Below are 127718 nucleotides of genomic sequence, written 5' to 3'. Positions count from 1 at the left end.
ATGCTCCTCATGGTCTCAGTCGGCGGGGTATTGGTACCCTCGAAGGCCTCGCTACATCTAGCACGCCAGATGTGCTAGGGTGCTATGCTACTGCAAATCTCCCAGCATTGGCATGAGCCTCGTCGCCAAACACCAGCAGGTGGGGCTGTGACTGGTACTCCTACAATACGAGGGTGGGAGACCTGAAGGGCATGGCCTCCCCATCCTCATAAGTCCTGACCACTCTAGCCTCGGTGGCCCAAGCGACAGTACCCCAAGTGATAATCTGGGTCGATACCCTGTCCATAGCAAAGATGTGGAGAATCTGCTGAGCCTTCGGGCAATCCCAAAGGCAATGTCGCTGAGACTCCTGGGGGTGACCGCACCTCGGGCAAGCTGCTGACCGACCTCCGACTGCCAGCAGCCAAGTACCCACTACCAGACTCTTGTGTGTCGTCAACCAGAGGAAGAGAGTGATCTTCCTCGGCCGAAAGCTGTCCCAAAGCCTCTTCCAAAAATCTGAAAGGAAGCGTAGTGATAGGCCCCGAGACTGCCAGTGTGCTCTTGTTGCCGGTGTGCCATCTATCTCTGACATCTGGATCCTGTGGTGGCTGAGCCGCACTTTATATGCAAAGAAAGGGGCATCCAAAGTCTCCACCTGATCTGTGGTATCATGCCACATCCACTCTCCAGGGTCCCGCTGCAATCGCGTGAGAGGTCGGCACTCCCAAATCTATAACCGCCAAAATCTCTCCCTGGCCACCTTGGCCGGTCCTAGATCTATGTGCCATGCACGTGCCCCAAAACCAATCACCCTCACCCTCTACAAGGTGCAGCCTCTGAAATCCTCCAAGGGGTGCTCTGATCTCTCTAATCTGCCATGTAATCCAATAGAGAAAGTGAGCAGACCACTGTCCTCATCTGCTCCATAGACCGCCACGAGGATATCGTGTCTGGTGAACACACCTAGCCACATTGGGGGGGTCGTGTCTAGGGAATAGGAGTCAGCCGCTCCGGAGGAATAGCTGAGTCTGTCGATGCTGAGCATGTCTCTACCCCGGATCCCTGTTAGGCCTCTCTCCTGCTCCTCCTGAGGTAACTACCTGTGTGCAACCCAATCTCCAAGAGACTTGGTTGGTCCCATGCTCAAGGCGCCCTAGAATATGTGCGGTCGGGCCCCTAGCATGTGGCCACTAGGTAAACGGATCAAGGGTTCAAGATCAAAGGCTGCCGAAGCTGCTCCTCTGAGGCCACTGGAACAATCTGTCAGAGGGCTGACCTGAGACAATCCCAAGCATGAAGTAGGCTGGCTGCGAATCTGTCCTCAAAGGCACGACTAAAACCACCGGCTCGCATCTCTATGAAGATCCATCTAGTACTCTACAGCCATGGGCCTCCAAGGCTCGGAGTGCGGGCTGAAATCCGGGTCAAGAGGAAATCCTTCCAAGGCTCACCACCGGGTTGGAGTTCTCTGACAATCAACTTGCCCAATAGGGCACAGCCCTGTATACCTGGATCAAAGAGGCCTAGCCCCCCTCTGCTACGTGGCTGAATGATCACTCTCCATGCCACCTTGGCCTTGGCTGGCCTCCCATCACTTCCGGCCCACAAGAAGTTCCAGATCAAACATTGTACCTAGCCAATACAAGCCCGAGAAAAAGCCCAGCACGAGGTGATGTACCAAATGGTGGCAAGCAGTACTTGGTTCGCCACCACCACTCTGTCCGCTAGGGATAGCCTCGCCGAGCTCCAGTATAGAAGCTTCTTCCGAATACTCAGAAGAAGAGGAGCGAGTTGCTACTCGGGGAGATATCAATGCCAACCTGGCAGCCGAGGTATCGGACAGGAGTGCCCCTCGAGATCCACTGGAAAGCCTCAACTGGTCGCCAAGTCGGGGTGGGTGTTGAGCCTACCCAAAAACCACACGACTTGTGCCAATTGATTTGTGCTCTTGATGCACGACAGAAAATCTCTATGGCCTCCGCGAATCTCTAGAGATTCCCAACATCTCTAGCAAGGTAGGCTGTTGTATCGTCTGCAAACTCTGAGTCCAGCAGCTCCTCCTACATGTGGAGGGGAAGGCACAATCCCTGAAGTTTGGTCTCCTGGGCGGAGAAAAAACTACTCATGGCCTCGGCGACAAATAGAAAGAGGTGCAGTGCCAGAGAACAGCCCTGTCGAACCGAGTGGGAAAGGGGGAATCTGTCGCCTCGGGATCCCTGAACGAGAACCTGGCTGTGAGATGTTGAATAAAGTCATGAGACTCCGCGAATCCACGCCATGGGGAATCCCATCCGGTTCATAGTGCCCTCTAGAAAGCTCCAATCCACCCTATCATAAGCTTTCTCAAAGTCAAGGAGTACCACAATGAGGTCCTGCTGTCACATCCTGGCCGAAGCTGTCACCTCCCAAAAGGTAAAGATGTTGTCCAGAATACTCCGATCCTGAACAAAACCAGTCTGAGTGTCATGGATCAAGTCTGGGAGGGAAGGCTGAAGTCGCTTGCTGATGGCCTTGGCCAAAATCTTGTAGGCTGTCCCTAGAAGGGTGATGGATCTCCAATCTATCACCACCCTCCTTGGGAATCAAATGTATCAAGCCCTCTGTGAGCCTCTCTGGCATGGCACCTGTGAGCATAATCTCATTGAAGGCAGCGCGAAGGCCACCTTCCATGAGGTCCCAATGGCAGAGAAAGAACGAAGCATGAAGCCCATCCGCCCCCGGGGATTTTCCCCTGGGTAATGACTTCACCGCCTCCGCCAGCTTATGTGCAGTGAAAGGGGTCAAGAAGAAAGACCGAAGGGAGGGGGGAACCACCTCTCTCGTGTATCTCCAGACTCTCTCACGCACATCCATAACTTGGGGGGATAATGGGGCACCAATGAGAAGAGACCGAAAGAAATCTGTGGCGATGGCTCTCACCTGCGGGGGATCGGAAACAATAACTCCATCCTGGCCATGTAGCTTGCGAATATCGTCTCTCCTCCTGTGAGGGCCGGCTATCTCAAAGAAGTCTCCGATAACTTTGTCACCGGCCTGAGTCCACAATGAGGCCCTAGCATGGTATCTATACTCCACCCTCCTCTCCTCAATGGACCAAACCTCCATGCGGGCAGCAACGATCTGACTCTCAATCCACGGGCTGTCCGGGGAACTCTCCTGGAGACGCGGTAAAGAGGCTAGGCCCCTCCTTAGACTCCTCTCTTGCTCCCGAAATCACACCAATCTACTTTGGGCTGCCTCCTGCAAGAAAATACTGACCTCCCCAAGGCCCTAATCCAAAGTGCACGCTGCAGATCTTGAGGAAAAGTCCAGACCCGCCCATATCTGCTCAATCCGGCTACAAATCTCGAGGTCCTGAATGAAGCTGTTTGGAATCCTGGAGCTCGCATGGCTGTCATGCCTCCATGGGTCCTCTAGGGGCAGAATAACTGGGGCATGATCTGAAAATGTAGTGCCTGCCACAATACCAATCATGCCTCCACGACTCCAAGCCCACTTGTCAACATAAAACCTGTCCAGCCGAGAGAGCTTGAGGCGGCCAGTGCTCTGCCTATCCGATCGAGAGAAGCTGACTCCTAGTGCTGCCCCCAAATTCTAGAAGATGCCAAGGGTCCTGTCCCGTAAGAATCACTATCATCTCCTCCCATGCAGAGTGCTCCACCCCTGAGACAATGGCGGTGCCACCCCCAAGTCTGTCCTCTACTGCCTCTATCATGTTGAAGTCACCGCCCATGCACCAAAAATCAGCCTGGGGCAAGGCCTGTCGGACCGTGCTCCAAAAGATAGCTCTACCTGCAGCCGCATTTAGGGCATAAATGTTGAGGAAGCCAACGCTATCCTCTCCAATTAGAATGATAACCCACTAAGCACGTCTTGGAACTATGACTCTTGATCTTGTCATAGACGGCAGAAGCTACTCACTGACAGAGAGACACACTCCTCCCTGCGTCCCTAAAGGGCCGAAGGATGGAAACCAAAAAGTATGACTCCTGCCTGGTAGAATCTTCCCGCAACGGTGGGTACACCCCTCAGTAAGATGGTCCTTCTGAAGGAAAAGAATGTCGATAGATCCCCCCACCATAGCTCAATGTAGCTCTCCTCTGAGGACGCCTCGTCTCTGAAAGCACTGAGGCCCCCCTAAGCCCTGAATGTTCCATGAGACAATCCTCATATCAATCTCTGTGTGAGGCGGAACTACCGGAACTGCCCTCGAAGAGTCTTGGGCGCAGGCTTAGACGGGGAATAGTCACAATCTGTCTTGGTGTGGAATCACGCCAAGTGGGCGTGGAACCTACCCTCCATGTACTGCCACTCTGCCCGAGCTCGAGAGTATGCATACTCCGTGCTCCATCGATCTTAATGGAGGTATCTGTAAGCAGGGGGGAGAGGTACTGCGAGAGAGGTTACGAGGTATGCATGAACACAAAAAGCAGCACCTCCAAGCTGGAGGTCACCATCTCCCCTCCCTGGTCTCTGCGGGCTGATCCGCCAAGCTCCATCCTAGCCAAAGGCCATAGATGAGTAAGAACGTCAGTGATCGGGAGATCCTGCAGATGATGCGATACCTCAACTGCCTGATCCTGTATGGTAGCGGCCACCAACTCTGGATCCCACTCTGTCCCGGGGGTTGCACTCAAGGGGAAGAGAAGATCATCATGCCATTCTCTGGCATAGAGGGTCTGGAGTGGTGGAAGACCACACATACCCGAATAGGGGCTATGGTCTCCTCGAACCTGTCTGTCCCTTCCGTCGGAAGACACCAGAAGAAACTATAATCCACAGGCTGCCCCAAGATCTTGGGGGGGCACGCCTGGAGACTCAGGTGGGAGAGCCCTCACTGGTGAGGCCACAATGGTCATTTCCACCGGCTCTGAGAAACGATAAATCAGGTGGCGAACGGTACTCGCCGACTGTCTCCTCTCTGGGTCAGGGGCTGCAGGGGGCCGACGCGAATGCTCTGGAGAGGCGGGGGGTGGTAGGTAGGCACGGAGAAAGAGGAAGGGGCAAGTGGAGTGACTGCGGGAAGAGTCGAAGGCGAGGGTGGGGGAGGGTGGGGAGGCAGCGGGGGAGGAGGCGAGAGGGAGTGGGAAGGCGGAGAGGCTGGAGAGGGATGCTGCTGAGAGGTATCCATCGGAGAGGAAGGCTACTGGGGAAGGCTCGACGAAGTGAGGGTGGGGTCAACCTGCCCCATTGGGCACTAAAGGCCAGAGGAGAAGTTGCGAGCGACGAGGAATCGTCCGCCACCTCAAGGGGAGTGGGGGGGCCCTCTCCGTGACTGGAGGGGGCCCGCCACTTGCGGGCGGGTGCTATGATAAGTGCTCGAAACGGTTCTCTGATAGAACCAAATCCTCCTGCATGTTGCCAGCTTGGCGCGCACGGCGATGATGCTTAGCTCTAGTGCTCGACCGGCGACTAGAGCGGGGGCCAACCGTTTGCCACTCTCCGGCTGATGGGTCTTCCATGGTCGGAACCTAGTGCTTCGCGGGCCTGGGAACCTGCTCCTCCCTCGGCCCTATGATGAGGATCTGAGTGGGAAGTAGGAGGGGGGACCACCGGGGGCGGTCGCCTAGTCTAACGCCGAGGGCCAACTCTAGCTAGACGACCCATCTGTTTGCAAATAAAGCATTGGCCTGGAAGGCCGGAATACTCCACTCGCTACATAATGGGATCACCCTGAAGACTGGGAATAGATATCAAGTGAGGCACAAAATCCGGCAAGGCAATACAAATGCGGAGAGATGGAATCCCCGCTACTCGTGTGAGGGCCGAGGCGGTTTGGGGGGGGTTTCCATCACTCTCCTGATGGCACCACCAATCACTGGGAGAAGAGGAAGGCCGGAGGCCTGGAAAGCAAACTATCACGGGAAAGCTTGAAACTCCAGCTAATGGGTCAAATGCCGAGTCAAAGCCACCGTGCAAAGAAGGCCTAGGCCATACGCAGTGCAATGGGGCTCAGCTGCATGACAAGATCAGACACCGCAAGTGAGTTGAACTCAACCTGGTAGTAGCCATGCCCCAAAGGATGAATATCTACGATCTTTGTTGGCACACCTAGGAGGCTAGCCTGAAGAAGATCTCTGAGTTGGCCACGCGCGGGGCGGCTACCGACAATCTTGCATACTAGAGTGGAGGCCTCTAGGGATGCGACAGTCGTAGCGAGAAGCTGCAGATTCGCTTGAAAACGAAAGGCAGGTAACGGCGGCCTCTGTTGAGGGTGATGGAGCGGCAACCATGGAGTCCTCTTGGGGGCAAAGACCAGAAGAGGCCGAAACTTGCCGAGAAAATGAAGAAATACCCACAACTTGAGGGCGATGTCGAAGGAACAAGGATGGGCTAGAGATGGCAGAGAAAAGAGGAAAGGAAGGGGTGGAGGGTGCAGAAAGGAAAAGAAAAGAAAAAGAAAAAAAAAGCAGAAGAAGAAGAAGAAGAAGAAATAAGGAAAAAAGAAAAAAGAAAAGAAAAAAAAAGGGGAAAAAAAGAAAAGAACAAAAGAAAAAAAGAAAAAAAAAAGGGAGGCGGCGAAGGGCAAGGGGGCGGGCTAAGGGAGAAAGGGGAGCGGGGGGGGGGGTGGGCGCACATGGAGAGGGGGAGGGAACAGCTAGCGGAGAGGGGCAAGCGAACAGGCAAGGGGGCCGGGGGCACGCACAGGAGGAGAGGAGGCGGCGAAGGGCAAGGGGGCGGGCTCTGAGAAACGATGAATCAGGTGGCGAACGGTACTCGCCGACTGTCTCCTCTCTGGGTCAGGGGCTGCAGGGGGCCGACGGGAATGCTCTGGAGAGGCGGGGGGTGGTAGGTAGGCACAAAGAAAGAGGAAGGGGCAAGTGGAGTGACTGCGGGAAGAGTCGAGAAGGCGAGGGTGGGGGAGGGTGGGGGAGGGTGGGGAGGCAGCGGGGGAGGAGGCGAGAGGGAGTGGGAAGGCGGAGAGGCTGGAGAGGGATGCTGCTGAGAGGTATCCATCGGAGAGGAAGGCTACTGGGGAAGGCTCGACGAAGTGAGGGTGGGGTCAACCTGCCCCATTGGGCACTAAAGGCCAGAGGAGAAGTTGCAAGCGACGAGGAATCGTCCGCCACCTCAAGGGGAGTGGGGGGGCCCTCTCCGTGACTGGAGGGGGCCCGCCACTTGCGGGCGGGTGCTATGATAAGTGCTCGAAACGGTTCTCTAATAGAACCAAATCCTCCTGCATGTTGCCAGCTTGGCGCGCACGGCGATGATGCTTAGCTCTAGTGCTCAACCGGCGACTAGAGCGGGGGCCAACCGTTTGCCACTCTCCGGCTGATGGGTCATCCATGGTCGGAACCTAGTGCTTCGCGGGCCTGGGAACCTACTCCTCCCTCGGCCCTATGATGAGGATCTGAGTGGGAAAAAGGAGGGGGGACCACCGGGGGCGGTCGCCTAGTCTGACGCCGAGGGCCAACTCTAGCTAGACGACCCATCTGTCTGCAAATAAAGCATTGGCCTGGAAGGCCGGAATACTCCACTCGCTACATAATGGGATCACCTTGAAGACTGGGAATAGATATCAAGTGAGGCACAGAATCCGGCAAGGCAATACAAATGCGGAGAGATGGAATCCCCGCTACTCGTGTGAGGGCCGAGGCAGCGGTTGGGGGGGGGGGTTTCCATCACTCTCCTGATGGCACCACCAATCACTGGGAGAAGAGGAAGGTATTCCTTCCGGAGGCCTGGAAAGCAAACTATCACGGGAAAGCTTGAAACTCCAGCTAATGGGTCAAATGCCGAGTCAAAGCCACCGTGCAAAGAAGGCCTAGGCCATACGTAGTGCAATGGGGCTCAGCTGCATGACAAGATCAGACACCGCAAGTGAGTTGAACTCAACTTGGTAGTAGCCATGCCCCAAAGGATGAATATCTACGATCTTTGTTGGCACACCTAGGAGGCTAGCCTGAAGAAGATCTCTGAGTTGGCCACGCGCGGGGCGGCTACCGACAATCTTGCATACTAGAGTGGAGGCCTCTAGGGATGCGACAGTCGTAGCGAGAAGCTGCAGATCCGCTTCGGAAAACGAAAGGCAGGTAACGGCGGCCTCTGTTGAGGGTGATGGAGCGGCAACCATGGAGTCCTCTTGGGGGCAAAGACCAGAAGAGGCCGAAACTTGCCGAGAAAATGAAGAAATACCCACAACTTGAGGGCGATGTCGAAGGAACAAGGATGGGCTAGAGATGGCAGAGAAAAGAGGAAAGGAAGGGGTGGAGGGTGCAGAAAGGAAAAGAAAAGAAAAAGAAAAAAAAAAGCAGAAGAAGAAGAAGAAGAAAAAATAAGGAAAAAAGAAAAAAGAAAAGAAAAAAAAGGGGAAAAAAAGAAAAGAACAAAAGAAAAAAAGAAAAAAAAAAGGGAGGCGGCGAAGGGCAAGGGGGCGGGCTAAGGGAGAAAGGGGGGCGCGGGGGGGGGGCGCACATGGAGAGGGGGAGGGAAGGGCTAGCGGAGAGGGGCAAGCGAACAAGCAAGGGGGCCAGGGGCACGCACAGGAGGAGAGGAGGCGGCGAAGGGCAAGGGGGCGGGCTAAGGGAGAAGGGAGTTGGGGGGGGGGGTGCGCGCGCACATGGAGAGGGGGAGGGAAGGGCTAGCGAACAGGCAAGGGAGCCGGGGGGGCACACAGGAGGAGAGGAGGCGGCAAGGAAGGCGTAGCGAAGGAGAGGGGGGGGGGAGCTAGCGCAGCTGCGCAAGAAGGAGAGGGGGAGGTGGGAGCTAGGGGCGAAGGAGGCAATGGTTCACAGGCAGGCCACAGGCGGGAGGGAGCTCAAGGATGCACTAGACTTTTTGTACACTCACAAATGTCCTATTTATTATTGTTGCTATTCAATTTTTGGTGCTATATGCATGGCTAGATCAAAATGTTAAACGGGTCACTTAGTATTTGTTAGTTTTCAATTTAAGACAATGAATTATTATTTAATCATATTGGTTTTTTCTTGACATATATCAAATGAATGGTGCCGGTGGGTTTCGAACAAACTCCCCCCTTATGGGTAGCGTGGTGGTCAACTAATGGGTACAAGTGTAGTGCAATATTTTCATGAAGGTGTGACTCTTGAATGAGCACTCTTTCAAATCATACAAAAAAGAAGACCATTGTTTATTAAAGATGAGCATGTTTGCAAAGGTACAAAATATATTGCTTTGATAATACAATTCCCTCTGACATGAATTGGATGGTATTTTACCTGGTTATATATCTATGGAGTGGGTGAGGACATGGGCTTTGTCTAGGGGTGCATGTGTGGACACGACCATACGATGGACGACCATGGAAACAGCCTTTACACACTTAGATATGATGGGTGCTGGAAATTATGCGCAGGATTGTGGAGAGGCCAACCCTTTTTTTGTGTGGCAGAGTGTGTAAAGGCCTTAAAATGTCATCTCAATCAGTAGAATGCATCATGGGCTAAAATCCTCTGGTTCAAGGCAGCTGTGTGGAATGGCACGAGCTGGGTGAATGGGAATCAGGCCTGAAAATCTTGATTTAGTGCCAGCCCCATCTGAAACATAGCTCATTCTCTGCTGAGAGAGCTTCTTGTCCCCTTTCTTTTCTGTCTTCCAATTTTTCCCATAGGCACTCCGCAATGCTTCAATCAGCATTTGTGTATTGAGTGTTGCATCAGATACAGCAAGAAGGTCAAGGTCCTTATCAAGTGGTGATTTGGTTGGCTTTTTCTCCATGATATGTCTATCCTGAGGCAATATGCTATCTGCAATGCACTGAAGAAAGGCCTCAATGCGCCGGATTTCCGCCCGGACAGCGTTGGATGCCTCTACATATGGTCGCACAGTCTCATTGTACGACTCCACAGCAGCCACTTTCGCCTTATGCTCAAGTAGTGATGATTGAAGCTTCTCAGCATTTCGCAACTTGACTTGCTCTATCATAATTTTATGTTCTTCTTTTGCCTTGGCAACCTCTGCTTCATACTCCTTTTCCACCTTGGTGCACGCCTCCTTCCATTCCACCTTCTTTCTCTTCACCACCTCATCGTTCTCCTTCACAATCTGTACTATGCGCCGCTTAAGCTCCAGTCGTCTCTCAGCCAGCTTAACGTTCTCTTCTTGTACCCATATCTGCTCAGCTTCAAAGTCCTCCATAGCTTTGTGAGCAGCTGCCATGTTCTCTTTGTCAACGTCTTCACATGCTCTCTTCCAGACTCTCCGGGATTTCTCCTCATTTTCCAAGTTCATCACATTGTATGCTTTGATCTTCTCTTCGTGCTGAGAGATTGTCCTCATGACGTCCACCTTGTGGGCAGCCACAGCCTCTTCTTTTCGTCTCTTAATGTCCTCCAATCGTTGCATCAAAGCCGCTTTCTTCCTTGCATTGTCCACCCTCACCTCCTCACACAGTTTTTCAAATTGCATTTGTGCCTCCTGGATGGCCTTTGCATTCTGAGTTTTCACGTTCTTTAGTTTCTCTTCGTGTAGCATGCGTGTTTGGGCAAGTATGGCTGCATTGGACTCCCGAATGGCCGCAATAGTCGCCTCATAGTCTTCCTGGGTGGCTTTGTTTATCGCCGCCACCTTCTCATCACTTTCCTTCTGCCTTCTGGCCACCTCCTCAAGCCCATCCATGTGCTTTTTCTTGATTCTCTCTATTTCAGCCATATGCTGCTCCTTGGCCTTTTCCATGCTTATGGCATTCCGCTCTTCTACCTGTTTCAAGTCTTTGGAAAACTGCAACCTCGCTTCAATCCGTGTTTGCTCATTTCTCTGCTTGACCCTAGCTATATCATCTCTCCACTTCAAGACATCTTCTGTCATCTGTGTATTTCTCTTCCTAACCTTCTCAACCTCTTCCCTCCACTGCGCCCTCGCCATCTCTAAGTTAGCTTGATTCCTTTCCCTTATCTCTGCTACCAGTTCTTCATAGGCCTGTTTGGCATGCGATACAATCTCTGCATTCTCATTTTGGATCCTCTGCAGTTCTGTCTGGTATAGAGCATCCTGCTCATACACCTTCTGTCTGTGGGCCTCCACATGCATTGCTTGCCGCACTGTCGGATACTGGCTCTCAACATGCTTAATGATGTCTTTGATGTCCTCTTTTCGGCCTGATTCTGCATTCTTTCTTTGACCTTCTTCTATCATTCTCTGTGCCCAAAGCATGTCTGCCATATCTTCCTCATTGTCTTCCGGTGGAGGCTTCTTCTGGGTGTTCTTGAAGTCGTACTCCATGAATTGCCCTCCTGTAACCGCTGAAAGCCGTTTCAAGAACCGGCATTTTGGTTTGCTGGTACGCATGCCAACTGTATAGATTGGAATAGAATATCTCTGAATTTGGGCTTGCTTTCTTAAATACTCTAATATCTGCCAGTGCATTACCAAAAGGAGTGAATAAATTTCTTAAAGAAAAGGAAGAATAAATACATTTTTTATTGCAGTCAGACTTCTCCAATTCCATGATGAATAAGCTGTTTTTATAAGTGGCTGGTTGACCAACAGTCTGCACCTATCCGTCTTGGCCCTCTGCCAAGAATGGGTCTCACTCATGACCCAGGATGTTTTATGAATGTATCTGTCCGTGGTGCTCACTGCTCTCTATTCCACTTGTCAGAAAGCACGCATCACAACTCTGGTGTAACTTATCTACTCTGTTCAGGGATTCCGTTTGCAAGATTAATGGCTTGGCCTTGTTCAAAGGGCTAGATGCATCGAAGTGGACATGAAAATTGAAAAGGTAACTATAATGGGGTCCATTGTTGATCCGGATTCCGAATATGATTGTGAAGAAGCTGGCAAAATATTTAGTAAAATAAAGGAGCTTTCAAAGTGAAGATGGTACGAAGGGTACTGATACTTTTTGTGTTCCATTGGACTGTGGTATAGAATGCAAACCCTTCTTAACACTTGGTATACAATCTCTTAGTTGATTGCACTCTTCTTCTCATATACAGGATAGAATTACAACATATCAGGAGATTGATTGTGCTTTGATGCCTCACCTGTGGTACATGTCGGGTAGTGTAGCTAGTGAAGGAGCAGTTGGATGTGTGCGCAACAGTCATGCAGACTTCCGGCAGTGCCACATGGCAGTCGGTCATTGGAATAGCAAGCCCGCATAATGAAGGTCGTGGGCAGTCCTATAAACAAGCCGACAGCATCTGAAATGGCCAAGCAGCACCTGGGGTGCATATATATACATGCATAAGGAATTCGTCGAATTCATATGCATCTCTCCAACATTTGGGGCCTACCAAGCATCTCTCCCGCATAAGGGCTGCTCAAGGAGGTTCTACAGCAAAGAGTGGCTGTGTACTGACGTCGAAGTACAGTTGTAACACCTCTTTCTTGTAAATAATATAGACAGTAGTTTAGGACTCGTGTGTGGTGTGTGTATTTATTCCACTGCTAGTGTATGGCCGCTTCACTGCACCATGCCTACCCCACACACCCTTTCTCAGTGTGATGAGTTGCAACCCTCGCCATCTCTCTTATTGGTTACTCCTCATTGGATTCACAGATCACTAATTTGCTTCTGGGCATGAAGGTGTCCATGGAGAAACATGCAGATCCTTTGGTAGATGTATCCTCCTATTTGGATAGAGTGGATCATTCAACTCGAGTGCCTAGTGTTCCAGATTTGGCATCTCCCATGGTGTTAACTATTTGTAGGTTAACTTGGTTTCACCCGCCTATCCTACCGTAAGGCTCTTTGCCATCTTGCCTACTCAAATGGGCACCTATCTTTTGTTAGACCGCACTAGAACATATAAAGCGGCCTTACCCTAAGCTTAATGTCAAAGACTAGTAACAGTGGCCAAACCATTTTTAAAGTTTTGGCCGGTCTAGTGTGAACACTAGTCACTTGTATATAAGTCATTTTTGACAAAAAGCCATACATATTCATTCCCTAGCAATAGAATACCTGTGAGCTCTTCTCTCCTCTACTCTTGCTTGCATGTATGAAATTGAATCTTGCTTGCTTGATGGACGCATGCTAGATAGGTTTGTTTGTAGGTTTTTCTCTTCCATTAGCTTCTTCTCTATCCACCCCCACAAAGGCTATCTCCTTCTTGCCTCCATCTAGGCAAGGAAAAACTTCACCCTTGCAGCTTCAAGACAAAACCAAGCAACACATGATTTGGCAAGGCTAGGTTAAGCACTTGACTTGGACGTATTTAACGCCGCTGACGAGAACCAACCTAGGACTTAACTCCATTCGTCCATTCATTCCAAGCTATTGAGATCACCTAATATTGCCCGGTGTCGATTAGGAGGTCACACTCCAAAAGTCATACGGTTTTGGAGCCTTGGATGTGTTTAGTTTGTTGTTTTTTATTTTGTTTTGAAGCTTTGCATTAGGGCATTCTAGTTTCATAACTTGGAAGGGGAAACCCTAGTTTCTTGGTCTTTGCCTTGAAGCTTATTTGCATTAGGTATTCTAGTTTCATACTTTGGAAGGGAAACCTCGGTTTCTTGGTGTTTTGCATGATTTAAAAGCCCTTAAGACTTTTGATCTTATTACATTAAGCCAAGGAATAGTTTAGCATTTGTGATCAAGAGTGGAATCCACTCTGAAAACATAAACATTGAACTCCATTAGCTATGGATTAGAGTGGAATAGTTGATTTTTGATAATGCATTTTATGTTTTTTCATGCATTGTTGGAAAAAAAAAAATTTTCCGAGAAAAGATCCTTTCATTAGTTATATAAAAAACGCCCGTAGGGCTACAAAAGATCTCTCCTGCTCATAAGAGAAACAAAGCAGTGAATACAGCAAGGCAGCCCGGGAGACTCTCCCTAGGTGCTACAAAATACAAGCATCAGTACAAAGGACTGAGGGGCTAAATCAGACAATAGGGGGGGGAAAAAGCCAAACAGGTGGCCTGTAATGCCAACGGGGGGATCCCGTGTGTAAGGTATAGAAGGGGCCGCTGCGCTAGGTGGTGTGAAAGGCCTGGCGCCGCAAGATCGCCTCATCCGCCGAGTCGCCCCGGATGCGGTCATACTGTCCTCGCAGGGTGTGGATCAACTCCTGCCAAATCTCCCGTACAGTCTCTGCTGGTGGCTCCAGTCTCCCCTCAAAGGCCGTGAAACACCGGGCCCTCCAGGTGAACCAGATGGTGAGGCTGCTGAGGAGCTCCCATCGTAAATCCCTCTCCTGTGTCCAGCTGGCGGATGAGAAATCCAGTGCCGGAACCAGGCGAGGCTGGCCCCTAATGAATCTGATGGCATGACTGTCCTGCTCCATCTCATAGCCCATAGCAGGCCCTGACAAAGTCGACCAAGCAGCGGCACCCCACGTAAACATACCCTTTGGAGAGAGGGGGGCCAGAATACACAGTATCCGCAGCCAAATCTGCTGCGCCTGAGGGCAATCCCAAAGGCAATGTCTCTGTGTCTCCATAGGGTGGCCGCATCGGACGCAGGCCGCCGGAAGACCGCTGTAAACAAGCCAGGTGCCAACTGCTGAGCCCCTGTGGGCGACCAGCCACTGGAAAGTCGAGATCCTGCGGGCCTGTTGACTAGCCCAGAGCCGAGCCCAAAAATCCTCCAGGAACTCCTGTGAGAGTCCCTGTACCGCCAATGCCCCACTGCAGTAGCTGGAGAGACCATCCTCCTCGCCGTCAAAATATGCCGCCCCAGCCGAACAGTATACTGGAAAAAGGTGATCTCTGTGGCCTCAAGGGATGCATAAGGATCATGCCACTCGTACTCCCCAGGGTCCCACTGTAGCCGGGCCAAGGGGCGCGCTGCATATGCCCATATGCACCAATCCCGGAGCACATCTGCAGGGTCGGGGTCAATATGCCACTTCCGAGAAGCGGCGGCCACTACCCGTATCCTCTGAAAGATGCACTCTGCAACCAAAGGTGACTCCACCTCCACTCTTTGAAGTCTGCCCTCATCCTGAATCTCATAGTAGAGGCATCTGCCATCCTCAGTGCAAGCTCTGACAGCAATCAGGATCTCCAACTGCGTAAAGGCTCCCATCCACCGTGGGGCCACTAGCTTGAAAGGCGTGAACCACTCCTCTGTGAGTGCCTCCTGAATATCATTCCTCATAATCAACCCCCCTCTGAAGTGACTCAGCCTCTCCACCTGGATCTCCTCTGGGAGACTGCAGAAGACCTGCCAGTCTCCAAAACTACGTGCTGGGCCTGCCGCTAAAGGTCCCCAGGCTAGACGAGGCCGAGAACCCAGCATATGACCCTACTCTGTGCGAACCGCTGGGCTCCAGATGAGCGGCTGTCTAGCCAGCTCCTCAACACAAGGAGGTCGCTGAGAGAGCCCCGGTCTCAGCAGCTCCCAAGCTCTCAGGATGCTCAAAGCAAATCTGTCCTCCCATCCTCTACTGAGGCTTGTCCTCCTCATCTCTATGAAGATCCAGCGAATCTCTGGTGCCCAAGTGCCCCCTGCTGGGGGAGCCCGAGCCTGCAAGCCGCTACAAGAGAAGCTCTTTCCAAGGCTCAGCGCGCCTGGAAGCAGCCCCCGAACAATAAGCTTCCCCAATAAGGCTCTACTCTGATCGACTGGATCTATAATGCCCAAGCCTCCCTGAGCCAGCGGAAGTGTAATAACTGCCCATGCAACCTTTGCCCGAGCTGGCTGACCGTTCCGCCTAGACCAAAGAAAGTTCCTGATCAGCCTCTCTACCTGGCTGATGCAAGAGCTCGAGAAGATCCAGCAAGACGTAATGTACCACATGGTCGCTAACAGCACCTGATTTGCCACCACCACCCTCCTAGCCAAGGATAGTCGAGCTGTACTCCAATACAAAAGCTTCTTCCGAATGCTCAGAAGAAGCGGGGCAATCTGCTGCTCAAGTGACAAATCTAGTCCAATCTGGCATCCCAAATACCGCACTGCTGTGCCAGGAGGAATCCATCTAAAACCGGGGTCCGGGCTCCATGCCGGAGTGGGAGCACTACTGATTCAAAAGGCCACTGTCTTGCGCCAATTGATCAATGCTCCCGAAGCTGCACTAAAAACCTGGAGCGACTGCTCTGCCCGAAGAAGATTGGCCTCTTGGCCATGCAAAAATAAGCCCGTGTCGTCTGCAAACTCAGCATCGAGCAGGTCCTCTCCCCGGACTGGGAGCTGGAGTCCTCTCAAACCAACCTCCTCTGCCGTCAAATACATGCTCATAGCCTCCGCAAAGAAGAGAAAAAGAAAAGGGGCGAGGGGACACCCCTGACGGACTAATCTGGTCAGCTCAAAACTCGGCCCCCGTCCTCCTGCAATCAACACACCTGGCTACGAGCTGTGGAATACAGAGCCGCCACCCCTCTGATCCATCCTGGCTCAAAGCCCAGGCGAAGCATAGTGCCCTCTAAGAAACCCCAATCAACTCTATCGTATGCCTTCTCAAAATCGAGAAGCATCACGACCAAGTCCTCGCCAAGAAATCTAGCTCGGGCCGTCGCCTCCCAGAAAGTAAAGATGTTGTTAAGGATATTGCGCTCCTTGACGAATCCTGTCTGGGTAGTATGAATCAACTCCCCCAGGAAGGGCTGGATCCTCAAACTCAAGCCCTTTGCTAAGACCTTGTAGACAGTATTGAGGATCGTAATAGGCCTCCAATGCCGAATATCATCTGATACTCCCTCCCCCTTGGGGATAAGAAAGATCAAGCCCTCTGAAAAGCTCTGTGGCATCACCCTAGTGTCCAAAACATACTGAAAGCCCCTGCGGAGGCCTGGCCCCAAAAGGTCCCAATAGCGCATAAAAAAGGCCGGCGTCAGTCCGTCCTCCCCTGGGCAACTATGTCGCGACAGGACCCTCAAGGCCTCGGCAAGCTTAATCTCTGAAAGAGGCGCACCAAGAACTGTACGCATACGGTCTGTGACTCTCCTCTGCACATGGGCCCACACAGTCTGTCTGCAAGCATCTTGATCCTCAGTGGGCTGGCTCCGCTAAAAGCAGGTCTCTATAGAATGCAGTGGCAATGGCTCTGATCTCCCCGGGCTCAGTAGCTACCGATCCATCCGGTCTACCAAGCTGACAGACTCCTGCTCGAGCATGGCGGGGTCCAGTGATCTCAAAAAACTCCCCAGTCACTCTATCACCAAGCTGCGTCCACTGAGAGGCCTGACGACGATAGTAAAACTCATGTCTCTGCTCCTCTGCCTCTCTAACCTCCTGGCGTGCCTGGCTCAGCTGTGACGCCACCCACTCACATGCAGGCTGCTGCTCCTGAAGGCGCTGTAGCGAAGCAAGGCTGCGTCTCAGCCGATGCTCCTGCTCGTGAATCTCTCCCAGCCGTGTCAAAGCTGCAGCGTGCAAAAAAGAGCTAAGCTCGATGAGTCCCTGGGCACACTGGCCTGCTGCATCCTGGTCAGAGCACTGACTATCATGCCAGATCCTCTCAATGTCCTCAGCGAGACTGGGATCTGTAAGTACCCTCTCTGGGATCCTCAACTGCAAGCTGGGCTCCCGTGTCCTCTCCTCCAATGTCAAGATAACTGGCGCATGATCTGAAAATGAGGTGCCAGCGAGAATGCCGACGGAGCCCCCTCGCTCCCCTAACCAGTCGCCCACATAAAAGCGATCAATCCGTGATAGATTAGTCCCTCCCTGCCGGCGATCCGACCGAGAGAAACTAAGACTGTCCTGAGAGCAGGAGAAGGCCCCATGCTGCCATGCATCAGTGATCCTCAGTGACATGCAAAACCGGTCCCAAGCTGCAAGCTCCGTGCCGTGCACTGTAACATGACTACCTCCCACCCTATCGGCCGGGTCCTCAAGCATGTTGAAGTCTCCACCGACACACCAATGTGCGGCCTCTGGCAATGCATCCGTAACCTGGGTCCAGAACTCTGCTCTGGCACTAATATGATTGGGCGCATAGACGTTGAGCACGCCCAATAGCTCATCATGCATCCTCAGAATGACATACTGTGCTCTACCAGGCACAATGATCCCTCGATCCACAATGGCCTGCCGCCATACATCTGCAATGACCATGCATACTCCTCCCTATCCGCCCAAAGGACCAAACCCTGCAGACCAAAAGGTGTCCCATCTACCAGGCATCACCGAACCATATCTCCGGATCCTGCTCTCACCCAAGTGGTGCTCTTGCATCATCAAAATATCAATACTGCCACCAACCAGGCATCTCTGAAGCTCCTGCCTCAAGCAACCACGTTAGCGTATAAAATGTGCTCCGCCAAGGCCCTGTACATTCCATGAGATGATCCTCATGGATGACCTGCTGAGGTGGATGCTGTCTCAGCCGTACGGCGGGCCTTCGCAAGCGGCTTGGATGGAGAGTAGTCCCCATCCGAGCGGCTGCGAATCTGCCCACCCGGTGTATTGCAAGAATCAGAGATCAGGCGCCAGTGGCTGTGGCCCATGGTGACTGCCTCGGCATCCACACTCCCGGGATCCAAGAAAAAATGAGCCAACTCCCATAGTCGGCCTATCACATCTGTCACCTCCAGATCGCTCACATGATGAGAAAACTCAACTGCTTGAGTCTTCAAAGTGCTAAGAGCGAGCTCTAGAGTCCACTCCCGGTCGCAAGGGCCACATAGAGGGAACGAGAAGGCCACCGCTGAATCAAGTGCCTCCTCCCTGCGGGCCGGAGGTATCACTACATGAACTCGGATGGGTGCTGGCTCATGGGGGCCCTCTGCTCCAAAAAGCCGTGTGAAGGCGTAATCAAAAGCCTCCGAGCGCTGTCTAATGCCGAGGCGACTCAGCCGACTGCGGATAGATGATATCCGTGAAGCCCGAATCGGCATGGTAGGTCTCCTCTGCGGTGCTCGAGCGAGGTCGGTGCTCAGCGCCCTCCGGACTGTAGGTGGACGCCAGGGGACTGCCAGGGCCTCCCGGGAAGGTGAGGCGGGCGGGGGGGGAGGAGGGGGGGGGCGAGGGGGGTGGAGAGGGAGCCGCTGCCAAAACCGGAGCAGGGATGGGAGGAGGCGATGGTGGAAGCGAGGCGGTGGGAGGGGACGGGGGTGGGGGGGTGAAGGAGGGGGTGCTGGCATCTCCTGGTCCTCAGTCGTCGCCGCAGGGGTCTCCTCCTGGAGGGGAGCAAAGCTGTTCCTCACGAGAACCCAGTGAGGCTGAGACTGTGGCTGCTGCTGCAGCGGTCTCTGGCCGTGCTGCTGTGGCTGTCTCCCTCGGCGGCGCCCCTGACCACACTGCCACTCCGAGGTCTCTGTGGCCTGGGCAGGTGTCCCGGAGGCAGCCTACCGAGCCGCATCTGGGGGCGAGCCATCAGGGGCCTGCTGCTGCGGTGAGGGTCGGGGTCTCCTGCGAGGGCAGGCCTTGGCCAGATGACCGACCTGCCTGCAAATGAAGCACTGGTTCGGGAGCCCCGAGAACTCCACTCTCTGATCAATCCATCCCCCCCCCCTATCCTAGGTAGCTGAATGACCTTAGGAAGGGAGGAGATGTCAGACACCAAAACTTTGACCGAAGGTAGCCCAGCTGCTCTGGCCACCACTGAAGCTGCTGTGGGGCCAGTCTCTAGTACCGAGCCCACCAATGCTCCTAGCCTAGAGAGGAGCGGAAGATACTCCCGGCGGAGTCCAAGGAAGCAAACTGTAACATGGAAAAGGCGCTCTCCCTGCTCAGCCCCCGCTGCTGGGTCAAAGCCATGCTACCAAGGTCTGAAGAAAGCCCGAGCACCCCTGATGTCAAGGGGACTCATGGCAAGGACCTTGGCCACACTCTCGGCGGTCTCGAACTCGATCTGGTAATGTCCACGACCCAGTAGCTGTACGTCCAGGATCTTGCCCACATTTGCAAGAAGGCGGGCCTGGAGAAGATCCCGGATCTCCCCTCTGCTGGGGCGAGTGCCGACTATACGGCAGATGGTGGAATGTGCCTGAAGGCGTTCCACCTCTGCGGCGAGGCTCGCTTCCTCTTCCGGCGAAAGAGAAAGCCCGATGGGGGTGTCCTCAGAAGGGGCGGGCGAGGGGGCTGCGGATGAGTCCCTCTGAGGGGGAGCGGGAGGAACCTCCATCAGAGTCTGAAGCTGTGTCGAAGGCGGAGCGGAGACGGAGAACCTACACGAACCGAGCTGCACACGAAGGAGGGGGAAGGCGAAAGGTAAAAAGATAAAAAAAAACCCTGGGGACGGAGAAAAACAGAAAGAAGAGGGGGGGGGGGGGGGGGGTAGAGGCGGCGAAGATGGATCCCAAGGGAGGGGGGGGCGGAAGCAGCACGAAAAGACGAGAGAGGGGGAAGCGAGAGCTGGCGAGGGGGGGGGGGGGGGGGGGGGGCGAGGCGCTGAAGAGGAGGGGGGTGGGCGCGAGGGCGAAGAGCTACGGGAGGGGGGGGGGCGAAGGCGAAGAGCAATGGAGGGGGGGGGGCGCTTCAGCGCAGGCAAGCCAGGCGAAGGGGGGGGCGGCGCAAACCTGAGGGCAGGCGGAGGGGGGAAATCGCGATGGCGGGCAGGGAGAGGGGAGTGCAGACAGAAGCGCGAGCAGGGGGGGAGCGCGGAGCTTCAACGAGCCGTTAGAGGTCTCATGCATTGTTGAAATTGGTAGCTTAAATGCAAAATCAACCAAAAACAATCAAAAAACATTTAATCACTTACACAAATACCTTAAATTAGCATTAGAAACCTTAATCCCATTAAGTCCAAAAACTCCAAAAATCATGCCAAGCCATCTCTCGGGTCGGGAGATGTGAGCCCACACTCTCGAGAAAAAAAAAGATGTGAGTCTAGCCAGACGTTAGATGTAAGCTTGGACATATGAGCTGTGAGTCTAGACATGTGAGCCGTGAGTCTAGAGACACGAGTCTAGACATAGGTATACCTAATACTATATCAAACAATTAAAACTGCCTTGAAGACTTGTAAGGGCATACCTACGCTTGTCCTTTACGGATTTTCCTATCATACAATTTGTACCAGCTACAATTTCTCATCTTATCCTTTGCAATTATTGAGACATTAAGTATAATTATTGCCCAATAACTGCACACCAAATCTGTCATAGGTCTATTTCATAAAAGTGCGGGTCCAAGTAGGTCTATTTCATAAAAATCAAACCTACAAGACTAGTTTACACAAAAAAAGGCGCGATCCTACAAACGTAAGTCTACATGCGTGAGCCTACGAGTCTAGCTCACCTAGACTTGCATGAGCATATTTCATACAAAAAAGGTGTGAACCAATAGATGTGAGTCTAGAGGCCTTATTCAAGTAAGAAACCCTCAGTTGCATATTTCAGGACATTTGGGTGTGATTGTTTAGTGCATATTTGAAACTCATCCACAACCAAGTGGGATTCGAAGAGTAGAAAGTGTATCTTCTTGTGGGGTACATTATGGAGTCAAAGGGTTATTGACTATACAACCTTGAGGCAAAGAAGATAATTGTCAGTTGTGATGTGATGTTCGAGGTACAACCTCATCAGGTGGAGGAGAGAGCTCCCTCCACACTATCCTTCAATGAAGAAGTAGCCCGGCATACACAACCACCAGTGACAATACCAACTCCACAAGAGGTGGATTCGACAGATGATAAAGAATTCTTCCTGCAAATAAAGGGTCATATCCTAAATGGATGAAGTAGCTCTTGGATGGGAAAGCTCGCCAGCAATCACAGAAGAGCCAATAGCTATTCGCAAATCTAAGAGAATAGAGGAGCAAAAAAGGACCTCCACTCCATTGTCAATATGGCATTGATGGCTGAGATAATGAAAGCATAGGAGCCTTGCATGGGTGAAGCAACTCTTGGATGGGAAAGCTCCGCTGGCAGTCACAAAACAGCCACAAACTCTGACTCCATGCCCCCCCTCCATATATTGACAATGTGAACGGAGGCCCTTTTCTATTCCTATACTTTCATTATCTCAACCATCAAGGCCATATTAACAATGTGAGCGGAGGCCCTTTTTTGCTCCTCTCTTCTCTTAGATCTGCAAACAGCGGCTACTGAATTTTGAGAAACCACACTTGGAGATCTTGTGATCGTCCTACAAAATGGAAGGTTATGGACACCAAGTAGATTTGGAAGACCAAGTACAAGTCTAATGGTACATTGGATAAGTACAAGGCAAGGCTCATGTGGCGAAGGGTTTTGCACAGGTCTAAGAGTTTTGCACAGGTCTCTAAGAGTTTGACTTTCAAGAGACATTTGCCTCCACAGCTAGATTGACCACTATTCGTACAATATTGTGAATGGATGTGAAGTCAACATTTCTAAATGGCCATCTCAAGGAGAAGGTTTATGTGGCACAACCACCCGGGTTTGAGATACCCGTTCAAAAAACAAAGTGTGCAGATTCCGGAAGGCATTGTTCGAGCTAAAATAGGCCCCTTAGGTATGGTACCAACGGATAGATGCTTTCTTTGTAAGTATTGGTCTTTCTAAATGCCCATCAAATGCAAAATTGTATTTTTCTCTAAGCAAGGCAAGTACATAATCATTGTCCTATATGTGGACTACCTCATTATGACGGGAAACCATGAAGAAAAGATCCGGCAGACACAGGACATGTTGAATTCAGAGTTTGATATGACAAACCTTGAGCCTATGCATTTGTGTTTGGGGATAGAGTTCTAGCAAGAGTCAGACAAACTCTTCATTTCTCTACAAAAGTATGTTGGAGAAATTTTGAAAGAATTTGGCATGGCTGAGTGCAAGCCAGTGATTACACCCATGAAGGCTGATGTGAAGCTTTCTCTTGAAGATGCTTCTCCACTAGTGGACATGAAGGATTACAGGAAGTTGGTGGGAGTTTGATCTTCCTATGCAATACACGGCTTGATATCAGCTTTGCAATTAGTGTCCTTAGCAGGTTCTCAAATCATCCCACAGAGAACCATTGGAAGGCAAGGATGCGGGTGTTGAAATACATCAAAGGTACCATTGGGTATGGCATCACTTACAATTTGGGCAATTCCTTGACTAGATTTTGTGACTTCAATTGGACAAGAGATTGTGATAGCAGGAAATCAATTTCTAGTTACTGTTTTCTTATTGGGTTTGAAATTACATCCTGGATCAGTAAGAAGCAGTCTACACCCTACAGAGACACTTTCTTCTACAGAGGCTAAGTACAAGCAGCATGCTTTGCTTCATGTGAAGCAGTCTGGTTGAGGAGGATCTTAGGAGACATGGGTGTCACTCAAAAGGGGGCAACAATATTGCTATGCGACAATCAGAGTTGCATGGCTATCACCAAGAACCCGGTGTTTAGTGCTCGCACGAAGCACATTGAGATTCGGTATCATTATGTGCGTGAACTTATCATAGATGGAGAGGTGGAGCTGGTCTACTCCCCGACACGACAGACAATTGTGTGGATATCTTCATAAAGGCTCTTGGGAGAGATTTACTAGAGCGCCATCTTCATCGACTCGGCATTGGACCGAAGAGGTAGTTTACCTCTGGGTGGACATTGAAGGGGGGTGTTGGAAAAGCATTTGCTCAATGCTCCACCCTCGAGATGTTTATGCGGGTGATGGATGTGCTTTATTTTGTAAGGCCCCCTTTATAAGGAGTAGTTGTTGTGGTGAGCACTGAGGCACCCGACAGTTTGCAGTTTAGACATTGGATGGTGGCCAAGTGTGGCCAGATGGTTAGGAGACAGCTTATGTAGACTTGGCACTCTGCCAAGTAGGATGCATGCTTGTGCGGACTAAGTGACCGCATTATGTGGGCATTGGACAGCAAACTGAGGACACATTGTTCTCAGGTTGCAGAGAGTTCATAGTTCATACTTCGTAGTTTATACTTCATAGTACATATATCTCGTGGGCAGATACATGTGATCATGGGTAGGATCCAACGACCGACCTACCATATGGAGTACTATATATGGGAGGATGTGTGGGACTCCATAATCATCGAGTTCATTGTGTTCAAGCACTCTTGTAAGCAAGACATCCTCTATCCAAAGTCAATCTAGATTGCCATCAAAGCTCCTTAACCAGAGCTCACGGGTGGGCGGGCGTCATCAGTTTGTAATCAAGTTTTGCAAGTAGTAATATTGTTTACTCTCCACTTCTTTTTGAAATTCAGTGCTTTGTCTTTTTGAAATTCAGTGCTTTGTATTGTGTTGATCCAACTTCCATTGCTATGTATTCTTACACTTACGTTCCATTGCCGCGTGAATATGCAGAACACATGCTTAGCATTTGAAATGGGAAGGGGGGCTTCCACAAACATAGCACCTAGAGGCTTAGAATTGGGCAACACATGGCCAATCCACATTCATGGATGATGACCAAATTTGATAGAATTGGAGATCCTATTCAGTATCCAAAGAAGTTCGATCAAGTTTGTGAGGCCATAGATAGGATTGACAATCCCACCAAGGTCTGTTCATTCAGACGTTGTCTTGAAGGCAAAGTAGGCTATTAAGGTCTCTAAACCCACTTGAAAAGGCCAGCTATGAGGTCTTGAAACACACCTTCATTGTCGGCGGATTCTCACCTAGTGGAGCAAGATGGAGCCCCATTGCACAAACCTATAACCTCGCACAAGAGGAAGGAGAAACAATGAGGGATTTCATTGCTAGAACCAAATATCTCCCTAGTTCTAGAGTTGAGGCTTTAACGCCTTGCACGATGAGGTAAGAGCTTCTCCTTTTAACACATTTGTTCATAGACCTGCTGCAGTGGGACAAGACACTAGTGGTCCTCTCCCAATAGTTTCTCAGGCTACAGTGAGTGTGGGGGATGCTACCCAACCACAACCACGGATGGTCTTTATTGATCCGAATGAGCTTCAGAATTTATTACAGCAAGTTCAAGATCTACAGACTCAAGTAGCACAAAGTGAACAACGATGGACCACCTCACAGGCTGGGCTATTGGGTACTTTTGGGATGTATCCTCCTTTTACTCCGGAGCTGTTTTATGGGGAAGAGCTGGAACGTCATCTAGACTTTGTCAAAACTTGGGTGAGTCGTTGGGAGACACATTTCACAATTGTTCATTGCGCAGAGGAGCATAAAATAATGGTGGTAGAAATGTTTTTAAGAGGTCGTGCATTCACTTGGTGGCAGGATCTAAGTCGAAACTCACGGCTCCTAGGACCTGGGAAAACTTCAAGACTGTGTTCTTGGAGACTTTCATCAAAGAACCTGATGAAACTGTGGATTTTCATCGACTTCACAAGATACAGTTGGCAAGGAGGCCTTTTGAGGCTTTCATTCAGGAGTTTCAAGATCTTATAGCTAAGTTCTCAGATCTCCCAGATCATTACGTCTGTCGGTTCTTTCTTCAGGATTTACCTCATGATTATCAAAATGAGGTAAGATGGTACATAATTAAGTCCTTTGAGGATGCATTGCACCAAGCACGTACATATGATGATACAGTTGTAGCTGCAAGGAAGGTCACTACAGGTCCTTCTAACCAGAGAAGTGCAACGAAGAAGAAAAGTGAAGGGAAGAGAAACTGCTAGGCAGCAGCAGCAGCAGCCTCTTCGAGGCCTAGCGGGCAGCCTTCTGGACAGGCCTCATCTATATAGCAATCTAAACCGAAGTCTCTTGGTAAGAGGCCTCGATCCAATTCTATCATGTCCCTTGATGCTCACAAGGGTGCATGTTTTAAATGTCACAAACAAGGCCACTACTCATAACTGTTGATTCAATAAAAAGTCTTCAGGTGGTGGTGGTGGTGGTGGCAAAGCAATGCAACCACTATAACGGAAGGGCAGTGTGTTACACAGAATTCAACTATCGTAAACCATCATTAATCATAAACCACAACATAATCCAGGCTTCCAGCCAAGAGTGATAGAGAGGAAGAGAGAGATCTTGCACAGTACACCACACTAGGGGCTGGAAGATGGGATGACACCCCCCCCCCCCCCCCCCCCCAAAGGTTAGAGTCCAGACCGGTGGTGAACCCCAGGCACCTGCAAGTTCGTATCTGTAGCATACTCCTTTTTGGTAATCTAAAGATGAATACAAGTAAACAATAGAAAACAAACCACCGACCACAGGATCATACATTCTAAAAGCCCCACCTGTGCACAAGCTCAACACTTGGAGAAACTTCTGGTCGCAAAAGCACGCAACTTCTTATGACAGAATTGCTCCAAAAAACATGTATCCTTTAGATACAGCACTGACAAGCATCTAGATTACTGTAGACACTTTCAAGATGGATCGGACAGCCCTGTTGAGCCCTCAAAGATAACAAAACAGCCTGCTGTCCACTGTTTACAGCTCTATACCGTCCCAAACCAGACCATACAGTCTTGGTCCATTACAACTCCATGCCCCACACACAAACAAAGGAGTATCCAGCCTTTAACCGCTCCTGCCAGCCCTGTTCAGCCCTTTTCCTGTTATCTTGGATGCCAGGTGGGTAACGATATCTACCCTGAGCAGCAGCTAGCCCCTCTTCTTCTTGAGCTTTCGGAAGAAGCTGTTATACTGGAGTTCAACCAAGCTTTTCTTAGCTGGCTGGGTCCTAGTGATGAACCAGGTTCTTTTCGCCACCATGTGGTACATCACCTCCTGCTGGGCCTTCTCCTGGGCTTGCATTGGTCAAGTTCTCGATTGATCTGCAACTTTCTTTGGGCTGGTAGCAACAAGAGGCTTGCCCGTCCAAGGTGGCTTGGAGAGTGATCATTCAGCCCACGACACGGGGAAGGCTTGGGCATCATCGACCCCTCCATTCAGAGCCGTGCCCTTTTGTGCAAGATGATAGTTCATGGCCTTCTTCCAGGCGCGGCGAGCCCTGAATGGACTTTCACCTGGCTAGGATCTCCACCTGCGCCCCGCTTTTGGGAGGCCCTTGGCCCCAAAGTACAAGATGGATCTTCATGGAGATGCAGGGCTTTAGCCCTGCATTTGAGGACAGATTTGCAGCCAGCCTCTTGTGTGTCTGGGATCATCTCAGGCTGGCCGCTCCAACTGCATCCGAGGAGCGCCTCCACGACAACCTCTGATCTAGAACCCCCTGGTCTATTTGCCAAGTGGTCACATGCTGGGAACTCACCTGCACATATCATGGGGAGCTTTGGGTTTGGGTCCCGCTTGGTCACTTGGAGATTGGTTTATTTTCAGATAGGAGCCTCACTGGGATACGGGGTAGGGATAGACTTAGCCTTGACATCGATTCTTCCTTGCCCTCGGAGTGGCTGGCCCCCGATCCAAGACACCCCACCCCCCCAAGGGCGCAGTGGTTGGGAATGTTCACTAGGCATGGCATACCTTTGGCCGTCCATGGCGCTAATGAGAGCTCTACCTTACTCACCTTCTCTATTGGACATCATGGCAGACTTGACAGAGTAAAGCCCCCTTTAAAGGATTTCAATGGATGCACCTTGCAGAGGGTCACCCTCCACAAGCCAAGGTGGCTAGAGAGAGATTCTGGCATTTGTGTTTTTGGGAGGGTTGTCCTCTCACACGACTCCGGTGGACCCAAGGGAGTAGACATGGCATGATCCAGAAGACAGCGAGGAGGCTCTTGGTACCCCCTTCTTTGCTTACACCGCACGGCCCGGCCGTAGGATCCAGATTGTTAGAAAATAAGGCAAAGGAAACCTACAAGCAGCAACCTCACTCACAGGAGTACACAGAGAGGCAACAATGGAGCAACAAGACATGCAATAGTTGCTTGCACGTAGTCACATCATAGTACACAGAGAGGCAACAATGGAGCAACAAGACATGCAATAGTTGCTTGCACGTAGTCACATCATAATAATAAAGTGAAAGTACACCAAACTCTAAACCATAAGTGGGTGTCCTTTCACACCGGATGTCCAGGGGGGAAATATCCATAAGGGAATGCTTTCAAATCCCCCCTGTAGTGGTAATGTGAGCCTGTACAAGAATGGAGATCACTCTCTCATAGGAGAGAGAGCCTAAAGCTAAGCGGAAATCTTCAAACTTCTCTCAAGGTAAAGCCTTTGTGATTAGATCTGTGATGTTATCATGTGTAGAGTAGTGAGTCAAAGTGATCTCCCTTGCATGAAGCCTCTCTCTGACAAAGTGATAGTGTATCTCTATGTGCTTTGTATGAGCATGGAAGTCTTGATTCCGTGCCACGGCCATAGCACTCTGATTGTCAGTGAATATGGTGATGCACCAGAAATGGCCCTTCCCAAGCCAGAACTAGCTTCTTTGCCTATTTTAGATAACAAGCTTGGTACACCAATACCAATTGACCTTCCTAAAACCAGCTTCCAGAGATGGCAATCATGCTACACCTTACTTTTTTTCGACCTCCAAAGCTTGGTTTGCCAATGCTTGGGTTTTGTCCAAGATGGAAGGACGGAGAACAGAGGCACTGTGAGCAGTATCATCCTAACCGGCACAACCCATTGTTAAATTTGAATGGCAAGACGGGCTCCAAACCATGGACCAACTGAAAGGGATTGTGGCATGTCCTAGCTTTGAAGGCGGTTCTATAAGCCCACAAAGTGCCAAGGAGAGCCTCAGACCAGTGCCTTGGGTGTGGAGGGCACATCTTGCGGAGTAAGTGGCAGAGCACTTTGTTTGTGCTTTCAGCCTGCCCATTGACCCGGGGGTAACAAGCACACGTCTTCCGATGGAAGATCTTATACCGGCTCAGTAAAGTGGTGATGACTTCATTGACAAAGTGGGAGCCTCTGTTACTAGTGACTTCCAAGGGGCAGCCAAAGCGGAAAAAAAATGTGCTCGTATAAGAACCGAGCCACTGTGTGAGCTGTGCAATCCTTGGTGGCTTGGGCTTCCACCCACTTGATCGCATAATCTATGGTGCAACGAGAATGTATTTGCATCGGCTCGGGCATAGTGGTTGAGTACTTTAGGTACGGTGCGGTATGGTATGTGTATGGTACGAGTACGTAAAGTACGCATCAAGATAAGTACTTTAAGTACGCTCACGTTTTTTACTATATATATATATATATATATATATATATATATATATATATATATAGTGAAATAAGAAATATCTAGCATCCATAAAAAAATAGCATGAAAGAAAATGCTAATGCTAAAATGAAAACTAATCTAGTAACTACTGAGTAATGACCACTAACTAAAATAATTGAAAAACAGGCCAAATAAGTGTTGTACATTGAACCTCATATTTGGTACGCAGACCTTATTCGTACGAGGTACGGTACGTATGGAGTGGTACGGAAAGTACTAAAGGTACACATCGGATGAGTACGGGTACGGAATGCAACTATGGGCTTGGGTGTGCCACAAAATCGATGGGTCCCACGAAATCAATGCCCCAGTTCGAGAAAGAAAGAAAGAAAAATTTTATTAAATTCTTCCAAAAGAACGAACTCAGCCTATGAGACAAATCAGTGTACCTGTATGGGGTATCCTCTGTCATCCCAACAAAATGAAAAAGTACTGAACTAAAAAGCAGAATCTGGGTGTGCAATAAGTACAATGAGTGGGGAGGGGATGGAGCTCTACTACTAGGAGAATGCAAAGCTATATGCACGGAGTATACAATCATGATATGCAACCTAGCTAGCTCCATCCTGTACCATACTGGGGGGTATAAAATGGTATACATCAATGAGAGAGAGAGTGATTTGGAGAGGCCAGTGAGATTGATGGGTGGGTTTGGGCCTGCACCATTGGCAAGTGTCACAAGATTTAGAAACCGAATGGAATCTTTGAACATTGTTGACCACCACAAGCCGCGCTAGAACAAGAGAGCACCCGAGATGTGTCCGGGATAGTGACCACCCACCACGAGGACTAGAGTGGGCATCTTCTACCAAGGCCTTGACAAAGACTTGGGTTTCTTTGGGGCTAATGGGGGGTGGGAGGCGAAGGATGGAAACGATTTTATCAGGGTCGGGAGCCAAACCTTCGGATGAGATGATGTGACCTAGGAGTGTGCCCTGGACCACCAAGAAATGACACTTAAAGGGATTGAGACATAGCCAGGAGGAGTGACACTTGGCGAAAACTAGAGCAAGATGTTCTAAGGAGGCTTCTATCCGGGAGACAAGGTGAGTGCTTGTGAAGTTAAAAAATCATCTATGAAACTGCGAAGTAAAGATATCAGTAACGATCCATTGGAAGGTAGCCGGAGCATTGTACAGCCGAAAGGGCATCTTGTTGTAGGTGTAGGTACCCCATTGGGTGACAAAGGCTGTCTTGGGGCAGTCGTCCGGGTGGAGGGCGAACTGGTTGTACCCACTAAATCTGTCCATGCAGCTGTACGGGGCATGCCCCGCAACATCCTCTAAAACACGATCCATGAATGGGAGTGGAAATCCATCCTTGATGGTTGCTTTATTGAGGGACCGGAAGTCCACACAAACACGGACCTTGTTGGTCTTCTTCTTGGGGGGAGATGACCATGGGGGAAAGCCATTCGGAGTGTTCCACTGCGGTTGTGCAGGCTTTTGGCAGGCACAGGTGCCACGTGGCAGTCGGTCATTGGAATAACAAGTGAGCAGCATAATGAAGGTCGTGGGCAGTTCTATAAACAGGCCAACAACATCTAAAATGGCCGACCACCTGGGCTGCAAATATATACATGCATAAGGAATTCGTCAAACTTGTCTGCATCTCTCTAGTGATTGGGGCCTACTGAGCATTTCTCTTGTGTAAGGGCTGCCAAGGAGGTTCTACAGTTGAGTGTGGTTGCGTCTGACGTCTTCATTCATAGTCGTCACTTGTACTTGAAGTACAGTTGTAACACTTCTTCATAATACAGACAGTAGTAGTTTTAGGACTTGTGTGTGTGATGTGTATTTATCCTTTGCTGCTATTTCTTTCTCTAAACCCTAGCACATACACACGGGTGTTGTACATTTGATGAGGTTGATTTTGCACAAATCTTGAACTCAATTGCATATAGGACTGTGGTGTAAGAGGTTTTGTTAACACTTTGTATATGACCTCTTGGTATATATGATCTCTTCCACCACTGTCTTCCACAACCATGATAATTGTGCTCTTCCACATAGGTCAATTTATAACCACACAATATATGTTCCCTTCCACCTTCAGCTTCCACAAGCAAACATGTTTACTGATAATCAAGATCTTGCACATAATCTGACTCTGTAACCATGACACAGCTAAATCTTAGCAAGTCTAAGACTAAGATAAAGTGTATTGGGGGGGAGAGCTCTTTCTTCCCAACTTCTATGCAATCAATATATATGCTTCACTTCATTATTGTACTACTCAAAATAGCACAAACTTCATGGAAAATGAGCAGTTGTAGAGAAATACAATTTGTTAATTATTGAGCACAAGTATGAACTTACAAGGACTGGCTTGTCAGACTTCCCTTCACTGAAAAGGTAGATGCAATCTGCTGAGGTACGACTAGTGGCAAGGTCTATAGCCTTCGAAAGGTTTGTTGTCCCTGCAGGACGCCACCGTGACACCCAACTTAAAGCTGCGTTAAGTGTTTCTGGAGTCTTCACTCTCATTGGCTGCGGAAAAGGAATGCACAAATGAGTTGCTAACGTTGATAATGCAGGATATATTGTGCATGTGCTAATTTTTTGTGGACTTATTATTTCTTTAACTAGCACTAAAAGCAGGCTGGATCCACATGCAGGTGCTGCCATGGACAGCCACTGCAGCCCCTGATTCATCAGAGATTGGAGCACAGAGTCGATCTCTGTTGCTATCCATCGGTAAGCCATAGAGCTCTCACATCATCTGATCTGCATATCACTGACGTGCTCACTCACTTCTGGCCATTGGCACAGATGGAGGTGGGTGGCTCTGGCCACAGAGATCTGGGAGGGGAGATGGTGTCCTCCAGCTTGGAGAGAGGAGCTTCACAGAGCGGTAGTTGGTGGGCTCATCGACATTCTCCTTCTCTAGGAGCATCATCTTTCCGAGGGGCATACCTGCCGCCACTGCAGGAAGATCCTTCAAGGCAAGAGACACCTTTTAGTCCCATGCTTTTGACCCCTCCCCGGGACCCAGGATGGAGTATGCATTTCCGTCAGACAGCAAGTATTACCTACAGTTGTCGACTCAGGCACCATTGTCACTGGGAGAGCTCAGTGGGTGACCATTAGGATTGGAGAGGACAGAGTGGGCTTTTGTTGCATGCACAGAAGCCTTATTGTGCTGATCCATAGCCCAAGCATGATTAAGAACAAGATGCTGAATTAAACATGATTAAGACAGAGGAGAGAAGAAGAAAGAGATAGTTGATGTCAGGGTTTTCTTGTATTATATGGTACACAAAGGTGACTGAAAAGTCTGCACATCTGCCAGGCCCTTCGTCTACCCCTTAGGGGTGACCTCTGGCCCCTTCTATATGCTTCTACTGAATTCGACTTCTTCAATGATGTGAATGACTCGATGAATGACTGAATAATGACTTCATGCTATATATATATATATGCTTGGAAGTGCTGGTCGGCCAGCTGTAGGTGCTGTCAGCCTGCTGCTTGGACAAATATTCATGGAATAAATCCCCTAAAATGTTGCGCTTCACTTAATGCCTTGCCCTCACCTAATGGCCTTCACTCTGGTGCTTGGCTGCTGGCTGCCTAGGTACCTAGCTGGCTACCGACAGGTCATCCAGACCCCCCATGATGATGATGTTGCTGATGGTGATGGTGATGATGATGATGATGATGATGATGCCGATGATGTTGATACTAATGAAGATGATACTCTTGATGATCCAAATGCTGTCCTAACTACTGTCCTAATCAGGAATTATGATGTTCATGCTACTTTGACTCTAACTTTGACTTTGATATTTTTATCAGAACACCTTCCACTTCTGATATCCACTTCCAAGTTTTGCTGAAGAAATGAGCATCAGTTCCACTATTGTCCCCATGCCTGCTATCCCTTTCCCTTAACACAGCAGTGGGTCACCTGCCGGAACTGATCATGCTGTTGCTAGGCCTTTGGAACTGATCTGAGAGCTTAATGATGAACTGGTTCTGGGTACATACCCTCAGGGAATGCTTTCCTCTAGCTTCGCCTTTTAGACCACTCCATCTATTACCCTGCTGCATTCTTCTATTGGATTTGTGCACCTCCTTGGGACTTTGCTTAGAGGTTGAGCCTAAATGCTCTGATACCAATGTGGCATGCACGGAAGCCTAATTGTACTGATCCACAGCCCTAGCATGATTAAGAACAAGATGTTGAATTAAACATGATTATTAAGACAGAGGAGAGAAGAAGAAAGAGATAGTTGGACTCAGGGTTTTCTTGTATTATATGGTACACAAAGGTGACTGAAAAGTCTGCACATGTGCCATGCCCTTAGTCTACCCCTTAGGGGTGACCTCTGGCCCCTTCTATATGCTTCTACTGAATTCGACTTCTTCGATGATGTGAATGACTTGATGAATGACTGAATAATGACTTCATGCTATATATATGCTTGGAAGTGCTGGTCAGCCAGCTGTAGGTGTTGTCGGCCTGCTGCTTGGACAAATATTCATGGAATAAATCCCTAAAATGTTGCGCTTCACTTAATGCCTTGCCCAGACCTAATGGCCTTCACTTTGGTGCTTGGCCACCAGCTGCCTAGGTACCTATCTGGCTACCGACAGGTCATCCAGACCCCCCATGATGATGATGTTGCTGATGCTGATGCTGATGCTGATGCTGATGTTGATGCTGATGCTGATGATGATGATGATGATGATTATGATGCCGATGATGTTGATACTGATGATGATACTAATGAAGATGATACTGTTGATGACCCAAATGCTGTCCTAACTGCTGTCCTAATCAAGAATTATGATGTTCATGCTAGAGATTAGCCACGGCACAGGCGTGCACGTGACAGCTTTCTGAACATATATGCACCGAATGCTGCAGTAGGCAAAGCCACTTTCTGGAGTTCACGAGTCCCTCCCACCACAGGTGGATTTCTGGTGCATGGGTGGGAATTTCAACATTTTAGAGTCAATCAAGCAAAGACTCGGAGGTGGCATGACTATAGTTTCAGGCACAAAGTACTCAGCATGGGAGGAGTTGATTCTGGCTTTGAGGGGGAAGGACCGTAAGCATTTATCGGAGTTCGAACGCAGCCCTAGGAGTCTGTGCTTCTCAAGATCTAACAGGAGGAGTACAGGCCCTAACCTGTTCAGGTTAGACTGGTTTTATGTAGATGAGCGGGCTTGTGGATGTGGTGGCATGATTGGTATGCACTACTTTCTCTGATCATGCACCCATCATAGGACCCCTGGAGGCAAGAGAGATTTGAGCACTCGGGTCCCAGACAGCCTCATTCAAGATATGCAGCAAGATAGAGATCTGGGAGAGTCTGGATTTTCACTCTGGTTCAACCGCAAGCACCTTGGATGTCTTCAGATTGCATGGTCTACCACCCAGGAGAATAGTAAGTGATCGAGATCCCAAATTCACATCAAGATTCTGGACTGCATTCTTCGAAGTAATAGGAACTTTCTTGGATCTCAGCGCAGCTTACCAACCCGAGACCGATGGTCAAACAGAAAGGGTGAACCAAGTAATCGAAGATATACTTCGATCATGCTGTGGCAAGGAACCCAAGAAGTGGCTAAGCTATCTGCACCTGGTCGAATTTGCCTACAATGCTTTCTTATCACCGAAGTATCGGGATGAGCCCTTTCAAAGCTCTGTATGGACAAGACTGCCTAACACCATTAACTTGGTCCGACCCATTGATTAGGGTCGAGATGTCCAAACAGGCTGCAGCCCATACAAATCTTAGTTCCATTGAGGAGCGGAGGGTGGAGTACAAGTACCATGCCAAAGCCTCCTTTTGGACCCAGGCAGGAGACAGGATCACTAGAGATTTCTTTGAGATAGCACACGCACACAAGCAAAGGGATGGTATCCGCAAGTTGCAAGCCAGTATGGATCCATGGTTGCGGATCTCCCCCCCCCCCCTCCCCATGTGCGAGCCATTGCCACAGATTTCTTCCACTCTCTCCTAATGGGTGCCCCCTATCCTCTCATGTGCTAGACATGCATGGGCGGTCTGGTGGCGGCATATAAGAGAGGTGGTTCCTCCCACTCTCCGGACTTTCCTATTGACACCCTTTACTGCGCAAAGGAGCTTGCGGAGGCTCTAACGGCATTCCCTAGGGGAAAATGCCCGGGAGAAGATGGGCTTCAAAGATACCTTCAATGAGATTATGATCACAAAAGCCATGCCAGAGAGGAGGTCAGAGGGATTGATTCCCAAGGAGGGTGGTAACAGATTGGAGATTTATGAAAGTGGAGGCCCATCACCCTCCTAGGGACCGCCTACAAAATTCTAGCCAAGGCCATTAGCTGCGACTATAGCCTTTTCTCCCTAATTTGATCCATGGCATGTAGACAGGTTTCATCCAAGATCAAAGCATTCTGGACAACATCTTCACTTTCTGGGAGACAACTGCTTCGGCCAGGTTGAGGCAGCAAGATCTTATTGTTCTCCTTCTGTATTTTGAGAAAGCCTATGACAGGGTAGATTGGGACTTTCTAGAGGGGACGATGTGCCGGATGGAGATTCCCTCAGGAGTGGGTCCGAGGTGTTTCTTGGCTCTACTCGGCTTCACATAGTCAGGTTCTCATTCAGGAAGCTAGAGGCAACGGATTTCCACTTTCTCACTCGGTCCAGCTAGCGAACCAGGTTCTCACCGCCATGTGGTACATCACCTCATGCTAGGCCTTCTCCCAAGCTTGCATTGGTCAGGTTACGCAGTTGATCCGCAAATTTCTTTGGGCGAGCAGCGACAACGGGAAGCCTACCGGGCCAAGGTGGCCTGGAGAGTGATCATTCAACTGCGACGCAAGGGGGCCGTGGGCATCATTGACCCCTCCATTCAAAGCTGCGCCCTTTTGGGCAAGTTGATAGTTCATGGCCTTCTTCCAAGCAACAAGCCCTGGAAGGACTTCCTCTTGTCTAGGATCTCCGCCTCCATCCCGGTTTTTGGAGGCCCTTGTACGAGATGGATCTTCACGGAGATGCGGGCTCATGGCTTTAGCCCTGCATTCGAGGACACATTTGCAACCAGCCTCTTACATGCTTGGGATCATCTTAGGCCAGCCCTTCAGCAATCCACTCTAGATGCATCCGAGGAGAGTCTCTCACCGCCTTTGAGCTAGAACCGCCTAGTCCGTTTACCCAGTGGTCACATGCTGGGGGCTTGCCCACACATATTGTGGGAAGCTTTGAGTATGGGTCCTGCTCGGTCACTTGGAGATTGGCTTCTTTTTGGGCAACTTCCCCCAGAGGCCCAAGAGAAGCCCTGGCTTTTCCCCAAAATGGGAGAGAGAGATAAGGTTTACATCGTCAGATTTTCCCTCCCTTACCTATGCGAGACGTACTTCCGCCTCTAAAGGGGGTCCTTCGTCGACCACAAGATCTGGTCGTTCCTACTCTGAGTCTTTATGAGGATTGTCTCTTGGAACATTCAGGGTCTTGGGGTTTTTTTCCGCATCGACGGAAACAAATTGTAAAAACCCAGCTTCATTGTGCAGTCACAGGCGGACCTATGGATATATTGCTCTTGCAAGAGCATAAACTGGATGCTAGTCAGTGTGGGAGAGCAGGCAAGCTTCTCTCGAGACACACCTTTTGGTCACCCGCTGTTGGTACCAAGGGTGGTGTTTGTATCTCTGTTTCAGCTTCGATCTTGCCTTGCATCATTGGACATGGTGTCATTTTGCCTGCGAGAGCACAGTGGATCCTTCTTATGCAAGGTACTACACGCATTGGTATTCTCAACCTCTATGCTCCTAACCATAGAGGTGAGAGGATTGCCTTTTGGAAATCTCTCACTACATTGATGCCTCTTGCCGACCATTGGATTATTGGTAGGGATTTTAACATGGTTGAGATGCCAACGGATAAAAGAGGTGGACATGAGGGCTTGGTGCATCCTCTTGAAAGAGCGTCTTGGGAGAGGTTTATACTCTCCATTCATGGTAGAGATTGTTGGCATGAGGATGACATTTTGAGGAGACATCCACTCTTCTTTATTCATGGTCTAAGAGGAGAAGAGATGTAGGATGTATCTATGCACAGTTAGATAGATTTTATGTGGATGAGTGGGTGCTTGACAGAGGTGGACATACTTTGATCGCTACAGGCACCTCCAAATCGGATCATTGCCCAGTGGTTTTATGTATTAGAGATCCGAATTGCCATGGATCAGCACCCCATGTACGCATCCCTGATCATTTGTTTTCAGATGCAGAACTATCGCATCGTATGCTTGATATTTGGAGATCTCATGACTTCTTACAGGCCTCGCAAAGCCTGGCCTCTGCTCTCTGTGATATTAGTGACTTTTATCACACATGTGCCCTGTCTAAGAGGCAAGAGGGCCTTGGACTTAGAAAGGGCTATTAGACGTAGATTGGCTGCCTTGCAGAAAGAGCACGAGAAACATCCTCATGCTCAATGGGTTGCAGATTCTTTATGTACTGTTAGAGCAGAACTTCATCACTCTCTTGAGCAGCGCGCGGAGTACCGTTTCCATGCCCAGGAATCCTTTTGGACACAGATGGGTGGTAGATGTAACAAACATTTCTTTGCTTCTCACGGCCCATCTCATGCCAAAGATAGTGTCAGGCAGTTTGCAGGATTCACATGGCACTCTTCACTCAAATCCTCTTATGGTAAGACAGATTGCCACCGATTTCTATTGCCAGCTTCTTAGTGTTGAGCCGCATTCTGATCTGAGACACAGGGCACAGAGGAAGGTTTGGAATGCATTGCCACATTTGATCACCGAGGAGATGTGTGCCGCTCTGGATGCCCCTTTTTCTATGCAGGAGTTCAGTCATGCTCTTCATGCCTTACCTCATGGTAAGTGTCCAGGGGAGGATGGCCTCTCCCCTGTTTTTTTCACTACTTTTTGGGATGAGATTGGGGCTGAGATAACATCGGCTTTGCAGGAGATGTGGGACACAGGTTCTATGCCTTCTTCTCTCACTAAGGGGCTTATTTATCTTATTCCTAAGAGCAGGGATAAGACATTGATTGGCCAGTGGAGACCTATCACCTTGCGACTGCCTATAAGATTCTTGCTAAGGCAGTGAGCATCAGGTTGCAATAATTTTTCAGGATGTTATTCATGATACCCAGAATGGATTCTTACACGGCACGAGCATCTTTGATAACATTTTCTCATTTTGGGAGGCCGTCGAATGGGCTAAAGTGAGCAATCAGCCCTTAGCCATTCTGCTCTTGGATTTTGAGAAGGCCTATGATAGAGTGGATTGGGACTTCCTTGAGTGTACTCTTAGTCATATGGGCTTCTCACAGAGATGGATCAAGGGAGTTTCATGCATGTATCGTGATGCCCACAGTAGAGTTCTTGCTTGCGGTGATAGAGGAGAGCGGTTTCAAATTTCTCGCTCAGTACGACAGGGCTGCCCATTAGCCCCTTTATTATATATCATAGTTGCAGAGGCCATGAGGATCTTTCTCCAATCCACTGCTGGTATTTCAGGATTGAGGTTGCCTCTCGTAGTCATGAGGAGTTGGTTGACTCTGAGTTAGCTGATGACATAGCCCTGTTTTTGGAGGCTTCACATATATGCTTATGTTCCTTCTGGGTAGCACTAGAGGAGTTCTGTTTGGCAGTAGAGGCACTCATAATTGGCACAAATATGTTGGTTTTTGGGTTAGTGATTCACCGAGAGTTGATTGGTATGCAGAGCTTGGTTTTACTTGGATCAGCAGAGGATGCACTACTAGATATTTGGGATGCCAAGTTGGGATTGATATTTCTCCTGCACAACAATTTGCTCCGGTACTTATGAGTATCCGGAAGAAGCTCCTCCATTGGAGCTCTAGGAGATTAGATTTAGCCTCCAAAGCTTTGGTGGCTAATCAGGTTTTGCTTGCCTCAGCTTGGTTTATTGCCTCTTGTTGGTGCTTCTCTCGTGCGTGCATTGGCCAATTGCAGAGATTGATCCGCAATTTTCTCTGGTCGAGCTTGGATGGCACCTCAGACACTCGTGCCAGGGTAGCTTGGCTCACAATTATTCAGCCCAAAAGAGAGGGGGGCTTGAATATTATCGATCCGGATGTTTAGTGCAGGGCGTTGCTTTGCAAACTTGTGGTCAGAGGTTTCCTACCAGGCACTGAGCCTTGGAAGGATTTTTTCTTGTCTCAGATTCCAAATGTACACCCAGGGTGTCGGGAGAGACTGGATGCCCAACACACATTTTTTGTTCACAGAGGCTGATATTAGGGCACCATCTTCCCCTCTTATTGTAGCCATTGTCAGAGCATGGAGAAGCATGAGATATTTTTTGCGACAAAGGCTTCCTAGGTCTTTGGACCAGGTTGACCGACAACCTATTATGTGGAACGAGTTCATTAGGGATGAGGCTGGTCGGCCACTTGGTGCATCTCGTTATATGCAATGGTCAGGATGGGAGAGATGCGCATACACAGTTCTTGCTTGGAAGACCTTTAAGAGTCTTCCGGAGGATCGGAGAGTTGCATCCACTTAGCATCTTAGGGGCTCTCGCATTCGTATTGATCAGATTGATGCAGCTATTCCGCATGAGTGGCTTTCTAGGACCTTCACGAAGACTATCATCCGAGTTGGCTGGGAGTTTTTTCAAGGATAGGCATACCTCTGCAGGTCATTGCTCTGCCACGCCAGGAGGATACAGATTTCCTCATTTATTCTATCATGCCTGGTGGGAGATTGAGGAGATGTAGTATGGAGGAGATCATACCAAATACTAGGCTTAGTCCAGTGAGGATTGTTGGTCGCTTGGGGAAGCACTCGTTCATTGACCCTTCTCCTCAGATAGTGACTCATGGCTCTTGGTGTTTGTGGCTATATGGTGGCAGTCCTATTAGATATCTTCAATGGGATCCAGGAGAGTGGGAGTGGATTGATGCCTTCGATCCTTTGAAAAGCCTTCCTTTTTTCAGTTTCACTGTTCGGAATGCCAGGCTTCTCCTCACTCGACAGATGCATAGGATCCCTACTCTCAGGCCTCATTGGGAGAGCTATGATATTTCTCCAGTGATACAGCGCAGATATTGGCATAGACTTTGGCACTCATACAGAAGGAGCCAAATCTCTCATTTCTTTTGGTTATTCTTCCATGGTGGTCTCCCCACCAATCAGTGGAGATCAGTTTTCGGTGTAGCACCTTCCTGTCCTAGATGTGCGGCAAATTCTGAGTCCGTACAACATTGTCTATGGGGATGCAGCATTGCACAGCAGATTTGGGGTCCTGTAGCCCAACTTATGGGCAAATTGAGTGGCCGAGCCATGCATGTGACTTGGGGGCCAGTTACTTGACTCTCCCAATCCAGTCCGCAACTTTTTTATGAGGGCAGTGGTACAAATTCTGTTTTTTTTATTCGTAGAGGTATTGCCCAGCATGGTTTATGTTGCAGGATGTTCCTCACTCTAATTATACACCCCCTACACAGAGGATTGACACCAGTTGGGAGATTATTGCCACTATTACAGCATGGCAAATCTGGAGAGCTAGATGCACGGAGGTTATTGAGGGTGTCCAGATTTTTGGGTCTCAGTGCATTAGTACTATATGGGGTGATATCATCCACACTCTTATGGCTTCTTGGGCTCACATTCAGGGGCCCTCTCGTTCTACGCAGGCGAAGCGTGTGATATTTATGCGGGAATGGGACCATGGCATCTTCTTTCCTCTAGTACCACAGGTCTTACATGGCATCATGATGCTCCTCAGTGGTTGAAATCACCTTACATATTGGGGTGATTCTATTCTCTTCCGGCTTACAGCTGTGATTGTTGTATGTTTTTCTCATACTTAATAGAAGTCTCTTTCTGGAAAATAATAATAATAATAAATAAATAAATAAATAAAGAGCCTCATTGAGATACGGGGTAGGGAAGGACTTAGCCTCGACATCAACACTTCCATCCCCCTTGAGTGGCTGGCCCCGATTCCGGACCCTTCCCCCCTAGATTTGTTGCGAGTATTCACCAGGCATGGCATACCTTCGGCCGTCCATGGCGGTGATGAGAGCTCCACCTTACGCACCTTCTCTATCGGACCTCCTGGTAGACTTGAGAGAGCAAAGCCCCCTATGGAGCACTTCAATGGATGCACCTTGCAAAGGGTGAGAGTGATTGGTTTCCATGCACATGAGTGGCACATAGACCCTCCACCGGCCGAGGTGGCAAAGGAGAGATTCTAGCATTAGTGGATTTGGGAGGGTCGTCCTTTCATGCACCTCGAGTGGGACCCAGAGGAGTGGACATAGCAGGATCCAGATGACAGTGAGTACCCCCTTCTTTGCCTACAACGCACAACTAGGCCGCAAGATTCAAATGCTAGGGGTTGAGGGCACTCTAGCAGCGGCAGGACACTGGCAGTCTCATGGACTCCCTCCTCAGTTTCTCTAAGATTTCTGGAAGAGGTTGTGGGATAGTTTTTGGCTGCGAAAGATCACTCTCTTTCTGTGGCAGTTGGCACATTGGAGCCTGGCAATGGGCACGTGGCTGGCCATAGAAGCTAGGCCAGAGGGCAGTACTTGGACCACTGCATGTATCAGCTCGTGCATCAATGACTTATAAAAGTCCACATGATAATTTCAACCATATTTCAGATCATATATACAGCCAACCTTATGCCAATATCTGACAACTTAATGTCTAGAAGTGGTAGTGTCATCTGGTATACACAAACTCTTATCTCCACCACTGAGACTTTCTGCTATAAGCCCTCTTGCCCCCAACTTCAAAGAGCCATGTACTTAGCATGACTTGAATGTGCCAAGGCAATCTTCTCTGATAGGTAATCCGCTGTCTCTGCAAACTCCAGACGGACAGATGGCACTAGTGTTTGACTTCACTCGTGACTCCAGACTTCATTGGGATCCATTATGTCTGATATGCAGACAACTTCTGATTGGAATTGGTTCCATAAAGTTGAAAATGAAAATCTAGGACTGGTCTAAGCTTCCTAGGCTCTATGCTGTTGTATACCTGGTGAGGATCTCGCCTTCCCCATTGACTGTGTGGAGGTCTTTGGAAGACTTTGGGGTTCTCTCTTGCACCCTGGTCCCCATAGGAAGGACGGCTTAGCCTTCCTTGGTGGTGTCCCTCAAGGAAGGTTATATTGACTCACTTGCTAACGACCTACTGGACCTTTTTTAAAGACCTTTGGGTTATTAAGCTCAAAGAATATAAAATTTTATCCTTCAAAAGCAAAGTTGCTCACCTCCAATGGTCTCAAATACCTCGATCCCAATGCTTGCTTGTAAACATATGAATTTTCTATGTCTCCAAAGCTCCAAGCATCAAATGAATACATGATGATGTCAAAGTGTGTTATTGCAATTTCAGCCTGAAATCGAAAGAGGTTAGTCTTGCTGGAACATGACCATTTTACCTGTGTAGACATGCCTGCATTCATACAAATGTAAATATGTATGAAAAAGTGCATTTATGATTAAATTTTTTTTTTTTAAAGCCTTCGGAAGAAGATTTTGTATAAAACAAGTGAAAGCCCTTTGAATGGTACTGCAATTGAGTGTTTTCCCAAAGATGGCAAAAAGTTTGACTCTCTTATGTTTTATGTTTTATGTTTTGTGTTTACTTTAAACTTCTAGTGAGTACAAAAGTGGACCTGGTTTTCGATTTGGCTGCTAGAGACTAGATGTTTAGAGACGACTCAAATAAGTTTATGGGACCTCATATACAGACAGTGAAGCCTGCACTGCTCTACTCCTGTCAAATCTACATGTATCCACCCTTAAGCTATATTAACAAAATTCTTAACAAAGCACTCACTAAGAGATGTCATGTTAACCTCAGTAGCATGTAATCAAGGGGCAAAACGAGGTCTTATGTGAACCCACGTCTTGCCTCCCTGCAGGTTAGCCCCAACTAGCCTACATGACACTCTATGACTACTTAAATGTTTTGCAACTTCGGAAAAACTCCCAATCCAATGTAGAACCATCTATGCCCGAAATGGGCCCCACAACCCAACAGGAAGCAGTCTTCTAGTCTAAACCATGTCCCTAGACATTGGTCTAAACATGTATGCTACCTGTGTGACTGTCAGTCAAACATTTACAGAGCCGTCATGATCCATTTGTCACAATTGAACCCATCCACCGACAGGGATGTCAGAACTATGCTCTTAGGGTCTTTTTTGACCTAAGGAGTGTATTTTGCCTGCAAAGCCTGCCACTGAATGAGAGAATATGCATGCTAGAAGAGAAACTTTCTATTTTCGATGCTCTTCCTTGAGGCCTTCAAAGATTGACAGATGTCACTGAGCCATCCTTATTGAAAAATTCGTGGTGTAGTCCAAGTGGAGCTGTACTCCTACCATATTCTCTAAACGGTGTGATTATTTTCTTCTGAGAAAATGCCACCTACTTTGCAGCGCTTTCACCGGTAAGCCTCATCTTCAAGCATCCCCAGGCCTCACCAGCAAACGCTAGATTGCGATTTCTTATATATGTGAGAGATCATTAATCATGTCCCCTCACTAACACATCGAACTATTCCATGCACCATGTATCAACAGAAAGGCAAGCTGCACGCTATTGCCAGAGACAGCTCATTAAATGATGAGACTTCCTATGGAGCATGTAATGTAAATGATGGAATCCATTGCAAAGGCCACTTCCAAGAAACTAAAGTTGCAAGAACTGGTGCAGAACCTATCGCGCTTTAGGCTTACACACAACCCTGCTTCAAAAAAATAACAGCATCTTTCAATGCTTTCAATTCCCCTCTGAATGAGTTGGAACCAACTTGGTCAGGTTGGTCAGGTTTCACAGCGTGCCACGTAAAGCCCTATCACAACTACCCAGTTTCTCGTCATGTTGTCAAAGGTAACCCTCAAGTCCTCTTTAGTTATCAAACTAACACAGACAAAAGATTATCATTGGAATATAAAGAACATCGCATGCGAAAAATATGCGATAGACTCTTATTCCTTCAGCCTTCACTTCCACGCCTCGTGTATTGTTATGTCCCGTGTTGTGTGGACACAACGTGGCTGGTGCTAGAGGCCGGCCGGATAATTCTTATAGCAATGTGAATTGGTCAAGTGGCTATAAAGTGGGGATTATGGCTCATTTGTGAGCAGTTCGAGTTGTGGAACTCTACCTTGGGACTAGGGCATCCCAAGGGTCCCAGCTAGTGGTTAGCCCACTAGTGGGCAGTGCCAGTGATAGCTGTGATGGCTGGGGGACCGGGGTGCATGGTATGTGACATGCATGCTTTGTGGCCATATAGTGCTAATGCACTGAGACTCAAAAATCTGGACACCCTCAATAGCCTCCGTGCATCTAGCTCTCCAAATCTACTATACTAGCAACAATCTCCCAGCTAGTGTCAATCCTCTATCTGGGAGGTGTATAATGTGAGTGAGGGACATCTTGTAGCAAACCATTTTGGGCAATACCTCTACGAATGAAAATGGCAGTGTCTAGTGTCTGTATCACTGCCCTCGTAGAAAAGCTGCAGACCAGACTAGGAAAACCAAGCAACTGCCCCCCAAGTAACATGCATGGCGCGGCTACTCAATTTGCCCATAACTTGGGCTATAGAGTCCCAAATACGTTGTGTAATGCTGCATCCCCATAAACAATGCTGTACAGTCTCAGAATTTGCCGTACATCTCGGGCAGGTAAGTGCTACACCGAAAACCGATCTCCACTGATTGGTGGGGAGACCACCATGTAAAAATAACCAAAAGAAATGAGAGATATTTGAATGCCAAAGCCTATGCCAATATCTACACTGTATCACGAGAGATGTCACAACTCTCCCAATGAGGCCTGAGAGTAGGGATCCTATGGATCTGACGATGAGCGATGAGAAGCCTGGCATTTCGGACCGTGAAACTGAAAAAGGGAAGGCTTTTCAATGGATCAGAGGCATCAATCCACTCCCACTCACCTGGATCCCACTGAGGATATCTGATAAGACTGCCACCAAACAGCCACAAACACCAAGAGCCATGAGTCACTATCTGAGGAGAAGGATCAATGAACTAGTGCTTCCCCGAATGACCAACAATCCTCACTGGACTAAGCTTGGTATCTAGGATGATCCCCTCCATGCTACATCTCAATCTCCCTCCAAGCATGATAGAATAGATGATATAGTATGTAGCCTCCTCGCCCGGGAGAGCAATGACCTACAAAGGTATGCCTATCCTCGAAAAAACTCCCAGCCATGTCGGATGCTAATCTCCATGAAAGGTCCTAGAGAGCCACTCATGCGGTGTAGCTGCATCAATCTAATCAATACGTATGCGAGAACCCCTAAGATGCTAAATGGATGCAACTCTCCGATCCATCGGAAGACTCTTAAAGGTCTTCCAAGCAAGAACTATGCACATCTCTCCCATCCTGACCACTACAACGAGATGCACCAAGTGGCACCAGCCTCATCCCTAATGAACTCGTTCCACATAATAGGTTCTCGGCGGTCAGCCTCATCCAAAGACCTAGGAAGCCTCTGTCACAAGAATGGTCTCATGCTTCTCCATGCTCTAACAATGGCTACAATATGAGAGGAACATGGTACCCCGATATCTGCCTCTGTGAAAATCCTTTCAAGGCTCAGCGCCTAGTAGGAAACCTCTGACTACAAGTTTGCAAAGCAACACCGTGCACTGAACATCCGGATCAATCTGGGAGCCAAGCTATCATGGCATGTGTGTCTGTGGTGTCTGTGGTGCCATCCAAACCCGACCAAAGAAAATTGTAGATTAACCTCCGCAATTGACCAATGCACGCACGAGAGAAGCACCCACAAGAGGCAATAAACCAAGCCGAGGCAAGCAATACCTGATTAGCCACCAATGCTCCAGAGGCTAAATCCAATCTCTTGGAGCTCTAATGAAGAAGCTTCTTCCGAATACTCATGAGTACTGGAGCAAACTGCTTTGCAAGAGAAATATCAACCCCAACCTAGCATCCCAAATATCTACCAATGCATCCTCTATTGATCCAAGTAAAACCAAGGTTTGCACCCTAAGCAACTCTCGGCGAGTCGCTAATCCAAAAACCAACAGATTTGAGCCAATTAATGAGGGCCCCTGCTGCCAAACAAATGCCACCCGGAAGGAACATAAACATATGTGTGAGGCCTCCAAGAACACGGCTGTGTCATCAGCTAACTTAGAGTCAACCAGCTCCTCCTGACTACGAAGAGGCAACCTCAATCCAAAAATACCAGCAGTGGAGCGGAGGAAGATGCTCATGGCCTCTGCGACTATGATATATAATAATGGGGCTAAAGGGCATCCATGTCGTACTGAGCAAGAGATCTGAAACTGCTATCCTCTATCTCTGAAAGCAAGCACACTACTATGGGCATCATGATACATGTATGAAACTGCCCTGCTCCATCTCTCAGAGAAACCCATATGGCTAAGAGTACCCTCAAGGAAGTCCCAATCCACTCTATCATAAGCCTTCTCAAAATCCAAAAGCAGAATGGCTAAAGGCTGATTACTCGCTTTGGCCCATTCCACGGCCTCCCAAAAGGAAAAAATGTTATCAAAGATGCTCCTTCCGTGTAAGAATCCATTCTGAGTATCATGAATGACAACTTGCAAAATTGGCTGCAATCTAATGCTCACTGCCTTAGCAAGAATCTTATATGCAGTCCCAAGTAAAGTGATAGGTCTCCACTGTCCAATCAAGGTCTTATCCCCACTCTTGGGGATGAGGAAGATAAGCCCCTCAGTGAGAGAAGAAGACATAGATCTTGTGTCACACATCTCCTGGAGAGCAGATGTGATCTTTGCTCCAATCTCATCCTGAAAAGTAATGAAAAAAACAGGGGAGAGACCATCCTCCCTTGGACACTTACCATGAGGTAAGGCATGAAGAGTATGACTGAACTCTTGCATAGAAAAAGGGGAATCCAGAATTGCACACATCTCCTCAGTAATCTAATGTGGCAATGCATTCCAAATCTTCCTCTGGACCTGTGTCTCAAGTCAGAATGAGGCTCAGCGCTAAGAAACTGGCGATAGAAATCAGTGGCAATCTGTCTAATCATAAGAGGATCTGAATGAAGAGTGCCATGTGAATCCTGCAGCAACTGCCTAACACTATCTTTGGCATGAGATGGACCATGAGTAGCAAAGAAATGTTTGTTGCATTTGCCACCCATCTGGGTCCAAAAGAATTCTTGGGCATGGCGGCGGTACTCCGCACGGTGCTCAAGAGTGTGGTGAAGCTTTGCCCTAATAGTACATAAAGAGTCTGCAACCCAGTGAGCATGAGGATGTTTCTCATGCTCTCTCTGTAAGGCAGCCAGTCTACATCTAATAGGCCTTAATCCAAGGCCTCTTGCCTCTTAGAAAGGGCACACATGTGATAAAAGTCGCTAATATCATAGAGAGCAGAGGCCAAGCTTTGGGAGGCCTGTGAGAAATCATGAGATCTCCAAATATCAAGCAAAGGTTCCAGGTGCATGTAATGACTCCAGCAGAGTCATTCTATTTTGAGCTTGACTCTCATTATTTGCCCTCCTGACCCTTAGCAAAGGTTCCAGGTGCATGTAATGACTCCAGCAGAATCATTCTATTTTGAGCTTGTGGAAACATGTGCAAAGATGAACTCTTGCTATGAAAATGCCAATCCGCTCAAGTTTAAACCGTGTTCCTTGATCATATTAAATGTTTCAAAATCCAATGAATTACCTGGCCTCCTGGACTGAACAGTGTTTTCAAACATTTTTGCACAGCTTCCATCCTTTCCCCCGCCATTGCAGCACTGCAGTCAATGAGAAACACTGGACGCTGTCCAGCCATCCATCCAACAGGATAAGGTGCCTTTGGTTCTTTCCAAAATGGAAGGTGAGGAGGGGAGGTTGGCACATAAATGGGCTCTTCTTTCAGTACTGGGGGTTGAAATGGTGGAGTGGGCTCCTCAAGAGGTGATTCAAAGGGTGGTTCTGGTATGATTTGTAGCTCGGCCAGAGAGTGGCCCTGGCCATGATCTTGAAATTCAGTTCTCAGAATGACAGATTCAGCTTCGGGAAATGGAGGAGGGGGAAGACTTAACAGTTGAGGTGTCTTAGCAAAGCATGGCTCCCGCCTATGTTGTCCAGGTACAAAGTGGTGCTTGTGTCCATGCTTGCTGCATAATCCATCGCAAACTCCTCTCTCATCCTTCCCAAGCTCATAATAAGACTTCTCGCAAGGCCGCGGATCTAGAAGAGGTGGTCGGAACGATGGAATCGACTCCAAAACAGGTGGCGGAATGACCTGAGGCAACAAGTACTCTGGTTCAGACGGGAGTTCTGTCAGATGAGGGTCCACCCATACGGGCAGTGGTTCTTGATGTGGAAGTGCAAAAACGGGCATCGGTTCCTCTTTATATGCATCATAATCAATGGTGGATTCATCCTCAGTAAATGCTGGCATGACAGGCAATTTGAGCGGCGGAACTTTCAATGGCTCAGGTAAAATTAGAGGAGGGTGCTCTTTGGGAATAGGTGATTTAAACACTGGAGCCGGATAGTCATTGGGTATATACTCTTCCTGCTCAGATGGGATAGGCGCAAGCCCCACGATTGGGTATAGCTGTGGCATTAATGGCATGGGTGGTATCTCCAGCTCCGGATCCTCCTCCAGCCTGGGTGACTTCCAAGATGGCAACTCCTGCACATTATCAAAGCAAGTTGGTCTCCAACTGACACACACAGCCACCACCACCACCACCCCCCCAGCCCCCCCCCTCCCCCGCCCCAAGCACCCTCCTTCAAATATGAATGTTTTTGTTAAAACGAAAGAGTAGAACTAGTGTTTCGGACTCTGCTGCAAAAGGTGCCCTTGCCTGATAGGACGTCGGGAGAATCTGGCTGCGGAGTTTATTCAGAAGCTTCCGAAGTTCTTTGATCAAAACATGCAGGTGCACATGGAACTGTCCATGGATTTGTTGGCCATCAGAAAGAAGAAAGTGCCCAAATTCATTTTCACAGTACTTAGCATGAACCTGCTTATCTGTCTGCACATAAAGCATACATCAAATTGATGCTAATCTTTACTCTAATAACAAGGTTCCATTAATCTAGACCCCTAGTTTATTAGTGATAGTAATATGATGTTTCTTACCGAGCCCAGCATTGCATGGGAATGCTCAAAGTAAGTCCAATTATGGAGTAAGATGTCCATGAGGCTCTCTGCTGATTTGCCTTGACCACTTTGATCTTGTCTCTTTGCACGTATCTGATGATGTATGGGATCAAACTGTAAGCATTTATTCATAACATGATTTTTTACACAAACTTGCAAACTACATCTTAATGAAATTAACTTTGGTGTCCTGGCTGTGGATCTTGGCTGTCTTTGTGGGGGGAGGGGAGAGTTGTGGGACCCACTGAGACACTTTTGCTCGACTTATATAGAAGAAAACAAAAATGAATGCAAGCTTACAGTAGATAGACCTCTGTTGTGCCCAAATACTCCATATCAAATGGCACCTTGTCCTCTAACATTGGTCCTTAATAGATGGCTCAATACACAGCTACTGTCTTATTTGGTATACCCTGGTCTCCCACCATATTGTAGGTAGCAGAGGAATGACTTGTGCATGAGAGAATTCTCTACCAGTTGGTAGAGATCCCGAAGGGACCATGAAGCAAGATTGTGGACTGTCTGCACTCACTAATTAGCCCCTCCAGAGTCTAGATTATCACACACGTATGGTAGCCACTCTAGATTTCCATTTGACAGGTATGGTCTGCTGGAGGGACACTTCTCGCGACAGGTGTAGGATGCCAGCATGCTAGCAGGGTTGGGCTTATCCCACATATGGGAAGCTTGTGGATGGTGTAGCGCTTAGGGTGCCCTGCTTGCGATCCCCCCAAGTCTGGCCCTTTTAGAGGGATGATAGGGAGGGTGGGGTCTCCATTGTGTGGCTGGGTGTAAATGGGCACAGTTGGTTTCCAAGATGGTATCTATCACGTGAACCCCGTGCACTAGGGTGCCACGTGGCCATGCTTATATATAAGTTCACCCAAAACCTTTTGGATTAGTGATGAGCATAAGGCTGACAACAATCTCATTTCTCTGGATCATACAATCTGTATCCCTTGGAAAGAGAATTATACCCCACAAATATAAGCTTGCGGGATTTGGAGTCAAGCTTCCCCCTCTGCTTCTTCGGAATATGTACATACGCATAGCTCCCAAAAACACGGAAGTGGGAGACATCAGGTTTTCTGCCAAAGTATGCCTCAAACGGAGTCATATTAGGTACTGAAGTCGTTGGAGACCGGTTGAGGGTATGGACAGCCGTTGCCACAGCCTCTCCCCAAAGTGGACGAGGAAGATCACGATGCTCCAACATAGTCCTCGCCATCTCCACCATAGTCCTATTTTTGCGTTCTACAACTCCGTTCTCTGAAGGCGATCCTGTATTGGCTAGTTCCCTCTTGATGCCATGGTCTGCACAAAATCTGAGAAAAACATTCGAGGAGACTTCACCCCCTTTGTCAGCCCTGAGAGTCTTTACCTGCAATCCAGAGTCTTTTTCCACCATCACGTGCCAATCCTTGAACCGTGCAAAAGCTTGGTCCTTCTGTGAAAGAAAGTAGACCCACGTGAATCTAGTACAGTCATCAACAAGCAGCATTTAATAGAGAGATCCTCCCAATGATGGTGTCTGCTGAGGTCTACACAAGTCAGTGCAAAAGCTTGGTCCTTCTGTGAAAGAAAGTAGACCCATGTGAATCTAGTACAAGCAGCATGAAATAGAGAGATCCTCCCAATGATGGTGTCTGCTGAGGTCTACACAAGTCAGTGTGAATCAACTCCAATGGTTTTGAAGCCCGTCTGGAAGCCTGCTTCAAAAAGGATTCCCTGTGCTGCTTACCACGTATGCAAGACCTGCAACGTCCTTGCCTGGTGCCAACATCTGGCAAGCCAATCACCATTTGGTCCTGGAAAGCTCGCCGCAGTGCATCCACATTTAAGAGGCCATAACGAAAGTGCCACAAATCTCCGACCTGAGAACCTGTCAATGAGGAGAGTGCAGAGAGCTTGTAGATACCATTCTCCACACCGCCTTCCCAAACAACCTGGGCAAACTCACGGTCCCATAGAGCAACTGAATGCTCCTCAAATTCCACCCGAAAGCCAGTCTTGCATACTTCATGCACTGACAGAAGATGAAAACCAAGAGCAGGGACGTAAAGAACATGGGAGGCATGCTTGCCCCCCTTGCCGTCGGGAATAATCTCCATCCGGCCCTCACTGTGTATCAGAATGGTGGAGTTGTCGCCAATGAAGATGCGACCTGACTGCCATTTCAGATCCAAAAAGAAGTCTCAGGACGGAGTCATGTGCCTGGAAGCACCACTATCAAGAATCCATTCCCAGATATCCTTTGTGGTGAAGCCAACTGCCTCCTCGCTCGAAGACGATGAAGCATCTGAGTCCATCATCTCTAAGTGCACAAATGCAGGAGTCTTTGTAGCTGAGGCTGAAGAATCAGCACTCTTCCCAGTCCGCTTAGGACACTTCCTCCAATAGTGGCCTTTCTCGCCACAATCATTGCAGGACCTCTCGGCCTTCAGTTTCTCTCGATCTATGTCAGGCTTCTTCTCAAAAGACTTCTCCGGTGAAGCCTTCCCTTTGCCCTTGTTATTCCGGCCTTTCGGCCGTTGGCTAGTTAAGACCTCCGAACCTCCGCTGGGAGAAGGGTTTGTGAATCGTTTCTCCTGGTCCAAGACCATGGGCACAAGCTCCTCCTAGGTAATGGTGCTGAGCCTGCCACTAGTAATCAAAGAGGAGTAGAAAGCGGAATACTGAGCAGGCAAGTGGGACAGCAAAGTAATGCCCATATCTTCTGATGATATCTCCTTCCCAGCTTAGAGGACTTCGTGCTGAAGGGCCTGTAGCTTGTTAATGTGCTCCCGCATCGTCGACGACTTTGCAAGGTTCATAACCCGCATCTGTACTTCCAAGGAAATCCTCTTCATGGGCGATACCCTGTTATAAAGCGAAGCCAAGTGCTACCATATGCCTCTGGCCAGCGTCATATGCTTTACGTGATTGATTACTTGCGGTGTGCAGTTGAGGAAGATAAATGAACGGACCCTGGCATTGACACGATCCCACATCTGTGCCTGTGCCTCGTGGTCCTTCCTCGTTGACAACAACTCCCCTTCCTCTGCTTCCGGCCGTGGAACCTCGATAACGATGAAATCAGCGAGGTCATATGACTCCAACACAGACTCCATCATAACCTTCCAGATGCCGTAATTGTTCTCGTTCAACTAACGGTCCACTGGGAACGTGGGGAGTGTTGGGATCTTCACATGCTTCTCAGCCATCTCTAACAAATCTGCCATCACGGGGATGTAACTGAAAAAGGGTGGGTGGGTGGGAAAAAAAAACTTTAAACCTGCAAGTGGCTGTCCAGCAACTCAGCCCACCTTCCTCTTGCTTCTTCTCTTCCCGAACAGTCCCTAACAATCCACCAATCAGCAACGCAACAATCCCCCTCTTGCTCAGAAAACTCCCAAGATCTTTCAAGAGCCTAGGGCTCTGATACCATGTCAAAATACGCAGCGGAGATGATAACCAAATCTAAGACCACAAGAGCAAGTAGAGTGCAGAAAATAGACAGTACAAGAGAAGGAGAGAGATAGGCGTGTAACTCTTCTCTATACACAAGATCCCGAAAACAAGATACAATGGTGTGGGGACCATGGGGCCATTTTATATGGCCCCATACATGCAGTCTGCCTGTTGAAAAGGCAGCCGACTGGGTCTACATGTCCACGACTAGCTCCATCCACCAGTCGGCCAGCTGTGCACAATCGGCCAGCATGCATGAGATGTCGGGGACCAGAAGGGGCAGTCGGCCAACATCCAGAACCTCCTGGCCAGCAGTCTGCCAGTATCTGGATCAGCCAGGGTGCAAAAAACTGCCTCCCACACCTGGTAAAAATAGGGAAAGATGGGGAAAAAATACGGGGAGTGAGGAAAAATGAGAAAACACCTACAAAGGGCGGGCACACCCACAACAGAGGCCCTAGTGTGTGATAAAGACAGGAGATGACTTCTAACAGTTTCCTATGACCACAATACCTTCGTTGAAATATTGAGTCTGCATGGTTTTGTTGGTGGCAGGAGTTCATCAATGTGATGTGTATTTGGCATTTGTGATTTGAGGGAGGTGTGTGTTCTCCTAGAGTATTATGAGAGGGAAGGCAGGGGTTCTCTCCAAATTAGTGTAAGGTTGTATTTCTCTAAAGTTATTTGGTGATTGTGTAAGGTTGTAGGGTGTGTGTTCTCCTAGAGTATTACGAGAGGGGAGACAAGGGTTCTCTCCAAATTACTGTAAGGTTGTATTGCTCTAAAGTTATTTGGTGATTGTAGAAGGTGAAAGTGAAAGGTCAACGTGTAGATTCCAAATGATATAAGCAGTGATTATGCACTCCAGGTGACATCATGGGTGAGAAAATCATGGAGTAACTGGCAGAGATTCTAGTAATTTGATGGGGTGAATCAAGAGATGAAATCTAGAGATGCTACTTATGAGCTGTAAATTGATGAGATCACAAGTTCATTTGTTAGTGGAATTATCAATGAAAGATTAGTCTTGTTTTTATGTTTGTTGAGTTCTTTCTTTAATTCTCATTAGTCTTGATTATCCTACATAATCAAGCATGGCATTAATCATTTGCTACGAACCACCCTAGCTTTGTAAATTTAAGTTTACATCAGGGCCCTAAGTTGATTCTAGCAAATGAGTAGTTGGGGTTTTATCTATCTCTATTCATCCAAAAGAGCCACCAAAAGGTTAGATTAAACTGGTGCAAGTAACTCAATCGCTTCACTCTTCATTGAAACGTAAGCTGGAGATGTTTCTGTTTATACTCTTATCAATGTCATTTCTCATTACAGATGGATAAATCTCCCTGGAAACTGAACCTTTCTATCTCCATCTTCCTCCTTGCTATTAGGGTTTAGGTCCGTGCATTGTGAGAGAGATAGATCTTCCTTGTGTGAGCAAACTAAGGAGAGCTTTGCATTTTGGTTGTGTGAGAACTGTAGAGTGAGAAAGAGAATGTTTTTGGTTGCAATATCCTGCAACACTTTTAGATGTGAATCTTCATCAAGGAGGCAAGTATCAACAAGGCAGCATCATTGCATCTGCGATTGCGCAGCCAGCAGCTTTCAGCTGTGCTTCAATGCCTGTCCTCCAGTAGTGAAAGGTGCAAAATATCTCCTCAACACCAGCTCAACAATACAAGTGACAGTGAGTTCAGTTGCAACCGTCTGTGAGCAAAACAGACACTAACGGCCCCCTTTCTGCAGCAACCAGCAACAGCAACAAACACGAGCCGCTTGTGCAAGAGCAGCAAATCAGTACATTTCTGTGCAGCCAGCACCAGCACAGACAAAACCCTCTCGTACGAGTACGCTCATAGCACAGACAACGGTTCCACAGCACATTTCAGCCTTCTCTGAGGTCCAATGCAGCAAGCTCATTTACCTAGGCATCCAATTGTAGCCACCAAGGGTGCTTTGTGGATTCCCCAGGAGTACGGAACACAGGAGCTGAAATTGGAAGAAGGCCTGGGATCCATGGTGCCACAATAGCTCCCACCTCACAATCCCTCAGACAACCACATCTTGGCCCACGTCCGAAGAAGGCCATGTCCCCCATGGTGACGAGTCTTGATTGGCTCCAGGCGGCAAAAGGGAACCACCTCCAACTCCATCTCCTTCCATTGTTGTCATCATTAACCGGGAGCTCGAAGACAAGCAAGGAGTCCACCCACGACTATGAGCCAGTGAGTTATTTAATTGCTATGGTAATGTGGAGTAGTATGTTCTTATACTGTTCGACAATGGTAGCAAAAAATACGTCATCACAGAGCACGTCCGCTCCACATCCCGCTTGGGTTGATACCAATAGAGAGGAAAGTAGTTTGGCGTAGTGATGAGTATCAAGATCAAGAATGAAGCCCACAATACCAAGCTCATAATCCAGCAAGTGAAGTTCATGTGTAAGCCCAGCAGGGCGTGCAATGACAGACTCAACCACATGTCCAAGAGAAAAAGATAGAGAAAGAGAGAGAAAGAAGGGTAGAGGGATCTTGCACAATACACCACACTGAGCGGGGCACAGGCCCCGTCCCCTTTCAGGAATTTATTCAAGAACAATCCACGGGCTTTTCCAAGCCAGGACCAATACAACAGGTGAATACAATATCAAATAAGTATGTCGATGAAGAAGTCCGGGTCGAAGTCGGTGTCGAGGCACAAGATCTCTAATGCCGAGCACACCACAAGGATAACCCACAAGAATGTCTTCCCTGGGCTAGTACCAAAGTATGAGTCAAATCCCCAAATCTCAAATATGATCAAGAGTACTCAACACCCAATTTATAGTAGATCTTCAAGAAATCTCTTTGAGAGATACCGACACTAGGATGGTGCTTTATCCCTATTGACGGACTTTTGTACCCAAACAACAAATCTTTGGATGAAAAGTTAAGAGAGGGCAGCCCTTGGTGGCAGGTAGCTCTGTGCAGAGGCGGCAAACGGCGGTGGCTTTTGCTAGCGGTGGTGGCGCTGGCGTTTGCTCGTGGTGATGGCTGAATCATGTATCACAGGTGGTGACAAGGCGACGCAGAAGGCACTGCGTGCCGCAGCAAGCTTTGGTGGCACAGTACAGGTAGGGCTACACAGCACTCAGAAGCGGCGCACACAGGCAGAGCAGAGGCACTGCAGGGCGGCGATCTGGCGGAGCAGCGACGCTGTAGGGCGGCGCAAGGCAAGTCAACGGCGGAATTGGCTGAGCAAGGCGGAGATGGAGCAAGAAGGGGGGGGGGGGGGGCTGGCGACGGCGCTGATGGAAGAGGCGCGCGAAGATATAAACGCTACCAATCAACTGACAAGAGGAGAGAGAGTGGTGAGGATGATGAAGTCCTTGAGGAATTCCACAATCTCGAAAATCTCCACACCTTGTAGATGATCAACACTGGAAGGCTTCTTTTATACTTGAAGGAGGCCCTACTTTTTGCCAAAAGCGGCCCAACTTTGCTTTTGACTTTTCTCTTATTAATATTTAAATAATAATCAAATATGGCCCAAAATTCTTGATTTATGCTTTTCTAGCTTCAAGGCCTTGCTTTTTGGCCTTGGAGCTATTTTTTGGAAAAGCGGCTTTTAGCTTTTTGATCCGGCTCAACCTCCTCTTTCCAATGGTGCCCTTGGCTCGTGGTCAACTTAGTTTGACTTTTTACTTTTTCCTACTTTTTGACCAAAACTGGTGCTTTTTCTTGAGCCAACTTCAAGATCCCTGTTCCCATGCTTTCATCCATGTATCCATGTGTCTGCGCATGAGTTCCCTAGGAGGACCAAATAGTTACATTCCCTCCCTCTTATATCACAGTTGTCCTCAACTGTGGGATATAAATATTCCATATGTTCTTGGTACATCATGTATATCCATATGTTTCAAGGTACTAGTCCCATCTGGCGATCTTTTGCATCTGGTCTTTCCTCATATAGATGGTGCCTTTTGCTCATCTAGCAACATCTCTATGCTTTTTCTTTGACCGATGTCCCTGTTCTTGATGGTATATCTTCATGGCCTGTCACATGTGTTAGATAAATGCATCCTTACCTTTTGCAAAGACTAGACACAAGGTAATCAACAAACAAGTATGCATCATTCGCGTCTATTGGGTACTCCAGGTACTGGCCAGGTAGTCTAGAGCCTAGTGGACTATCACATGCCATAAATCCAAGCATTGTCCATACATCAAAAACAGCACACAAAGTCAAAGAAATTCAAACATACATCAGTATGCAATGCACAAGTAATGATCCTACTCTGTATGGATTGTCCTGTCTGGTTTCATCGGAAACCGTGCTGAGCCATCTGGTTCCCGAGGGAAACCGTTCAGACTATCACTCAAGGCCATTTGGTTCTCGAGGGAAATTGCTCAGACTGTCGCTCAAGGCCATTTGGTCACTAGGACGGCCCAAGAATTCTTGCATAGTCATCCGGTCGCATTGACCGCCCGACTATACAGTCATCTGGGCCATTTGGTCACAATGACCGTCCGATTGTGAAATCCAATGCAGTCATCTGGGCCATCTAGTCGCAATGACCGCCCGACTGAAAAGTCCAAAAATATCTAGCATCGTTGCTATCTAATGGGTCATCTAGCACCGTTGCCTCCTATATACAAATCTGGCTCTTTGGGCTTTCGAGCATCGTTGCCACCCAAACTACAGCATATCCAATTAACCATTACATAAGAAAAACAATGATCAATTCCATTTTAATGTAAATATATATACAATGAAGAGGGCTAGGGGTCCAATCCCTCCCTCTTAAATCTGTCTTGATCACAAGACATTTAAGCATGTACTTCAAATACATCGGGACCAATTGCTTCCTCATAAGCTCGAAGAATATCTAGGTAGTCCTTGAACTACTCTTTTGGCATCCATTTTGCATCCATAGGCAAATAATTCTTAAACTTCAAGAGGAATTTCCTAACCACTGTCTTTCCTCTTTTTCTCACAAAATGGAATACAATCTATTCCGGGTGCAAGATATCTTCTTGTTCTTCCACTTCTGGTGGATCCTCCAATACAGGCTCCTCTAGGGGTAGTCTTGTATATGGCTTCAATAAGCTGATATGGAAGGCATTATGTATCCTCCAATGATCTGGAAGGTCCAATCGATAACATGCATCGTTGATCTTCTTGGTAACCTGAAAAGGTCCATAGTATCTGGGGGCAAGCTTGGCTTCCTTGTGTTCCTTAGCTTTAGACTTTCTAAGTCTAGCTTTTTCAAATCGTAATAAGATCCAATCTGTGTGAGAATATACCCAAAAAGTGTATTTAACCCAGCCCAAAAAGGGCCACTTTTTTATATAATATTTATCTACTGGCCGACTGCTCATCCTGGCTAACCAGCACCTTGCCCTCATATAAATATGAGGCGATCCTCTCCATCGACCAACGATCACTCATCGACTGGCCGTCCACTCTCATCAGCATTTTACTCCCCTTTCTGCTGGATTGATCGCCCACTTCAGGACAGCACCACAGGGTGCTTCAGTACCATCTATTGGCGTTGGAACAGGCCGCCTACAAACTGGTGGAACCCGTCCCTGCTGCTGCTGAACTGAAGTTGTTCTTCTGCAGTTTTTTCTTCAGCGTTTTTCACCACAGCACACTTCTGCGTTTTTCCATCAGCAGCTATCAGCTCATAAGCGCTTAAATATCAGCTCTACTTCAAAGATACATCAGTGCTTACTTCTAAGCGCTCACATCAGGCTTACTTCGGGATTGACATCTGTGTTTTTAGGACAGCAGCCTTCTCTACTCGTTCGGAGTCTCACATAGAGCTCTTGTACTGGACTTCATCTTTTATATACATCTCAACATTGCGTGCTGTGTGTTTTGCTCTAATCTTTCATATATTTGGTCCTTTGGTCTCTTTTGCCCTCACATGGTATCAGAGCAATCGTGAGCAAAGGGATTGAAGACCTCGAGAGTACACAGCATGGATCGTCTACCCTCGATTCCGGAGGATCATACCAGATATTGACTCTCCTTATTTTGATATAGATCACACGGAGGATGGGACTCCTCATTCACTGGAGAGCCCTGTTCGAGGTCTTTCATTGGGAGACGACCAGCCTACTTTTACCCACTCACCCTCTACACCCTTGGCATATGGTTTTTCTTCTCCGAGCTCATCAGCCGTTACTTCCAGAGGAGGATACATGCCCATAGCTAGTGTGCCAGTATTGGACCCAGGTATCCAGCCTTAACTAGAGAGCTCTACTTCTCATTCTAGCCGACAAACTGGACTTCGGTATGGGACCTTTTCTCAGGAAGGACACGTACCTCCTCGGTCGTTTGCAGATCCATCATCATCCCTATCGGTGACTGCGTCAGGTTCGTATGTACCTTTTAGTACGTATGTTCCTAACTCTACCTAGGTATCTTCTTCTGTAGCACAGGTTCAACAAACGGTACCATCAACTACCCTCGATCCCTAGCATTTTGTGAACCCAAATAGAGGAGGGTCTAGGAGTATAATTCACTCTCCGACTTTTGGTGTTCAAGGAGGTAACACTGTTTTCTCCTCTGGTTCACTTTATGTTCCTACTCCTAATGTGTTATGGAATACTGCCCAAATTCAAACACAAAACCCTCACTCCCAACCCATATCTCTTCCTACTAGTGTTGGCATGCAGTCATCACTGCCTGCACCTCCTTTGGGTCCTGCGTATGGGTTCTACCCATCCCAGTTATCTTTCAATACTATGCCCTCTGGCATTGCAGTACCACCCAGCATTCCGGGGTATCGGGTGGTTTACCAACCCATCTCTGGCACTGGTGTTTTTCCCAATTATGTGCCCTCTCCAGGGTTTGTCCCTCAACCAAGTATTCCACCTATGCTGAGTACCCAAAACTTTATCCCATCTTATGGAGCACCCTCAACAGGTCCACCTATGCCTGGTTTTGATGGACTATCTGGTTTCCCTCCTCAACACTTACACTCTAGATATGGACACCAACCTTCCTGGACTCCCCCACCATCTCCTTTCATGTTTCTATGTCCAAAAATGCTTTCACAAAAAAGACTCGTTTTAACGGACCTAATTATACAACCTGGGCTAATCTTATGGAACAAGTTTTCACTTCCCAAGTTTCCTGGAACCTAACAGACCTAATTATACAACCTAGGCTAATCTTATGGAACAAGTTTTCACTTCCCAAGTTTCCTGGAACCTAGTAAAGGGATTTGAACCAAAACCCCACCCTTCACTAGTACCTCCTGAAGTCATCAGCCCCATTGGGAAGCTAGAAATGGCACTACTATAGTGGAGCTCATGCAAGGCCTTTTGCCCGAGTTCCATTCACAACTCTAGCAGTTCCCCTATGTCTTTGACAGATGGGCACACCTTGCAGAGAGAGATGCCGCACGTGATTGTATGCATCACATTGATCTTGAGCATCAAATTCAAATTTTCTCTATCAAAGAAGGGGATGACCTGACCGTCAAAGTTGCTGAATACTGGTGCCTTAACGCCGAGTTTGCCACCACTGGTTCTGCCAAGTCCCAGGAAGATCAGGTTATCACTTTACTAAACAAGTTGCCGCCTAGCTTCTTTACTTTTGTCACACAGACCATTAGTTTAGAACCTATGCCTAACCATATGAGTGTGAGTGCCAACTCTTGCGCTTCGCTCGGTTGCATGACCAATTTCATCCCAAGAAGTCATCCTCTTCCTCCACTCAAGAGGGGGGCCTTGTGTCCAATACCAAGGGAACAGCACCTTAGGAAATCAAGGCAAACCTCCTGGAAACAACACTGATTCCAAAAATCCTGCCTCAACACCCCTTCCCCACTGGCAAAATATTTCAAAAAGAATAGATTTTGCACTTATTGCCAAATACCTAGACATGTTGATGATGAGTGTGTTTTTAAAGCCAAAGAAAATAGAGGCAACACCTCTAACCCCACTACCTCCACCCGCCAAAACATGTTGCCAAATACCTAGACATGTTGATGATAAGTGTGTTTTTAAAGCCAAAGAAAATAGAGGCAACACCTCTAACCCCACTACCTCCACCCGCCAAAACAGCCAAGGTGGTAGCAACGCCCCAAATCGGCGATCCAGAGGGGGTAGCAATCCAGCACCTACTCTACCAAGCTCCCCTCCAAGGACCCAGCAGCAAGGAAATGGTTCTACCTGGCCGTGTTCCTCCTAGTGTCGAGCCAATAGTCAGGTTGCTCAAGCCCCACCTTCCCAGTCAGTTTCTTTCAGCAGTCCTGAAGAGATGTCTGACTGGTCTTCCCTTACACCTCATGTCCCTACCTCATGCCCCTTGGCCAATATTGCTCAGGTCACATTTAAGGTTGATTCTAGCCACTACTCCAGAAAAAAGAAGAAACACAGGCCTAAACGAGGCCATCTGTATAGGGGAAAGCCTCTACTCTCATTCAGATTTGTCAGTTACTTGACAATCCTTATGTGCCCATCATTGAGGCCCTTCCAACTCTTCCCTGTGGTCATCCTGTCACTTGGGTAGTTGACAATGGAGCTACTCACCATATGGCACGCAATGCTGACATTTTCATCTCTCAACGTCCCGTTAAGGGAGAAGTTCGATGTGGCAACAACACAATGATGCCCATAAAATCCATTGGCACTGTCTTATTTGACACCAACACTGGCCCCAACCAGGCTACCTTGGACAATGTCTATCTTGTCCCTAATTTAGGTCTCAACCTTCTTTCTGTATCCCAGCTGACCCAACTCGATCGTGGTGTTTACTTCAACAAACGAGTTGTTGAGGTAATTGATGAAACTACTGGTCTTGTTGTTGCCAAAGGTCAAGCTCAGAAGGATGGTTTGTACCGGATGTCTACTTTTCTAACTGAGCCATCTTCTGCTGGCTCAGAGTTTCATCGGGTTCGGGCCTATGTGACCCAAGCTCCCTCCGACATTGAACGACTATGGCACTTTCGCTATGGTCATCTACCCTATGCCACACTCTATGAGCTATCTCGAGACAAGTTAGTTGAAGGTATACCCAGCCTCAAACTGACAAAGGATGTCTGTCAGCCCTGTCAAATGGGTAAGCAACATCGCTCCCCATTCTCACAACATGCTACTCATCAGGCTTCACGAATTCTCAGGTTGATTCATTTCGACTTGAGTGGCCAATCCCCAACCCCTTCCTTGAATGGTTCTCTTTACTACATGCTGATTGTTGATGATTATTCAAGGTACATGTGGGTATATTTCCTAGCTCGTAGTGACAATGGTGGTGAATTTATCTCCCATCAATTTTCTCAGTTCTTACAAGATCAGGGCATTCAACGCCAACTCACCTCCACCAACTCTCTCTCACAAAATGGAGTGGACGAGTGCAAGAACCGAATAGTCATGGATATGGCATGCTCCATGCTTTTTGCAGCTGAGCTGCCTGAACGCCTCTGATCAGAATCGGTCAACACTGCGGTGTACCTTCTGAACCGTTGCCCCACGGTTGTTGTTCCCCCCACAGGATTGCGTTTGAGGCATTTTTTGGCAAAAAGCCAACCGTTTCCCATTTCCATGTCTTTGGGTGTCGAGCATATACTCACACTCTGAATGATACAAGGGGCAAGCTTGAGCCAAGGAGTGAGTTCCTCACTTTTGTGGGCTACTCTTCTGAATCAAAGGCTTACAAAGTTTTTGATCCACGATCAAACAAAGTTTTCGTTCGTCGAGACGTTGTCTTTGATGAGCGAGACTTACTTCGCCTTCCGCTGCCCATACCAACTGAGCAAGAATCTGAAACTGTGCCAAATGAACCCCATCAGTCACCTACAACTTCACCTCTTGAGGAGGCTTCCTCCTCCCGACAACCACCCAGGGACCCTTTACCTCGCTGGTATCAACAAACCATGCGTGATTTTGGCATGCTTCCCCTTGATATCCCTTTGGACAGTCCTCGTTGATCCACCAGACTCGCTCCTCGTGCCTCATTCGCCTCTGTTTTTTCCGCAGACTATGTGGCACATGATGAGCCAACATCGTGGAAAGATGCTATTAAAATTCCATCCTGGAAACAGGCCTGTTTTTTCCGCAGACTATGTGGCACATGATGAGCCAACATCGTGGAAAGATGCTATTAAAATTCCATCCTGGAAACAGGCCATGGAACTAGAACTCGAAAGCATTGACTATAATGGCACGTGGTCCCTTGTGGATCGCCCTCGTCATAAGGTCATTGGAACCAAATGGATCTTCCACACCAAATTTAAAGCCGATGGTACCTTGGACAAATACAAAGCCCGGCTTGTTGTGCAAGGCTTTCACCAAAAAGAAGGCATTGATTTCGACGAGACCTTTGCACCCATTGCTCGAATGACCACAATCCGTCTTTTACTCAATCTGGCTACCCACCACAAATGGCCAGTCTATCAGATGGATGTTAAGAGTGCCTTTTTAAATGGCATTCTTAATGAGGAGGTCTACATTGACCAGCCTCCGGGTTTCCCGCTCCCCGGCCTTGAGGACAAAGTCTTTCGCTTACATAAAGCTCTTTATGGGCTTAAGCAAGCACCCCGGGCGTGGTATCATCGCATCGATAATTTTTTTCACAGCCAAGGTTTTCGACCATCTCACTGTGACCCCAATATCTACATTTACACTGATCAGGTGATGGTTTGCTACCTAATACTGTATGTCGATGATCTCATTATTTCAAGTTCACATCAAGCCAAAGTGGCTGATATCATGACACAACTCGGACAAACTTTTGAGATGACTGATCTCGGTCTTCTCTCATATTTCCTTGGCATGGAGGTGATCCAACATCCTGATGGTATTTTCGTGTCTCAACACAAGTACTGTCTCCAACTCATTACTTCCTACTTTCCTGATGGTGCTATCCCAGTGGCTACTCCATTGCATCCTACTGTTAAACTGTCAAAGGAAGTGGACTCACCTCCACATGAAAAGCGAGCCTACCGACAAGTGGTTGGGAAACTTATTTGGCTCACAAATTCTCGTCCTGATATCTCCTATTGCACATCCATTTTAAGTCAGTATTTCAATGCTCCTAAGGGGCCACATTGGAGTTCAGTAATGAGGGTTGTTCGCTATCTAGCAGGTACCTATTTGTATGGACTTCACTACAGCCATGGGATCACCTTGCGTGGTTACACGGACTCCGACTAGGCTGGTGATCTCAATTCCCGACGTTCTCATGGTGATTATTTGTTCTCCCTCGGATCTGCCCTTTTTCTTGGTCTAGCAAAAAGCAGGACGCCGTTTGCAGATTCTTCAGCAGAAGCCGAATACCGGGCCCTCTATGACGCCACCATTGAGGCTATATATCTTCGTCAACTTCTTTCCGACACGGGCATCCCCATCGACACCACCTCTACCATCTTCGTCGTCGACAGTCAAAGTGCGATTGCCCTTGCTGGCAACCCTATTTTTTCTAAGCATGTGGGTGTCCATTTTCACTTTACTAGGGAACAAGTTGAGCTTGGTACCATCTGCCTCCAGTACATTTCCACGGCAGACATCCTTACAAAGTCCCTCAACCGCCCCATTCTCGAGCGTCTTCGCAATCGGATCGGGATCGGTCCACCACCATCATCCTCCGCACATTGAGAGGGGGATCTTCCTCTCCCTTCATATTTTTTATCATTTTTGTATCGGGCACATGAGTCAGTGAAAACCCCATGAGGGCACGGCTCATGTGAAAACCCACTACATTGCATTTTTTTCCCATCCTGCATTCCCTATGCACAGCATTCTGTTTTTTGTGTTTGGGGCGCATGTATGAACGAAAACCCAAAAATGGGCATTCATGCATGTGAAAACCTTTTGCATTGTGGCATTCTTCCAGTACCTCTCAATCCCAGAAGCCTATACTCCGGTCTCAAATCACATGAAACCAACTTACAGTGGTATCAGAGCAAGGATTTCTCTTGAAGAAATCTTTCTTGGGGTGACAGATCCATGTCAAGAGCAAAGGGAGATCAAGGGCCTCAAGAAGGGAACAACTATGAGGCCAACACAGAACTTCTAGGAGGGAACCAAGGCTGTCAATCTATTTCTCATGAGACCACGGCCCTGACATCACCAGAATACCGAGACTTTCAAAAGTTCACACAGTTTCTCCAAGATAAAGAGTTCCTAGGTTGGACAGCCAAGAAGGAACAAGATTACAGAAGAGCTCAGATGTTTGAAGACTTTATCAAAGACCAAACCACTGAGGCCGAAGGAGTGGAGGCCACCAAAGCTTACCTACCTGCCAAAGGGGTTACCATTGGAGAAGGATCCAAAACTACCCGATCTATTGCCCATGGAGGACATAGAGAAGTTGCCCCTAGACCCGCTCTATCAGATGCAACTTCCTCAGGCCTGGCAAGGGAGAAGAAGGCAAAGGAGCCTTCAACTGGCAAAGTGGACTTCAAGTCGAGAGAGAAAAGCGTCAAGTTCGATACCTTTTATAGAAAGCGGGACACCCAAAAAGCCTTATCTTTCATCCAACATTTTTGTTTCCGCCTTTGGAGGAGAGGACTTCTCCGAAAATTCCAAACTCCGCATGGTTCATACGCATTTAAAAGATGCCGCCTTGAATTTGTTAGCACATTCATCCCCAGTTTCTGCCCATTTCTGGTGTCCTTTTGGTCCCATTTGTATGGCCCTTGATTGTGGGCTGGCCACCCCTTTTTTCCATATTTTTCTGCGATTTTTCCCAGCCCTTTTGGTATTTTACCAGTCGGCCAGCTCCTCTGCTCCAGTCGGCCAGCTTATTGAGCTCCAGTCGGCCAGCCCTCCTCACCTATAAATAGGTGGGGCTGGCCTCTCATTTCTCATTCAGTCTTGTACATATTTTGCTCCCTCACTTATGAGACTATCTATGTCTCTTGCTTGGGACTGTTTTGCTTCGGTATATTCAGCATAGTTTACTCCATATCTCTCTCTCTCTTGCACTCTCTATTCAGCACATTCTAGTGCCACTCTGCTTCCGCTATGTGCACTCTTTCATGGTATCATCGCTCCCGGTTTAGCAACCTCTTTGCTGCCCCAGATTCAGCCCTGTTTTCAGCCCTCTGCGTTTTCTCTCAGATTTGCAGCCCTTTGCTGCTGCGTTTTCTGGACTGAACCTGGTCACTTTGCCTCTGCGTCCTTTCTCTCAGATCTGCAGCTTCCTTTGCTGTGTTTTCTGGACTGAACCGGCTGGTTGCTGCGCCCTTCAGTTTGGCTTCATCAACACAGCCTTCTGGTACTGTTTGACCAGTGTTTTTTGTTCCACGTGGAGTTTGGGACATAGGCGGCCTGTTTTCTTCAAGACAGCAGCCTTCTATGTTGCGTTTTCCTCTCCAGTGGGCTTGCTCCTTTGCAGAGGGGATCTGTGATGTTTCAGGCTTTGGTGGCACTTTTGGTACCTGTGGAGGACACTTCTTCTTCAGAGATTGTGCGTTTTTTCTTGAGGAGAGCCCAAGCTATTGTCCTTGTTGATGCCTTTTCCTCTTGCACCCTCTTACAGCATATTCCCAGGCCCTGTGTGGCTGCCTTTCCTCTCTATATCAAATTTGCATTTTTTGCTTTCCTCTTCTGGTGACCTCAAGGTTGGAGGTACAGTCGATAGAAGCTTCTGTGTTTTTTGCTACAGGTGGATTTTTGGGTGCTGTCCAACCTCTTAGGACTGCGTTTTGGTGGGAGGAAGGGCCCTATATCAGCATTTTCTGATTTGGACAGTTTTATCTTATGAGGGTTGGTCCTTTTGATTAGATCAATGATGACAACTTCAAATTTGGCTCCCGTACCACTCTCTTGTTATTTCCTTGATGAGGCAGACAAGTTGGATGGTGGTAACTTTCAGTCATGGAAGTTGCAGGTTACTTCTATTCTCAGGGAGTATGGTTTGATGGAGTTTCTCTCGTACAAGAATTGGTGCTTGCCGGACCTTACCTCTGCGGAGGATGTGTGTCGGTGGAGGAAGACTGACGGACAGATCTATGGCTTTCTTCTCCTGAATTGTCAGGATTCGTTTCTTCGACACTTCATCTATGCTCCTGATGATGCTTCTACTTTCTATGTGTGGCAGTTGCTTTGTGACCTGTATGGTGATGCCAATGATCGGCAGATGGTTTCTGCTTCTGGGTGCTATGCAGCTAGTGATCTTATGGATACTTCTTTTGGAGATGTTCCTTTAGTGAAGGATAGTGGACTAGATTTGCTCACTGCATCTGAGGAGTTTGTTTCTCTTGTTGCCTTGCCTTCAGTTTCTGTGCATACTTCTCCTTGCCAGGATGATATCTTTGGTAATGTGCCAGGATGATATCTTTGGTAATGTTTTTGAGGAAGATAGTGGGCTGTCTTTGCTCACAACTTCTGAGGGGGAATTTTCTCCTATTGCTCCGATTCTTTCTTTGTCAACCAGTGACCAGGATGTGTTGCTCGTCCCTTTACCTTCTATGGAGGAGCCTACTTCTACGTTGTGTGATGCTATTGAGGAGGCTACTACTACTTCAGTTACCACTACAGTGGATGTTCGTCTTCCTCTTACTCTGTGTGAGGATTCTGGATTGTGGTCAAGTGTGTCCATGACCGTGCCTAGGCCACAGGGGTACTTCCAGGGATTGAAGGATTGGGATTTGGATTTGGTTGGGCCTGTGGAGTCCCGACATCAGTTTTCAGAGGGGGCAGTTGAGTTCTTACATCTGGCGATGCCGACCTTCGAGGAGGGTGCTATTATATAGCATTTGGCTACTCTTGGTATAGAGTTGGAGCAGATGGACTCTATTTCTTTTGAGGGCATTATCTTCTTGGAGCTACATGCTTCTAGGGATTCCTGTGACGCTGTGTTTATATTTGGGTTTGGCACCGATATTTGGAGCAGCACGACGCAACCTACATGGTTGTTCTCTTCTAGAAGAACAGTGTACCTGGCAGCTTGTTCTGTTACTTTTGTAGCTGTGGAGATTGCTTGTGGAGCTTTCCTGGTACCTATTGTTGCTGCTTTCTTTTGTCTTTGACAGAAGACGACTTCTTCGGCTTCTCGGAGTTATGTTCAACATCTGGTGCTGAGAGGGGGTGCTAGCACATTCATCCCCAGTTTTTGCCCATTTCTAGTGTCCTTTTGGTTCCATTTGTATGGCCCTTGATTGTGGGCTGGCCACCCCTTTTTTCCATATTTTTCTGCGATTTTTCCCAGCCCTTTTGGTATTTTACCAGTCGGCCAGCTCCTCTGCTCCAGTCGGCCAGTTTATTGAGCTCCAGTCGACCAGCCCTCCTCACCTATAAATAGGTGGGGCTGGCCTCTCATTTCTCATTCAGTCTTGTACATATTTTGCTCCCTCACTTATGAGACTATCTGTGTCTCTTGCTTGGGACTGTTTTACTTCAGTATATTCAGCATAGTTTGCTCCATATCTCTCTCTCTCTTGCACTCTCTATTCAGCACATTCTAGTGCCACTCTGCTTCCGCTCTGTGCACTCTTTCAGAATTGGTGGCTAAAAGTGGTACAAGATGGGACCGAGACTACATCATGGACCGAATTCAAAACCATGTTCAACAAGAAGTTCCTTCCCGCAAACTTTGAGGCAGATGTGCAAAAGGAATGGGATGAAGTAAAGCAAATGGCCGGCGAGAGTGAGTCAACATACCTTAATAATTTTTCAGCTGTCTCATTGAAATTTACTTCTTATACTCCCATCCCATCACTGATGGAAATGCGTAAGTTTCTCAATGGATTGCAACCAAAGCTTATGCAAGCAGTTTACATGGCGGGACCTAAAACTTTGGAAGAAGCACAAGACAAAGCCTTGCAAGCTGAAGCCCTACATATGCCTTGTATGGTGGGCAAATCAAAGAACGAGAATCGAGATCCATCCCAAAAGAAGAGGTTCAAAGGAGGATCTCAATCAAGGAACGAGCCACAAGAAAAGAAGAACGAGAATGAGGATAAACCTCCACTTTACTAAAAGAAGCTATCTCGTAAGCAACTTGAAGATTATGTCATTAACAGACCCCTTATCGTGTGAGTCAAGCACAAGAGGAGATTATGAAGCAAGTGAACGAGCTATTGGAAAAGAGAGGCATGGGACACCTTGGTAAAACTCTATGAAACGAATACCAAGGCATGAAAGATACAGTTTGTTAACCCATGACGGACATTGAGATGTACTATGTTTTACGTCATTAATTTAAATATTCTGAGTCATGGGCCGGGCTTGTCGGCACCATATGTTAAGGATAAAGGGATTGGGTGATCGCCGATGAGAGGCGCACCTTGAATATCAGTAGGATAAGGGTTAGGGACGGCCGGCCATGTATGGGCGCCCAAGTGTGAACGGCCAAGTCACCTATAAGAGTCAAATGTAACCCTAAAATCCTCATTCTCATGTGTTGTGAATACAAGAGTGCTCTTGCCTTATCTCTTTGGTTTGTTTGGTTCTCCAAGAAGTGGTGGCTCCTCAACAGTGGAAGCTGGAACATGCTCATCAAAGACAACATCTCTGCTGACAACAACCTCATTCCGCTCTAAGTCATATAACCTCTGTAGCCTTTGGAAGAGAGTTATATCCCACAAAAACAAGCTTTTGGGACTTTGAGTCAAGCTTCCCCCTTTGCTTCTTTGGTATGTGAATATAGGCACACTCCCAAAAACATGGAATGGGAGACATTTGGTTTCTTGCCAAAATAAGCGTCAAATGGAGTCATCTTAGGTACTGAAGTCGTTGGAGATCGGTTGAGGTTATGGACAGCCGTAGCCACAGCCTCTCCCCAAAGTGGACGAGGAAGATCATGATGCTCCAACATCATCCTCGCTATCTCCACCACAGTCCTGTTCTTTCGCTCAACCACTCTATTCTCTGAAGGCGACCCTGTATTAGCTAGCTCCCGCTTGATGCTGAGAGTCTATAAATCCCATTCTCCACTGCGCCTTCCCAAACAACCTGGCATGTTGCTTTGTTCCGGATAGCAACAAAATGCTCATCAAACTCCACCCGCATGCCAGTCTTGCAAACCTCATGCACTGACAAGAGATGGGACCTAAAGAACCTTGGAGGAATGCTTCCCCCCTCTGCCTTCAAAAATGATCTCCAACCTGCCCTCACTGTGAATCGGGATAGTGGATTTGTCACCAATAAAGATGTGACATGTTTGCCTTCGAAGATCCTGAAGCACCACTGTCTAGAATCCACTCCCGAGTATTCCCAACGGTGAGACCAACCGCCTCCCTACTTGAAGAAGATGAAGCTTCGGTGTCCATACTCTCCAAGTGCACAAAAGTTGGAAGCTGTGCGGCTGCTGCAGCAGCTGAAGAATCAGCTCCTTTCTTAGTGCTCCGTTGAGGACATTTCCTCCAATAGTGACCCTTCTAGCCACAATAGTTACAGGTCTGCTCGGCCTTCAAAGCATCACGCTTTGAGTCGGGCTTCTTCTCAGAAGACTTCGCCGGTGAAGACTTCCCTTTGCCCTTGTTGTTTTTGTTGCGGCCTTTCGACCACTGGCCATTCAAAGCCTTAGAACCTCCGCCCTATAAAAACCGCTCCATGAGTATGAGGATAATTCCCAAGCTATTGTTCCAGCTAGCCAGCCTCAATCAATTGTAGAGGTTGAGCCCGAGGTTGGAGATGAGCCACAGCAACAGCAAGATGCCCCGCGTTCTGTTTGAGTACCAAAGTGGTTGTTGGACACCGTTCGGGAGTCGGGTGTTACAGAGTATCCCTCCGAGTGGACCACAAAGGATGGACCTTGACGAAGATCGCATAGAGTTTGTGATGAAAGTCAATCAAAGGAGCCTTTACAGGTGAACTATGCATTGATGTCTCATATCATTCGGGACAAAGAGCCTACTTCAGTCAAGGAAGCTCTTTCCCAGAAGACTTGGCAGAAAGCCATGCAAGTGGAACTTGAAACCATAGAGAAGAATAAAACTTGGGAGTTGATTCCAAGGCCATCAAAACAGTCGGTCATTGGTGTCAAGTGGGTCTACAAGACGACCAAGTATACGTTTGATGGGTCAGTGGACAAGCACAAGGCCAGACTTGTGGCTAAGGTCTATGCTCAGCGGCTTGGCATCAACTATGAGGACACTTTTGCACCAACAACTAGGATGACCACGATTCGGATAGTTCTTGCCCTTGCCTCTTCTTAGTCGTGGCCTGTGTATCAGATGGATGTGAAATCTACGTTCCTGAATGGTGACTTGCAGGAGGAGGTGTATGTTGATGAGTCAAATCTCCAAATCTCAAATATGATCAAGAGTACTCAACACCCAATTTATAGTAGATCTTCAAGAAATCTCTTCGATAGATACCGACACTAGGATGGTGCTTTATCCCTATTGATGGAATTTTGTACCCAAACAACAAATCTTTGGATGAAAAGTTAAGAGAGGACAGCTCTTGGTGGTTGGGTAGCTCTGTGCAGAGGCGGCAGACGGCGGTTGCGCCGGCGGTGGTGGCATTGGCGGTGCTGGTGTTTGATGTGGCGCTGCTGGTTGAAACAGGTGTCACAGGCGGTGACAAGGCGGCACAGAAGGCAATGGCTGGCCCAGCAAGCTCTGACAGCACAGTACAAGCAGGGCAGCACAACGCTGAAGCGGCGCACACAAGCGGAGCAGAGGTGCTACAGGGCGGCGATCTGGTGGAGTGGCGGCACAAGGCAGGTCAGCACAATCAACCGACGGGAGGAGAGAGAGTGATGAGGATGAAGAAGCCCTTGAGGATTTCCACAATCTCGAAAATCTCCACACCTTGTAGATGATCAACACTGGAAGGCTCTTGCTTCTTTTATACTTGAAGGAGGCACTGCTTTTTGCCAAAAGCGGCCCAACTTTGCTTTTGCTTTGCTTTTGACTCAAATATGGCCCAAAGTTCTTGATTTATGCTATTCTAGCTTCTGGGCCTTGCTTTTTGGCCCTGGAGCTGCTTTTTGAAAAAGCGGCTTTTAGCTTTTTGATCCGGCTCAGCCTCCTCTTTCCAATGGTGCCCTTGGCTCGTAGTCAACTCAGTTTGACTTTTTGCTTTTTCCTACCAAGTGCCAGGTACCTGACACTGATGTGATCAAGTTACAAGACCCACAGGACATTGGACGGCCCAAAGAAGGAAGCCAGGTTGCACATACACCTTTCCAAGCAGATGTATTTGCATCAGGACAGGCAGGGCAGCATGGACAGGCCCCATACAACACCATGGACAAGCCATACAGCAGCGTGGGCAGGTCGAGTGCAAGTCAAGTAGTTCAGGTGCTGGTCAGACAGTAGAGAAGGGGTAAGGCAGCCTATTTTTAAGTCATGAGGTGGTCATAGGGTGGTCAAGCAGGCCAACCCAGAGAAGTGGGCATATTCTGCCCAATATAAAGGCCCCTTGCCCTCCTTCATCTCTCAAATATTCAAGTACAAGCATCTACATCCATCAACAGGAGCAGAAATCACCAGGAGGAGTGGCCAAACCTGCAAGGATTCAACGCCCAAGTTTCCAAGATCTTCCCCAGCTCAGCAGGCAGCCCACTTGAGCATAGAACCAGTGAGCAACTTCCACCTCCTGTTCAGCCTGGAAACCAGCCCAAAGAGGACAGTTTTTCACACTACAAGGATCATTCTTGGTTACAGCAATTGTATTACATATCCAGAAATATAAGCAAATACACCACAAAGTGGGAACCCTTTAGTGGGTTAATTGGGATCCAATCAAGTGTACTTTGTATTCCTCTCTCATCTCATCTCTTCATTACACCAACATAATTAGCTGCCTTAATCAGAAGACTTCCGTTTATGCATCTAGCCATATCATAGCTAGGTTCTGCTCCTGGGATGCTCCCCTTGCTAGGGGTGTTGGAGGTACACATCTCATGACAGGTGAGGGGTGCCGCCATGCTGGCTGCATGGAGTTTAGCCCACGTGCAGAAATCTTGTGGATGGTGTAGCACTTCATCTGGCACTGGGGTTCGCCACTTGCTTTTAAACCAGCAGAAAATTAAAAACGCGCTTCACACTACATGCTATAACCATTAATTTATATGATTACCGCAATTAGACATGCCACTTCAAAGGAAAGCACATTGTGATGTTCAACGGCTTAGAATGCTAAATAATTTGTTCTGACAAACCACTATGATTACCTTCTTAATCTCCAGCTCTGGATCAATGGAGACCTTCCTTCTGCCAAAGCCTTTAAGGGAATCAAGGGGAAGCTGGCAATGTCTGAGGTTGTGGGATCCCCAGATGGCCTTAACTAGCTCTGGCGGAAGCTCACCTTTCCGAGGCTTCACGGACTTGTTGGCTCTTATCTCTCTGAACTTAACTGACAGCCAGCTCCATCCACCGTCTGTCTTGCTGACCAGCCGTACATTGCCAGACATTCGCAGAGAATCGAGCCCATTGGATCTAGGGCTGGGAGCCACCACCTTCTGTCTCCTTGGAGAGGCCCTGGCAGAGCCTGGCACATTCTGCAGACGCCGTGCCGACGTTTTTGCAGCAATGCCCGAGTTTTTCGTTGAGGATGAGGTGCGCCTGGTTTTCTTGTTGTAGTCGCGTGCAAGCTTCGTTAGGTCAAGTTTGGAGAGGGGGAACTTGGCCCCCTCCCACCCTAATGATGCCATTTCGTTAGGATTTTCTATGTTGTTGTCCAGGAGGGTGGGGCGAGGCGGCGACATTTTTCTGTCTGCCCAATTTGGCTTCACAGTTAGAGTTTTTTCTGCGCTCCTGGCGGGTTTAACCTGGCTCAGAAAGGTTTCTTTTAGCGCTTCCTTCGCAAATGATGCGCTTATGGGCACATAAATTAGGTGTTCTCTGCAACGGCGGCCCTTTTAGGGTTAACATTGGGCACATGAATCCAGGTTTCTGTGAGGGTTTTCTCTGCAACTGACGCCCTTTTAGGATTCTAGGGTTTCTTTGCAAATTTAGGGTTTAAATTGAGAACTGGGGGGGAGGGGGGGGCAACTGATGCTATTGAAACAGGGCACAGAAATAAGGGTTTTCAATGCAATTGATGCCCCTGTCAAGATTAGGGTTTTTGAGGGTACAGTGGAGGATCAGGAGGCAAGAGCAGCGGCAAGCCTAGAGGGAAAAGCTCTATGGAGGGCGACATTTACGTGTATGTTTGTGTGTGTGTGTGTGTGAGAGCGAGGGGAAAGAGAGGGAAGCCTGCCGGCATGCCCTCTCTCTTTCAACTACCTTTTCACAACACTCGGACACGGCTTTATATGATTCAAAGGTTGGATTCACACGAGTTTGTTTGAGCCGGGCGGTCAACAAGACGACCACCACGAGGGTCATGTGTGTAAAGCTCCTAAAAGGGTTGTTCTCTGCATAAGGTTTTGCATGTGTGATCCAATGGCATAATTTGAAGTAAGCCAAAGAAGTACAAAGGGATGGTCACGCGATCAGGTTTGAAATGATTTGGTTAAGGTTTTTATCTCAACTCACGAACTCCCTGGGCTAAGGCATCACTTACAAAAGCTCAACTAAGGAGGAGGTCAAGTTTGAAACGATTTGGTTAAGGTCACGAACTTCCTAGGCTGAAGGCATCACTTAGAGAAGGTCAACTAAGGACTTGAAATCTTGAAAGAATTGTGTGTATGGAGGTACCCTCTTAAGAGAAAAAGTATGTTGCATCCCTAGCATAGCGAACTCCCTCGGCTGCGTAAGGCATCACTTAGAGAAGGTCACAAAGGACTTGAAATCTTGAAAGAATTATGCATATATCCAGAGGGACCTATCCAAGTGGTTTTTTCTCTATGGAGGTATGCTCTTAAGAGAAAAAGTATATTGCATCCCTACGCATAGGCATGGTAGATGCTCTATGGGCAAATGAAGTGTCACATAAATAAGTAGTAGGCTATTGAAGCTAGACACTTACCCCAATATGTGTATGTACAAAAGTAGCACCTAAGTCGTATCTAAGCAAGAAGGGATGAGCTCATATTTCAATATGCTGAGCCAACTTTGTGTGGATCTAGCCCTTGAGCTTTGTGTGGATCTAGCCCTTGAGCTTTGTGGGTTGGTATCACAAATGGTATGGAATGCTCATGGTAGTGGTTCATCTATGAGGTGATCTTGAGATGTAAAGGCCTCATGCTACAGTGGTGCACGCATCTGTCTCTCTAAAGCTCAAGGGTGGTTTCAACTAGCCAGCCTATGGTATGGAATGCTCATCTATGAGGTGATCTTGAGATGTAAAGGCCTCATGCTATGGTGGTGCACGCATCTGTCTCTATGAAGCTCGAGGGTTGTTTGAACTAGCAAGCCTATGGTTTGGGAGGGGGGGGAGGGGGTGAGTCTACCTATTAATTTTCTTATATGATCTATGTGGACCTAATACAACACATGTGCATGAAATATAACAAAAAAGTCTAGTCACATCCATATGCAAAGTTTTTGGGTGACTCTCCAAAAGAACGTTATCTAGGCGTATCTAGAGAATTTTTTAGTATTTTTTTAACACTAGTTTGGTAATAGGATAGAAAAGTGTCCATGGACATATTTATGTCCTCTCATTAGTGAGACCAACTTTATGGAATTATTTGGAATACATAGATAGTGAAAATCAAAGATTTCCTTTTTTCATATCATCAAGTACATAGTGAAGGAAATTTGGGACTTCTTTGGGTCACATTGGTTACCTCTAGGCTTTTCAATTTCATAAGAATTCATAGACCAAATTATAGTTGTAATGCAGAGCTATTTGGACTATATTTGGATCAAATGCTTTAATTAGCTATTTGGACTATATTTGGATCAAATGCTTTAATTAGCTAATTTCTCATTGCTTTTCAAAGTTTTTAGATGTATATTGCTTCACAAACATATATATGGTGTAATACAATCCATCTTAGGCTCAAAAATCAATTAGAACTCCAAAATTTAGGTCTTAATAAAAATTCTAAGGTATTTAATTGTCTCAAAAAAATAACTTTGAGGATTTTTATAGCTAATCAAACAATCATAGACTAGGACCAGATCTTGCACACATGTTTTGTACAATGTTATGCTCTGCTGGTGCATTTTGTGAGAGCCAAATCACATATACACCTATCCTTTTAGGCACTTTGTTTCAGATAAAAGTTTATTAAGTTTAAACCATTTTCATTACTATAGAATAAGAGACTACTTCACACATTTTTTTACATCTCATATGGCTTTAAGTGGAATATCTAATCATTTTATATAATAATCAACACTATTTTCATAAGCTTCTCATGAGATGATTCAAATATAAGCAAGGGTTCATATCCGTTGTATTGTTATCAATGCAGTTTTGAAAGTTGAGACCGTCAACTTGTTTTCTAACTAAATTGAAATATTTAGATATGTATTCTTGACCGATTACTTTACTCGAGACATTGATTTATTAGTATAACTAAAGTAAATCACCATATAAGTTCACACTATTGTCGTATTTTGGGTGTCAAAGACTCAACAACGAAAAAGAGATTCTAAGAAGAAAGTTTAATTGAATTTATTATTAATACAATAATTTTTTTGTCATGAAAAATATATATCTCGTTTCTTAAATACTATGTAAGGTTTAGGAGAAATTTATAATGAGTTGAGATCATTTTTTTCTTACATGTAGAAACCTACTTTGTAAATTTGTACAGTGCTAGATATACCTCTTCTTATGGTGATTTATCAATTATATTAAGGTTACTTTATCACTTTAATAATTTTCTAAGGTTTTCCACATTCACGAACACATGCCTTACAAGAGAAATACTACCACTCCCATTCATAAGATATGATTTTTTTAGCAACCCCCTAAAAAGACATATTTATGTCCTACTGAGCTACCAAACTAGTGTTAGCAAATATAAGAAATGTTATGGATGCATCCCACATGATGGACCAAATGGACTTAAACCTCACCTTGATCTTCAATCTCAATGTGTTGGCACCCTTACTTCCCGCATAAGCATCATGAGAGATTGTACACAAGGTAAGTGCCAACCATTGAGAAATATGATGTCACATCCGTTGGTTGGGTGTGTGCACATAAACCTTAGTGGTATCTTTTACACCCTTAGTGTGTCTTCGGTTTTAGGGTTTAATGAGGTGATGACATCCTGGGTGGAAAGGTTTTCTAGAATCAAGCCACATTCCCTAATCTAGGAGTGCGGAGAATCATAGGAGAGGTGGAGTGATTTGTGAAGAGTATATAACTATCTTTAGCTCTCCTGTAAATATAATATGCTCGCACATTTATGACTTCCTTTAGCTCTCCTATAAATATGACATGCTCGCACATTTATGACTACCTTTAGCTCTCCTGTAAATATAATATGATCATACATTTATGACTACCTTTAGCAATCCTGTTCCTTCATGTAGTTTTTTTTTGGACATTTGAGATAGGGGAACCTAATGCAAACTGCTTTCTTTGTTATTTGGAAAAAGAGACTCTAAGAGCTTCCTCCTTCTCAACTGCTTTCTTTGAATTTTGACTTAGGTTTATGCAGATATGCTTTCTTTGACATTTACAATAATCACCAACACAAATCTACTTTCTTTAACATTCATAACAATCACCAACACAAATCTACTTTCTTTGATATTTTTTTAAACGTTTTATTTCTATTATTATTATTTATTTCTATTATTATTTGTTAATGGTTTAGTAGCTCTCGGTTTACACTATGTACCCTTGGGTTGAAGATTTACACATTATGTATAGTTGGAGCGTTTCTAAGTTACAAGCTTAGTGAGTAATAGTGGCACACCCCTCACACAGCTACCATGATGGCTCTACCATGATGACACCTTGGAGTCTATGATGGCTACCTTGGTAGGTTGAGTAGGAATTGCTATGGCCTTCGAACTAGACAATTAATGCTATGGAGTTGCATGGATATGGATAACTATCTCCAAAGTGGAGGGTTTAGGTTGCTTGTCAGCTAACCCAAGAGAGGGCTCAAATTGTCATATTCTATGAGGGATTTTATGGATTTGGTATCTTTTTGCACATCGATAGAGTTCCTTGGCTAATTGAAGATATGATCGTTGTAGTTGGTGTAGCCAAAGCTTATGCTTTCACTTGCCATTCCCATTGTGGCTTGTTTGGTGGTACTACATGTGCTATATGATCCTTGGGAAGTGAAGTGTACTACTTATGCTTGGGAACCCATATTCATGAAAGTGCTCAAGCTTTGAGAAGGTTCTTAGAAATCCAAAGGGGCTCTTGTTCTTTTTAGGATTTTGGCTTTGTTGGGCCTTATTGATGAGAGGCTATGAGCCCTTGTGGTTAGCATGGTTGGGATAAGGGTTTATGCATCAGTGCTTGTAATTGGTTTTACACTCCTTGGGTAGTTATGACAGTCTTGGGTACCCATATTTAGAGTGGTGTGACCATAGTGTGTGACTTGCTTTTCTAGAACCCTTTGGGTCCTCTTCCTTTATCTGCATCAGTGAGGTGTTGGATTCGATTGGTCTCTAGGGGTATTTAACTTGATAGGCTAGGTGGTTCTTTAGAGGAAAAGTGTACCTCTATGTGGAGGTGGAGGATACTTTTGATGATGAGTCCATGGATCTAATGAAGCTTCGAATGTCCTCATACAAAGGCATTTAGATAGCTCTATGTAGGAGCTCAAAGGGTTGTTATTCTTTTCTTCCAATTGATGGAACAATTAGTGGCCATTCGCAACCAAGAAATATATATTATTTATATGGGTGACAAAAACTTAAAAACCATGGTTTAGTTTGAATATAGAGTTTTGTTTCAAATCTACCCACAGTCATGGTTTGACAATTCTGGATGAACTGATGGTGGCCATCACAAGACTTAAAGAGGGGGGTTGACCTCCATGTTTTCCATTACAAAAGATTATGATTAGCTCTAGTGTCAATTAGAGTGGCCATGCTTTAAGTCCTATGATGGTGGGTGGCCATCACAGGACTTAAAGAGGGGGGTTGACCACCATGTTTTCCATGACAAAAGATTATGATTAGCTCTAGTGTCAATTAGAGTGTCCACGCTACTATGTGGTCCCTTAGAGGAAATTTTAGCTCAAGACAAGTTGGTTTGGTTGTGTCAACCTTTGGGATCCCATGAATGTTGGTTTTGTAGACAAGCAAGTTCTCACAAGAAGAATAACTTTTATTTCTAGATGTTTCATCACTAGCAAGCTTAATTAGATCTACTGAGCTTCAAATATATAGATATGTTTTTTCTAATCAATCCAATTTGCCAAATCATGTTTGACAAAGATGGCTAGAACATGCAACCAATTCTCTGAGCTTGTCATCGGAGTTCAACATAAAGAGAAGGGAATACTGTGCTGAGATGTGGCATATAGCCATTTTGTTAAGAAGACGAGTCTTGTAAGCTATGGGTTGTGTCTTTACTAAATACATTCAAATCATCTATGTATTGAAGTCTATCTATGTGGTGTCTAGAGTGTGATTGTCTACATCGTGTGTAATGCACCTTAATGTTGTGAGCTTTCACTCATGCACTGTTGTAGCCATGCATTCTTTGCCCGCTTTTGGCATTGGGCAGCACAAATGGATAGCTTAGCTAGATGATGCCAACTAGGTGGTCAAGAACCATTGAAGTAATGGATTTGGACTGCAAAGTGACACTTTTGGCAATCCTACTGGGGGCATCTTATGCATGGGGATTGATATATCTATATTGCAAAATCAAAACACCTTCTACTTTGTGTTTTAAAAACACACACACTAGGGTTCTTCAATTCAAGAAAGCTTCTATAGACTTATTGCTTGAAAGTTTGTAGATTGTAAATATGTCTCTTTGTTTCTCCAAAATGTGTGAATAACAACCCTTATGTGAGCAATGTGTATTACACCACTTGTTCAAATATAGTCCAAACCTAAACACTACAAAACCAGACACAACAACATCAGCACCACCCACTAACGTTGTTAGTGTGCATAATGGATGGTTAATGACTGTACCATTGAATGTGCTAACATGGCTACAAGACAAGGTGTGAACCAAAAAAAAAAATCTACCAACATTGAAACGTCAAAATGGGTCGAGGAAAATGTTGTCACATCAGACCAATGAGGATCCAAAGTTGAAGGATAAATCCCAAAGATCAAAACAAAAACAAAACAAAGACAAACACGCCTTGAACCAACCAAAAGATCAACCATAGAAAAGGGATCTAGAACCTTAAAAACCAAGGGAAATCAAAAGGTGGATGTCAAACAAGCTCAAATAAGGATAGGAAAATCAAAAAAGCCTCACCTAAGAGACTCAAGTCAACTCGAAATGCAAGAACATCCACTATCCGAGAAACTACAAAACTTTCATATGAAACTAATGATGTTAATAGAAAAAAAAAAGTGTTTCTAGCAAACAAAGAGACTGCAATGCAAGTACTACATGGAGGGACACAAACAAAAACCCAAATTAAAATTGTCTTGTGCCACCATATGGGAGAATAAGGGATTAGAAGCATGTACACCATTCCAACCAAATGAAGAAGAATTGATCACAATTGATAATTCCAAAAATGAAATGTGGGAGAGCATGGTAAGAATGGTTCAATGGTGGACCAAGTTGCCTGTTAACTCCTACCCATCGACTTCCAAAATTTTCACACGAGGAGTAAAGAAAAAATAGCCTAACCACATGGAGGACTCCCACTTCCCAGGATCACGTGCCCATTACTTCTTCCAATGAAGGGATATAATTGGAGATGTCCCCATAGATCCTCTACATGAAACCACTCTTTGAACCAGCATAGCAGGTTGAGGATACAAAAGCTCGGTGGGATGGATACAAGCACCTACAGTCTTAAAAAAGGTAGAAGACACGAGAATCCACTACTCATAGGAGTGCAAAATCACAATCGGGGAGCCACAAGAACCATTGCCTAAAAAGGAAAAATGCCACAAGAACCTCCCGCAAACAAGAGTAATAAGAGTGCTCAACAGCTTATGAAGCATCTGGGATGGGTACAATGAATGTCAACAAGTGCTATCAGAGCAGCAGCCGCAGAGCAAGCTATCAACTTCAAGGAAGAGGTACAATTTTACTCTCAAACGCAAGCAGTTACATTTCTAATGGCTATAAGCGTAACAATCAAGTAGTTTTCATGCCGTGATTCTTCCAAAATCATTGTCTCGTGATTATTTCTTCTACAAAATCAGACCACTAGAAAATGGTCATTTAAGGTTCATAAATGCTCTATATGATCAAAAATAGCTTAAGATATGGTACCATCAAGAAATCATCTATCGTGTGCCACATCATCAAAAATCATGATCATGATCGCCATGTCAGTAGAAGTCACACCAATCAAATCTCAACAAACAATTAAAGGATGGTGTCAACAATGATGAAGCATAAGTATCGAGGAGTGAAAATCATCAACATCAACTTTGATCATTCGTGATTTTGCAGTCACACCACACATGAATCACACCATGATTTAAAATCATGGTCATGATAAATAATCACGCCAAAAGATCTTCATCCAAATGTTTAAGTGCATCATGTTTGAACTGCTGAAGTCGTCTCTTCTCACTATACATGAATTATTATCATCGTGATTCTTCTAAAATTTACACCCATGATTCTTATCTCTCCATAATCACACTGACTTGGCTAAATCCACTTCCATTAAAACCATCTCTAACATGTGTTTCCCCTTGATCTAAATACATATCAATCATTATCCGGTGAAAACAAAGGCTTTTTATCATCATGATTCTTCAATAATCACGATCGTGATTTCTAACTCCTATAAAATCACATAGCTTGAAACTCACTCAATTGTGCAATAACATGGCCATAGTGTTTTCTCATTGATATTTCCAATCAAAGAAACCATTCTTCTGCACTTTTATGAAGTTTCACCACCATGATTCTCAGAATCACTTATGTGGTTCATTCATAAAGAATAATAGCCTTCAACTAACCAATCATCCTTATCTATTGCAATCAAAGGAAGTAGTTCCTCAGTGAGTACACTTTTACCCACACACTAGTAGAAACCTCATCACCGACACCTTCCAGGTACATCTCTAGATGGGGGGGACCATGGTGGGCGTATGCCTGACCCATGGTATGACCCATCACCTGGAATTCCTCAAAGGTTAGCCTTACCAATTGTAACCAATGATCTTGTCCATATAGCCTGGAATTCCTTAAAGTTCAGCCTCGTCAAACAACAACCAATGATCTTGTCCAAGTACCCTTTGACCGTTTATAACAAATGGCTCCACAAACTCACGTCACCATCCTTTTAATCCTATCCAAATGTTTCAAGTCCAACATGTCCAATAAGAGAAAACTCACTTTTTTATACTCCATGGTATATCATCTTGACCAAAGGTCAAAAAGCACCTCATTATTCTTAATAGATTACAAAGCACATGGGAAGAAAGCACATGGGAAGAAAGCAAGTCAAATCACTATAAAATCCTCTGATAGCCTACCAAGTGACACATTAAACCAAAAAGATGTAAGCATATGGCTTTCTTGTCAATGCTCCTCGGGACCTCTACCTATCTTCTTGCATTACTAACAGCCCTAGAATCCCTACTAATCTCAATAAATATTGTGACCTTGTATGTGATTGTTTTAATTTAAAAAAACAAGATGCAATCACACGTAATATCCCCCACTCCAATTAGGATCACATCTTCTATAAACATTTTCATCTTCATCCCTCTAAAGGAATAACGATATGTAACATCTACTTATCATCAGCACCAAGCATACATCTACCTCTTGATAAATTCTTCAATCGGATCACATCACAAGGATGCGATTGACATCAGGAAGGGGGGATGTTACCCATTTTATGGTCAATTATATGCCAAAGCATGAGTAATCTACATCAAATATCAAGGATGGACACACAAAACTCATGTACAAACATCTACCCCTTGATAAATTCTTGAATCCCCTTGCAAATTCTTCAATTTGATCCCGAGGACGCGATCGACATTAGGAAGGGGGGATGTTAACCCATTTTAGGGTTAACAAGGTTTGCAACTCCCAATTATATGCAAAAGCATGAGTAATCTACATCAAATGTCAAGGATGAAACACACTAAACTCATGTACAAAGAAGCCATGAAGCAATGGTGTCCGAATCTCAAACTTGGATGGGTGCCGTCCAACATATAATTAATGGTGTTTCCGCCATGCGGTAATGAGCTAGGATGTGCTCCCTAGTGTTGTAATAAATCAATGTATTATGAGATTAAGCAATGTATACGCAATAGACCATCTAGAAGTTTTTGACGCCTATCTGGCCCATAGTGTAAGTGTGTGTGTAAACACTTATGGCCATGTATATAAGCTCTATATAAGGCAATTTCTCTCATAATGCAAGAACACTGGAACTCAACTGTGGAAATGTCAAAGGTCTTTGTTCCTCTGCCTCTACTGAAAGAAACAATATTAGATGGAAATGATTAGTGTGTGACAATTGGGAGTTAGTCATAATAAGGGTGATGGAATTAATAACCTTGGCAAGTGATTGCTTTTGTTTTGTTTTCATTATTTTAAAATCATTTATTTCTTTTTATGATCTCTTTGATATTGATGGTAATGTTGTGAAAAGGAAAATCTATGGTAGTGATGACAAATGTGGTACCCTTAATCATGTAATAAGTGATGACAAATGTGGTACCCTTAATCATGTAATAAGTGACAAAGATTTAGAAGGTGATGTGGTATTTATGATTGGTGTTTTTGACACTTGCTTATTAGCTAGTGGATTTGGATATGGAAAAGGTAATCATGAGGATGATGGTATTAATGTTGTACTTGAAGAACTTATGGACCTCATTGTGGAAGAACAAATGAACACGCATGCTTGTGAAGATTTTGACAAAGACAAGGAGCAAGATAATGTATGTTTTTGTGATTTTGTGATGAGCACACACTATGGAAGTTGTGCTGAAAAATCAGATGATGCATTCTCCCATGATGAAGAAATATCTAGCAATGATGATGAATGCTCTTGGGATGGTATGTATATTGATGAAGATCACATGGATGTTATTTTAGATGTGTTTACAGGTGTGATAACCTTTCTAGGTTGGTTAATTGAATGGAAGCTTAGAGATGAGAAATGGCTACATGTTTTACTGATGTGTGGAAGCTTTCAAAGAGAGCATATGTTGTATCCATGTGTTTTGGAGATTCTTTCTTCAGTAATATATTTCTTCAAAGGACCTAAAGGATACTTCAAAAAGGCAATGTGTTACTTAAAGGATATTAATGCTAATTGGAAAAGAATTTAATACATGGTCTTGCAATCGAACTTTGAGGACAAAGTTCCATTTTGGTCTAAGGAAGATGTAATACTAAATTTTTTCTTTTGTTAAGGCTTCTTTGTTGTAATATATAATATATGTGTGTGGTTATTATCCATGTGAGACCCAGAATTTGGTATGCCAATAATGGTTATTGAGAAGGGGCTTGTACAAGAAGCTAAGCTTATGTGAGTACCTTCTCTTGAGCTTTTGATGGAAACTTGGGAAGCTTTCATGAGGAGCCAATAATTCTTACTGATGAGAAGGGGCTTGTACAAGAAGCTAAGCTTATGTGAGTACCTTCTCATGAGCTTTTGATCGAAACTTGGGAAGCTTTCATGAGGAGCCACTAGCTTGGCGGCATCTTGACGGCTCATCTTCAATGGCTTTATGATGATTTGGCCATAAATATCTTGTTTCACATGAAGGATTCTAAGAGTTTCTATGTAATATTATGTATAGGGTGTCAGAATGAGTGGAGTGTTCATTGTGAATGCCATGTGTATGATTTATAAATATATTAGTATGGATTATAGTACTAAATGTATATAGAATTGGTAATGAGTCATAAAATATGCATGGGCCTTATGTCTACATGGAATGGTAATTCTAGTAAAACAAGATTCATAACACATGGCAAGTATTTGGAGGTGTGTGGCATGTGGAGGAGTCTGAAAGTATGCATAATAGAGAAGAAGCCTTTTGTCCTATGTGGACTAAGGGAACTTTTGACATGTGTACTTGAGGGGCCTTGTGGGAGATCAAGGTGGGGTTGAGCCTAACTTCCAAGTCAACAAATCTTTGAATTAAGAAATCAAGAAGACACATGTCAAAACTAGCCAAGACGATATGTGATAATGACATCCATGCTTAGGTGATCCAAAGTTAAATGCTTCTTCTATCTCTTAATGTAATTCTTAAGGTGTTTTATGTATATATGGCTGAAAGAGGCATCAATAATAAATGCACAATTCCTAACACACCTCAACAAAATAAAGGGTGAGAAATCTCCTATATAAAGATCCCTCTTGCTCACTTCTAAGTCATATTGAGATATATTGGATATGTTGTGATAGATAGTATCATATTAGCATATTAAGCCATATAGTTTCCCTAGATGTTAGAGCTACCCTCACTCTTGTAGCTTATTGCTTTCCTACTTGATGTATGTGGTAGGACGAGTGGGTGAAACTAGCAATGTGTTGACATATGCCCCTTCCAAATGGTGATTGCATCCTAGCGTCACCCAAATCGGTGGTGGTGAAGTTTATTTCTAGGTCGAAGAGGTGTGGATGGTCTAGGATATGCCATAAAGTTGGCATAGTTGGCATGCAAGGTTGAGTGGTAGACTCACGACCGATCCACAACTGGTTGTAGGGTATGTTGGGATGATATGGTAGTAGGCAACTTATCAAGGTGGCACGAAAGGTATATGCGATGTAGAAGTTCTTCACACAGGGCCTCCTTCTATCGTGGAATTGGCTTGGGCCCTTCAATTTCACACGGTTGTTGGTAGAAATAGCTTGTGCCTTTGAATTGGTGGAATTAACACTAGGACCACCAAAACAAATGATTTGCATGGGTAGATAGCAGTTCCACCCTTCTTAGCATGATAGAAATAGCTTGTGCCTTTGAATTGGTGGAATTAACACTAGGACCACCAAAACAAATGATTTGCATGGGTAGATAGCAGTTCCACCCTTCTTAGCATGATAGGATATTATTTCCATATCTTATAGCTTGAGGCTTAGATATTGAGCTTCTTTGTGGCTATACATTAGCCAAGGCGAGGTTGTGTTTATGTTGTTGGTAGAAATAGCTTGTGCCTTTGAATTGGTGGAATTAACACTAGGACCACCAAAACAAATGATTTGCATGGGTAGATAGCAGTTCCACCCTTCTTAGCATGACAGGATATTATTCCCATATCTTATAGCTTGAGGCTTAGATATTGAGCTTCTTTGTGGCTATACATTATTCACATATCTTATAGCTTGAGGCTTAGATATTGAGCTTCTTTGTGGCTATACATGATAGGATATTATTCCCATATCTTATAGCTTGAGGCTTAGATATTGAGCTTCTTTGTGGCTATACATGATAGGATATTATTCCCATATCTTATAGCTTGAGGCTTAGATATTGAGCTTCTTTGTGGCTATACACGATAGGATATTATTCCCATATCTTATAGCTTGAAGCTTAGATATTGAGCTTCTTTGTGGCTATGCATTAGCCAAGGCGAGCTTGTGTTTATGTTGAATTAGAGTCAAAGAAGATGTTTGGAATAACGATTAGTGTGGTCACGAGAGGTTCTTACTAAGGAGGGTCTAGGCAATGGGTCATACCATGGGCCAAGCTTGCGGCGCCATGGTCCCCATCCAAAATTATACCTAGATGGATGTTGACGATGAGGTTGAGTGTAGGTGTGTTATTCACTCCATAGGTTAACATGATTTCACCCCGCCCGACCTACCATAAGAAGTGCCATCTTACCCGTTCAAACGGGAACTTATCTTTTGTAAGAGGATGATGGAACGTATGAAGCGGGCTAATGTCAAATAGGAAAAGTCTTTGGATTCCATGTATATACTTGCTTAAGACTAATAATAGAGACCAAACCATTTTTAAGTTTGGTAGACCTAGTAGTGTGAAAATTAGTCATTTATATGTAAGTCATTTTTGACACTAAACCGTAAGGCACTTTGCAATCTTACCCTACTCAAACATGCACCTATCTTTTATAAGATAGTGCTTGAACATATAAAGTGGCCTTACCATGAGCTCAATGTCAAATAGAAAAATTCTAAGGACTTTGTGTATATACTTGCTTAAGACTAGTAATAGTGGTTGGAACTTTTTTTAGTTTTGACTGATGTAAAAACAAGTCACTTGTATATAAGTCAATTTCGACAATAAGGAATACACATTAGTTCCCTTGCAATAGTGGTTAGAACTTTTTTTTAGTTTTGGCTAGACTAGTGCGAAAACTAGTCACTTGTATATAAGTCAATTTTGACAATAAGGAATACACATTCGTTCCCTTGCAATAGAATACTTGTGAGCTCTTCTCTTCTCTTCTCTACCCTTGCATGCTATTTAGACCTTATAGGTTTCTCCCTCTCATTAGCTTCTTCTTTATCCACCTTTTGTGAGAAAGAACCACCACAAAGGCCATTCTCTTCTTACCTCCATTTAAGTATAGACAACTCTTCCTTCATCCCATAGCCATGGAACATTCTGGTGTGTGATAATGGAGAAGTGAGGACGTGATGAACGAGCATGAAGGAGTGCTCAAAGGTAAGACCTAATGACACTTAATTCAGCAAGGCTAAGGTAAGCTCTTGACTTGAACATATTTGGTGCCGCGGCATATTTGGAGTTAAGGTCGTGAGATGTTGATGTGGACTTTGTCCATAGTTTCAATGGAGATAGTGGGCTGCTAGGTTAATTTGGCATTATTAAGCACTCATTGGGATAAGGGCTATTTGGATTAAGGATCCATGTGGTTGTTGAAGAAGAGGTCGAGAGGTACCTAATGATTAAGGGTCCAGGCGATAGGTTGTACCACATGGCCAAAATAAGAGTCAAAGAAAGAAGTTGAGTTGGAGAAATCTTCGAGATTGGAGTACTACACATGCGGGGCACACCTTGTATCTATTGCCCGCACACATCACTTGCATATTTCACTAATGGCATCATAATTGTTTTTCACATCTTGCACCTCATGGCATGCATGGAGTCATGCACCTGCAACTAATCTCGTCAATGAGACAACCCTCTAGGTATGCACCTCCTCACGGTATGCACGAACACATACACATACAAGTAATCTTGTTAATGACAACCTCTAGGTATATCTTCGGATGGAAGGACAATGGCTAGCCCATAGTACGATTCATCACTTGGATAATCCATCTACCTTACAGAGGTACCTCCAAATACGTTCAAAGAATGCAACCAATTCAACACAAACACAACCTCACCCTCACCCTCACCCTCACCCTGAGACCTTGCACGTACCTGCAAATACGTTCAAACAATACAACCTTTGTGCTTCAATTCCAATTCAACACAAACACAACCTCACCCTGGCCAACATATTAGCCACCACAAAAAGGCCCAATCTCTAAGCCTCAAGCTATAAGATCTAGGAATAATATTGAGTCATGCTAGATTGCCATCTACCTATGCAAATCATTCATTGGAGGTCATGGCACCAATTTCGTCAATCAAAAGGTGCAGGCCGCTTCTACCACCCTCTTGAAATTGAAGGGCCCAAGCCATTTCCATAATAGAAGGAGACTCCACATGAAGAACTTCTACATTGTATATATCTTTCATGCTGCCTCAACAAGATGCCGCTATACCACTATGGCAACCCAAAGAATTATCCTCAACATGCCCTACATCTGGTTGTAGATTGGAGTCTAGCACTTAACCTTGCACACCAACTTCATGGCGTATCTTGGACCACCCACACCTCTCCATCGACAACAAGCTTCACCACCAACCTGGTGATGTTGGTTGACACGGTTTTGCCCACCCGTCCTGTCGTCGCGTAAGGTGCTTTGGTCTCGAGTCTACCACTTAACCTTGCACACCAACTTCATGGCGTATCTAGGACCACCCACACCTCTCCACCGACAACAAGCTTCACCACCAAACCTAGTGATGTTGGTTGAAACGGTTTTGCCCACCCGTCCTGTCGTCGTAAGGTGCTTTGCCATCTTACAATTAGGAAGGGAGGTATGTTAATCACTTTGCTGGTTGACATGGTTTTGCCCACCCATCTTTGTCATTTTCATAGCACGTTATCAAGGAGATTTAGGTAGAGCACAGCATGAAAAGCGATGCATGTAAGGGAGAGCTTCCTCTCTTCCATCCCCCATCCCCATCCCCCACATGGGGGCCTGCGGTAAAGAGAAGAAATGACATCATTTTCTGCACATGTACTAGGCAGATCTAGTGTTAAAATGGTTCCTACCATAGATCCCTTTTGTATGAGAGGGTACCCTTCTAAATATTATATATATACCCTTCTCATCTGATCAAATATATTATATATACCCTTCTCTCTCTTCGATCCGTGTAGGTGGGCGGTCCAATTTTTCGTTTGCCGAAGTCCCCTGTCTCTCTCTCTCTCTCTCTCTCTCTTTTCTCTGCCCTCTTTGTGCTCGTGAGCTCGGTATATACCTGAAAAGCTCTTCTCTGAAACCCTAGCTACAACCCAACTGTTTTGGAGCTCGTTTTCTGAAACCCTAGCGCTCCCTGTCGCCATAGCCTGATTTTGCAGAGCTTCTTTCTCATGTACAGTTCCGGCGTTGATGACGTTGTAGCAGCAAGGAGAGCTCTGCCCCCCTCCTCCGGCGGCACCATGGACGAAGAGGCCCAGAAGCGCAACACAGACTGCGTTTATTTCTTGGCTTCGCCTCTCACGTGCAAAAAGGTACCGTCTTCCATCTCTGTGTCTAACTAGGGTTAGAGTTAGAGTTGGGTTTCTTAATATTGTTCCGGCTGTTAAGATTTGCACTGCTGAGAAATCAGGCTTTTTTGGCGCTGCCTCAAGCCAGAAAAAAATCAAGATTAATGGGTAAGGCAGAGAAATTGGGGTGAACTTAGCATATGGCAGCTGCAGAACTTGGTAAAAATAAAGGATTAGCAGCCTAACAATCAAATAAGTTTTAGGTTTTATGGAAGCTTTAGAAATTGGGAAAATTAAAGGATCAACGTCTGTAGGAGAGAAATTGAAGAAAAAAAGTTTGGAACCTTAGTGTAAGAAGCCAAGAGGGGCTTCAGATCCAATTATTTTTTCCTTCTTCAGAATACCATGAAGGTGCTTCTGCTTTACACGCAGGGATTCCACGTCTGAATCGACTCTCAAAAAGTAGAGATATTATATACCTAAGCCATGGAAGTGGGAACTATAGCCATTTTCTCTGGATTCTTTTGTAGGTATCTTTCTTTCTACTACAGGCCGCTGTGTGTTTTATCCTCACTTTTTTGTGCTTTTCTTGCAGGGTAGTAGCTGTGAATATCGACACAGTGAAGCTGCTCGGATGAACCCTCGGGATTGTTGGTATTGGATTTCCAGCAATTGCCTCAATACACACTGCTCTTTTCGACACCCGGTTAGTTTCTAGACTGCAGTCAGATCCATAGTTTTAGTTGGATACATCATATGCAGTTGTGATGGAACTCACTCTCTACGAGGGCACTTTCGTAATGCCACATAGTTTTAGTTGGATATATCATATGTGGTTGTGATGGGAATCACTCTCTATGAGGGCAATTTGGCTAAATTATCTAAAGTTATTACTTAAGTGAAGCACAAGCCTCGTTTGCATGGAAACACATGATATGTCAGTCACGGTTCAGTGTACTGCCAGAGCCCACTCTCCAGGTGTAATGCTTGAGCTAAGCCAATGCTTAAGTCAGGTTGTGTGTCCCGTGTGTCTACCATGGGTCGTAGTGATCTGTAGTCCTGTATCCATGGGCATCCATCTGGGATTGGTAGTAATTTGTACTCCTGTGTCTACCCAGGGTTGGTAGTGATGTGAAGTATTGTTTGAATATTTTATCATGGTCTGTGAGGTGGCCATCGGTACTCTAGATTTTGGAAGCTTTGCCATGGGAAAATTTTAGTTTTTGCTCAAAAAAGCACAGCTGCAGAGTATTTGACATAGGCTGTTTTTTCTTTTTAACTTGCAGCCCCTTGAGGGAAGACCAGGGTCAGCATCGGCACCTCCACCATCAGCATCAGTTGCTTCTACTGCTGCTGCTATGGGCCAATCAGCTTTGGCAGCATCAACATTAGCTGCAGCAGTGCCAAGCAAGTCAAAAACACCATGCTTTTTCTTCTCTAAAGGTTTCTGTGCAAAGAATGATAAATGCCCTTTCATGCATGGTCCATCTGTGGCATCAAGCACGGATGCTGCTGCACAGCAATTTTCTTCAAAGGCACTGTATGGCAAAACAGTACAAGCCAACAGCAAGCCAGTTGCTGTGCTTAAAGGAAACGGCTCAACTCTCCAAAAGCAAACATCTCAAGAGATGCAATCTGTTATTGATAGAACACCTGTGGCTCGATTTGAAGCTCAGCCTGTTTCTTCGAAGGCCCCGGTTCCTGCACAAGGGGTGCCTCAGCTTCCTAATTGTTTAGGAAGAGTTAGAATTCCGGAGAGCTCTGTGACCTCCACTCCCTCCATACATGAAAAAGTGCTCGAAAGCAGAAAGTCCAGAAAACCCCAATTTTCAGGTGATAGGCTCCATGATGTACATGATCTGGTTGACAGATCAAGACAGGGTCAACCTGTAGAAAAGCAGCAACGGCAACTGCAGGGAAAGGATGAGCGTCTGCGGCCTGTCCAAGCTGCTGATCGAAGGAACCAAAATGGCTTTAGATCAGATGCTTGGTGGAAGGAAGCATCTCCTGGCTTTGAAGGTAATGGTTCAGATCAGTCGACTCAAATAGAGGATGGTGAATACTCCCTGCAATCTGAGAGCCAAGGAAAGATGAAGGGCCTCGATGATTTGGCAGGTTTCGCGTGTGAGCCATTGAACAGTTATGGTCATGCAGTATCTGATAGCATATTAGCTCAGCATAGGCAGCAAATGGATCACGGATATGATCACCATGGCTCTTTAGAACACACGAAGCATCATAACGTTTCTTCCAGTGCTAGAACCAGTGTCAGGGATGGACAAAGAATGGAATCAGAGGGGCACACTACCACTGGTGATCTTCGTCATCACTTAATGAAGCGTAGGAGGAATGATAGAGGGCATCACGCAAGCACAGAAAGTTTTACCAGAAGAGGGCACTCAGATATTGTTGATAAACCTCATTTAAGCAAAAGGCTTGGTGATGATTTCCCAAAACAGCAGGATCAGCAAGGTGGAGAGATTCATAGGAGGTCTTCTGGGAGAGGAGATTCTAGGGGGGTCAAAATGGCACGCCATGATGGAGGAAGCAGTCCTGATAGCCTTTCTTTGAGGATCTCCTCAAACAGGCACCTAGGAATTGGAAAGAGCCCTGACAGACTCCCATTGAGGAGCTCACCCAGCAGAGGCCCAGCAACGGATCACTCAAAAACTGAATTGAAAGAGAGAGAGAGAGTGTGTTATGCTTCTGAAGTGGCCTTGGTCTCTGATGGGAGAAGCCATTTATCATCTAAAAACACGAGACCTGAATACACAAAAGAAGCCTCGGCTTTTACTGGACCAAAAAGCTTAGCACAGATCAAGGCAGAAAGAAAGGCTGAAGTGGGGTCTGGCGTCAAAGCTTTTGAAGAACGAGGCCTTAGAAGGCATTTTGAAGCTCATGCAAAGCTTGCTAATGAAAGGTCAGGTGTGTCTGCAAAGAGGCCGGATTTAGCAGCCTCCACTTCTAAGCTTAAAAGAACTCACATGGACAGCATATCAATCGGCGAGAAGGGTGGTGCTTTTGAGCATGAAACAACCAATCCTAAGAATTTTGAGGGGCCAAAGCCTTTGAACTTGCTATTGAAGAAAAAACGGAAGGTTGAGTCAGATGGTGATGTAGAGGAGACCATGGCAGGGCCAAACAAAGCAGAGGTTTCTAGGGCTGACTTTCCCAGAGAAATCGAGGATGGGGAGCTTCATGATGAGGAAGACGAGTCAAAACATGAGGACTTGCATGAGACATATCCATCTGTGGTGCCTCTGCAGGAAGAGCTTGTATCGAGGTCTCCATCTGATGCCAACAAGGAAGGGACACTTGAAGGGGTGCAAAGAAGCCAAGGAGTCGAGGCGGCTCAGGATGACATGGAATCCTCAATGGACGGATCGAGATTAGGTGTAGAAACGGGGGAGTATGCATCCGATGATGACGACTATGGGCTTGATGTTGACGATGATGACGATGATGACTTTGCGAAGAAACTAGGCGGCTTTTTCTCCTTGTCAAGTGAGTATATTAAGCTCTTTATGCTGGGGCATGGGCTCAAAGTTGCTTGTTTTCTTTTTCTTGATTTTTGCATAATGTATTTTTTCCTCATGAATATTGTAGGTGGGTAAAAATGACATTGCAACAACGACATGAAGAGTCGTTTTTCCAAGCAGTTGTGTGCCACATCATCGACACCCGGAAGCAGGGTGTTGCAGAGTCCAACGTGTGAAGAGTACGACCTAAAGCTCTACGATGACTGATATCGTGCTCTTCTCATGTTGAGCATGTTTTGAAAATTCTGTGAATTGAGATGCTGGAAGACGGTTCTTGTTTTGCTGCTACATTCTTCTATTTGGGCTTAATTATGGTCATCAACAAATGGCATTTAAGATTCCTGTTTTTTTTGGAATTCTTGAATGAAACACTTGGGCACTACAGCTTTGGACTGTTTGTGTTCTTATTGTTGCAAGTTTGCCTTTTGTATAACAATGCTTAATTCATACCCACACACAGAGAAACGAGATTGTACTTACACAGCCTACAGGTTTTCAGGTGCTATTGTTGTGCTCTAATTATGATGGTGGCCTCGACCGAGAACCAGTAATTTGGTTCACCTTGAGAACTAGTGATCTGTTTGACGAGAAAAATGAAAATTTGGCATTTGCTTATGCAGCCATTTGTGTTAATTTATGGACAATCTCTGCATCTTTCTTTCCTAGATAGCAATACGTATGCATACCTCATGATCAGTGTGTAGCTCCTCTTTTAGAAGGGATGTGAGGTCACCTGTTCGCAAGTATGGTCCACATCTTGAAGCTGTTGTCAGGATATACACAATACGTTTGTGGGGATATCATTAAACCTTTTTGAAAGGTAGTGAGCTGCTCTCCTGATGACCTTTGATTTGCTGTGCAAACTGGCAACTAGCACGTGTTTGACCCCTCGCTGGAGTAATTTTTTGAGCAAGACATTACTCTTAAGAGTTGGTATGTAGGAAGGTTTTTTGAGGAGGAAGCTCTTACCTAATGTTGTGACACTCTTCCTTGAAACCGGCCTTCAGAAACTTGACGGGCGGTGAAACAAACATTCGCACACAAAACACTTCAACACCCATGGGGACCTGGAAAACAAGAGTAAACAGGGGGAGCTAGAGTGCTCCTGCAAAAATTACACAGACACCGATTGGCCCCAAAACGTAGTGGTGCCCCTTGAGTTATTTTTTTACTTGATCAAATTTGAGTACAAAGTACAACTTGTAGAATCCTCCTCCAATAGGATCCCTTATAGTTTCACCCAGGACTTCCAAATGAGAACTCTCGTTATCAAAGTCCTAAATGAGAACTCTCATTATCACAGCACAGCATATCATAGAGAAGGCACACTTGTACAACAACACCTTGCTTGAAAAGGTCTTCTCCATCTCTACCATGGATCCCTCAAACCCTTTCCCAAACAGCAGTAGGGCTGTACCAAACCATATGTCCTTCCTTATAGCCACAGCTTGCATGTAACCTCGAGAAAACTACAACCTGTTCACATGAATCCAAAGACATGTTTTCCACATGAAACCAAAGACCTGTATCCGATAAACCAAAGACCTGTATTCCATAAACCATAGGCTTGTTTCCTCGAAACCAAAGTCCTGTTTCTTCTCGAAAACCAATGTGTTGTTTCCATGACAGATATACCATCCAAGCACGGTTGCCAAAACCCAGAGAGAGAAAGATAGAGGACGTGTCAAGCAATCCCTTAATACACATAAGTCTAAGACGAAGAGGAACAACACATCTCTTCCATGAACATCATGCCGTGCATCTTAACTGGATCCTCTGTATCCCAATCTCTTAAACGGGGCTTGCAATCCATGATGAGAGAGAGAAAGAGAAAAAGCCTATCTCTAATCTCTTGTAGCAAAAAGGTTTGGGAAAAATCTATCGTTATGGGCGTGCAGCCTGAGATCTTGGTGGATGCGCTCACCTTCGAAGACTATGTGACGGAGGTCGGAGGCGTGCTGATGCGATTTGGAGAGCTCCATGTTTTGTGAGGCAAAGGCGAGTGATTGATCATCAGGAGAGAGAGAGAGAGAGAGAGAGAGTCCAATCATCGCGCCACCCTACAATACAGCCAGAGACTCCTTGCAGCCCAGCCCGCCGGTGCTTCTTGTCTTGCCGACCTGTACGCCACCAGCTCAGCCCACGTGTGCATGTGGTGCTTGGGTGCGATTCCTGCAACCAGCCAATTGACAACTGAGCCTGTCTGTAATAACAAGGGAGTGGAGGTGCTACCCCCCTCTTGAGCATCAGGCAATGCTCCAGACCCTAGTTCTGCTCAACCTGAATGAGCCAAACAAGAGTCGGCTCCAACTCAAAGACATCAAGATAAAGCTGCAATACCTAAGGTGAATTTGCTAAGTCACCCTCCTCCACTTCGCATCCATCGGTGAATAGTTCTTGAACTTCACAGGATAGCAACGGAAAACTTTACCTTCTTGATGTGCTAGTATCTACTCGGGAATAAGAACCTCATCAAGTTCCTCCACTTCCATCTGAGCCTAATCTGATACATCCATAGACACCCAAAACCTGCTTGCACTCTCCCCAAGTGGTAAGCACAAGTCTCAATGAAGCATAGTAGATCACCACTGCTAAACATAGAAAGAAGCTGCCTTCCGAACCCATGAAGCCTCCGTGAAGATACCACTGGTGACAAAGTGTCGAAAGCCATAGCCTTCAATCCATCTCTTGCACCATAACTCTTCAACTGCTTCTTGTTCCTGGCCACTATTTCATGTCCTTGGTGTCTTTTCTCCTGAGCTTCATCTTCAGCTTTTTCTCTTCACCTCATATAGGCAAAGACACATAACCCTGCACTTCCTTTTCACTTTCCTCATGTTGAAGCTTTTGATGTGACAACCACAGGCTCGCCTCCTTGAGAAAGTCGATGATATCCCGGCGATGGAACCATGAAATCGGCCTTCAGAAACTTAACGGGCGGTGAAACAAACACTCACACACAAAACACTTCAACACCCATGGGGACCTGGAAAAGAAGAGAAAACAGGGGAGCTAGAGTGCTCCTGCAAAAATTACACGAACATTGATTGGCCCCAAAACGCAGTGGCGCCCCTTGCGGTATTTCTGTACTTGATAAAAGTTGAGTACAAAGTACAACTTGTAGAATCCTCCACCAACGAATAGGATCCCTTATAGTTTCACCTAGGACTTCCAAATGAGAACTCTCGTTATCACAGCACAACATACCATAGAGAAGGCACACCTATATAACACCTCCCTGCTTGAAAAGGTCTTCTCCATCTCTACCATGGATCCCTCAAACCCTTTCCCAAAGAGCAGTAGGGTTGTACCAAACCATATGTCCTTCCTTATAGCCACAGCTTGCATGTAACCTTGAGAAAACTACAACCTATTCACATGAATCCAAAGACATGTTTTCCACATGAAACCAAAGACTTGTATCTGATAAACCAAAGACCTGTATCCCATAAACCATAGGCCTGTTTCCTCGAAACCAAAGTCCTGTTTCGTCTCGAAAACCAATGTCTTGTTTCCTTGAAAGATATACCATCCAAGCACGGTTGCCAAAAGCCAGAGAGAGAAAGATAGAGGACTTGTCAAGCAATCCCTGAATACACATGAGTCCAAGACGAAGAGGAACAACACATCTCTTCCATGAACATCATCTCGTGCATCTTAACTGGATCCTCTGTATCCCAATCTCTTAAACAGGGCCTGTAATCCATGATGAGAGAGAGAGAGAGAAAAAGCCTATCTCTAATCTCCTTCAGCAAAAAGGTTTGGGAAAAATCTGTCCTTATGGGCACGCAGCCTGAGATCTTGGTGGATCCGCTCACCTTCGAAGACTATGTGACGGAGGTTGGAGGCTTGCTGATATGCGATCTGGAGAGAGAGAGACATAGTCCAATCATCGCACCTGTACGCCACCAGCTCAGCCCACGTGTGCATGTGGTGCGATTCCTGCAGCCAGCCAACGCTAGGGGTCGCCTATGCTCTCTGGGCGACCAACCACTCAAGGAGAGAAGCGCCACCCGACGCGACCCACGACCACCACCCTTCGTCCTTTTTTTAAAGATGTGATTCTCTTCGCTTTTCTCCAAATAGGAAAAAACGCATCTTCCAAAAAAATAAAATTTTCTTTATCATCTAAGGTTTTAAAACCTTATAAACTCAAAATCCTTTTGTCCCCTTCACACTTGGGCTAGCCACACATGGGTTTCTTTTCTTGATTCCAAACTGATGTCTTTCACACTGTCCATCCCATGCCCGTGCCCACCTGCTTACTGTCCAGAGAAAAACACAGGATCGTAGCACTTCCCAGCCATCATGGTCACAGCATGGTCATGGGGAGCTTAAGAGTCCCTTCATGGACATAGCGGCTTTTGTGTCTAATATAGGTGGTACAAGTGATGGCTTCTACAACGACTGTGATTTGAAGTAGTGATTATATCAGTGAGAAGCCGATAGAGAGAATGCTACTACAGACAAGAGCAAAAAGGGTTTGATGCGGATTACTTGCAGCATGCAACGAAGAGGAGAAACCAAATGCATATCAATGAAAAGCCGATAGAGAAAAGCCTACAGACGAGAGCAAAAAGGGTTGATGCTTGCAAACAGGATTACTTGCAGAGCATGAGGGTCTGATCATATGATCATATATGATGAGTGACATAACCCAGTTTCTTAAGAGGTAATCATATAGCTCAGCTTCTTGAAAGGTCCGATTCAATAACATTTGAAGGTAATTTACACATTTCCCATTGGCTTCTTTTAAAACTCACAAATAAAACAATAAAGGCATAAATTACACTATTTTACCATTGATCTTTGCTGGCTGAAAGGTTGTTGGATGCCCGGCTAGATGATAAGGTGAGGCACCAAATGCTAGTCCCATCATATCACTCAGTTTATTTGATGAGCTTTCAATTTCTTGTAGTCTGTCTATGTGTGTAGCTCTCTGCCCATCTTAGTGTCAGGAAAAAACTGCCCTATAGTGTAATTTTCATAGCTCAAATTGAGAAAAACTGGTTATAATTTTGTCTAGCTTTGAATTTAAAGATGAAGTTTTAGCTATAAAACCAATTCAATAAAAACCGATTGGGCTTGAAGGTCATCCTTTTTTTCTCTGGTTAGAAAAAAAGTTTATTTGTGACACTGGCTCAATTATAAGTTCCACGATGAGGACTCGGGTTCAATACCTAGGGGAGCTACACGATTGACAATAGCACACACGGCATGCACAAATGTACCGACGGGCGTATAACTCAACTGGTAGAATCGTAGGGCTCCACGATGAGGACCTGGGTTTGATACTTAGGGGAGCTACACTACGGACGACAACACACGGCATGCACAAATGCACCTATGGACGAGTTCGATACCTAGGGGAGCCACACGACGGAAGACAACACACACGGCATGCACAAATTCATTCTCTAGAAAAAGAAGATCCAATCCCTGTCTATGTGTGCAGCTCTCTGCCCATCTTAGTGTCAGGAAAAAACTGCCCCATAGTGTAATTTTCACAGCTCAAATTGAGAAAAAGTGGTTATAATTTTGTCTAGCCGTGAATTTAAAGATGAAGTTTTAGCTATAAAACCCATTCAATAAAAACCAGTTGGACTTGAAGGTCATCCTTTTTTTCTCTGGTTATAAAAGAAAGTTTATTTGTGACACTAGCTCATATATAAGTTCCACGATGAGGACCCGGGTTCGATACCTAGGGGAGCTACACGATTGGCAACAACACACATGGCATGCACAAATGTACCGATGGGCGTGTAACTCAACTGGTAGAATCGTAGGGCTCCACGATGAGGACCTGGGTTTGATACTTAGGGGAGCTACACTACGGACGACAACACACGGCATGCACAAATGCACCTATGGACGAGTTCGATACCTAGGGGAGCCACACGACGGAAGACAACACACACGGCATGCACAAATTCATTCTCTAGAAAAAGAAGATCCAATCCCTGTCTATGTGTGCAGCTCTCTGCCCATCTTAGTGTCAGGAAAAAACTGCCCTATAGTATAATTTTCACTGCTCAAATTGAGAAAATCTGGTTATAATTTTGTCTAGCCGTGAATTTAAAGATGAAGTTTTAGCTATAAAACCGATTCAATAAAAACCGCTTGGGCTTGAAGGTCATCCTTTTTTTCTTTGGTTATAAAAGAAAGTTTATTTGTGACACTGGCTCATATATAAGTTCCACGATGAGGACCCGGGTTCGATACCTAGGGGAGCTACACGATTGACAACAACACACATGGCATGCACAAATGTACCGACGGGCATGTAACTCAACTGGTAGAATCGTGGGGTTCCATGATGAGGACCCACGTTTGATACTTAGGGGAGCTACACGACGGACGACACCATACGGCATGCACAAATGCACCTATGGACGAGTTCGGTACCTAGGGGAGCCACACAATGGAAGACAACACACACGGCATGCACAAATTCACCCTCTAGAAAAAGAAGATCCAATCCCTGTCTATGTGTGCAGCTCTCTGCCCATCTTAGTGTCAGGAAAAAACTGCCCTATAGTGTAATTTTCACAGCTCAATTTGAGAAAATCTGGTTATAATTTTGTCTAGCCGTGAATTTAAAGATGAAGTTTTAGCTATAAAACCAATTCAATAAAAACCAGTTGGGCTTGAAGGTCATCCTTTTTTTCTCTGGTTATAAAAAAAAGTTTATTTGTGACACTAGCTCATATATAAGCTCCACGATGAGGACCCGGGTTCGATACCTAGGGGAGCTGCACGATTGACAACAGCACACATGGCATGCACAAATGTACCGACGGGCATGTAACTCAACTGGTAGAATCGTAGGGTTCCACGATGAGGAACCGGGTTTGATACTTAGGGGAGCTACACGATGGACGACAGCACACACAAATGCACCGACGAGTTCGATACCTAGGGGAGCCACACGACGGAAGACAGCACACACGGCATGCACAAATTCACCCTACAGTTTACACGTGTGTGATGCATGCACCCTCCTGATAAAGAAGATCCAACCCCTACAGACGCGTGTTGTGCATGCACCCTCCTGATAAAGAAGATCCAATCCCTACACATGTGTGTTGTGCATGCACCCTCCTGATAAAGAAGATCCAATCCCTATAGTTTACACACGTGTGTTGTGCATGCACCCTCGTGAAAAAGATCCAATCCCTACAATTTACACGTGTGCGCGGGCTGTGTAGGCGGCATGCACAACACATGTGTAAACTGTAGGAACCCTAGGTATCAAACCCGGGTCCTCATCGTGGAACCCTACAATTCTACCAGTTGAGTTACACGCTCGTCGGTACATTTGTGCATGCCGTGTGTGCGAATAAATGAGGACGGAAGACATCACACCTCACCCTACAGTTTACACATGTTGTCTTCCGTCATGTGGCTCCCCTAGGTATCAAACCCGGGTCGGTACATTTGTGCATGCCGTGTGTGCGAATAAGTGAGGACGGAAGACATCACACCTCACCCTACAGTTTACACATGCTGTCTTCCGTCATGTGGCTCCCCTAGGTATCAAACCCGAGTCCTCATCGTGGAACCCTACGATTCTACCAGTTGAGTTACACGCTCGTCGGTACATTTGTGCATGCCGTGTGTGCGAATAAATGAGGACGGAAGACATCACACCTCACCCTACAGTTTACACATGCTGTCTTCCGTCATGTGGCTCCCCTAGGTATCAAACCCGGGTCCTCATCGTGGAACCCTACGATTCTACCAGTTGAGTTACACGCTCGTCGGTACATTTGTGCATGCCGTGTGTGCGAATAAATGAGGACGGAAGACATCACACCTCACCCATTTGTGCATGCCATGTGTGCGAATAAATGAGGACGGAAGACATCACGTGTAACCTGTAGGGATTGGATCCGTCGATACATTTGTGCATGCCTTGTAAACTGTAGGGATTGGATCCATCGGTACATTTGTGCATGCCGTGTGCGCGAATAAATGAGGACGGAAGACAGCACACCTCACACGTGTAAACTATAGGGATTGACATTTGTGCATTCCGACAGCACACCTCACCCTACATTTGTGCATGCCGTGTGTGCGAATAAATGAGGACGGAAGACATCACACCTCACCCATTTGTGCATGCCGTGTGTGCGAATAAATGAGGACGGAAGACATGACGTGTAACCTGTAGGGATTGGATCCATCGATACATTTGTGCATGCCTTGTAAACTGTAGGGATTGGATCCAATAAATGAGGACGGAAGCACATCTCACACGTGTAAACTATAGGGATTGACATTTGTGCATTCCGACAGCACACCTCACCCTACAGTCTACACACGTGTGTTGTGCATGCACCGTCTTGAAAAGGATCCAGTCCCTACACAGTTTACACGTGTGGGCGCAAGGCGGCCTAAAAGCGGCGTGAGATGCCCCCAGTGGGGTTCGAACCCACGACAATTCGCTTAAAAGGCGGATGCACTACCACTGTGCTATGGGAGCAGCGACGCTGTCCATGTGAACACAAGCTAATATATGTAGTAATGTGTAGGCGCGGTAGAGGAGTCCGAATCCTCACAACGTCCGGAGAGTCTGAACGTCCCAATCTGTCCCAAGATTTGATTGGCAGTTTACTTGATGCCAATTAAGGCTTGGATTGGGGACCTTGATTAGTGGCCAAATTGGGACGAATTAAGACAATCCTTTAAGCAATCCGAAAGCCTGAGTTCATGCTCATTTCGTACAACTCCAAACTCAAGAGTTCAACCCCCATACTTGGGAGAGCTTGCTCCTGAAGTGGTCCTCCTACACTTGTTGTCAAGGTGAGGTGATGTTTCATGGGTGCTATAATTCAATGAAACACAGTGGGTCATGTGATCCATTGCCTTGCAATGCCTAGTCTTAAAAATAATGTGATCTGTGAAATGGCATTGCCTTCTCAAACCCTTTGCATCAAGAAGTCCATACACACTAGCATAGGGTTGAGAGGGGGAGAGAGATAGAACAAAGAGTTGAGAGGGGGAGGGAGATAGAACTAAGAACACCCAATCTAAGTTACATGGGGAAAGTTACATGGGGATGAAGAAAACAATGTATAATTCATGCTACATCCTAGAAATGAAAAACACATGCAAATACCACCATCAAACCTATAGTATGTCCTTTACTTGAATGTCACAACATAAGGTACATGAGGAAAAAAGCCCAATTCCTTGTAGTAACACCCAAAAGAGAGTGCTAATTAATCAACACTTAAGTTCATTATTAGCTCAATCTAAGCAAGCAAGTGTTGATTAAGCACCACTTAAGGTGATTATCGGCTCAATCTCAACACTAATGAGCAAATGAATTAAGTCTTATAGAAATAAAGTACTTTGTGGCTTTTAGAGACTTTTGTGAGTTTTTTCTTTTCTTTTTTAGGTATTATATTTCAAAGAAATTCCTACTAAGAAAATACTCTCAACACAAGATACTAGTTGACAAAAAAATTAAGTACTAAACATAGTACTTAATCTTCCATGGTCATAGTTTAAGCACTTTTTGCAAAAAAGCTTTAATTTTACCCATTTTTTAAAAACAAAAATTATTCTATATATATTTAGGCTATTAGCATGTACCTTCTAACTACTAAAGGCATAATTATATATATATTGTCTCCTTGAAGATAAGGCTATTAGCATGTATCTAAAGGCACACTTTTTAATATGTCTCCTTGAAGATAAGACTATTATAACATTTTTAATGCTATTTTAAGTAACTTTAACGATTCTAAATTTACTAGGTGCATGATTTTTACAACAGGTAGATATAGGCAAACCAAGCAAAGTAGTTTCATGGAATTTTAAGTTGACTTGCGTTTTCCTTTCTTCAAAATTCATGAAACGGTCTTGAGTCGATTTTGAGGCTCAATTATTACAAGACTAGTGTCCCAAATAAGCCTTCATTTGGGCTCTAGTTAAATTTCCTAGCAGGCACTAATTAACCTTCCAATTGAGCACACTTCAATGCATGATCAAGATCAATCGCTTGGTTAATGCCAATTTTAATTGGATTAAGGACTTGGATTGGTAGGTGAATTAAGGAAATCATTTAAGCAATCTAGAAGTCTAATTTTATGCTCATTTAGATGCAAATTATCATTTTTATTACATCTTTAATTCTATCCTAATTAACTGCTAAATTAATCTGATCAAAATTAAAACTCTAACTAATCAACAAGAAAAATCAAGCTGTTAACTAATCAAATAAGATAACAAGTCCAAATGCCATCCTAATTAAGCAAAATAATAATAATTTAAACTTGAACAAATTAAACAAACAAGTAATCCCATTGCTTTACTTTAATCCTATTTCTCTACTTGAATTGCTCCTATTTTACTACTCTAAACCTTAAAAAAATAAAAATATTTACCTAATCTATCAAAGTTGTAAATCAACATAATCAACTTCGTGGCCAAATCTCTTTTCCATCTTGTTAAAAATAGTTCTTATGCTTAATTCTTAATATTTGTACAAATAGCATTAAGCCAAACTCCACATGTGCTATTATGCCAAAACTTCTCTCTCCTAGGTTACCTTTAGAATCTAATATATGCTAGCTTCCATTTTACAATAGGTGCTTAGCATCTTGCTCTAGATCGATGTCTTAAAGCTTGCTTTTATAGAGAGAGAGAGAGAGAGAGAGAGAGAGAGAGGGAGAGGGAGAGAGAGAGAGAGAGAGAGAGAGAGAGAGAGAGAGAGAGAGAGAGAGAGAGAGAGAGAGAGAGATGGGTAATACCTTGTTTTCTCTACTCACCATTTTATGAAGGTGTGCTTAGTCTACTCTCCTTAATTTTTTCATTTTTTTAGATTTTCTTATCTTGCCAAAAATAATATCATTGGAATCTCTTCTTGCAGATGATCTAGCCCGTAACATTATTTTAAAAGAAGATGTACTCATTATGTAAAGGGAAATCTCCTTTCCATCAATATTCTTGCCAATAGTTGCATCTAATTCTCAAAATAAGATGGGTCTGGAATAGGAGCTATTTCTATTTTGTCACCTTTAATTCCTATTTCAATATTTTTAAGATCCACATTAAGGCCTTTATTTATAAAATGTTCCTTTTTTGGTAAAGATTCAACGTTAAATGGACACTTGTTTCAGTGGAATAGGATGTTGTGTCAGATTCTAGATCTATAGGAGATATAGTGACTGGGAGTGAGCACAATGATTTGCCAAGTTGACCTTTATCATTTTCTCATGCTTTCTCACATAATGTTGTTGGTTCCCTAGTCATGGATCATCAACAACTGTCTCATGAATGGCCTACCTAGTTTATAGGCCTATGGAAATCCATAATAACAAAGGTATGTTCAAATCCACATATTTCCATGCACATTTTGTTGACTTTTCCAAATGGTCTTTCTAGCAATCCATTAATAGCCATTTTGATAGAGACTCATGTAGGTTCAAGGGCAAGTTTTCCCCACCTTAACCAACAAGCTTCAGTTGTAATAGTCACTCCCTCTCTACCATCAAGGATGGCTCGAATTTGATATCCCTTGTAAGAGATGGGAATGGTTACATTCATATCCTTACCTTTATAGTACTGGTATTCTCCAAGCTTGTTAATTGGAACTTTTGGAGTACTCTCATCACTATTAGCTTCAAAATCTACTTCTTTTTCATCATCCGATTCTTCATATTGGCTTTTAGCTTACCTCCTAACCAATCTCATATATCGTTCTCCACATCACAAGATTGCCCTATAAAATTTGTCCCAAGGGAATGGTGATGGGAGTAGATACAATAACTCCATATCCTTGGGCTTCTTACCTCTTTCGTGCATCTAGGCTTCCTTGGGAAACCGTATAGATCCTACTATAAATGGTCCACGATTTTATAGCCTATTGTTTTTCTAACTTTCACTTCTTGGATATTGTGGAAGAGTTACCAAACAAAGACTCCACTAGGGAATCTAGGTCAAATCCATTCTTAAAAGAGCGTGAGAGTGAAGTGGCCTAAATGATAGATGCAACTTTAGATCTCAGTGGTGAAGATCAAGGAGTCATATGTTGCTAAAGGTTTCTTGTGTTTGAATCTTTTAGTTATTCAAAGAACTTAGAAGGAAGGAACTCATTCTTCCTAGGAGGAGCTATTTCTTTGGTTTATCGAAAAGATTCTCTCTATTTTCATCTTTTCCCTTTCCAATAGATCCAATCTCAAAGTTGGATACAATAAATACTTTATTGTTAGACTCTAGTATGGTAGATAGAGGTGCTAGACATGGTTAAGGAGTCTTTAATGGTCCTAGCACTCCCTTTATCTCTTGTTGTGTTCACCTAACCAACTCTTAAGCTCCGAAGAGCACTCCTTTTTCTCAATAGGGTGAGGAAAAGGACCTACCCAAAGGTGCTCTTTTTCCTCAATAGGGTTAGGATATTTGTGGGAACATTTTGTGAAAAGCTTGAGAATTCACCTCAAGACTACCTTCAATTGCTTTCTTTGTATAGCATAAAGTTTTGTCTTCAAGAATAGAAAGCAAAGAATCTGCTAAAGAGGAATCCATTCCATCCAAGATTTTAAGTTTGTCATCATCTACTTTTCCTATTTGGACTCCTTTGTTTTGCCCTTCTTTTTGCACTTTTGGAAGTGCTAGCTTCCAAGTCATCAGTGGGTCATGCCTCCTCTTCTACTCTTAACTTCTTTGCAAGTGGGGGAGTCATAGGTTCTATTTCTTTTCTATTGAGTGGGGTCTGAGTAGAGTGGGGTTTGAGTCACAGATTCAGTTTCTCTTTTATTGAGTGGGGTTTGAGTAGAAGTCTACACTTTTGTAGGTCTTTACATTGGTGTGGGCTATATTGCTTTGAGTATTGAATATATAACCCTTACAAGCAAGAGACCTCCACCCAAGTTTTGTCCTTCCAATGTTAGTTATAGACCATCTCTATAAAAGTTTGGATAGATGCATGCATCTTGTGTAAAATTTCAGCATGTAGCCACCATCAACTCTTTCCAATTGTATTTGTGCAAATTTAAAGAGTAGAATTAGTGCAAAAGATCCTCAGATCTTGAAATGATTAAGGTAGTACATGCAAGGTTTCTTTTTTTCGAGCTTTTTCATACAAGTTTGTTTTTGCAATTTTGTGAGCTTTTTTAGACAACGCTTAAAATTCTATTTTTATCATGGAAAAAATATTACCAATGACACAAACTTATGAATGAAATAAATTAACATATGCAAGCTTTTCATGAAAAATGTGAGGCCCTTTTACTATTATCAAATACAAGATGTGTTTCATGTTTTTAAATAGCTGACTTAAATTCTAATTAGACCTTTGTAGACTTGAAAAGCCACCATTTATTTATTGCTCAAAACCTCTAGTTTATGCCACTTATATGACCCCTCCCATGGCCTAAAACGACCCTCCATCTCACCCATATTGGCCATCCTTCTTAATCTAAGTGGTCAACCTAAATATCCCACCCATGTAAATGTAAAACAACTACTTAAATCAATCATAAAGGGTTGTCCTACCTTAGGCCTTAATATACATTATTAAATTAATTTTTTTCTTAATTAAGGGTGGGTACATTTTCGCTTGAAAACCCATCTAATTTGTATCATTTTTAAGGATCATGTCAAGCTTAATTTATGACAATTAAAAAACCTTGATTGGTGTAAAAAGAACTATTTGATCAAGACACTCAAGAAAGCATAATAAGATCCTAAATTTAAGAGCTTAAGTAAGCTTTAATGAGGGTCATAATCTATGTTGAATGAAAGCATATAGTTAATGTATATAATTAAGGTATAGAGAAAGATATATTTAAAATATGTAAAGAATGTATAGATAATTTATATATAAGGACCTAAGATTATAGTTATATATAAAGACTATATACATATTAACACACACACACACACACACACACACACACTTCTATTAAATAATATATACTTATTAACTAAATATGGTCTTTATATGGCGTGTTTGATTTTTACCCATGAAATTTTAAAGTTTTGACATGATCTACAGATTTGTTAGATCATTTCAATCATTTTAATTATAAGCATGAACGTATTCTGAAATTGATGGTTAAAATCATGGGCTTCTTAAACCTTGTATTGGATCAAGGCTTCTTAAGTCTTTGATCCAACACTTCAAAAATTGTTACTTTTACAAGGTTATGCTAGAATTTGAGCACCATGATCTTCATGGTGAGAAAAGTGAAGTCTTATTTACTAAACCCTAAATCAATTTTTATTCTAGTGAACTAAGGTGAATGAGTTTGTCATTCTATTATGGCACAAAAGAAGATGAACTAAAGGTGACGAGTTTATAATTCCATTATGACACAAGAAGGATGAAAATTTGTGTAACTATTCTTAACATATGACATAAGAAAGATGACAATTTACATAACTATTCTCAACATATTTTCAAAGGTTTTTTACTCTACATAATTGGAGGTAGTTTAAATCATGGGCTTCTTAAACCTTGTATTGGATCATGAGCTTCTTAAATCTTTGATAAATATTTTGAAAGTGAGGGTTAAAATCATAGACTTCTTCAACCTTGACTTCGCTCACATATGGTGAATATATATATGTAACAGAGTTAGGGTCTAAAAGTAAAATTTAAATAAAATATTTTTTCTGAAGTATTGGAAGAAATATTTTATTTAAAGAGTTAAAATAAAATTGTAAAGTTATGAATTTTAAAGTTTTGACGTGACAAATCCATCCATTAAGCCCATTCTGATTCTTTTTACATATATAAACATGACCTTGTTTTGACCAATATTGAGGAAGTTATGGATAAAATAAGAGAGACGTTGATGGAGCTTAAATTTTGCACCAACTCTAATCAAGCTCCATCAATTTTTGTATTTTATCCACAACTTCCTTAATATTAGCTGAAATATGGTTATGTTTATATTTAAATAGATTAGAATGGGCTCAAAATGCATCTATCAAAATGATCAGATGGACTTAAATATGGTTATGTTTATAGTCAAAACGATTAGAATGGACTTAATATAGTTATGTTTATAGTCAAAACGATTAGAACGGGCTCAAAATGCATCTATCCTATCAAAACTTTGGGATTCAACACTTCAAAAGATATTACTTTTATCAAGGTTGTGCTAGAATTTGAGTACCACGGTCTTCATGGTGAGAAAAGTCAAGAGTCTTGTTTTACTAGAACCTAAATCAATTTTTACAATAGTGAACTAAGGTCAATGAGTTTGTCATTCTATTATTATGACACATAAGAAGATGAACTAAAGGTGATGAGTTTATCATTCCATTATGACACATGAAGAAGATGACAATTTGCATAACTATTCTCAACATTTCTTTTTACTTCACATAATTGGAGGTAGGGTTTGATAAGAAAACACCATTTTTATGTTCTAATTTTAATATTATCAATGATTTAGTTTTCTATTAGCATTAATATATTTTAGCTCTTAAAAAAGGCTCATAAATTTTGAAAAAAAAGTCACAAAAACCTACACATGCACAGGGGCGGCGAACAAGAAATTGAGACAGAATGCAATGGATCATAGGAAAAAGTATTTTGCATCTCCAAAAAGGTGCATCGGTCTAGTTATTGATGTAATAGACCAAAATAACTCTTACTTACCTCATTTCTCAAGGCTATTAAAGGATGTTAGTGGGGAGGCTAGTGTGCAAATGCATTTGGTTGATTGCCTTGTACACAATGGTCAAGTGCATCCCAAGGTCTTCTTTACATATCCCAACATGTAGAATGATCCCAATAATATTTTATTTGGTAATTTCATCTTGGAAAGGTGCGCTACCAAAGATACTATCCCTTCAGCTTGACAACACAACCAAGAAAAAGAAAAATTCAAACTATTCTACAATAGTTCATCTTGGAAAGGTGCATTGCCAAAGATACTATACCTTTATCTTGACAACACAACTAAGAAAAATAAAAAATAAAAATCTTCTACAGTAGTTCTAGGGTATTTGAATATGCTAGTTCATCTTGGGGGGTATTTTTAAAAAAATGAGAAAATGAACATTTTTCTTATAGGACACTTTTGATCATATTGTACAAATGTTCAATATATTTTCAAACCCTCATCAAGGTACCTTTACTTTTTCTATAATGATGCCTCTTGTTGAGATGGGTTACACACCTAGACTCTTTGTAATGCACAAGCATTTGATTTTAAGTTGTTTGCATATGGGACAAAGGCATATAGAGCAAAAGTTTCATTATATTTTCTAAGAAACTTTCTCATCAAGATACCTTTACTTTGTCTATAATGATACCTCTTGTTGAGATGGCCTACACACCTAGACTCTTGCATATGGGACAAAGGCACATAGAGCGAAATGCTTGAAGCAACTTAATGGCTTGAGTTTTTAGCATATCTTTTTAGCATGTCTTTTTGATAAAGATGAAAGTTGATGATGGACCAATATATCTTTATGGTAAGAAATTGTCTTCATGCGATGAGTGGCTATCATCAAGTGGTCTACATTTCATCAAGTGGTAAAAGCAATTGTCTTCATGTGATGAGTGGCTATACCATTAAGTGGTCTACCTTTCCTCATACTTGTGCTAGATTCAATTAGGATTGTAGAAAATCCAAACAAATGCTTGAAGGAGGCCAAAAATGCTGCAAAGATAGGTAGAGATATTGATTACAATAAGTGCATTGAAGAGAGAAAGAGGTTGTTGGACAAAGCCAAACAATATGCAAAACAACAAGATGTGAGATGGTGGCAAGAGTTCTTTGACCAAGAGCACATTATTGTTAAAATCTATGGATTGGGATTTAGTTGATCATTTTGTGTGGTGAGGCATAAACGAAACCATACGTAGTACTAACACACACATTTCAAAGGACATTGAAAACATGCCAATGCTAATGCAAGGGAGATGTACCTAGTGTCTAGAAGATCCAAAGCAAGAAGAGAACAACTGCAAGAGAGGACGAACAATGATCCCCAAAATATCAAGGAGGGTACTCTTGTCAGTGTTGCTACATTGGCCGAGAATCATAATCTTGGCCATCTACTATGGATTGGTAAGACATAAAGATGGAAAAAGGAAAAAATGGGGACACAATAGTGTCTATACAGTTCATTGGTATAAAATAAATAATGAAGATGTCTATCTATCATAGTTCATTGGTACTCATTTTTGGAGGAGGTTCCCAAGAACCAATGGACAAGTAAAGAGGAACTCATCTTTGATCTCAATTAAGGTCCCAACTTTCATCGTCAATAGCTCGACCTTTACAACATGGTCAAATACTTCCATGACCATAGAGTGATCATCTCAACAACATGCTAAATATTGGGTTTGTTGAAATATATGATGTACAAGTGATAAAGGGTGAGAGAAAGAGGTCATGTACAAGTGATAAAGGGTGAGAGAAAGAGGTCATGTAGGTGTGAACACACCCCAAATAAAGTGGGCATGTGGGTGGAAAAGGGATTTAGGGTTGGCCCAACCCTAGCCCTTGGTGAACCCTATATAAAGGGCAGGAGCTTCACTTTTTGTAACACAACACAACACAAGTGACACAACACTTGAGGGTGAAGGTTAAGCCAACTTTGGAGTGGCTGAAATAGAAGGTAATATAGAAGCTTTCTATACATCTTGTGTTCTTGCTCTCTCTCATATATGTTGCTCTATCTCGCCATCAACTATTGCTTCCATTGTGCATACTCCCCATTCTTTTGACAAGGTTTTGGAAGCCCTTTGAGATCATGCATTGATATGGTCCATGGCTTTCCCGCAAGCCCTTCTATGCATCTTTATACGAGACCAACAACATATTTGGTACCAATGCAGGTTGATACGTTTCATCACACACCATGAATTTGGTTTATGAAAAGGTTCAATCTACAATGTACACTTGCAAGCAGTGAAAAAAGTCCATATTTTAGTAGTGTGTGTGTGTGTGTGTGTGTGTGTGTGTGTGTGTGTGTGTGTTGGAATTTCTTTATCCCAAAATTCACGTCATTTTAGTAGTGTGTGTTTTTCACGTTTATGTTGGTGTTTCTTTATTCCAAAAATTAGGTCATTTTGAAACAAAATTATTTTTTGCTCATTTAAAAAAAATATTTACTTACAAGTAAATAGTTTTTGAAATTATGTCAAAATGGCATTATTTACCAAAAGAATCTTCCACAAAGATACTATATGGTTCTCCTTAGCACATAATATTACCCAATCAATCTATAAACAGAGTTTTTTTGTTAACCTACATAATTACGAAGAGTACTTGATGGAAAAATTAACAATGGTAGAGTACTTGTTAGATGTAGCTCTTAAATGAGGCTTTTATGGGCATTACGAGAGATAATAAAAACATTGATATTGGTAGTCATTGTAGATGTAGCTTAAATGAGGCTTTATGGGTAGTGAGAGAGAGAGAATACTCATAGAAAATCCTATTATCCTCACCCACATTTCAAACAAGAAAAACTTGAATTATTTTCTTACATTTAATGAGCCAAAAATAAGAGGTGACACTTTCTTATTAAATAAAGAGGTTCTCTTAACTTAGAATTCACTATGAAAATAAAGTTTTGTGATGTTTACATTATAGGTGTCCAAAATGTTTCTTGTTTAATATAAAAATATTCAACATGGAAAGATAACATCCATTGAATAGTAATTTTCAATGGAATCTAATTTTCAAATGGATCTCAATGGTGACCCCAAAAAACTTCCTCCTTTACTAAGCCATAGCTAGTGTTATATGGAGGATGTGTCCTAGAGATTACTTGAGAGCTAGGAACATTGTTACATTTTGGTCCTTATTCTTTCATGGATTTCCACACTGTCTACCGTGCTCTCTGACCACCACCTAGCACCACAGTATCCCTGTAGGCCTCTCACTCACACCACACCCACCACTGACCACTCACTCACCTCACTCACACAGAGAGATAGACAAAACATCACAAGAGCACGACACTGTATACCAAACTGTAGACAAGAATGATACAAGAGAGACTATGCTCCAACACAGAGAATGTCATACACCAAATAATGTGCTCTCCACTGAATGTCCTAGAGCGAAGGTGATACAAGAAGGTGTCCTCCACTCCCAAGAGAGTGAGGAAAGATCTCAGGAAAAGGGAGATGGTGCTCAAGAGGATCTCGCCCTCCCTTGGGAAAGGGAGAGGGGTGTTTCCTCCATGAGTGCCATCAAAGTTGGCCATGCACGTCAGAGATGTTAAAGGGCATCGGCGGTGATGGCAGGTGAAGGCAGTGATGGCGGTTTTGGCCATACACATCAGAGATGTTAGAGGGCACCAGCAGTTGGAGATGTCGAAGGGCACCGGCGGTGACGGGGGTCGGAGATGTTGGTGTGAAGCTCTTAGTGGAGTGTGGAGGACCTGGCTTCCCATCCATAGGTCGCCCACTACTACTCAATTCACCATCCCGATGAATGCCACAGAAAAAAAAAACACAGGTGGTTCTCTGGCAAGCTAGATTCTGGGAAAAACATTCGGCAGGCGGGCTCCCAGGCATACCTCATATAATGATCTTTCCAGGCAAACCTTCTGGAGAGATACACAAATAATAAAAATGATTCACTAGGCTCCTAGGCAACTTCATCAAGCAAGCGAGCTATGGAAAGAATGATCAAACTTAGAGCTCCTAGGCACTTCATCCAGCAAGCCGTTTCTAAGAGCTCCTAGTAGGCACTTCATCCAACAAGCCATCACTACTTGTATTACCAATGTCGTCCCCCCCCCCCCCCCCCCCCCCCCCCCGAGCAAAGCATTTGGTAGGAAGGAAAAGCACAAACCAACTAAACAATAATATCACTAACCACTTTGTTCGGGAAAAACTTCCGGCATGAAGTTCAAGCATACAAAGATACAAAATGAAACCTGGCCATGGCCAATACATAAAAGATCCACTTCTTATTAATAGAAAAGATCCGCTTCTCCCAAGCATCATTAGCATGTGCCAAGGCAACCTCCAACAGAACTTGCGCTTTAGGGTTAGCTCATAAACTTCTGCAAAGATGGCCATACCAGCCTCTGCAATTAAAGGGTTGAGAAGAGTTACACATGTTGTGTGCCCTTGAGAGGTTTTCTACAACCTATATGCACCCCATGCTAGAAGCTCTTTAACACATTCTTATGATCCTCCACATGCAAAATGCAATGGTGTGCTTCCAAAACTACAGCCGCTTCCATCAGATCTTATGGTCGTTGCACACACGAGAGACCCCTTACTTAAAAGCAATCAGACTATTGTAGAATGGCTAGACCAGGCTGCTAAGTGTAGAGATGTAGCTCCACATGTTTGTGCCACTGTGGGCATATGGAAAGCATCCAAAACTCGTTGGACACAATCAAGGTGGCCGCGCTTTGCTGCAAAATGGAGGCAAGTCATCCCATTGGGAGCATCAAACACGAGGATAGCAGCTCCCTAGTCCATAAGGCACTTGTAAGATCTCTGTTCCCACCGCGCAACGAATTCAGGGTGCTAGCAGTGAAAGTAGCACTTCTTGCGCGGGGTAGGGTCCCACACTCGGGGCCTCACCCCCACGGATATCCAGACAAGAGACTAATCCATCGGTTCTTCCAAAATCGAAACCGAAAAAACTTCCCTTACCCGGAAAGCACGGGCGATTCCTCCTGGATAAATTTTTCTCTAACGTAGTCAAAAGCCTTAACTAACTGAACTGATCTAACTGAACCCGTAGTATCAAAGTCAAATCAAGGAAAAGATTGCACTTGGATCATAGACACCAACGCTTTTTTCCTCATAGAGAGGCACAACCATTGATTCTTTTCCATTGAACAATTTTTATCCGGGATTTACTTTATCTATCGTACCATAACAGAATTGAGTCTTATTTTATAGATAGCCTAACCCCATCCAATCCCATGGGTTAGCCAACCGCCCAACCACTGTAGTGATGGGATCCAATTAGAAATTTGGTTAGGTTTTGTCTTGGGTACGAGGGAAAAGAGTTCCCAGGCCCCCTAGCCGGATATTCATGCAAATTTAACGCCAGTCACACCACTTACACACCCAATATGAAATTGCCTTTTTCATAGATTCAACTATCTTTAAAACAAGCATTTAATGAAACCATAGTGTCACTGATCATAATCCTCAAAATCTCCGATTGAATCCTTATTTCCATTCATTCCTTCATCAGTGTATCTATGGCATCATTGGCAACCAGAACGCTCACCACCTGTCCCTCAGGGGCCTTTTTGATAGTTCCTAACTCATAGTACCCGACAATATATTTACTTATAAAAATCAAGATGGAATCTCCGTTGAAGATCAGCAAGATCAACCGACAGATCCATGTAAAAGAGCCATGGACTCATCTGTTGAGGAGGACCAGCAAGGTCAATCAACCAGATCCATGCCCGGTTTCAGAAAACAACTCTTACTCCTTGTTCCAATATCTTTCACGACGCACGAGTGGGTATCTTCGGCAACCCAGAGCCGGAGCACCGTATGGTCAGCACCCTCTAGGATCCTTCGCATGTGACCTAGCGCTTCACTCATAGGCCGCTTCCTTGGTCCCTTATCCACCGTACCGGAAGCTTACCATTTTAATCGAACCGAGGCTGGTCAAGACCTCGGTCGACCTTGCTACATGAGACGTCCTCCATTGAACCTCCATTAGCTGATGCAACTATCAGATTAGGTCTCCACGACCTCATTCACAAGACGATCAAAATGCTTCTCCAGCATTCTTGACATAAAACAGTCATTTAAAAACAGTTCAAAAATACAGTTTCTATAACGAACTCTCGTCTTTCCACACTTCCACATCAACCCACATTATTTAATTCCACAACCATTTCATAAGGATTCCTATTCTTATTCAATCACATCATTTTTCATCTCATCACATCTTTTCTCAATTTATCCTCACTACCCATATCCACATCTCATCACATCACATTCATTCACATCTTATCCATTCAGACCACATCATTTTCACTCACATCTCATCCATTCAGACCACATCACATTCACTCACATCTCATCCATTTAGACCACATCATTTTCACTCACATCACATCTCATTCATTTTACCTCACATCTCATTCATTCACATCTATCCTAATTCACATCCCATCACATCACATTCATTCATATTCATCACATTCACATTCATTCATATCCATCACATTCATTCTCATCACCATTAAATCACATCACTTCTATCCACATCATATCTTATTCATACACATCTCATCTCATTCATCCACATCCATCCAATCGTTCACATGTACGACTACTCACATCTATCCATACATTCATATCTATCACTTCACATCCACATATATTCATGTCACATCTCATCTCTTTACATCGCATCACATTCTTTCACATACACATCTATATCCATTCTTTCACATACATCCACATCCATTCTTTCACATATTCATTCACATCCATTCTTCACATACACATTCACATCCATTCCTCACATACACATTCACATCCTTTATCATCACATACATTCACTCACATCTCATATCATTCATTTACATTCTGATTCACATGACATCACATCTCATCCATTTATTCACGTTTATCTGATTCGCATCACATCACATCCCATCACATCTATTCATCTCATATTCTCACCACTTCTATTCACAGCACATCTATCCAATCATCTATCTTATTCACATCACATCTATCCAATCATCTATCTTATTCGCATCACATTTATTCATCTCATATTCTCATCACTTCTATTCACATCACATCTTTCCAATCATTTATCTTATTTGCATCACATCTCATCACATCTATTCATCTCATATTCTCATCACTTCTATTCACATCACATCTATCCAATCATCTATCTGATTCACATCTTATCTCATCACATTTATTCACCTCACATCTCATCACCTCTATTCAGAGAATTTAAACATAGAATTTAAGAGGATCCAATTTTTTTTTAAGATTCTTTACGCATCTATTTATGCATGATTTTAATTTAAGGAAAATAACACTTTTAAAAGAAAATAAATTCTTTTATGCATCTTTCTATGCATAAAATCAAAATTAATGAGAATAACTCTTTTGAAATAAAAATAAATTCCTTTATGCATCTTTCTATGCATAAAATCAAAATTAATGAGAATAACTCTTTTGAAATAAAAATAAATTTCCTTATGCATCTTTCTATGCATAAAATCAAAATTAATGAGAATAACTCTTTTGAAATAAAAATAAACTCCTTTATGCATCTTTCTATGCATGAAATCAAAATTAATGAGAATAACTCTTTTGAAATAAAAATAACTTCCTTTATGCATCTTTCTATACATAGAATGAAAATAACACTTTTAGAATATACAAACGGAGGGGATTATCTTTTTGAATAACATAAAGATAAAACTTATTTCCACAAAATTTAAGAAAATTTTGCCATAACCTCCTTTGTATGGCTAACCATTTCTCAATTTTTACATTCTAAATCTACTTAGAATTTACCTCAAGATGAATTAAAACACTCTAATCTAATCAATTTTCACTTCTAAAGAGCAATCAATAGGAAAAGTTTAACTTATTTTGTTTGTTTCTCATTTTAGGATAAAGAAAGGCTGAAATTCTTAATGAAGAGAAGGGGGAAGCCTTTTCATCAAGGCATAACATCCAATTTCACATTTTAAAAAACAAGAAATCAAAAAACCATATAATAGAATTTAAAAAAAAGTAGAATTTCTAACTTTCATGGAGTTTTGTGAGCTTTCCTTTGGCTTGAGGGATTGAGGGTTCTACTCTTGCTTGGATTAAGAGTGGGGTTTGCTATTGCAGCTCTGGCCCACGGCACAGGCTAGCCAACAGCCAACAGATATATTGGCCATAAGGCCTACATTTTTGGCCTCTAGGCATTTTTGGGATTTATAGCATTCATTTCCATTTTTTCCTATTTACACACTTTTTTGGGTGGAGGAAAGGGTGGAGAAACTTTCCTATATATATGAGGCATTGTAGTTCATTTCTAATCAAGTTGGCTAGTGGTTCATTGATGAGTTTGAGCCTCCTTATCCTTCTTCCTCTCTACCTCTAGTCCTCTTCAACAACCCCTCTTTCAATTGCATTTTTTCATTCTTTGATTTTCTGCTAAACGAATGCGTTTTTGAGGATTGTGCCCACAAGACCTACTGGAATCATCGTGGTCTACAACTTTGCAGAAGAAAGTTTTTGCAAATTCTTCACCGTTTTTGAGTTATTCTTCGTGCAGACTGCCTACATGCAAAATTTCTACTTACGTTTTTTGCAGAAGCTCTTACTCATCATCCTTGCACTCATTCAATGATGCAAGAGGCTTCAAACCAGCCCCTTACCATCCTCTACAAGTGTGTTTTTAAAGCACTTCAATCCGAGTCCTACAACTCTATTTGCAGTGAAAACATTGCCACAACTAGTTTTCCCTACATGCGGTAGCGTTTTTTTTGGAGGCTTCTTGTGGAGAGATTTCTTGGCTGCGTTTTCATCATCAACTTCAGCCCTCTTCATGGTGTTTTGTGGTACATATTCATCCTCTTTTCTACACCTTTCTACCGGCTGAAAATTCCACTTTGCTACACACTTTGTGTTTGCGTTTTTGTGGACAATCAACTCCTCCATACTCCTTCTACCTAAGGCTACATTCTCAGCCCTCTTTTGGTGGTTTCTACGGAGTCTATTGGTTCATATATCGGCTGCGTTTTGTGGCTGCGTTTTTACACTATCTTTGTGCATATTTTGGAGATACTTCCTTGGTGGACAGCCCATCTATTGGCTGCATTTTTGGAGGTATGACACTTCTTCCCTTGTATTTTCCCACCCTCCTCTCCCTATGGGATCTTGGAAGTCCTCTACTCCAAAAGACAAAGGCAAACTTGAAGATACTATGGATCCTACATCTCCTACGACGATTGGACCGGCAACTACTACAACGAAAGTTGGTGCAATTCCTTCTTCGGTAGGTGCTTCTACTTTCTCTTTCCGTCATATCCATTACCTTCTACGGATCCTTTCTCTCTTTCTTCTTTGTCCTTTATGCCTTCCTATCCACATACTTCTATGCCCTCTATGGTATATCCCCCTACATCATCCATGCCTTTTATGGCAACTTCATCTACTATGATTCCTCCTTCTACTACTCCTCTCCCCACTCAATCATATCAGCCCTTTAACCCATTCACTCAATCTTTGAGCCTTCCAAGTCTTTCCGATTCATAAAAGCTTACCCCCCCAAACAACTACCATACTTGGTCCTTGTTTATGCAACTTCTTTTGGAAAGCGCCGGGGTGTGGTCTATAATCACTTCTCCTCATATGGTGCCTTCTCAATATCAAACCTATATGGATGCACGGGCCAAAGCTTTACTTGTGCATGGCATGTCTACATCGGTTGTGTCTCAATTTCTCTCTACAAGGAGTACGGCTCAACAATTATGACACGCTATACAAATGCAATATGGAAGACTTTCAACGGTTAAGATGGCTAAGTTGGAAGAAGATTTGGATAAGCTTTCTATCTCCGAATCCGACAACATAGTGGAGAAGCTTGGAGAATTCAATCGAATCAAGTGGCAACTTGAAGAGTTTGGTACATTGGTAAGCAATCCGGTCCATAAGCTACTTGGTAAATTGCCTTCTTCTTTTGAATCGTTCAAAGATAACATCTTTCTTCAAGTTCCTTTCTCTTCCTTTGAAGAGACTATGGGTCTTCTTCATGATAAGTGCCTTACTCGTCTCGCAAGCAAAACAAAAAGGACTCGGCTTTTGTAAGCCAAGGCAAGGGCAAAGGCAAAGGCAAAGGCAAGGGGAATGATCAACGCAAAGGCTCTAATTCCAATGCTAAAGATTCTTCAACCAAAGGCGAGACAAGGACAAATCAAAGGATTCTTCCAAGGAGTGCACTTTCTATGGTCGTAGTGGCCATACAGAGGATCGTTGTTTTGCTAAGAAGACGGCATCCAAGAAGGTAAAAGCTGAACTTGAATCCAAATCTAAGGGTTCTTCTACATCAACATCTTCTCACGACAAAAACAAAGACAAGACGGAAGACGGTAATGCCAAGATTGCATATGTTGCTATGTCTTCTACTTCTTCATGTGACACATCACTTGTGGTAATCAAAGATCTTGATACGCATACTGCGGATGAGTGGATTGCCGACAATGGTGCTACCTCTCACATGACGAATAGTTCTTCCTTATTGGAAAACTATAAGTCTATCTCTTCATCAGTACACATTGGTGATGCTTCGTCTCTTCCTGTGATTGGTATTGGTGATGCTTCTTTTGGAGATGCTATCTTACATGATGTTTTGCATGTGCCTAAGATGTTTGCCAACTTATTTTCTATCTCTAAGGCTACTTCTAAAGGTCTTGGGGTTTACTTTGATGATGAAGTGATTGAAATCATTGATAGATAGTCACTTTCTTGTGTGGCACATGGTTATCAAAATGCTGGGCTTTATCATATAAGCTCTTTTACAGCACAGTTGCCACCACATGAGTCTCATCTTCATCAATTATTTGCTTCTCCTAAAGCACTTGTTTCTAATGAAGATAGTGATCTATGGCATTTCCGCTTTGGCCATGTTCCTCTTGCTACTTTGCAACATCTTGTCTCACATGACATGGTTACAGGTCTACCAAAGCTTCAGAAACCTCGCCATCATATTTGTTCTTCTTGTGCTCAAGGAAAGCAACATCGGGCTTCTTTTCCTCAGAGGAGGCTACTCATAGGGCCACACGCATACTTGAGCTTATTCATGCTGGAAGTACAATCGCTTGGTGGATCCAAGTATTATATGCTTCTTGTGGATGACTTCTCTCGCAAATCATGGGTTTATTTCTTACCTAAGAAGTCTGATGCTCTTTCTCAAATTCTGAATCACCTTGGATGTTCATCTACTCCGACACTCATCTACTTAGATTCACAGAGTGCTATTGCTTTAGCCAAAAATCCAGTTATTCGAGGACGATCCAAACACATTGATGTTCTTTTTCATTTTGTTCATGATTGGATTTCTGAAGGTCGCATTCAGCTTGAGTATTGTCCTACCAAAGATAATGTTGCTGATTTGTTTACTAAGCCTCTTCCTCGACCTACCTTGGATTATCTTCTTCAGCGCGTTGGCGTTGGTTCTCCCATCTGGACCTGAAGAGGAGGTGTTGGATAGGTGTCAGCTAGTAGCACACTCTTTAGCCTCTAGGCATTTTTGGGATTTATAGCACTCATTTCCATTTTTTCCTATTTACACACTTTTTTGGGTGAAGAAAAGGGTGGAGAAACTTTCTTATATATATGAGGCATTGTAGTTCATTTCTAATCAAGTTGGCTAGTGGTTCATTGATGAGTTCTTGAGTACATTGTCTCTTCTCTCATCTCTTCTTTCTCACAGTTTGGTCACTTTTTGAACATTTTTAGGTCAGTTTAGCTTACTTTTTGGATCTACTTGAAATAGGAGAGAGAAGAGATGAAAATATCTCATTATTTGTGAGTTTAAAACTCATCCACACATATGAAATAGGCGCCTCCTTCATGAGGGGAATTCCCCACACTGAGGTGTCAAAAATGCATCATTTTCTCTAAATATCTCTTCTTTTTTAACTAATAAACCTTGTCCTTAGTCAACTCTTCATCTTATGTGAGTATTTACTCATTTTTGGGAGATTTTCTTTTATTCTTCAATTTATCTCCTCCCTACATTTGGATTGATCTTATTGGTCCATAAGAACCTTAATCCAAAATTTTCAAAAAATCTGGACCCTCAGGCTAAGGTCCTTTTTACCTATTTTCAATTTATTCCAATTTATCTCCTTCCTACATTTGGATTAATCTTATTGGTCCATAGGAATCTTAATCCAAAATTTTCAAAAAATTTGGACCCTCAGGCTAAGGTCCTTTTTACCTATTTTCAATTTATTCCAATTGCACACTGGAAAGTTCTTTTTGAATTTCTGTTTCAGGGAAAATCATTTTAATAAGAAGGGATATTTTTCCATCTAAAGATATCTAGAAACTGAATTACCTCTCTCTAGGCCAAAACAGATAGAAACAAGATTTATTATTATTCTGAAAAGGGGATTGATTACAGGGGAAAAAAACTAGACATCTTGAGGGACTGGGGGAGGAATCTTACATCCTACCCCACTTAAAAAACACGAGATGTCCTCATCTCGTAGGTAGAGTATGATCTCTTTCATCATCTTCTTCTTCGTCAATCACTTCCAGCGTTACTGCCTTGGAAGTGGACGACCGATTTGGAAACAACTCTCTTTGAATTCCCCTATTCTGAGAGGTAAAGGTCTTGCATTACTTTGGTTTGAAGCTGCGGGTTGGTTAGAGGATCTACCTCTGGGATTTTCCTAATTTTGGCAGATAGAAACTTGATTACTCTAGAAGGAAGGAGCTGGAGTCTGGAATCTTGATCCCTGATTTCCCTGCCCTGAAAACCTTGATCCAAAAGGAGTTGGACAATCCATACTGCGATGTCCAAATCCTTGACAGTTATAGCATTTCACTTCCTTGTTCAAGGGTGGAACTTCTGAAGTTGAATTCCAAGGGATTGAGTTTCGGGAAAAGGACATTTCTTCCATTCTGAAACTTCCCATATCCTGGGCTTTTTGACCCTGATATCTCTTACACACGGTGGAAGGTTGGAATCACCTTCTGGAACTAAAAACTTTTTGAAAGGTGATGGTGATGGCTTTGGTGAGACCTTGACATCAAAGGCCTTGGAGAAATCCTTCGCCATCCGCACTGCTTCGGCCATGGAAACTGACTTGGCGTTCTTCACCAAAATATTCAAAGGTTTGTTCAGTCCCCAAATGAACCTGGCCATCAGCTGTTCTTCATTCAGCGGTGGCGAGTATTTGAGAAGGAGAACAAACGCTTGGTGATATACTTCAATAGTTCTGCTCCCCTGGGTTAGCTCTAAGAATTCGTTCACCTTTGTTTCCACAAAAGCCAGGAGGACAGAACCTCGTCCTTAGGTAAATTTTGAGATCATTCCATGTCTGGGTATTCCGATCCTGACGGTTTGTCTCGCAGTGGTTTCTCCATGCTACTTTGGCTGTTTCTACTATCTTCAGCCTTACAAGAGCCATTTTGCTCTTCTCATTGAACCCGGTGACATCAAAGTACTCTTCCAGTACTTCGATCCACTTCTCCACTGCCTCGCCCAAGTTTTCCCTTCACCCTTGAAAGGCCCAGGCTGCTGCGAACTATGAAGAATTTTACGAACATCCAAGTCGAGCTCTTCCTCATCGAGTTGGGGGTTATCATTTCTACCACGATGACCTCGATCCATGTTCCTATCAATACGAAAAATCTTGTTAAGTCCCTTTATTTATGATTCAAATTTGATTTTTTATTCATTTGATTATGGGGTTCTTTAGATAGGTCGGTTTCCCACAGAATCGTGGGATAAAGATACTCGCATTATCAGATAACAATTGCTTCTCCAGCATTCTTGACATAAAACAGTCATTTAAAAATAGTTCAAAAATACAGTTTCTATAACGAATTCTCATCTTTCCACACTTCCACATCAACCCACATTATTTAATTCCACAACCATTTCATAAGGATTCCTATTCTCATTCAATCACATCATTTTTCATCTCATCACATCTTTCCTCAATTTATCCTCATTAGATCTCATCCACTCGCATCTACCCATATCCACATCTCATCACATCACATTCATTCACATCTCATCCATTCAGACCACATCACATTCACTCACATCTCATCCATTCAGACCACATCATTTTCACTCACATCACATCTCATTCATTTTACCTCACATCTTATTCATTCACATCTATCCCGATTCACATCTCATTCATTCACATCTATCCCGATTCACATCCCATCACATCACATTCATTCATATTCATCACATTCACATTCATTCATATCCATCACATTCATTCTCATCACCATTAAATCACATCACTTCTATCCACATCATATCTTATTCATACACATCTCATCTCAATCATCCACATCCATCCAATCGTTCACATGTACGACTACTCACATCTATCCATACATTCATATCTATCACTTCACATCCACATATATTCATGTCACATCGCATCACATTCTTTCACATACACATCTATATCATTCTTTCACATACATCCACATCCATTCTTTCACATATTCATTCACATCCATTCTTCGCATACACATTCACATCCATTCCTCACATACACATTCACATCCTTTATCATCACATACATTCACTCACATCTCATATCATTCATTTACATTCTGATTCACATGACATCACATCTCATCCATTCATTCACGTTTATATGATTCGCATCACATCCCATCACATCTATTCATCTCATATTCTCATCACTTCTATTCACATCACATCTATCCAATCATCTATCTGATTTGCATCACATCTCATCACATCTATTCATCTCATATTCTCATCACTTCTATTCACATCACATCTATCCAATCATCTATCTGATTTGCATCACATCTCATCACATTTATTCATCTCATATTCTCATCACTTCTATTCACATACACCTATCCAATCATCTATCTGATTCACATCTTATCTCATCACATCTATTTACCTCACATCTCATCACCTCTATTCACAGAATTTAAACATAGAATTTAAGAGGATCTTTTTTTAAAGATTCTTTACGCATCTATTTATGCATAAATCAAATTTAAGGAAAATAACACTTTTAAAATAAAATAAATTCCTTTATGCATCTTTCTATGCATAAAATCAAAATTAATGAGAATAACTCTTTTGAAATAAAAATAAATTCCTTTATGCATCTTTCTATGCATAAAATCAAAATTGATGAGAATAACTCTTTTGAAATAAAAATAAATTCCTTTATGCATCTTTCTATGCATAAAATCAAAATTGGTGAGAATAACTCTTTTGAAATAAAAATAAATTCCTTTATGCATCTTACTATGCATAAAATCAAAATTAATGAGAATAACTCTTTTGAAATAAAAATAAATTCCCTCGTGCATCTTTCTATGCATGAAATCAAAATTAATGAGAATAACTCTTTTGAAATGAAAACAAATTCCTTTATGCATCTTTCTATATGCATAAAATCAAAATTAATGAGAATAAATCTTTTGAAATAAAAATAAATTCCTTTATGCATCTTTCTATACATAGAATGAAAATAACACTTTTAGAATACACAAACGGAGGGGATTACTCTTTTTGAATAACATAAAGATAAAACTTATTTCCACAAAATTTAAGAAAATTTTGCCAAACCTCCTTTGTATGACTGACCATTTCTCAATTTTTACATTCTAAATCTACTTAAAATTTACCCCAAGATGAATTAAAACACTCTTATCTAATCAATTTTCACTTCTAAAGAGCAATCCATAGGAAAAGTTTAACTTATTTTGTTTGTTTCTCATTTTAGGATAAAGAAAGGCTGAAATTCTTAATGAAGAGAAGGGGGAATCCTTTCCATCAAGGCATAACATCCAATTTCACATTAAAAAAAACAAGAAATCAGAAAACCATATAATAGAATTAAAAAAAAGTAGAATTTCTAACTTACATGGAGTTTTGTGAGCTTTCCTTTGACTTGAGGGATTGAGGGTTCTACTCTTGCTTGGATCAAGAGTGGCCACCAATTCTTTGTAGAGGAATTAGTCAAAAACAAGTAAATTATCAAAGAATTCAATGTTTTTGGCTCTAGGGAGAAGTAGAGTAACAGTGCATAAAACACTATTAACCTTTACAAAGAGGGAGGCTTCTATTTATAGGAGAAAAGTGAGCCTCTAACCAAGCAAACTGATTCTAGAATTTTCCAGATCAGTTTGCTCACTTTTTGACCATTTTTAGGTCAGTTTAGCTTACTTTTTGGATCTAGTTGAAACAGGAGAGAGGAGAAATGAAAATATCTCATTATTTGTGAGTTTAAAACTCATCCACACATGTGAAATAGGCGCCTCCTTCATGAGGGGAATTCCCCACACTGAGGTGTCAAAAATGCATCATTTCCTCTAAATATCTCTTCTTTTTTAACTAATAAACCTTGTCCTTAGTCAACTCTTCATCTTATGTGAGTATTTACTCATTTTTGGGGGATTTTCTTTTATTCTTCAATTTATCTCCTCCCTACATTTGGATTAATCTTATTGGTCCATAGGAACCTTAATCCAAAATGTTCAGAAAATCTGGACCCTCAGGCTAAGGTCCAGATTTATTCCAAAATGTTCAGAAAATCTGGACCCTCAGGCTAAGGTCCTTTTTACCTATTTTCAATTTATTCCAATTGCACACTAGAAAGTTCTTTTTGAATTTCTGTTTCAGGGAAAATCATTTTAATAAGAAGGGATATTTTTCCATCCAAAGATATCTAGAAACTAAATTATCTCTCTCTAGAACATTTTCTCTCTCTAGGCCAAAACAGATAGAAACAAGATCTGTTATTATTCTGAAAAGGGGATTGATTACAGGGGGAGAAACTGGACATCTTGAGGGGCTGGGGGAGGAATCTTACACCGCTCAATGCAAGATACCCTTAGATTGACCATGTGAGGCATTATTGGCTTATTGTTGAGGATAGCCATGACATGCTATAAGTCACCCACTTGAATGGTAGACAATAACTTCCTCTCCACATCATGCCCACATCTCACAGTGAACCCCATGGATCTATGGGGATAAGATCACAAAATGGAGCAAGTAATCCAAGAATGGCCATAGCTGCAAGGCATCTTCTTCAAAGATCCATCTATGATAGCCTTGTTATATCAGCTCCATCTCCATTTTGGTAAAAATCTCTAGTTGATAATTTATTACTTCTCATGGCAACCCTTCATCGCCATAGCCAAAACTCTACTTTTGGAAAATCTATTACTGATCGTTTAACAACCCTTTTAGGTGGTGGTTGGCCGGTGAGAGAGGGGGGGGACAGGTGAGAGGGGGAGTGGGGGGTCGGTGCACAAAAGTGAGTGAGGGGGGGGTGTGACGCACGAGAGGGGAGGGCGAGGGGTGAGGGGGGTCATGAGCAAGAGAGGGGGAGGTTGAGCGACCAAGGGGGGGCATTTGACTGTGCACTGAGGGGAGTGAGGGGTGGTGAGGAAGAGGCGGTGGTGGGGTCGTGCACTGAGGGGAGTGAGGGGCGGTGAGGAAGGGGCGGTGGTGGGGTCGTAGACAGAAGGGGGAGAGGAGAGGGAAGGGCCCCTAAGGAGAGGGAGAGAAGGGGTGGTGAGGCGCACAGGTGAGAGGGGATGAGAGGTGGGGTAAGCAAGAGAGGGGCTAGTCGGTGGGGTGAGGGAGAGTGAGAGTGAGAGAGAGAGAGAGAGAGAGAGAGAGAGAGAGAGAGGGGGGGGGGTGGTCAGTGAGGTGAGGGAGAGAGGGGGGGCGGTGAGTGAGAGAGGGGGACGGGGGTCAGGGGGTCAGGGGGGAGTGGGGGGAGTGGGGGGCCATGAGGTGAGAGAGGGGAAGACTGGTGGGGTGGCAAAGGGGGAGAGAAGAGACGGGGAGAGTGGGGTGTGGAGTGTGAGGTAAGGGGGGGGTGGTCGGTGGGGTTAGGGAGTGAGGGGGTGGTCGGTGGGGAGTGAAGAGAGGGGGTGGTTGGTGAGGGGGGGTTGGTTGGTGGGGTGAGGGAGTGAGGGGGTGGTCAGTGTGGGGAGTGGGACAGAGAGAAGTTTTGCAGGTTTTCTTTTTTCCCTTATTTTTTTGGGTTGTTTGTAAAAGAAGAAAATACGTAGAGGGGGAGTTTTTTTTGCAATGTTTTTTTTTTTGCTTTGTAATGGAAAAAAGAAAACTAGGAGTGGGGATTTTTTTTATTTTTATTTTTTGGTTGAATCAGTGAGAGGGGGGAGGTTGGTCGGTGAGGAAGGAGGCTGAGGGGAGAAGTGAGAGGGGAGGGGAGGGTTGGTCAACGAGGAGAGAAGTGAGAGGGGAGGGTTGGTCAACGAGGAGAGAAGTGAGAGGGGAGGGGGTAGGGTGATCGAGGAAGCTAGGAGGCAACCATGTCCCCCAAGAGAGAAAAAGAGAGAAGAAAAAGAAAAATGCAAAGAAAACCAATAAACTAGTAAAGAAGATTTAAATATAAATATATATATATAATATGTACAACCCATGTCATCCAGATGAGCGCTTGCCGGCCTGTCACACCTGAGGAGGCCAATACTTCTTCACCCTAGAGCCATTCACCAATGAAAGGGAGGCACCTTGGAGAGTTTCTAGTTACACCGCACCCATGGGCAAGATCTCCACTACCCAGAAGGGACCCTGCCAAGCATACACCAATTTCCAAGCCTTTTTTAAATATTTAAAGTTGTAAACCAAAGCCAAGTCACCTTTAGAGAATTGGGGACGTCTCAAGTGTCGATCATGCCACACCGTACATCAAAGTTGCTCTACCTCTGTGGCCCTCCAAGCAAGTTGATGGGTCTCTTCCAAAACTTCAAGTTTTTCTTGCCGAGCGGAGTATGCAGGGTGATGGGTGGGGTCCCTAGGCTTCCCCACTCTAGATGATCCTGCATTAAAGTTTAAATGTAATACGGCCTCTAGCCCAAAAGCAAGTTGGAATGGAGTGTGCGAGGTGGTTGCCTCGTAAGCTGTGCGATATGCCCACAATACTCCCAAGAGGGCTTGATCCCATTGTGAGAGTGCTCCTACCCGTAACAAGGACTTACACGAGACCTTGTTGGTTCTCTCCACTTGTCCGTTGGCCCTGGGGTAGTAAGCACAAGACCTCCGGCGATGGAAGATTTGATAACGTGCCAGCAGGTATCTATGACTTCATTCACAAAATGTTTCCCTCTGTCATCACTGATGATTTCTATGGGACACCCAAATCTGGTGAAGATGCTCTCATACAAGAACTTGACCACTGTGAGAGTGGTGTTGTCCTAAGTGACTCTGGCCTCGACCCATTTGGTCACATAGTCGGTGGCCACCAAAATGTACTCGCACCCAGTGGGGTGGGACTTTGGGGTGATGGGCCCCACAAAATCAATGCCCCACAGGGCTCCAAGGGCGGGGAAGCATGGAGAGGCGAGTAGTGCCTACTATTTGGTTTGGGTCCAAACCTTTGACATATGTCACATTGTTGCACCCACTTTTTGCAGTCAGAGAACAAGGAGGGCCACCATAGACCAGACTGCATGATCTTCTTCCGGATGGTGACATGGACAAGCAATCCTCCCAACTGGTCCAAAATGCGCATCCTTCATGATGAG

At 44.6% G+C, this 127718-nt stretch overlaps 2 protein-coding genes and 1 non-coding gene across 4 annotated transcripts; 1 reads left to right on the top strand and 2 right to left on the bottom strand.

Annotated features, from left to right (window-relative positions):
* Positions 1-9094: 9094 nt before the first annotated feature.
* Positions 9095-73474, bottom strand: LOC147618857 (uncharacterized). 2 transcript variants are annotated; one of them, XM_086773935.1, is made up of 7 exons: positions 72424-73474; positions 48886-48999; positions 48608-48778; positions 47470-48432; positions 42004-42129; positions 31107-31277; positions 9095-11298 (listed from the first exon to the last, which is right to left on the bottom strand). In XM_086773935.1, the coding sequence occupies exons 1-7, from the start codon at positions 72955-72957 to the stop codon at positions 9382-9384; spliced, it is 3996 nt and encodes a 1331-aa protein (XP_086630061.1). In that variant the 5' UTR covers positions 72958-73474; the 3' UTR covers positions 9095-9381. The 2 variants fall into 2 exon arrangements, with proteins under 2 accessions (XP_086630061.1, XP_086630062.1); XM_086773936.1 differs by lacking the exon at positions 31107-31277.
* Positions 73475-88600: 15126 nt separating this feature from the next.
* LOC147618856 (uncharacterized) lies at positions 88601-92987 on the top strand. The gene is made up of 4 exons (XM_086773934.1): positions 88601-88988; positions 89560-89670; positions 90251-92468; positions 92571-92987. Exons 1-4 carry the CDS (start codon positions 88848-88850, stop codon positions 92576-92578), a joined length of 2478 nt encoding a protein of 825 aa, XP_086630060.1. The 5' UTR covers positions 88601-88847; the 3' UTR covers positions 92579-92987.
* A 7929-nt stretch (positions 92988-100916) lies between these two features.
* TRNAK-UUU (transfer RNA lysine (anticodon UUU)) lies at positions 100917-100988 on the bottom strand. Its single transcript has one exon. It is a non-coding gene; the product is annotated as a tRNA-Lys (tRNA).
* Between the last annotated feature and the right edge of the window lie 26730 nt (positions 100989-127718).

Source organism: Cibotium barometz, chromosome 34 (assembly GCF_041138505.1).
Source record: "Cibotium barometz isolate CiBa-2024 chromosome 34, ASM4113850v1, whole genome shotgun sequence".
Classification (NCBI taxonomy): domain Eukaryota; kingdom Viridiplantae; phylum Streptophyta; class Polypodiopsida; order Cyatheales; family Cibotiaceae; genus Cibotium; species Cibotium barometz.
The sequence above is the reverse complement of the archived record's forward strand: the minus strand, read 5'-3'. Positions and strand labels throughout refer to the sequence as shown.

Coding starts and splice junctions, on each gene's coding strand:
- LOC147618857 (XM_086773935.1), bottom strand. CDS start 72,957: ATGTCGCCGCCTCGCCCCACCCTCCTGGACAACAACATAGAAAATCCT. Junction 42,130..47,469: donor TGTTCAGTCCAGGAGGCCAG/GTAATTCATTGG, acceptor TTTCGATTTCAG/GCTGAAATTGCAATAACACA. Junction 31,278..42,003: donor GGTATTTGAGACCATTGGAG/GTGAGCAACTTT, acceptor CCTTTTCCGCAG/CCAATGAGAGTGAAGACTCC.
- LOC147618856 (XM_086773934.1), top strand. CDS start 88,848: ATGTACAGTTCCGGCGTTGATGACGTTGTAGCAGCAAGGAGAGCTCTG. Junction 88,989..89,559: donor CGCCTCTCACGTGCAAAAAG/GTACCGTCTTCC, acceptor CTTTTCTTGCAG/GGTAGTAGCTGTGAATATCG. Junction 89,671..90,250: donor ACTGCTCTTTTCGACACCCG/GTTAGTTTCTAG, acceptor TTTAACTTGCAG/CCCCTTGAGGGAAGACCAGG.